The sequence below is a fragment of the Pituophis catenifer genome, unplaced genomic scaffold, assembly GCF_029215685.1.
Source record: "Pituophis catenifer annectens isolate HBS135680 unplaced genomic scaffold, rPitCat1.0.hap2 SCAF_7, whole genome shotgun sequence".
In the NCBI taxonomy this organism is placed as follows: domain Eukaryota; kingdom Metazoa; phylum Chordata; class Lepidosauria; order Squamata; family Colubridae; genus Pituophis; species Pituophis catenifer.
Window position 1 is genome coordinate 79,533,081 of NW_027256887.1, and position 144,179 is coordinate 79,677,259.

Genomic DNA, 144,179 nt, shown 5'->3' on the forward strand with positions numbered 1-144,179 from the left:
ATCTAGTGAGGGACTATCTCACTCCACTGGTGGAGTGGATGTGCGGAGGCTGAAGGGTGGGAGTCAGCGGGTGGGCAGGGCTACATTCGGTGTATAAGACGCACTCAAATTTTCATCCTCTTTTGGGGGGAGGAAAGTGTGTCTTATACTCCAAAAAATATGGTGTGTATCTCTACCCCCCCACCTCTCTCTCTCTTGCTGATTCTGTCTGTGGTGCCTCCCATACATAAAAGGCACCACAGATAGAATCATCAAGATCCTCCACAAACACAACATCAAGACAGCATTCTGCACAAACCAAAAAATATCCACCATCCTAAGAAACCCCAGAGACAAAATTGAGTTAGAAAATCAAGGAGTATATGAAGTCCTATGCACCACCTGCCCCACCACATACATCGGACAAACTAACAGAAGAATAAGTGCACGCATTGAAGAACACAAGAACTCAGTCAGAAAAGAGGAACCAACTTCTTCCCTGGTCCAACACCTTAAAGCCACAGGACATGATATTGACTTTAAAAAGACCAGAACTATCGCCAAAACTGAACACTTTAACAACAGAATAATCAGAGAAGCCATCGAGATAGAAAAACGCCCACACAGCATGAATAAACGAGATGATACCTCCCGCCTACCATCCATTTGGAAACCTGCCCTCATTGACAAACGAGTCCCTAACACAAAGAATGACACCAGACCCACACTCACGAAAACCACACAGGATGTCACCACCACACATCCACGCAAAAAGCAAACCCACACCGATGAAGCACAACCACAAACCAGAAGCCAGACCACAGCTGCATCATTAGCCACTTTAAATCCCTCCAATCCATACCTGAAGCAAACTGACACCCACCATGAAGATGTGGCACGACCCCGAACGCGAAGCCAAACAACAGCAATGCAGCTCACCAGCTCAAATCCCCCTGCAACTCAGACTAACACGAGCACAACCAAGCCCCCACCTAAACAGAACACACCCCCATCCAATCAGAGCACAGCCAACCCCCCCATCCAATCAGAGCACAGCCAAACCCCTAACCAATCAGAACACACCTCCACCCAATCAGAACACAGCCAAGCTCCCACCCAATCAGTTCACACCCCCACTAGCAGTTAAAAGGAAGAAACAGCTGCGATCTCACATTGCTCCTAGAAGCACGAAGCCGAAAACACCAGCCTGAAGATACATATATATATCAAATTTATATTTTGCTAATAAAGAATTATCAGCAAAATATAAATTTGGTATAAAATGGTTTGTCGTGAATGCGACTGCTTGAGGGCTGCTGGATTGGAGCTGAAAGGCGAAAGGGAGCAGAATGCCCCCTCCCACATGCTGGGGTAGACCAGGTGTCTCGATAGAAAAACACTTAATATATCTAGTTACATGAGTGGACTTACAACCACTCATTTAATGACTTTTCAAAATTACAACAGCACTGAAAAAAGTCACCGATAACCAGTCCTCACACTTATGACCATTGCAGCACCCCCAGGATCACGTGAGTGAAATTCAGGTGCTTGGCAACCAGTATGTATTTATTTGCAATAGCTGCTGCCTTCTGGGGTCCTGTGATCACCATTTGTGACCTTCTCAGCTGGCTTCCCACAAGCAACTTGTCAGAATTGACTTTGCTTGTCAAAAGAAGGTCGCAAAAAGTGATCACATGGCCCCAGGACACTGCAACCGTCCTAAATATTGAGTCGGTTATTGAGCATCTTAATGCAAATCAGATGCTTCAATGATCCTAAGTGTGAAAAAAATGGTCATAAGTCCTTTTTTTCAGTACCATTGTAACTTGGAATGGTCACTAAGTGAACCATTGTAAATTGAGGACTACCTGCACTGTATTTCATCCCAAAGTGGTGCTCGTGACAAGGAGATTGAAGAAGAAGCTTCAGTGTCCACCATTGCAGATCCCATCCTGACCACGCCTTAAAGGCACCTCTGTCTCCAAGGTATGATGTGAATCATGATCTGGAAAGGAGGACAAGGGACACGGTAAGCAGTTTGCCCAGGGAAACACCCACAAGAGAGGAACAAAGCAATGGAAGGCATCTTCTATTCGTCCCTGGGACAAAACAAGGAGGAAGGTCTGTGGGGTTTTTTCCCCCAAGGATGGACAAGGCTTGGATTTATTTATTTGTTTTTGCCCAGATCATAGCATGGCAGTCTTGTTTTGGAGTCTGCCTAGCACAAGGGGTCAGAGGTGTCTCCTACAGGTCAGGGGTGAAATGCTCCCAGTTCGGACCGGATTGCCCGATCCGGTAGCGATGACAGTGGGTGGTTCGGAGAACCAGTAGCAAAAATCCCTGCCCAGCCCCCATGCTCAGCTGAGCCACGTGATCATCAGAGGCTTTTTTTTTTTTTTTTTACTTTTAAAAGCATTTTTTCAGCTGAAGAAAAAATGCTTTTAAAAGTAAAAAAAAAAAGCCTCTGATGATCGTGTGGCTCAGCTGGGATCATCAGAGCCTTTCAAAAGCATTTGAAAAGCATCAGAGGCTTTTTTTTTCTTTTAAAAGAAAAAAAAATATAAAAATGCTTTTAAAAGAAAACAAAAGCCTCTGACAATCAGGCAACTCAGCTGGGATTGTCAGAGCCTTTTAAAAGCATTTTTTTAAAATTGTAGAATAAAATGCTTTTAAAAGTAAAAAAAAAAGTTGGCCACGCCTACCCAGTCACATTATCCACCACCACCAAGCCACGCCCACAGAACCGGTAGTAACAAATTTTACATTTCACCACTGCTACAGGTGCTGGACATCTTCCTCTAGTGGTAGGCCTGATAGTCCACATTTAGTCCTTTAGTGTTCAAATTTATATACAGGTAATTCTTGGTTTCACCATCTTCTTTTAATGACCAAAAAATCCCTTGCAGGGTGAAGTCTGGGCAACTGAATGGGGCTGAGTGTTTACTGGCCAGATGCCCTTCCTGTCACCAATGCGGAATTATATGCAGCAGATATATTCTCATTGTGCCCAGAGAAAGAAATATCTGCCTCTACCTAGGATCAAACGCAAAGCCTCCTGATCGTGAGGCGAGAGCTCCACCTGTAGGCCACCGCACCACTCACAGGTACTTCGTTTATGACCACAAAACAGAGCCCCAACTTCCCGAACTTCCAGTAGGCCTGTTTTTCGCCCTCCCCAAGCCTCTGCATGCGCCCTGCTCTTACCTGCATCCAAAACGGTCCACGTGGGGACTCCTGGGAAGGGCGGGGCAGGGTGGGCGGGGCCAGCCAGGAGTGGGATTTGGGGGTTCTCCAAACTGCACAGAATCTTAGCTAGAGGTTCTGCCGAACCCCTGCGAACCCCCAGCAGCCCTCCCCTGGTCTGCTTGTGCAGGTTATTGGACTAGAAGACTTCCCAAGGTCCCTTTCACCTCTTTTATTCTTATTCTGTTATTCAGTCCATTTGCAAATTAAGTTTCATGATCTTGAGCATCTATTATTATTGTTGGTGTGTATTCATTCTGCTTTATGCGCAAATATTTTCACGAGGCGATTTAGTAATCGGACAACCCGTATAGATTTGAGAGCTGGCCAGAGTTTCATCCTGGAATACAAATTGGGTGTGGATTATAGATGAAAGTGGAAAAGAAGAGAAATCGCAACCCAATTCGGAACGGAGGCTCTGGAGTCTGTCGCAACATGGAAGCCTTTTGTTCATTTTGACTCCTTTTTATTCCCTTGGAGTGAACTATCTTTATGTAAGTTTGAGGACTACATTAGACGTGGACACACTGACAAAAGTGTGTTTGGACTTAGCATGCCCTGCTTTTCAGGCAGCAGAATTCTTTTTAATTAAAACCATTTTTTGGTAACAGGGAGGAGAAAAAAAAAACCCAGTATGTGTAATTGCTAGCACCTGCTATGTGTTACTAACAGATGTTTTTTTACTTACCTAAGGGAACTATTATAATTATACTATAAGCTTTGTGGAATGGCATTTAACCAAGGTAGTGTAGAAACTTTAGGTGGAGACTTTGTGTTCTTTTATTAGATTTTCCTCTTGGGGGTTGAGGGGAGAAAATGTGAAGTAACAAGGAACTCTACAAAAAAAATCTGTTAGTATCAGCCATATTTCACAATCTGGGGCTTTAGAATCTGCCTCAGAACATGGAGACAGACGTGTTCTCTGCCAATGGTGAGCAATATGTAAAAACCACTCTCTTAATAAAAAAAAGAGCAAAAAGCAATCATGACCAGCAACCTACTAAAAACTTGATTTAGAATATCAGCTGAGGAAACCCAAAGGAAGAAGAAGAAGAGGAGGACGAGGAGGAAGAAGAAGAGGAAGAAGAAGAAGAAGAAGAAGAAGAAGAAGAAGAAGAAGAAGAAGAAGAAGAAGAAGAAGAAGAAGAGGAGGAGGAGGAGGAGGAGGAGGAGGAGGAGGAGGAGGAGGAGGAGGAGGAGGAGGAGGAGGAGGAGGAAGAAGAAGAGGAAGAAGAAGAAGAAGAAGAAGAAGAAGAAGAAGAGGAGGAAGAAGAAGAAGAGGAGGAAGAGGAGGAAGAAGAAGAAGAGGAGGAAGAGGAGGAAGAGGAGGAAGAGGAAGAAGAAGAGGAGGAGGAGGAGGAGGAAGAAGAGGAAGAAGGGGAAGAGGAAGAAGGAGAAGAGGAAGAGGAAGAAGAAGAGGAAGAAGAAGAAGAAGAAGAAGAAGAAGAAGAAGAAGAAGAAGAAGAAGAAGAAGAAGAAGAAGAAGAAGAAGAAAACCAATATGATGGTTCACCAGATAGTCAATAGATGACCAAATAATCACTCCGAATCTTAATTTTACTCCCTCCTCTTTTCCAGGAAGCCAACTTGGGAAAATAGGTCTGGAAATTCCAACTCTACTTTCTGATGACCCTGTCCAGGACCTTGTGGTCCCTATGGACAGAACCACATCAAGGGGTATCAGAGGATGGAAAGGCAGAAAAATCTCAAAATGTTGTCCGCCACTGTGAAGTCCTGTGTCTTTTAAAATGTGCGTTGCATGATAATGCACTGCAGATCCAACCCAACCCCAAGAAAAGATATTATGTACTTATTCGATTTATATTCTGCCCATCTCACCATCAAGGCAGTCTTTTCTGAAGAACAAAGAGGAAGCTTTGCTTTCTTGTTTAGGATATGTAAAGAAAATAGGAGGAGGAAGACGTGTCAGATATGTTTGCCATCTTTAGTTATTTGTAAAAATAATAAAGGTGGGAGATAGATAGATAGATAGATGGATGGATGGAGGGACAAACAGACAGGCAAACAAATAAACAAACAAACAAACAAACAAACAAACAAACAAATAAATAAATAAATAAATAAATAAGTAAATAAATAAATAAATGTCTACAGGAAACATTTACCCTAAATATAAATCAATAGCAGGAGTGAAAGACCAGATCCACACATAAAAGTCCAATTAAAATGATTTATTGCTAAAAAGACTAGGCACAGGACTCTTCTTAACTAACTGTCGGCACCTGCATAGAATTAGATAAGGGTCAACGGAATTGGAGGTTGGACATAGTCCGTTTATGTATATATAAGGATTCTAGGCAGATCCTTCTATTAACCCCATCCCTAGGTTTTGCCACTTGGAATAACAGAGTTGGAAGGGACCTTGGAGGTCTTCTAGTCCAACCCCCTGCTTAAGTAGGAGACCATATACTGTTTCAGACAAATGATTACCAAATCTCTTCTTAAAAACCTCCAGTGTTGGAGCATCCACAACTTCTGGAGGCAAGCGATCCGTTGGTTAATTGTTCTAACTGTCAGGAAATTTCTCCTTATTTCTAAGTTGGTTGTCTCCTTGATTACTTTCGGTCCATTGCTTCTTGTTCTGCCTTCAGGTGTTTTGGAGAATAGGTTGACTCCTTCTCCTCCTAAAAGCAATGTGTACAAAACCAACTAACTAACCCTAGTTAGAGTCTGCTGAATCACTGCCAGGATCACTGGGTACTTATTTTTTTTTTCATCATTAAAACTATTTGCTTTTGTATGTGGCATTGCTACTGCATGATTTTTAATGCATTCTTTTTACAATAATCCTGAAATATATTTCCAGCTATTTCTTCACCGTAGATGTCCTGTTGGGGCTTTGTTATCAAGCTTTTTAGATGTCTTCCTGACTTACTGCTATCCTGCTGAGTCCTGTAATTGATCTAATAGCTTTAAAATGCATTTGCACTTTACTTTTGACTTTACTAAAGAGCTAAAGTTAGCAGATCAAGTCTGCGCCATCTGGGCTGTGGTGGCAGTACCCCTGTGTGGAAAGAACTTACTGTAGTTCATTCATTCATTGGCATCCTTCAGTCTCAAGAGACTATGGTATCGTGCTCTGGAAAGAAGTCCTAAAACAGCATCTAGTGTGACTAAAAAGGCCAATTCGAGAGTGGCAATCCCTTCCACACTGAGGGCAGATACATTCTGTCCCCTGCCCAGCCCCCAGATTTCGCTGGTTCCGGGACTGCCTCTTTGCCTCAGCCTGCCAAGCAAGTGTCTCTTCGAATTGGAGAAGGCCATGCTGCGTCTTTAGCCTCCAAGCTGAACGATCGGAGGTCAAGGTTTCCCAGTTGTTAATGTCCATTCCCAGGGCCTTTAGGTCCCTCTTGCAGATATCCTTATATCGCAGCTGTGGTCTCCCTCTGAGGCGCTTTCCCTGCACTAATTCTCCATACAGGAGATCTTTCGGAATCCGACCATCAGCCATTCTCACGACATGCCCCAGCCAGCGTAGACATCGCTGTTTCAATAGTGTATACATGCTAGACATTCCAGCACGTTCCAAGACTACGCTATTTGGAACTTTGTCCTGCCAGGTGATGCCAAGAATTCGTCGGAGACAGCGCATATGAAAGGTGTTCAACTTTCTCTCCTGCCATGCGTAAAGGGTCCAAGACTCACTGCAGTACAAGAGTGTGCTTGTAGTTACTGTAGTTATGGGTATTATTTTTAGCTTTGTACACCGCATCACAACACCATGAGTAGCACTTTTTAATTTGGTGTCCCAGATTGTGACTTCAATGGAAATTCGTCACAGTCAAAGGAGGGGCCACCAGAGAATAGCCTTCAAGCCTAGAAGAGCCTCATGACTGAAAGGTTCATTACAAATAGCAGTGGGTTTCACATTTGGTTACCACCGGTTCGCCACTCGCGTGCGTACTCGCTTGGTGTGTGTGCCTTCCCCGCATGCGACCAGCCTCAAAAATGTGCCTAAATAGGGCAGCATAGAGCTGGGGGGGAGGGGCAGGGGGGCACCCATGATTTCCGCTACCAGTTCACCCAAACCGGTCCGAGCCGGCTGAATACCACCTCTGATTACAAACATAGCAGCAACCACTGAAACACTTCGGTGGCTACACTACGATATTGGATTGGAAAGGCTACAGCGATAATTAGACAAACCTCGCTGAAGATTGTGGGACCCTCTTGGAAGCTATGAACCACATCCTTTCCACAAGCCTGCTGAGTAAGAATGTATCATGAAGGTTGTAGAAAGTTAGCCCCCACCCCCAGGAGAATGAAATGTTTTTGGGAAGTATTAAAAAAGGCAGAATATCGTATTTCCCTAAAGGAGAAATGGACAAACCTGCTCTTAAAAGACAGAAAGCAGACTCAATCTCCCTGCCCCCCCCCTCCCAAACACAAGCTGTGGAGGCCAGTTTTTAGAAATGCGGATTTGGTAATCCATTCAAAACAGGATACAAAGGCAGAATGGTAAGATTAGCCCTCACTCAAGATCCAAACCAGGATAAAGCAGGGGTGAAATCCCGCAGGTTCTGACAGGTTCTGGAGAACCGGTAGCGGAAATTTTGAGTAGTTCGGAGAACTGGTAAATATCACCTCTGGCTGGCCCCAGAATGTGGAGGGAATGGGGATTTTACAGTATACTTCCCCTGGAGTGGGGAGGGAATGCGGATTTTACAGTATCCTTTCCCTGCCACACCCACCGAGCCACATCACACCCACCAAGCCATGCCCACAGAATCGGTAATAAAAAAATTTGGATTTCACCTCTGGGATAAAGCCATTAAGCCACAATAGGAATTGCCCAACATCCTTTCAGAATACAAGCCCCTTCATTGCATCATCTCAGAGCAGTCCAAACTTCAACCAGACCTGGGACCACAGACAGACACCCAGGATTTGCATTTCCTCTTTTGCCAATAGAGCCAGCTATGACCCCTACATAACCCCTACATCGGAATCTGACAACAGCCAATAGAAAATTAAAGGACATGTTCGTGCACAGGAACTGGAAGCTCAAATTCAAAGCCCAGAGAAGGTATAAAACCCTCCGCTCTCAACTCCATTTTGTCAGCTGCCCAGAATCACATGTGGTTCTGCTTCGTCAATAAACCATCTTTCCAATCAGCCTCCATGTTTCCAGTGTCTTTCTCCCAGCTTGGAACTGAACCAGATGGATATTTCCTCCAACATGGTCATCGAGGCTGAGTTCTTCTCCTTTTGTTATAGTTCTGAACTGGTCTAGGACTGAGTCCACAAACATTCAGCTTCCTCGCTTTTCAGAAAGGCAGATAGTAAGGGTGGCAGCAGGGGTGGGTTCTACTCATCTTTACTACTGGTTCGCAACGGGATTGCCCGCAGATTGCGTGCAGATTGCCTATCTGGGGCGGTGAGTGGGGCCTCCCGCCGGTTTTACCACCGGTTCTTGCGAACCGGTCTGAACCAGGGGCAACCCACCACTGGGTGGCAGTATTCATGCCACTGATAAACCTCTGAAACAGTTCTTCTCAACTTTCAGGGTTGGACTTCTTTTAAAGCATGGTCTTAAAAGATCTGCTCAGTACAAGGGAAGGACTGATATCAACAGGGACTAAGATTCTATCCAAGAGCTGAATGGTAAACTTAAGTACAATATTTACCAACATAGGCATCATACATGGGGGGATAGAAGGCATAGTTCACCAGCCTATATTGTCTTCTCTGACTGGAAGAAGGAGAACTACCGAAGATTTGAAGCAGTGATGGGTTGCCCCCGGTTTGGACCGGTTTGCAAGTAAAACTGGTGGGAGGCTCCGCCCACTGACCCGGACATCATCAGAAGTGATCTGCGCATGCGCAGAAGAGCACGCGAGCGAGCGAAGCGAGAGCACGCGCATGGGCACGATGCAAACTGGTAGTAAAAGTAAGTAGAACCCACTCCTGATCTGAAGTCTGGAGTTTCATATTTCCTAACAACTAAGAAGTTGAAATAGAACTGGTAAGCATTTCAGGGTTTAATTTGTAACTTTGGCGACTACCCTTCTAGTAATTTGAAACATGGAACCCATGAAGAGGAAAGATACAGTAATTCCCTTCCCTCCTATTTTAGCGGTAGAGAAAATCTCTCCTCTAAATTTAATATTTGCTTTAAGGAAGAAAAAATTGGGCACTAATCAAGTACTAATTGGGTGACATTCCACTTTTGTGCCAGTTGTGATGTCAATAACTGTTAGTTTCTTCCCCATTGATTTGCATTTTTCCACCAAATGTTGCACATTAATTTGTTTATAAATATCAAAAGTAATTTCTGCTTTGATTGTGATACCCTTTCATTTTAATGAGTGGAATGAAATGTCAGTAAGCTTCTGCACATAATGTGTATGATCTTCACTGAGTTGTAACACACCCACACAAACACTCACACAGACATCGTATTGTATCTGAGACCCAGTGGAGAACAACCTAATTGACAGGGGAGGAGAAGCTACTCGCATATCACTCCTTCAGCTTATTTGAGGACAAACAGGTGTCTCCTTCATGGCGTCTTCTTTCCATCCAGTAACCTAGATGGGAAAAACAACCTGCATAATTGTTTAATTAGAAATCAATAACCTGCTAAAGCCTTTGACTTTGAGCAGTTACCTGTAAAATGGGAACAACAGTGACAATGATATATTTTTAGAGAAGATAAGGATAACATAGACAAGCTCCTTAACAGAATAACGGAAGGGACCTTGGAGATCTTCTAGTCCAGAGGTGTCAAACTCGATTTCATTGAGGGCCACATCAGGGTTGTGTTTGACCTCAGGGGCTGGGGTGGGCGTGGCCAGCTCGGCATCACTCGTGTTGGGGGCAACTGTGGTGGCCAAGTGCTAAGGCAGGACTTCCCCCACACCCACCCACCTTCTCATTATAATCTTCCTTCTTTCCTTTCTTTCTTTCCTTTCTTTTTATTTATTTATTTTATTTATTTGTCAAGAACATACTAGGTAATATATATAAGTATAAGCATGAATTGAATACATAAAATAGATACAAATAGAGGAAAAATTAGGACAGGGACGGTAGGCACGCTGGTGCTCTTATGTACGCCCCTTACAGACCTCTTAGGAATGGGGTGAGGTCCACAGTAGACTGTTTAAGTTTAAAGTTTTGGGGGTTTGGGGAAGAAACGACAGAGTCAGGTAGTGCATTCCAGGCATTGACCACTCTGTTGCTTCCTTCCTTCCTTCCTTATTTATTATTTATTTATTATTCATATTTCTATGCCACCCACTATCCAAGGACTCTGGGGGGCTTACACCAAAGACAGTATACTAAATAGCATATTGCCCCCTTAACAATCTGGGTCCTCATTTTACCCACCTCGGAAGGATGGAAGGCTGAGTCAACCTTGAGCCAGTGAGATTTGATCCCCTGATCTGAACTAGCAGTCAGCTGAAGTAGCTGCAGTACTGCACTCTAACCACTGCGCCACCTCGGCTCCTTCCTTCCTTCCTTCCTTCCTTCCTTCCTTCCTTCCTTCCTTCCTTCCTTCCTTCCTTTTCTTTTTCCTTCCTTCTTCCTTCTCCTTTTTTCTTCCTTCCCCTCTTTCCTTCTTTTTCCTTCCTTGCTCTCTTCTCATTTCCCCATCTTTTTCTTTCCTCTTTCCCTTTCTCCTTTCTGTCCCTTCTTGGATGCTCAAATGCAAAAGGGGAAACATTTCTCCTTTTGTTTTGTTTTTAGTTTGTTTTGCTAGCCCTCTGCCAGTGAAAACAGAGCCAGGAAGTGGCACATGCGGCCCTCCCGAGTTCCGTTTTCGCTGGCAGAGGCATTGCAGGCTGGTCCTTTCCTGTTTGCAGGGCAGCCCTATTGTTGTGGAATAATTAGACCAGCACAACTTTCCTAGGTTAGTCAGAGACAGTGTATTGCGCAATAGGTTTAGAGCCAGTTTGTACATGAAGCTTTGAACAAAGACAGAACTTAGTTACAATGGTTTTATACACTTCTAAGACAAAGGATTCTGTTAACTCAGCAGTTTTATCATTGCAGACATTCGTTACATTATCTTTGCCAAACAGTCATAATTCTTCTTGTAAATCACCGAAGCACAGATTCAAATTATCTCTTGTTGATATTTCATGTGGTCATCCTTGGTCTCTTTAACCTTCAAACTGTATATCACCAAATGTCTCTATCTCTGACAACCGAGGGGCCCCTCTTATAGAATGTTTCTACTTCAAAGGAATTTGTCTGCCTTTGTACTGTTTCAACTGGATATAGTTGCTTCTCTCAAACAAGCACATTTTCTTTCTTACAATACCATGAATAAAGAGGGCCCTTCAGTGATCATCTAGTTGGCCCCGCATTACCTACATTACTATGGGCCAGAGTTTGACACCCCTGTTCTAGTTCAAACCCCTCTCAAGCAGGAAACCCTAAACCCTTGATGGTGAACCTATGGCATGCATGTCACTCAGCACACTGGCCAGTTGATTTTCGGGCCTTCTGGGCCCACCAGAAATAGGGAAACAGTCTGTTTCCTGCCTCCGGAGGACCTCGGGGGATGGTGGGGAGAGCAAAAAATGGGCCTACCATGCCATCACATGCCAGGAGCGGGGGTCGTGTGGGGGGGTCGTGAGCAGGGGCAGGGCGCATACAATTATGGGTGTGGGCACGCACGCATGAGACCCTCCTGCTCCTGGCAGTGGTGGGTTCCTCCCGGTTCGGTCCGGTTCGTCCGAGCCAGTAGTGGTGACGATATGACGTCACCGAACCAGTTCTCCCCCCCCGCCCTCCCACTCACGTTATTCTTACCTTTTATTTGGTCCCACCCCCAATCTATTGCTGCCTCCTGAGTCCCAGCTGATGACTAGAGGGAAAAAACTGTTTAAACTCTTCAAAGGGCCGCCCTACAGCTGATCAGTGTTAAAAGCAAACAAATGAGTCAGGTTGTAAGTGCGAGGACTGGTCGTAAGTGCAAGGACCTTCCAGAAATGACTCTGACCAGCTAGCCACGCCCACCTAGTCACATGACCTCCAAGCCACACCCACAAAATAAGCCACGCCCACAGAACCGGTAGTAAAAAAAATTAGAACCCACCCCTGGCTCCTGGCATGCAATCACTGTCCTATAGCATTCTGGATAAATGGCTGTCCAATCTTTTCTTGAAGACCTCCAGTAATGGAGCACCCACAGCTTCTGGAGGCAAGTCATTTCACTAATTAATTGTTCTAACTGTCGGGAAATTTCTCCTTAATTCTAAGTTGCTTCTCTCCTTGATTAATTTCCATCCGTTGCTTCTTGTCCTGCCTTCTGCTGCTTTGGAGAATAGGTTGACCTCCTTGTCAGATAGCATCTAGCCATTGTTTGAGGATCTATAGGACACGTGGCATTCACTCCTTTATGAAGCTAATCTTCCAATTGCCAATTGTAAGCATGGGTTAAAATACCGCATTGGCTATGATCAGGTGATTTTATACACAGGCACCCCCCTCCCCCTCAAACAAAGAGGCAGCATAATTTATAACTGCCATTTCTACAAGCCGTGTTGTAATCAAAGTGATCCAAGGGTGACTCATTAATTAATTGTCTTTTATTATGATGTGCTATTGAGTTAATGAGCAATTTGTATCAGATGATGTTCTGAACACATTGATTACATAAAATTTTTCTGAAAGCTTTCATCCGACGACACTGCAAAGAAAGGGAAGATGGCAAGGAAGACTCTTGCTAGTTTTCTTTGCAAAGAATTGGTGAAATCATCGCAAAGGCATTTAAGGGTGCTTCCCAATGGGAAAACTCACAAGACAAATCCATTTTGGTTTGTGGCATCCTTCTTTATCCTGACCAATCCTTCACTTCCAGAAGTCCGACTTTCCTTTGAAATGCTTCTGGAGGCAAGTTGTTCCCCTGATTTTTTGTTCTGTCAGGAAATTTCTTATTTTTTCTAGGTTGGTTCTCTCCTTGATTAGTCTCCATCCATTGCTTCTTATCCTGCCTTCAGGTACTTTGGACGATAGATTGACCTCCTCCTTTTTGTGGCAGCCCCTTAGATGTCCCGAAGGTGGTTTTTAAAAAAATATATAATAGATTTTATTGATTTTCTGTTGTTTACATTTTGTTAGTGCTTAATAAACATCGTGTCGTCCGAGTTATTTGATTTGCTTAACAGTACAGATTACATTCTTAATCTCCACCTCTTGGTTTTTCTGATGTTACGCCTAATAAAAACAGTTCAGGTTAAGATCTACATATTTTCTTATCATCTTTTCTAACCACTTATGTACTTTCAAGAGGCAACTGAACTTTCTGGTTTTTCTTTGAAGACGTTTTGCTTCTCATCCAAGAAGCTTCTTCAGCTCGTCCAAGAAGCGTCTTCAAAGCTGAAGAAGCTTCTTGGGTGAGAAGCGAAATGTCTTCAAAGAAAAACCCAGAAAGTCCAGTTGCCTCTTGAAAAAAGCACCTTTGGGACAGGGGTGGGTTCTAACCGGCTTTACTACCGGTTCTCTTTGTGCACGTGCTTCGCGCGCAATCGCCTCTCCGCACATGTGCTTCACTCGTATGCGGGTGAAACTTGCGCTATGCATAAGCGCATTGCGAATCTGCCCAGCTGAGGTGTGGCAATCCACTCTGCCACACCTCTCAGCTGGGCTGAAAATGACAAAATAAAAGGTAGTATTAATGCGGGGGCAGGCGGGAGGGTCCAGCTCCCGAAGGAATAGAACCGGTTCGGTGATATCATATCACTGCTACTGGCTCGGCCGAACCGGGCTGAACCGGGTGGAACCCACCACTGCTTTGGGACAACCATCACCTGGATGACTGAGAATCTCCATAGGTATTCAGTCCCTTAGCTATTACCTAGAGCTTCGATATTACATAGAGCTGCAGTAGCTCCTATCATCAGCCTAGTAATTTCCTCTCTCAAATTTCACTTTAGAGTGCCAGGATGAAGGAAGACAGGCCGCTCTGTTAGTAGGCCATGTGATGTCATCCCAGAAGCATCTGCCGGTTTTTGAGCAGTTACATTTCAATGTGGCTGCCCTGAAAATGGCGGCTGCTTCCGGGAATGGGGGGACATGGGAGGAGCACTACAGCATCCCTACGGTTGATCATAATGACAAACGAACCTGGGAGCACTGTAACAGCCATAATTTCAGGGCCATGTCATAAGTAGGTTTTTAGGGGAATTTTAGGGTTTTTCTACCACAACTTCAAATGATTGCAAAGCAACTGGTCATAAGGATATACAGTACAGGACTATAAAATAAAATAGTTTGGTTGCCAGCAAATGCCCAATATCAGGTTCATGTGAGACTTATATTGAAAGAAACTTGGTCTTTGCTTAGTTACTTTGCAAAAGCACATTCATAGATCCTTTTTTAGGGTGCCTTCTCCAGTCAGTGATGACTCCTGGCCTCGATTAGTTCATGCTGTTGCCTTGGCGATGTTTTCAGAAGTAATTTGCTACTGCTTCCTTTTTAGGGCTGAGAGACAATGACTGGCTCAAGGCCACCCAGCTGGCCTTATGCTTAAAACAGAACTCCCAGTTTCTAGCCTGTTGCCTTAACCACTGTACCAAACTGGTTCTATACTAAATTTAATAGATGCTTTGAGCGTAATTGAGTATATTAGAACCTGATTACCCAAAGGGCAACCTACTTCAGTATGAATCTGTTCATCCTGTGAACACCCATTTTACCCTTTTTAGTTTAGTTTTGGAAAATTTAAGGGTCTAGATGGGATATTAAACCAAAACAATGCACCAGCAGAATTAAAAATATGACTGCTTCTAATATTGATGTCACTTTCTTACAGGAAGAGAGAACCAGCCACTGAATTTTTTTAAGTCAACTCTATAACACATTTTCCAAACAATGGCAACCAGCAACCTAGTAGTTGTTAAGATCCATGGTTTTTAAGTGAGACATGATGTGTCCCTGACTTGTAATTTTACTGCCAGATTCTGCTTGTTGGAATCTGATAATCATGTGACTGCTAGATACCACAATGGTTATGTAAGAACTGGTTGTAAATTTACTTTTTCAGTGCTGTCCTAACTTCCGTTGCCAAACAAGACAGTTGTTGTGTTAGATCAGGGGTCAGCAACCTGCGGCTCCAGAGCCGCATGCGGCTCTTTGGGCCTTCTACTTTGGCTCCCTGTCAGGTGATCCCACCATTGGCTGGCCCTGCCCCTCGCCCTCCCCTCCCAGTCACTCCTCACCTGGCCTGAGAAGGTTAAGGGCGACGGCGGGAGATGGAGAAGCAGCCAGGGCAGAGATAGAGAGATACAAAGAGAGGGGAAGAGAGAGAGAGACATAGAGAGATACAGAGAGAGAGAGTGGGGGAGAGAAGGAGGGAGTGGAGAGAAAGATATGTCAAAAGGATTTTGTGGTTCCTGGTGTTTTTTAACAACTGGTTTTCTGCCCTAATGACCGGCTGGGTAGGCGTGGCTAGGGGGGAGGTCATGTGAGTGGTGGAAGTGAGTGACATTGAATTGGCCATGCCCACCCAGGTTTTGTGGCTCCCGGTGTTTTCTTTTCTGTGGGAAACGAGTCCAAATGACTCTTTGAGTATTTAAGGTTGCAGACCCCCTGTGTTAGACAGAAGTGGGTTTCACTTACCTTCGCTACCGGTTTGGAACTGTGAGTGTGTGTGTGTGTGTGTGTGTGTGTGTGTGCAGAGCCTCCATGATGACGACCAGGCAGGTGGGCGGAGCCTCCTGCTGCCGCTGCCGGTTTGCCCGAACCAGGACGAACCGGTAGAAACCCACCACTGGTGATAGAGCACCTATATGTTTTAACTGTTTGAGGATCATAATAATATAAAAGCATGAACAGACTACCAAGAGTTGGAAGGGACCTTGGAGGTCTTCTGTCCAATCCTCTGCTCAAGCAAGAAATTCTATATCATTTTAGACAAATGGTTATCCAATCTCTTTTTAAAGACTTCCAGTGTTGGGGCATTCACAACTTCTGGAGGCAAGTCGTTCCATTGATTAATTGTTCTAACTGTCAGGAAATTTCTCCTTAGTTCTAAGTTGCTTCTCTCCTTGATTAATTTCCATCCACTGCTTCTTCTCCTGCTTTCAGATGCTTTGGAGAATAGGTTGACTCCCTCTTCTTTGTGGCAGCCCCTGAGATATTGGAAGACTGCTATCATGGCCCCCCTAGTCCTTCTTTTCATCAGACTAGCCATGCCCAGTTCCTGCAACCGTTCTTCGTATGTTTTATCCTCCAATCCCTTAAGAATCATTGTTGCTCTTGTCCGCACTCTTTCTAGATCTCAACAACTTTTTTATAAGGTGGTGACCAAAGCTGGATGCAATATTCCAAGTGTGGTCATCAGAGCTGCCATGCAGAAGATTAGCCTGGATCAAGCCAAAGGACCCAATCAACCATCAATATGTTATTGTATTATTTCGCTGAATTTGCAAGCGACAATATTGAGCAGCACCCTGGATCTTTTTTCTGTTCCTTGGTCTCTAGTTGTCTGAATGTTTTTTTTTTTTAAAGGAAATGGCAAAAAATAAAAATAAACAAATCCCAAAATGAGAGGAAAACAACCTATTAGGAAATGAATTCAGGCACCCTTGTTATAAAGAAAACAAGTGAGCAAGCAAGCAAGCAAGCAATATTATCTTAACAGCTTATCATCCAGAACTCATGTGCAGCCTCAAATTCAATTTAGCATGTGAGGCTAATAGTCATCTTTTTGTTTTCATTTCGCCTGAGATCATCATTTGTGCTCTTGCACCTCTACGCATCCATCAGGTTGCTGCTGCGTGCTAAATAACGTTATCTTTTTTTCCCCTGAGCTTTGCATCTTTTCTGACATGCACGCATTCCACTCTTATGTCTGTGAAACTCATAGCTTTTCAATGGGCCTGTCATGTAATAATGAGAGGTAGATTCACACAAACAGGGCTTAGGCGCCCGAAGATAAGACGGCATAGTTATTCAGAAGCTATATGATCCCGGGATCAGTATTAGAATTCTCTCTGCTAGCTGAAGTGCGAAAGTAAGCTGAAGGTCACCCCTTTGAGAGCTGCCCAGGGTGGACTTTGTAATATTTGAAACATGATTTTTGTAGTAGTGTTGCACTGGCTAACCAACATGGGTTTTCTTATTGATTGATTGATTGATTGATTGATTGTTTAAATTTGTATACCGCCCTTCTCCTGAAGGACTCAGGGCGGTGAACAGCCAAAATTAAAATACATACAATATAAAATTTAAAATAATTTAAAACAGAATTAAATCGAATTGGCTTCCCAAAAATTAAAACCCATTACCCTTAAAATAACCCATTAAAATTTTTTAAGCCAGCCCAGCTTGCTGAAATAGAAAGGTCTTCAAAGCTCGAGAGAAGGTCCAGAGGTCCGGGATCAGTCGTATTCCTGGGAGTAGCTCGTTCCAGAGGGCGGGTGCCCCCACAGAGAAGGCTCTCCCCCTGGGGATCGTCAGTTGACATTGCTTGACCGACGGCATCCTGAGGAGGCCCTGAGGGAGCGAATTGGCCGGTGGGAGGTTATCGGTGGCAGAAGGTGGTCTCGTAAATAACCGGGCCCTAAGCCATGGAGCACTTTAAAGGTGAGAACCAACACCTTGATTGGTGTTGTATTTTAAATTTGCTTGTTCAAATATATTGCTAATAATTTGCCTTAACGTTCAAGAAATAGCCTGTTTCAGAAACCAAGACTGGTAGGAGAGTGTTTGATATGTTGTAGATAACAGCTTCGTTTTGAGCTGTTCTCACATCCATGAACAAAGAAAATAGTCAAGCCCAACTTTGGGAAGTGCTGAGGATGTATCTTACCCAGCTCCATTTTGATGTTTTTCCTTTGCAAATGTTTCTTTTACTTTTGCTCAGAATGCAATGTTCTTTTCCGTTCACATATTATTCAATGCTTTAATCAGTGGTGAAATCCAAATGTTTTTTACTACCGGTTCTGTGGATGTGGCTTGGTGGGCGTGGCTTGGTGGATGTGCAGGGGAAGGATACTGCAAAATCCCCATTCCCTCCCCACTCCTGGGGGAAGGATATTGCAAAAATCTCCATTCCCACCCCACTCTGGGGCCAGCCAGAGGTGGTATTTGCTGAACTACTCCAAATTTCCGCTACCAGCTCTCCTGTCAGAACCTGCTGGATTTCACCCCTGGCTTTAATTCTTGTAACTCTCAGATGACTATTTCTAAACCAATTAACTTTTGAAGCTCTTGTGCTAACTATACAAGTAAATCTTAAGTCATTTGTCCAGATTCCCCCTTTTCATAGGGAGACCCCACTTCGAGTACTCTAATAAATTGCTTTTAAATGATCTTGTGACTCGGTTGCTTATTGAAAGACGTTAGCCAAGGCAAAACCTAGAGTCAGATTTATCCATCACCTTGCATCAAACAGTCTCACCCGGATGGGATTGGCCTGCTCCCTTCGCTGCAGAAGAAATGGCATGTTGCAGATCTTGTCAGTCATGGATTTCCAGCTGGTGGGATAGAGAAGGATGTTTTTTGCTGTGGCTCCTGCCTTCTGGAATATTGTGCCCCTTGAGGTGAAATCTGTGCCCACCCTCTTGGCCTTCTGAAAGAGCCTCAAAACTGGGTTTTGTCTTTTGGTTTTGGGCTTCAACTTTCACTTAGTAAATTAGGAAGAAGATCCTACCCACACGCCATTTAATTTTTTGGTTTATAATTTATATACTCTCCTTTTACTTTTAATATTTAGTGTTTTAATGTTTTTTGTGTTAAAACAGTATGTAAGCGGCCCAGAATTGCTGCACTGTGAGATGGCCAGCATATAAATTTAATGAATAAATAACCAACTAAACAAATAAGCAAACTACTATCGTGTTTCTTCAAAAATAAGGTCCAACTGGAAAATAAGCCCTAGCATGATTTTTAGGATGCTCGTAATATAAGCCCTACCCCCAAAATAAGCCTGTTAAGATTGTCAGCCAAACGAACGCACTTAGTACCATATTTCCCCGAAAATAAGAACTAATGCATCTTTTGGAGCAAAAATTGATATAATATCCATTCTTTTCGGGGAAACACGTTAGTTTCACTAAAAAGAAGTCAGCAGTGACAAAGAGGAACTAGTGATATCACTCTGATATGACCAGAAATAATTGAATTTGTGCACTTTGGTTTTTGCAATACTGTACTTGCAGTCTTTTTTTTCCAAATGCAAATATTTCAGCATCTTTCCATAGCACTTCGCATTGTTTTTAGAAATTTGCAGAGTGAATTTCTATGCAAATTTCTAAAACAATGCAGATGTACTACAGAAAGATGCAAGATTGTATAAGAACGCTCTCAAAATGTTTTCTTGCAGATCATTTGCCTAATGCTGACATATTTGTGCACTATTTATTTTTAAAATGGATCGCAGCATTCCACCTTCTAAAGGAAGAATAATTGTGCTTCACTATGCCTATTAACGTGGAAAGTGCAACCTAGATCGGTTCATATGACACTGTGGATGAAATGAACCTGGTCCTCATTTGTGGATATCAAAAGCCTTTGTGTAAATGATAAACCTGGCTACAGGAATTGCATAAAGTAGCCAGGTAGGGAAAGAAACCATAAAAGATTTTCTTTGAAATGCAACACCAAAAGGGAATATAGTTGTCCTCTTCCCAGTACGGACAGAATGAAGCATCACTTTGCTTGGCAGACCAGGATAACTGATGAACTGGTGCCAAGCCCCCTTAATTGGAAGATTGTGCTTAGAGCAATAGATCATGAAATTGGGAGCCCAGGAAGGTGCCCTGCTCAACTCACAATGCATTTATTTGAGGACTCCAAATGATGGCCAGAGGGCTGGAGAAGGAGTAGTCCTAGTGCAGTGATGTCTAACCTTTTTGCTATCGCGTGGCGGGGGGGGCCTTCTGGGGGAGTGGGGAAGGCCGTTTTCGCCCTCCCTAGATTCCTAGAAAGGCTCTGGAGGCTGGGGAGAGCAAAAAACGGGCCTCCCCCCCCCAAGGCCCTCTGGAGGCAGGAAAAAGCCTGTTTCCCTACTTCTGGTGGGCCCAGAAGGCCCGAAAATCAGCTGTCTGGTGCGTGCATGCATGCTGGAGCTGAGCTCGCGTGCCCACCGATATGGCTACGTGTGCCACCTGTGCCATAAGTTCGCCATCACGGTCCCAGTGTTACCACTCCAGGGAAATTGTGCAAGCAGAGAAATTATGAATCTCCCCATTTCAGTTGGTATTTTTTTTCTGAACAGCTGTTGTGTACAATGCGAATGGCACCTTTTATTAGAAAACTAGCAGTTGGCCAACAAAGAAGGCGACGGGATGTGGAGAAGCACCAGTTTCAAATATTGCCATCCAATCCTTAGATTTTATTTCTTTTTAGAAGTTCCCACCCCAACAATTTGGAATGGATAACAATAAATTAAGAAACAAACAAACGAACAAAAAAAAAATACAATATCCAGTTAAGTTTTGAGCAAACACATCTACAAAAGAACAGATGCTAAAAAAACCTTAGGGCTCTACTGGAGGCGTTTCATTTCTGTTTCCACAAATGGCAGGCCAAAGCAAAACAGAGGATCGTGCTTCTGAACGATGAAACAGGGTTTTGGTCAGTCTCCAGCATGAAGGCATTGCCACCATGGTGGGACAGACACCACGGAAGTGTCTCAGACCAGTTGTCCAGTTGTCTTGCATTAGCACATAGATAGTAACCTCAAGAGGGCACTCATGGTCAATATTGCAAGTTGGGATTGACCACACAATCTCTTAAATCCACCGGACAAGATGAAATTTAGGAAAGACACTGAGGGTGTTTTTCTTCTTAAATAATATGTTCCTGTACAGGAGCAGAAATCACTATGCTACATTAAAATAACTTCAGAAATATTTATATATACACATATAAAATATTTTACATGACACCCAAAGGCACTGAGTTGCATTGGGGCTCAGCTCCTCATTCCCAGTCATATTGGAAATGGAGAATATTATATTTTCTTAGGGAGGGTGTGGAGCACAGCAGCCCCCAAAAGAATGAAAGACCTGCTTGGCAAAAGTTGAAAATTCCTGTCTGTAAAATTATTGTCGGTAGGCGACAACATAGCCATATCCAATTATGGCAAAACAGGAAATAATTTTCAATACGCAGAGTGAACGAAAAGAGCTAACATCATTCCTTTCCTTTTCTTTTTTTAAAGGAAAAAGCAGCAGCAGGTTTCCAATGATCTTCTAAAATATCTCGGACCACAGCAATTTCAGCACTGTCTGTTGCTAGCATAATAATCTAGTAAAAAGTTAAGCAATTTTAAAGCCCACTGATTTAAACAGAAGAGTTAAGCATGCACTTAAATATATCCTATCCATTTCAATGGAAGTAGGTACTTAACATTGGCTCAATCTCATCTGTTATTTTTAATTCAAATAGTTCAAGGGTCAATGTTGCACAGTTGTACAGCTTCCGATACAGAGAAGAATGCAATGGGATTGGCTCTTAAAATCTCTCCCCCCCTTGCTTGTTGGTTTTACTAGAAAGATATAGCTTTTTCAAAATAGCTGGTAGATACAGAAAGCATAAATATATCATAAAGTTTAGACACCGATTGTACTAAATGCAACAATACAAAGAAGCAAACGGGAACACAAATAGTAACACAATAAAACTGTATTACATTTGTGCTTCAAATCTTACAATATATTATGTACATTAGTCCAAAATAAGCATCTCATGCCAAAGGACACAAAAGGGGAGAAAAAGAAAAACCCTCCCAAAACCAGCAAGCCAAAATCAAAACTAAACTTTCAGCAGTATGTACAATATTTTTAATGGACATCCAGGCGTGAACAGGTGCAATTTTTTTTACTACAGATAAGTGCAGTTCTCTTTTTATTCCACAGGATCATTTTGTCTCCCTATATCTATGCTATTTAGTAGGTTCTGGTGTCATTTCTTATATACATGTTAAAAAGAGAAGGAAAGAACAGAAAGGAAGAGAAAAGAACGATGGGCTTCCATAATCAGAGAAGTTTGGAGGGGCTGAATCAGCGGACCTGGGGTGCATAGCCCTCTTTCATTAAACCTTCCTCATAGTCCGTCTGGCAGAGAATCATGTTGTTCTTTAGGAAAAATTTGTCTCCCACGCAAAATCTGGAAATACAAAAGGGAAAAGAGATGATTCAGTTTGTATTGGATTTTATGACAAACGCTTCCAACCAGGAGGGGAACCTTTAAGATGGCCAACCACAGTTCTTCATGTTTTTTTAGCATCTCCTTATCTACACCCAGCCCTTTCTCCTCACAACCTCATCCCAACAAGACTTAGAATGCTGTTTGGTTGCTCAGGAAATCTTAACAACAAGAATAGGAATGGATTGGGACAGTGGCCCAAATTAGCAATAGCACTTAAGATTTAGGCTTTACCGATTCTCTAAGCAGTTTACAGAGTCAGCCTATTGCCCCCAACAATATGCTGTCCTCATTTTACCCACCTCGGAAGGATGGAAGGCTGAGTCAATCTTGAGCTGGTGAGAATCAAACTGTTGACAGTCAGCAGAATTAGCCTGCAATACTGCATTCTAACTACTGTGCCACCACTGCTCGATATACAAATTGGTTGTATATTTGTTTTTTTTGTAGGTTGATTTCTGTATCTGTTGTTTTTATATTTGTGATTTTTATCCAATTGTTTTATTCATAGCACTTAAGACTTATATACCGCTTCACAGTGCTTTTACAGCCCTCTCTAAGCGGTTTTGCAGAGCATATTGCCCCCAATAATTTGGGTCCTCATTTTACCCACCTTGGAAGGCTCAGTCAACCTTGAGCTTGGTGGGATTTAAACTGCGAAACTGCAGGCAGCCGGCAGGCAGTGGAAGTAGCCTGCAGTACTGCACTCTAACCACTGCGCCACCGAGGCAGTGGTTATTTTGTATGGCCTAACAGAAAGGACCGCACTAGGATCCAATTGTTGTATGGTGCCCAAGTTGCTTTTGGTAAGATGGGCAGCTATATAAATTTGATTGATACATACATAAATAAAAGTTCATGATTGGTTGTTCAGGCTTGGAGGGATTATTCAGTGGTGGGATTCAATTTTTTTTTACTACTGGTTCTGTGGGCGTGGCTTGGTGAGTATGGCATGGCAGAATTCTGGGAGTTGAAATCCACAAGTCTTAAAGTTGCCAAGTTTGGGGACCCCTGCCCTAAGCTATGTAATGCTTGTAGGCCCCTTGTTAAAACGTTACACTAGAAAGGCTAACGAATAGAGCCTTGGGCCACTACAAAAGAAAAAGAATCATAAACATACAGTTATACATGCCTTTTAGTTATTAAACAGCAAAGTATTTAAAGTAAGAAATACAAATTATGTTTCAAATGGATGCATTTACTGATTGCCCATTTATCATTTGGCTGGCTTGATCTCCTTCTGTAGCATGCCTTTGAAACAGCAGTTAAATATACAGTAACTCTCAAACTAATTTTAAGATGCATTAATAGGCGCACAAAACGTTGACAAATTAAGCAAGCAGGATCACTTTAGTTAATACAATTAGTAACGGGCTTGTTTGTAAAAATCAGAAAAACCGATATTCTGAAATTTCACAATGCCCCAAGCTGCAGATACATTGCATTACGTCAATATAAATGAACCACGATTAGTTGGGTTTATACAACATGCGGAACTCTAGCCAGACAAACCACTTTATGGCTTGGTGAGATGTGAGCTTAAGAATATAGATGAAGAAGAAATAGCATACTCGATTGTGGCTAAAGTGTAATACCTGGGGAGAAGTCATAAGCCAAAAACATCCGTAATAAACAGAAATAATTTTATGGTGAAAGCAAATTTCCAGGAAAATAGATGAAATGATGCATCTGATGTTAGCACACATGTGATGGATGCCACCAAATTAAGGTCTATGTCACCATGAGGTGCTACAGGAGAGCAGGGAAATATTAAGCAACGAAAGGTTTGTAGGGTTCCTTCTATCCACATCTTTTTTAATCCAAAATTGGGGCTCAAAAGGAGGGGTGGTATTTTTTTTAAAAAAAATAATTTTTATTAAACAGTTTGTCTTTAAAAACAACACAAAAAACAATCACACATATATGAAAACAAAACATGTCAAAACATAACATATTGAACATTACATAACATTAATGGTAATTTTACAGCATTTCGTATCAACTTACGTACTTTGCTTTTGTAGTTCTCTATTCTATCATTTCTATTTACTACTCAATAGTAGAATAATCGCATTACTCTTGACATATATATACTGCTCAAAAAAATAAAGGGAACACAAGCAGAAGACATCCGAGATCTGAATGAATGAAATAGCCTTATTAAATATTTGTTCTTTACATACAGTAGTTTATACACTGCTCAAACAACTAAAGGGAACACAAAACTACTGTATGTAACAAAGTATTTAATAAGGCTATTTCATTCATTCAGATCTCAGATGTCTTCTGCTTGTGTTCCCTTTATTTTTTTGAGCAGTGTATATATACACATTATAATATTCATTTGTTCTTATCCACACATTTATATTCGTTTATATTTACCTCTCTTTATTTAAAGTTGTTCAGTTACTTTAAGTTTCATCAATACTAAGTTAAACATTTCTTGTTCTGATTTCTATTTTCGAGCCAACTGTACACATATTCCATATGTCATAATAGTCTGAATCCTCTCTCTCTTTCAACTCCATAGTCATTTTATCCATCTCTGCGCATTCTAGAATTTTCCTAATTGCATTCTAGAATTTTCCTAATTGCAGTTTCGTCTGACGGTATATTTTTTTGTTTCCAATTTTTTTGCGAATGTGATTCTTGCTGCGGTATTGGGGTGGTATTCATTTACCTTTGCTACAGGTTCGCAAATGTGAGTGTGCATGTTTGCTTCGCTCACACGCACCACCTCCACGCATGTGCCTTCCGCACATGCGCGGAAGGTAAAAAATGGGACGTGATGATGTCCGGGCGGGTGGGCGGAGCCTCCCACAGCCGCCGCTACCGATTCACCTGAACCGGATAGAACCAGCTGAATTCCACCACTGCTCGAAAGCGGTAAAAATTGGCCTTTTTACAAAACCCAAACTGTCTAGCACAGTGGCATGAGTAGATGGTTTCTACAATGAGTCTACTTCCCCCCCCCCTCAAAAGAATGAACTCTTTAAATGCAGTCTGGAGAAGAGAATGGACCATCCCCCCCAGACACAGCCAGGGGTCCTCCAGCCTACAGAAGAATTTAGCTAATGAATGATGCTATTGGGAGGTGTGGTATCATAATCGGTTTGTTACAAGAGCTCCATCTATAAAAACATCCTTGGAGGAATTGCCTGCTGCAGTCCAATTAAATAATAATAATAATAAAAAAGAGTCACCCAAATGAACTTTTTTCTTTTGCATTGACGTGGACAACGCCTTTGCTTCAACTAATTACCCACCTTGGTCTTGCAAAGCAGTCTTTAATTTGGCCTTAGATTACAATGTCCTTTCTCTCTCTCTCTCCCCCCCGCCGCTTCATAATCTTCCAAACCGCAACATTTTGGACCCAATTAAGAGCCGAAATAAATGCATGCATTGTTTACAGTACACTGAACAACAGAGTAGCTATGGGAATAGGCTGTATATGTACTTAATTGCAACAATTTAACCTTCAAATAGCAGGGTCTGATGTAGCTGACCCAGGAAAAGTACACAGAATTATACGCGTTGACCTGCCGAACCTCTGATAGCGGCTCCCTCGTATTTTATTAGTCAGTCACTCTCTAATGATGCTGGAAGCCGAAATCTGAGGGAATTGTCACCGAGTAAATTGTATACTGAAAAGAGGCCTTTAAAGCTTTGTGAAGTTGTGAGGTTTTAAATGGAACAGCAGTTGGACTGATTTACATTTGTAAAGATTGGAATGCTAGACAAACAGCGAAGCCATTTATTTTCCAACTGGGTAGCTTTGGAAATTTATCCTTATGCTTGCTAAATAGAGAGAAGGGGAGAAAATAGTGTAATAAAAAAAGTGAATTGAAAAGAATTAGCTCTGCTCCCGAAGGAAAATTGGACTGTTTATTTGTGGACTCTCACTCTCTCTCCTGTCATCACCTCCCCCCCCCAAAAAAAAACCCCCCTCCAAACTTCAACCCACATTCCTTTCTCTTTCTGTCTTTCTTCCATTCGTGGATTAAAACCCATTCTCTATAAACACAGATTATAAAATGATCCTGAAAATGCTGGCGTTATTTATGGACAAATCATTTTCACCAAACGGATCTTATTTCCCAATTTGTGGTCTCCTGCAGCCTATTTTTATATTTCATTATATATTTCTTACAGAACAAAGCTAAGAGACTCGACTGAGGGAGCAAATCTTCTTTTATAGCTTCTCTTTCTTTTGCGTCTGGGTGGGCATAGCTAGTCCTCTGCAAAAAAACGATCAGGTTCTTGCCTTTTGAGGAAATATTCATCCCATCCATGTATGTATATATAGTAAGATAAAAGCGATCCATGTGAAAACATGGAGATGCACAAACCATCATCTAAATATAAAATGTGGAAGGAAAGTGTGAAATCCCATTCTTTCTACCAATTCCACCGCTCATGCTAGAAAAAACGGAGAGCTTGAGTGATTCTTTCACATCATTCAGTGGACTAAAAAACCAAAAACACAACAAGAGTTTCATCTCTCCCTTGACAAGCACCATGGTGGGAGATAGTACAAGACAGGGGTGAAATCTACTTACTTTCTCAACCGGTTTGGAAGTGCGCGTATGCAACACATGTGCGCTTGGACCCTCTGCGCATGCACAAACTCTTCTGCGCATGTGCAGAGGGTAAAAAACAGGTTACTTCCTGGTTAAAAGCAGGAAGTAATGACGACCGGGTGGGTAGGCGGAGCCTCGCGCCGCCATCGCTGCCGGTTCTCCGAACCACTGGCTGCCATTGCTACTAGTTCAGCCAAAACAGCCCGAACCGGGGGAAATTTCACCCCTGGTACAAGATGCTCTGTAAAAATCCACTGAGGAAGTCCATCAGATCAGTGGTGAAATTTGAACTGGCTTGCCACCGGTTCACTTTTTTTTTTTTTAAATTTGATTTATATGCCGCCCTTCTCTGAAGACTCAAGGCGGCTTACAATGTGTTAAGCAATAGCCTTCATACTTTTGTATATTTTATACAAAGTCAGCTTATTGCCTCCACAATCTGGGTCCTCATTTTACCTACCTTAGAAAGGATGGAAGGCTGAGTCAACCTTGAGCCTGGTGAGATTTGAACTTGCAGTAATTGCAGGCAGCTGATGTTAAAAACATGCTTTAGTCTGCTGTGTTACCAGGGCTCCTGCACACATGTAGTATTGCATGTACTGCACACATGCGCAGTACGCACAAAACACACGGAAAAAGGAGGCTTGGGAAGATAAGTATAACAGCTGGGGGGAACAGCTGTGCCGCACGATTTAGATTCACTAGAAAGCAGGATTTCCTGCTTTCTAGAGATTTTAAATCGCGCGGCACAGCTGATCGTCGGAAATACCGGTTCGGAGGAACCAGTAGTTTTTTTTTTTTAACTACCAATTCGCCCGAACCAGTGGAAACCGGTAGGATTTCACCATTGCATCAGATCCAAGGCTCATAGGGCTGAAGTAGGCAGAATTTGTACCACAGCTCTCTCCCCCCCCACCCCCAATTCTAATTAAATTTCCTATCCATGCAAGTTCACAGGGGAGAACAGGAGAAACAGCTAAAAACAGCCAAGCAAGGGTTGACTGATTTATATTTAGGAGACAGCTAAGAAATCTCAGAGGAGTAGTCTAGACTGAGAAGCTGAAAGAGCACCTCAGAAGAAGTCTAGGGCAAGCTATGATCCTAATGTTGCCCGCATAATCAGCAGGAACGAAGCACAACTCACGGAAGGCGTTTCCTTTTTCCTCCTGCTTGCAAATCTATTTCAAGATCATATCTAAAAGGGAGTGTGTGCAGTGGCCTCTTTTCACTTCACCTCCTATCAACTGGAGCAGTGGAGCAGTGTTAGCAATTCCAGCAACTGGAGCAGTGCCGAATATAGGAAATGCTACCGCTGTATGTTGAATGAGAAATTCTGGGCCGTTATGCAGCCCTTCCCATTTTAAAACCAAAGAAGAAGGTTATTTGGCATTCCAAACACAATGGCCAGAAGTTACAAGCAGAACTCTGGTGAGGGATCATAGGCTCTCTAGAACAAGGACAAATGGAAGGTCAAAGAAAGTATCTCTTCAACCATTTGTATAATGGGTTTCTAATCTTCAGAAATTTGGGATGCGGTGGCTCGGTGGCTAAGACGCTGAGCTTGTCGATCGAAAGGTCGGCAGTTCAGCGGTTCGAATCCCTAGTGCCGCATAATGGGGTGAGGGGTCCACCCCTTGAAAACCTTGTTACAAGAGTAAATACAATGGTGGCTATGGTTTCTGCTACCAAAGCAGGGATTAAATTTTGTAAACCTTCAGAGTAAAAGAAAAGGAGAGTTCCAAACTTGGAAGAAATATCACAAACCATCTAGATCATGACCAGATCATCTGACAGTAGAAATTTCAAATGAGTCAAGGCAGTTACTAGAGGTATGCTATGAATTGCTATGGATTCCAGTGCAGATTCTTCCCAGATGTTCACCATATACCACAAGGTATATGGTGGCTCAGTGGCTAAGATGCTGAGGTTATTCATCAGAAGATCGGCAGTTCAGCAGTTCGAATCCCTAGTGCCGCGTAACGGAGTGAGCTCCTATTACTTTTCCCAACTTCTGCCAACCTAGCAGTTCGAAAGCACATAAAAAATGCAAGTAGAAAAATAGGGACCAACTTTGGTGGGAAGGAAACAATGTTCCATGTGCCTTTGGCGTTTAGTTGTTCCCGACTCTAGGGGGCAGTGCTCATTTGTTTCAAAGCTGAAGAGCCAGCGTTGTCTGACGATGTCTCCGTGGTCCTGTGGCCGGCATGACTAAACGCCAAAGGCGCACAGAACGCTGTTACCTTCCCACCAAAGGTGGTCCCTATTTTTCTACTTGCATTTTTTATGTGCTTTCAAACTGCTAGGTTGGCAGAAGCTGGGACAAGTTACGGGAGCTCACCCCATTACGTGGCACTAGGGATTCGAACCACTGAACTGCCAACCTTCTGATCGACAAGCTCAGCATCTTAGCCATATACTTTGTGGTATATGGTGAACATCTGGGAAGAATCTGCACTGGAATCCATAGCATACCTCTAGTCACTGCCTTGTCTCACTTGAAATTTCTATTATTAGATGATCTGGCCATGTTCTACATGGTTTTTGATATTTCTTCCAAGTTTGGAACTCTCCTTTTCTGTATTCTGGAGCAGAGGTGAAATGCTCCCGGTTCGGACTGGATCACCCAATCCGGTAGCGATGGAGGCGGGTGGTTTGGAGAACTGGTAGCTAAAATCCCTGCCCCCCCCCATGCCCAGCTGAGCCGCACAATCATCAGAGGCTTTTTTTTTTTTTTTACTTTTAAAAGCATTTTTTCTACAACCTCTTCGGCCGAAAAATTGCTTTAAAAAAAAAAAAAGCCTCTGATGATCGTGCGGCTCAGCTGGGATCATCAATGGCTTTTAAAAGAAAAAAACCCTTTTTTTCTTTTAAATGCCTCCGACAATCCAAGCTGAGTTGCCTGATTGTCAGAGGCATTTAAAAGAAAAAAAGTCTCTGCCGATCAGGCAACTCAGCTGGGATCGTCAGAGCCTTTTGAAAGCATTTTTTACAACCTCTTCACCAAAGAGGTTGTAGAAAAAATGGTTTTAAAAGTAAAAAAAAAAAAAAAAAAAAATGGCCACGCCTACCCAGTCACATTACTCCCCCCCCACCAAGCCACGCCCACAGAACCGGTAGTAACAAATTTTAGATTTCACCACTGCTGTGGAGGTTTACAAAATTTAATCCCTGCTTTGGTAGCAGAAGCCATAGCCATCATTGTATTTACTCTTGTAGCAAGGTTTTCAAGGGGCTGGCGGGAGGAAAACCCATTCCCCAATCCAACCTCCTTTCTCTCCCAAGCCTGAAGAAACTTTGCCCCATCATTTGTTCTGGGGTCCCGTTCTGCTTTTCCAAAAAGCAACAGGACTTTGTTTTTCCTTAAGGACATTTCGCTTCTCACCCGAGAAGCTTCTTCAGTTCTGACTGAACTGAACTGACTGAACTGAAGAAGCTTCTTGGATGAGAAACGAAATGTCTTCGAGGAAAAATGAAGTCCAGCTGCCTTTTGAAAAAGCACCTTTGGGATAACCATGACCTGGATGACTGAGAATCTCCATAAACATTTTGTTCTGAGGGTATCAAAAATTACCTGCCTTGCTTGACTGCTAAAAATTAGTTGTCTTCTCCCGGTAAAGAGCTTTTATCTTACAGAAGCGAGAAGACAATCACTAAGTGCTAATTGTGCATAACCAATGCTAAAGATATGCAGCTGAGGCACGGAATAAATGAAGCGAACAAGTAGGGGTACCTATTAGGCACATTTAATAAAGACCCTGGAAGAGTGGTTGGAGGAATGACAATGGGAACGACTTTTGAGTCTCAATTCAAAAGAGGCTGCAATTATTTCTTCCTTGAGTAGATCCTCCTCCTAGTAGGGTAAAGACTGACCTTATTTTGAATGCAGACTCTTTAGTTCTGCACCAAAACAAGCTTGATGTATAGGAGCTGTAAATGGGTCTGTAACTTCTAATTGCTTAGCATTATTACATTGTTTAAACAGTGGTTATTACTTGTCTGATATTTTAATTTTCTGCACAATGTGATGAGAAAGGTCAATTTAGCTTTGTTTTAGAATGTAATTGTAGAAAGCTGTAATTATGGCAGCTGCACAATTCACACTGCATGGGGGAGGGGGGAAAGTTACTACAGTTGGGGGAAAAAAAAAAAAGAACTTACTACAACACCATCGAAGAGCTTGGGCTGATTCTCCCATTACTTTACTGTCCCATGCTAATTGCTTCTGGTTACTGTCCCTTTTTTGCAGGCTCATAAATCAACCCTTTTTCCCAAGTAAAGCTGTGTGACAACATGGATGTGCGCACCAGATATACATACCGTGTTTTCCCGAAAATAAGACATCCTCTGATAATAAGCCCAATTGGGATTTTGAGCGCATGCACTAAAATAAGCCCCCCCCGAAAATAAGCCCTTCCTGAAAATATTTAAACACATATGCAGCCAGTCCCCGCCATTTCCTCTGGTTAGGGATCCTAACCAGGCTGGCTGAGGAATTTGGGGAATTGAAGTCTACAAGTCTTAAAGCTGCCTAGTTAGCAGACACCTGGATTAGTGAAAGTGGGTAAACAGCTGACTTTAGTTGCACTATAAATGAACTGAAGTTAAGAATGCATTTTGAAAAAAACTGTGATATGTTGGTCTATGACTAATAGAGATTTGCTTTGATAAAAATCTTAATCCAGGTTGGCCCTGCTCCCTGAACTCTTTTCCTTTTTAAAAGCTCAACTGATCAGTTCTCTTGCAATTACTTCTTCTGAAACTTGAGTGACTGGTTCCAAGCACACGTAAAAAGCGTGTTTCTCTTCATAAAGGTGATCCAAAGTGGTTCCAACCTTCTTTTCTTTTCTTTTCTTTTCTTTTTTCTTTTCTTTTCTTTTCGGGGTATGGAAATGTGATGACTCATAGACTTTGCAGCAAGATAAAAGGGGACATGGTGGCTCAGTGGCTAACACACTGAGCTTGTCGATCAGAAAGGTTGGCAGTTCGGCGGTTCGAATCCCTAGCGCCAAGTAACGGGTGAGCTCCCATTACTTGCCCCAGCTTCTGCCAACCAACCCTGTTTCCCCCCAAATAAGACATCCCCTGATAATAAGCCCAATTGGGCTTTTGAGTGCATGGCAATAAGGCCAAGCGCTTATTTCAGGGTTCAAAAAAATATAAGACAGGGTCTTATTTTCGGGGAAACACGGTAGCAGTTCGAAAGCACATAGAAAATGCAAGTAGAAAAATAGGGACCACCTTTGGTGGGAAGGTAACAGCATTTTGTGCGCCTATGGCGTTTAGTCATGGCGGCCATATGACTATGGAGATGTCTTTGGATAGCGCTGGCTCTTCGGCTTTGAAACAGAGATGAGCACCGCCCCCTAGAGTCGGGAACGACTAGCGCATATGTGTAAGGGGAACCTTTACCTTTACCTAAAAGGGGTTCAGTTTGGCAGAATTTTAACTGCAGAGATCAAATTCAATCCAGTATTTCTACTACTACTATCTTCTTTAATTTAAACTCTGCACGTGCGTGTGTGTGTGTGTGTGTGTGTGTGTGTGTGTGTGTGTGTGAGAGAGAGAGAGAGAGAGAGAGAGAGAGAGAGAGAGAGAGAGAGAGAGAGAGAGAGAGAGAGAGAGAGAGAGAGAGAGGGAGAACGAGAACCTCTGGTGAGGCTTAGAGTCTTATTCATTATTTTGTATCAATTTAAAATCTACTTTTCATCATTAAAATCAAATCTCAAAGCAGTTTTGGGGGGGAGAGCTCAACATTGGACCACTGGGACTATTTCTTCCTATGGAAGGCAATTTTCTCTAGGAATATGGTTAGGGAAATTAAGATATAAATATGATTATGCCTGACACCTTCAGTCCCAAAGAACCTTTAGTCTCTACTCCCACCATTTTTTTTTCTTTTAAAAAAAGGAATAATTCCTTTGAGTTGAATTTGACTCTGGTGATTTCCTGGTCACATCCATCTAATTTTCTCAGAAATATTATGGAAATTATTTGCTATTAATATATTTCAGATTAACTTTTCACCTTCCTACTCCAGAGTCCTGAGTTTTCCTGCAAGCTTCCTTTCCTGGAAGTAGTAAGGTCTACCTCCGCTTAGCTTTTAAAGATCAGTCAAGGTTGGGCAGATGTGACTACCTTATGTTCTTGAGAAGCATCCCTAACTCTTATAATTGATAAAGGCAAAACAAATGTGTTTTTTCTAATGGTTTATGGCTTAAACCACATTGCTTGATTGACTGATTACGTGCCATCAACTCATTGCTGCCTCTTAGCAACCATAAAGATTTTCTCCATGATTTAAAGCATAGCTCCATTAATATTATTATCTGAACATTACATGCTGATTTTCTAAAGAGCCATATACTAATCCCTCTCCAAGTTTCACGAAGAGTAATAATCTCCTGCTATAAATTAGAGCTTAATTTTCTATTGCGCCTATTGGAGTGTCACCATGTAAGATAATGCTTTCCATATATGTAGAATTAAGCCTTGTCTTTTTCAGCGTTTCCCTTGGTCTTCTATCATAAACCAGCAGCTCACTTTTGCCCATGAATTATATGCCATTTCTTAGATGAAACTTCCTGAACCTGGCATCCTCCAGATGTCTTGGATCCGACTGAGACTATATGAGAATTTAAAAATCCAATATATCTGGCACTGAGGGAACACTGTCCTAGGCAAATGTGGTTAAGTACAACTTAAAACATAAATAGAAAAATGAAAGAGGCTTGTCAGGAATGAAGTTTAACCGATATCTATGCACCCTATTGTAAAGAACTAGTGAGAACCTATTTTGTTACAGGAAACTGGGGTTGTTTTCAAGAAATCTGAATTCTTCCTTTATGTTTAAGGCTCTTTATATAAAAAGAGCCTTGGTGGCGCAGCAGACTAAAGGGCTGTTAAGTAACACCAGCTGCCTGCAATTACTGCAAGTTCAAATCTCACCAGGCTCAAGGTTGACTCAGCCTTCTATCCTTTCAAGGTAGGTAAAATGAGGACCTGGTTTGTGGGGGCAATAAGCTGACTTTGTAGAAAAAAGAACACCGCTGGGGGGGGGGGCAAAAGCCCTACTAAGCAGGTATATAGAAAAGTATGAAGGCTATTGCTTAACGCATTGTAAGCCGCCCTGAGTCTCCGGAGAAGGGCAGCATATAAATCGAACCAGTAAGTAAGTAAGTAAGTAAGTAAGTAAGTAAGTAAGTAAGTAAGTAAGTAAGTAAGTAAATAAATAAATAAATAAATTGTACATTTTAGCACAGCCTCACACTGAGCTAAAAATGGTGGATAATAAAGTTTTATTTATTTATTTATTAAATTTATATACCGCCCTATTCCTAAATCTTCTTTTTGAAGTCTTCTTCTAGTTTTAACAATAGCAATAGCACTTAGACTTACATACTGCTTCATAGTGCTTTGCAGCACTCTCTAAGCGGTTTACAATGTCAGCATATTGTTCCCAACAACCTGGTTTTCCTTTTACCGACCACGGAAGGTTGGAGGGCTGAGTCAGTTTTAACTCTAGATTCCAAAATACGAACCTTATCTAAATTTGCAAGGCTTCTCTTCAAGATCCACTAGGAGAAATGAAACAGATCTGAGTCTTCGGAGAGGGGCGGCATATAAATGGAATTCATTAAATTAAATTAAATTAAATTAAATCTCTAAAAGAAAAGAGCAGGCACCCCGTTAAATTCCTGCTTGGAGATGAGGGTTCTTAGCCACCATCCTTAACAATAAACTCACCCTTCTCCAATCTGGCACCCTCAAAATTCCCAGGGGGCACAGGAAGCCCATGGATAGAAAGAGATAATGCTAGATCTACTAAGTCCTCACTATGGTTCCCTTTCCGTGTGCTGCACCTGAAACTCATCAACTAGTATGGTAGGAGCAGCTGGTGTTGGAGGTGCCAGCACCTTCTTTCTTTCTCTACTCAGTGGATGTCAGACGCTTCTGTTCATTTTCTCGGAAACCCGGGACAGGTTGTTGATTGCAAGGCATAGCCTAATCAAAGGTACGATTAAATCGGGAAGTAGAGCAGATGAGCCTGAGATTTAAACCCATGATAAGATACTCTGGTTCATGATACATCTGAATATCATCCGAAGAATGAGATGGAAGAAATGAAGCCATTCCTTATCTTACTTTGTTAATCAAAGTTAATTCAGCCCAGACCCCATTGGGCAAAGAGCCTTGGGGGTTCAGCGGACTAAAGTGCTGTTAAGTAGCACTTAGCTGCCAGCTGCCTGCAATTACTGCGAGTTCAAATCTCACCAGGCTCAAGGTTGACTCAGCCTTCCATCCTTCCGAGGTAGGTAAAATGGAGGACCCGGATTGTGGGGGCAATAAGCTGACTTTGTAGAAAAAAGAACACCGCTTGGGGGGGGGCGAAAGCCCTACTAAGCAGGTATATACAAAAGTATGAAGGCGATTGCTTAATGCATTGTAAGCCGCCCTGAGCCTCCGGAGAAGGGCAGCATATAAATCGAACCAATAAATAAAATAAATAAATAAAATCTCATGCCTATGGCTGTTCTTTTCTAAGCAGAGCCAATTGGCATCAGCCCATGGAAATGCATTGAAAAGTCGGTTAAGGCAGTGGTCCCCAACCCCCGGTCCGCGGACCGGTGCCGGGCCGTGGAGTACCTGGCACCGGGCCGCGCAGCGGCCGGGGGACATGAACGCTGCAGCGCAAAGGCTCCTGGGCCGTGCGCAAAAGCTCCTGGGCCGTGCGCAAAAGCTCCTGGGCCGTGCGCAAAGGCTCCAGGGAAGAGAGCCCCACGCAGGTACGCACGTGTGGCCCAAAGACCCCACCCCTGCGCGCGCTCAGCGGGCCACGGTAAAATTATCAAAGGCTGATTGGTCCGCGGCGATAAAAAGGTTGGGGATCACTGGGTTAAGGTATTTAAATTTACTAGCTGGAGCAGTGGGGTTGTGCAGTCAGCCAGAACACACAGTTGTGATTGACTGATTGATTGGCGTGCGGGCTCCTGCGTGAGGCAATCTGCGCTGTGATTGGTTGCTGTGGGTGCTCTGCGTGCTTTACCTCATGCTTTACCTCATGATGCTCCTCTTTGCCTGACGATCTTGCTTTCTGTATATATATAGACGTCGAATATATTTATTCATATAAAACTACAAGTTTGTGTCGACGTCTCTGGCTTCATTTGGACACCACCGGCTGCGCGATTCCCTGACCAAGTCTCTTACCTCTGATTACACAGTTGACACGCAAAACAGTCCAAGTGGTAAACGTTGTCCTTGGCTCTCATCACCATCTCAAACGCGGGGATAAGCTTGCTACAGGCTGCACAGTTTCCAGTCACACCAAATAACCTGCCGATGGTGGGAGGGGAACAGAGAAAGAAACAAAGATCGGCTGAGCAAAAAGAAACAAGGCGCCCAAGAATCCATCAGAATAGAGCTGGAAGGGCCCTTGGAGGTCTTCCAGTCCAACCCCCTGCTCAAACAGGAGACCCTGCTGCACCATTTCGGACAGGTGGCTGCCCAGTCTTTTCTTAAAAACCTCCAGTGATGGAGCACCCACAGTTTCTGAAGACAAGCTGTTCCACTGGTTAATTGTTTGCAAATAAGTCCTCCACCGTCGTAACACAATGCTTACCGCTTGTCTCTAGAACAGTGTTTCTCAACCTTGGTAGCTTGAAGATGGGTGGACTTCAACTCCCAGAATCCCCCAGTCAGCAGCGCTGACTGGGGGATTCTGGGAGTTGAAGTCCACCCATCTTCAAGCTACCAAGGTTGAGGAACACTGCTCTAGAAGAACTGTTACTAATCTGAAGTGCATTAAAGTCTTACCACTTCAAGATGGGGGGAGGAGGGGGGGGGAAAGAAAGTTTAAAAAAAAATCACATTAGCGAGCAGCACACACGGTTTGAAAGTGCAGCACGGAAAAGGCTGAAGATTTGAAAAGCAGCTATGGGACCACGTTGCAACAACTATGGCCTTGGTGCTGTTTATTTATAATATGCATGCACTTCAGCCTAAGAGGAAATAATACTTTGGGCCTGGTGGGGAGAAGCTAGTCTCCCAGTCATTTTTGACACCTAGTGCTAAAAGCTTTACCATTATTAAAGAACGTTTTATGAAGAAGTCATTTAAAGTGTCAGAAAGCATTAGTGGTTCATGCACCTTCCAACCCTAAGCAATGCTTATAGCTATGATTATGTTATAGAAGGAGCCTATTAAAGTAAATGAGGCAGTCAACTATATATAGCCACATTAGAAATGCCGGCATATTATACTGTGGGAGCAATTTTAAAACTCTATTGAAATGCTTTAACTTCAAGCTCTGCCATGCTACCTTTTGTTCCAAGACATTGAAAGGAGAAGATTGGACCCCACCTTGCAAGTTATTTGTTTTTATTTACTTTTCAATGTTTGAAACACCCATCTCCCTTAGATGTTACTTCGCCAGGAAACCCCAGCGATGTTATTCTGTCAGTGGGCCAGGCGACCCCAGGCTGATATGAAGGAAATAACATGGCTAGTGTGACTGTTAACTGTTGCCACCATGGGGTAATAGTCAGCAGTGAAATCTACTTACCTTCGCTACCGGTTTGGGAACGGGAGTGCGCGGGTGCTATACACGTGTGTGCCTCTTCTGCGCATGCGCAGAGGGTCAAAAACGGGATGTAATGACGTCCCGGCAGGTGGGCAGAGCCTCCTGCCACCGGCATTACCAGTTCACACTAGCCAGATAGATCTGGCCGGATTTCACCACTGGTGATAGTGATGTTTTCTGGGTTTTATCTTGTGGGTCTTTAATGCTGTATGGTGCTGTTTGTGAGTTGGGTGGCCATATAAATTTAATACTGTATATGAACAGATAATTAATAAAAGATACCTTAAACCAACTCTTATCTTTATCATCTAAGGATCCCAAATGGACCACCCTTAACCATAAAACTCTGGTTTATGCATCAACAAGATAATACAGTAGACAGAAAATATATTATAATAAAGCTCATTAAAATAATAGCTATCCACAAACACTCTATGGGCCAAAAGCCTGTTGGAAAAAAAAAAGATTTTAGGGCTTGCTTGATTTTTCCTGCTTTTATTACTTTTGTAAATAACTCAAGGCAGCAAACATCTCCAACATACCTTCCTGCTCCTATTTCCCTCACAACAACTCTGTGAGGTGAATTGGGCTGAGACAGAGTGACTGGCCCAAAGACACCAAGCCGGCTTTCATGCTTAAAGTGAGGCTAGAAACAGGGGTGAAATCCAGCAGGTTCTGGAGAACCGGTAGCGGAAATTTTGAGCAGTTTGGCGAACCGGCAAATACCACCTCTGGCTGGCCCCAGAGTGGATTGGGAATGGAGATTTTGCAATATCCTTCCCCCAGGAGTGGGGAGGGAATGGGGATTCTGCAGTATCCTTCCCCTGGCATGCCCAAGCCACACCCACCAAGCCACACCATGCCCACCAAGCCACGCCCACAGAACCGGTAGTAAAAAAAAAATGGATTTTACCACTGGCTAGAACTCACGGTCTCCTAACAATTGGCCCAAAGTCACCCAGTTGGCTTTCATGGACTAGAATTTACCATTTTTTTTTGGTTATTGGCCTAACGTCATGCATTTAGCTTTCATGGCTTAAGGTATGACTAGAATTCACCGTCCCCCATTTTCTAGCCTGGTACCTTAACCACCAGGAGTTAACCAGGAGGATTGCTGGAGTCAATGTTACTTCCAAGGACAAAGTGTGTTGGCTATTAAAAAAGGATGTCTTGGTAGCTAATCCAATACCATGTACCTCGCACAGAGGAGGGATCAACAGCCCCCCTCCAGATGACTGACTAGATTGGATAAGCTAACTCATGCTTGGCAAGGTTTTCCCTAAGCCATGCTGGATTGCTTTATAGGTAGTAACCCATCCTTTGAACTGAAACTGGAAACTGGAGATAGCCAGTGCAGGACGTGTGTTATTCTACAATAGCTGATTTCCCCAGCTAGTAGCCTATCCAACCATCCTAGCCAGTGGTGAAATCCATTTCTTTTTTTACTACCAGTTCTGTGGGCGTGGCTTGGTGGGCGTGGCAGGGGAAGGATATTGCAAAATCTCCATTCCCACTCCACTCCAGGGGAAGGATACTGCGAAATCCCCATTCCCTCCCCACTCCTGGGGGAAGGATATTGCAATATCTCCATTCCCACCCCACTCTGGGGCCAGCCGGAGGTGGTATTTGACGGCTCTCCGAACTGCTCAAAATTTCCGCTACCGCTTCTCCAGAACCTGCTGGATTTCACCCCTGCCTTAAGGCCCTCTCTAAGCGGTTTAGAGAGTCAGCATATTGCCCCCAACCAGCTGGCTCCTCATTTTATTAACCTTGGAAGGATGGAAGGTGAGTCATCCTTGAGCCGGTGAGACTTGAACTGCCAAAGTGCTGGCAGCTGGCAGTCAGCAGAAGTAGCCTGCAGTACTGCATTCTAACCACTGCGCCACCACGGCTCATAGGTTGACCCCCTCTTCTTTGTGGCAGCACCCTCAAATATTGGAACACTGCTATCAAATCATCCCTACTCCTTCTTTTTACTGGACTAGACATACCCAATTCCTGCAACTATTTTTTATATGTTTTAGTCTCCAGGCCCTTAATTATCTTTGTTGTTCTTCTCTGCACTATTTCCAGAGCCTCAACAACTTTTTAAATATATATTTTATATATTGCGGTGACCAAACCTGATGCAGTAGTCCAAGTGTGGTATTACCAAGGCATTATAAAACAGTGCTAAGATCATTGGGTGATTAGGAGTCTGTTAACCTTTTGCAAAAATAGATGTGTACAGTATGTGTGTGCCAGCAACTTAAGTCACCAGACACTTGAATGCATTGTTCAAACTGTACCATGGGTGTTTCCCACCCGCCCCCAAAACTGATATTACAAGAAATAAACTAGCTCCCCACACATGCAGGAAGAATGGTTATTTTGGAATGCTGCATTATAAATTTTGGGTTTGGGCTTAACTCATGGCCCATGTTTGTTATCAATGCCTATGTGAAGCTACTTAATACATCTAAATAGACTTTCTTTTTCTGGAAAAAAAATATGCTATTCTTTGTGCACAACCTGCTAATGCCATTTGCAAGTATGATAGAAAATAGATGAAAATGCCACATCCGCCCCTTTGCTTTTTTGCTCTTCAACATCAGGCTGACAGCAGAAAAATATAATGGCTCTCCAGGGAAATTCCAAATTAAAAACAGTTTTAAGGTAATGAATTCAAAGGTGCTATACGAGGAATCTCGGGACTGACAACACGGACAATGAATATGAAACCTGTTTTGTAAACCTGCACCACCCAGGCCAAATTGAACGAGTTCTGATTCAGTAAGAATTCCTCGCTATGCGCAATTTGAATAACATCCCAGCATATCTGCATATACCCACAGACCCCCCCGCTCCCCACACACATATCTACACAAAACCCACAAACAATTTTTACTACATGCGACTCACACCTAGATACGTTGGGCTGAAACTCCTGGTACGCATGATCAAATCCCTATGCCTTAAGAATTGTAGGAATTGCTGTCCAGAATGAAGGAAAACATCATTTGAAAGGCTGGTTCAAGTCATTTTTTTAGGTCCTGATCTATCCTTCTGTCCCTTCCTCCCATTGCACTGATCATGTTACCTAGTTTGGCAATGAAATGTCCGCAAGAAACACAAAGTGCTCAGACAGTACCAAGGACCTCCCAGTTCAACCCTGGACCTATAAATATTATCTTCTTTAAATGTCAGTCTGTACAATAAACTTTTAGCATGCCTTTGGTTCTGCTTCAACAATTGCTATCCAGCCTGACTTGAACATTGTGGTGTCACATAACACATCCTTAGTCTGACAGCATTACACAAATCAGCCTGGACTGAAGGATATTTGTTGTTACCAACACTTATGAGACACTTATGAAACGGGACCTCAATGAAGCCAGGAGATATTGTATGCCTAAATTCCGTGCCATCGTAGGCATTATTCTTTGTTGGAACTTACTAAACAGATGGTTAATTATTGTGGATTCCTTGATCTGAATACTTTAATTGGGCAACCAAATGGATTCAGTGACCTAAATTCCCACTTTCAACAGCCAGTTTGTACACGCATCTGGGCTAAACTGAATGATATCAGTACGTCAATATTGAAATGACTGAACTGGAAACTGTGGATACAATTCTTCTTTTTATTTTTAATCGAATGTAAGATCAAATGTCTACTAAACACACAGAAATCCAGATGCTCCATTTGGGGATGACCAAGGGATCGCCTAGTCATAATAATATGCAACGGGGCCTTCTCGGTGGTTGCACCAACATTGTGAAATGGCCCCTTTGTTTTTCTCAGCAGCCTAAACTTTTGTTATGTAAATGGTTATCCGCAGGATGTCTATGAGTATGCGTCGATTTATTTATTTTATTCATTAATCAAATTATATGGCTGCCCATTTCATGGAAAGTAACTCTGGGCAGCGTACAACACAATCTATTTTCTCAAAATAGTGAAAGTGACTAAGTGAATGAATCCTGCTTCTTTTTAACGGGTGTATGTTAAAAGGGGTAGGGGGCGGGCTTTGATTGCCCAGTAGGATCAGTGGTGGGTTGCCCCCCGGTTCGCACCAATTCTATAGAACTGGTAGTAAAACCGGTGGGAGGCTCCGCCCACCAACCCTGACGTCATCAGAACGCTTCTGCACATGCGCACGGCCACATTACGAACCGGTAGTAAAGGTAAGTAGAACCCACCCCTGAGTAGGATCCCCTATTTTGGTGTTGTTAGCCCCTCCTATAGGCACCCCTGTGTGAAAAGCTGAGCTCTGTTACAATTCTGCCTTTGTTGGCTTTTAAAATGTGCTTTAATTCTACTTGGCTTTATTCAATGTATTTTCACTTTATTTTATGATGTGATTTTACAGCTTTGATCAGCCACAAATAATACCATAAAATCTTTATTACAGCCAAAGGCCAGCAAAATAAACTTTTGATAAACAATGATTAAAGACAATAGATAGTTTAAAAAAAACTCTAATAAAATTCCCATGAGTCATGGGGTGTCCTAAATACAAGAATAAAATTAATCCATAATCTTGCAAATCTGTAATGAGATCATGAAGGCGATATCATTGAAAACTTGTAATGACATCCCACAATCTGGCTATTTTATTTTTTCTGAGATAGCATAGTAATGCCCAAAGCTTGAAGAATCACTGATCCTTGGTTTTTATAGTGTTGTGAGCCTCTATCAGTGATGAATATACTAAAAAAAAGGTCTGAGCAGAAGCTTCAAAAAAATTAAAGGCAATCAAAACCTCAGCCAATTACTAGCAGTCCTCGATATATGACCACAACTGAGCCAAAATTTCTGGAGATGCGGTGGCTCAGTGGCTAAGACGCTGAGCTTGCCGATCGAAAGGTCAGCAGTTCAGTGGTTCGAATCCCTAGCGCCGCGTAATGGGGTGAGCTCCCGTTACTTGTCCTAGCTTTTGCCAACCTAGCAGTTGGAAAGCACGTAAAAAATACAAGTAGAAAAATAGGGACCACCTTTGGTGGGAAGGTAACAGTATTCCGTGCGCCTTTGGTATTTAGTCATGGCGGCTACATGACCACTGAGACGTCTTTGGACAGCGCTGGCTCTTTGGCTTTGAAACAGAGATGAGCACCACTCCCTAGAGTCAGGAATGACTAGCACATATGTGCGAGGGGAAGCTTTACCTTTACCTTTACCAATAAATAAAAAATATTTTTCTACGTTTCCACAGCACACTATTTCCCAAAAATATTGTAACTCATGTTATGGTTTACCCTCACAACTGATTTGCATAATTTGTTAAACCGATCTTCCTCATAATCTACTAAACTCAGGAAATTGTCCAGTGCAAATTTAGCTTATTCCTAACACACTGTGTACATCAAATAAATCAGATACCACTAGGATATCATTGAGGGTAACTGCATTGATATCTCTTGAGGAACATCTCATTCCTTTTAAAGAACTTTTGATTATTAATGTCTCTGAGAGACTCACACTGGATACGGTGACAAGCAGCTCTGAGACCACTTAAAAAAAACCCCACAAATACTAACTAGGGTCCCACTGGATTAAATTAATCCCCTATAGCTTTGTTAGTTACAACAGGAATAAGGAAGATCTATAGACAAAAAGAAAAAGAAAGAAAATCCAGATGATGGAAAACTGTAAAGGCATAATACTATAAGTACAGGCAATCCTTGATTTACAAGCACAATGAAGTCCATTGATAAACAAGGCAGTTGTTAAATGAGTCGTGCCCCATTTTATGACCTTTTTTTTTTACCATGGTTATTAAATGAATCACTACAGTTCTTAGGTAAATCATGTAGTCATTAAGGGAATTTTGTTTTCCCCATTGATTTTGGTTGTTAGAAACACCCAAGTAAAGTTGCCAATGATAATCCCAGAACCTTGGGACAATACAATCATTGTAAATACATGTTGACTGCCAAACACCAGAAGTTTGATCACGTGACTGTGGGGATGTTTCAATGGTCATAAGTGTGAGAATTGGTCATAAGTCATAAGTCACTTTTCTCATTGCCATTGTAACATTGAACAGTCATTAAACAAACATTTATAAATCAAGGGTGACTTGTACAGACTAAACAGGATCTTCTATCAAGTCTCAAGAGTAGAAGGTGCATCAAATTACAAATAAGAAAGAAAATCAGTCCCACTCTTTACTAGCACTGATGATGTTACCTACTTGGGTAATGAAATGTCTGCAAAAAAACAACCAAGCTCAGAGAGCATCAAGGACCCTTCATTTCAATCTTCAGCTACAAATATTCTCCTTTATTAGAAAGAAATTTATCCTGATTATTATTTTCTTAAAATAAGGCCACTGTCTAGAGTAGAATGCTATATTACATATTGAAATAACATTAATCATAATACTTCTATAAAACAATTGTTATGCTATTTTCTTCTTGAGGGACTTATGGCCAGTTCGTAGTGGACTGTTAGATGCCTTCACAAAGCTTTTGTTGAACAAAAAAAGAGAGAGAGGAGAATTCTATTCTGCTTTTCAGTATTTGGAAGAAAAGTGAACTATAAATCCAACACATAAATAAAATGTTGGGATGAATAACTGCACTTTCATCCAGCATCGAAAAAACATTAAGACTGGGTTTATCCAACAAACTGAACTTTAAACTTGCATCACCCAAACACAACTGCAGTGTTGACATACATACATAATGCCCCAAGAAGTAAACTTCATTTATTTATTTCAACACAACTTTTGAGATGGGAGAAAAACCCTGAATTAGATTTGTCCTGTTGCATGAGGGTCCTTAATTATTGTTGATGATACTTTTCCTCAGTTTTGATTGTATTATTTTTTCATTGTTTTCAAATAACTTAAAAATTATTTTAATTATGTTTAGGCATGCATTGTAAGGTGTGCAGAGTAGAGCAGCATATTGGTTTGATATAATAAATAAATAATACCCTAACATCGTAGTCCAGCCTTATAAGTAATGTAATAGCTTAATAGGATCATCTAGTTCAGTGTTTCTCAACCTTGGTAGCTTGAAGTTGGGTGGACTTCAACTCCCAGAATCCCCCAGCCAGCAGTGCTGGCTGGGGGATTCTGGGAGTTGAAGTCCACCCATCTTCAAGCTACCAAGGTTGAGAAACACTGATCTAGTTCATACATGTTGAAACACGTGGGTTTCTGTGGGTGGATTCCCACATGTGGGTGGGTTCCTCAACTAGAACCAATTGCCAACAACTCAAACCCATTTAGTCTCTTGCATCCAGAAGCAATATGATGTGATTGTAGATCTGATTGAGAAGGATCTTGATTTATCATCTCACCTACTTCTGAAAAGGAGATACAGAGAAGAACATCTTGGGGATATATTAAGATATATTAAGAGGAATTATTGAATCTGTTGTCTGCACCTCCATAACTGTCTGATTTGGCTCTGCAACCCAACAAGACAAACACAGACTTCAGCGGATAATTAGAACTGCAGAAAAAACAATGGCGACCAACCTGCCTTTCATTGAGGACCTGTATACTGCACGAGTCAAAAAGAGGGCTGTGAAAATATCTACAGAACCCTTGCATCCTGGACATAAATTGCTTCAACTTCTACCCTCATAACGACGTTATAGGGCACTGCACACCAGAACAACTAGACACAAGAACAGTTTTTTACCGAAGGCCATCACTCTGCTTAACAACTAATTCCCACAACACTGTCAAATAATTTACTAAGACTGTATTACTATTATTCTTCTCTTCCTATAATATCTCTCTCTTCCCACTTATTTACTATAACCATGTCGCTTGTATCTTTCAATTTATATTGTTTTTATTTGTTTCCTAGTACGATTTGATAGCTTATTCGTAACCTTGACTATCACTAAGTGTAGTATTGTTTTATTCTTGATGAATGTATTTTATTCTCCTTATGTACACTGAGAGCATATGCACCAAAGACAAATTCCTTGTGTGTCCAATCACACTTGGCCAATAAAGAATTCTATTCTATTCTATTCTATTCTATTCTATTCTATTCTATTCTATTCTATTCTATCCTATCCTATCCTATCCTATCCTATCCTATCCTATCCTATCCTATCCTATTCTATTCTCACAAATTAGTATGGGGGAAACACTTTTTCAAATACTGAGAACGCTCAACCTCTTACTACCGTGTTTCCCTGAAAATAAGACCCTGTCTTATATTTTTTTAAACCCCAAAATAAGTGCTTGGCCTTATTTTCGGGGAGGTCTTATTATTTTGGGGCACGTGGAGCAGGATGGGGTTCCTCTTGCCATCTTACCTGATTTCCAGCTCTGCGTTTAAATATTTTTGGGGAGGGTATTTTCGAGGGGAGGGGAGGCGCATGGTCTCAGAAGCCCGATTGGGCTTATTATCAGGGGAGGTCTAATTTTCGGGGAAACAGGGCATTTGGTTTCCATCAGAGGACAGAGAAATAGTCTTGGGAAAGTCACAATCGTGCAGGAGAGCTGTAAATTGAACCTGTTTAGAAATATCATGTGCTGACTTTGGGGCTGGAGAGCCATCCTGTTTAGTTCTTGAACTAGGCCTACAAATGTCCAAAATCCTTAATAAAAGGAGAAGAAAAGAAAAAAAAAAACACCCTGTGGATGTCCCAAAGAAAAAGGAGCTGGAATAATCATCATTCAAAATCCCATCCTTATTCGCTCAAACAGAAAAAAAAATACTTATTTAAAGCAAAAAAACAAAACAAAATAAAACCCAACAGTTCGGTGGCTTATCTCCATTTGGATAGCTTAAAAAAAAAACAAACCTCAGACATATTGTCCAATAATGTTGCATCCTTGCGGGTTTTAGTTATTAAAATCCCCGTTCAAAAGCTCGCCATTTAAAGGCCATGCAAGAAGTCCTTCGTGTTATGCTCCAATGCAGAATGGTAACCTTAGCAAGGGGTAATTCTGAACACGGATATTTATTTAGAAGGTTCCCCCCCACTCCGGTTATTGTTGATCTTCTACTTTTTCTTCTAGTTTTGCCGTTATTATCATATAACTCTGGAGTCCTATGCTGAAATTCTGGACTTAGTTCTTTCTTTTCTGCTGTCCTCAATTTCAATTGCTTTCTTTCCCCGAGCATTTATCAGCTACCTGATTAGAATTTGTTTCCACACAAACCATTGATCATCAGCCTATTACTAGGCAAATGACAGTTAATTACCCACTACATTAACCACTGGGACCCGAGACCTGATTCTCCTGCCATCAGTCAACATGATAAATGTGGCAAGTTCAGTAATGCATGGCCAGCCCCAAGCTTCCTGCTATAGTATGAACAACCCTCAATCTCACTTCCAGGCCCAGGAAAATCTATGGCAATCTGCATAATTACAAGCTCTAGGTTAATAACAGACAAATGATTTGTTGCATCTAAACAAAGTCCTTGGAATGGGGCTGGTCTCCTGTGGTTTTCCTAGGCTGGTTGTGCGCTCTGCCATCAGTGAATTTTTTACTATAATGCGCATTTAAAAGAAAAGAGAGAGTTTGGGGGGGGGGGTGGGGGAATGGAGAAACAAAGGAAGAACTGCATCTCCTGATGCTATACCTCTCCTCAATTTGTTGCTCGCCAATTTATGGATCCTACGTATGTGATTTTTAATCATTAAAGAACTCTTGGAGCAATATTATCTTAATTATTCTCTGCTGTAAGCAGGGAATTAGACTTCAGATAAAATTTTCTTCTTCCGCTGACTTTCTCTGCCTCGCTGGAGGCTCCATCAGTTTTCATCTGCACCTGGACTCTGAAATCCTAATGATGAATTATTGCCCTTTTTCCTAAGAGGGCGAACCTTACAAGGGAACATTTTACTGAACTGTCAAGCTCACAAACTGAGTGCGGAGATGCGGAAATCTGATCTAATTTACTGCAAAACGATGCACTTGTTAGACTTTCTCCCTCGGTTTCGTTCCCAAGGATCAAGAGATCAGTCAGTAGCCAGCGCGGCCTCTTCGTGTACCGAAGAAAAAGAATGAGTAGGGTTGGCATCAGTTAGCTTCTCAAAGGAGGCTCACGATAATGAGAACTGAAACCGAGTTTGTTGATGCTGTGTAGGGAGAACAAATCAACTTACCACCAGCCATATAGCTTCTCTTCTGATGTTAGTCCTACCCATTGTTTCTCAGTCCTCTACTGGGTTCTTTAAAATGTCTCCGCACCCATTGTTAGTTTAGCTTCTAGCTTTTGATTTTGCAAATCAAAGACTCGAGTGATAAAACCCAGTTCAGAAGGACAGTACCCAGAGATTGGGGGATAGAGGATCCTGCAAGTTGTGGGTAGGCTTTGAACAAAGTTTGGTGGGGAAGAGACAGACTCTGTTATTGAAGACAAAACTAATAGGATGCTGGAGGCCCTGTGGAAATGCGGAGGGTATGGGCTGTTCAGACCCCATTGTGATTATTCAATCAACCAGTGTTAACCAGTTAAAAAACATGGAGTTCTACCACACATCTAATTCATAGAGTACTGCTCTGTAGCGGACAAAAAAGCTCTACAGAGAATCATTAAAACTGCCCAGAATATCATCGGACTCCAGCTACCAGCCCTGGATGACATCTTCGAATCTCGCTGTTTGAGAAAGTTGCATAACATTCTCAGAGATTCTTCCCATCCTGCTTACTATCTTTTTGGACTGTTGCCTTCTGGCAGAAGATACAGAACAATTAAAACTCGGACCGCACGTTTTCTGAATAGTTTTTATCCCAGAGCTATAATTGCACTCAACAATGAACTAAAGGGCCACCATCAGTGAGCTGTTGGACAGCATTACTTGGTCTGTTGTGTGGGTGTTTGGGTGGTTTAAGGGTGGGGAATTGTGGTGGGTGGGAGTGTGTTTGGGGATTATGTGTGTTGGACCTGGTCTTTGGGTGTTAAGTGAATTTCGTTGTATGGGTATACTGTGTATACACGTACAGTGACAATAAAGTTATTGACTGATTGATTGACTGACTGACTGTGAATGAGGCTCTGGATACATCTAGTCCGTACAGCTACTTGCAGCACACAAAGTAAGTAGTGTGGGTTTTTATCACTGGTATTTTGTTGGACAGTGTTGGGCTTCAAGGTTTCGTGCCTAAACCTTGCCTCTGAAGATGCCAGCCATAGTTGCAGTGAAACGTTGTGACATCTGTTGCCTAGACCATGGTTGTTTTCCCAGGAACCCCAAGAGTTATGTACATCTCCTTGAGAAGTTTTTTGTTTTCTTCTTCTGTTACATCAAGACTATCCCAATATAGAACCTTAGCACACGGCAGCAGTCAATATTATTTTACTCAGTATCTCCAAATTGCATTCTGTATGCAATAGGAGGATGTTCAATATCTCCCATCAGCGGCCACCATGGGTTCTTGAATATTAAACAAGTAGGACCCTGAAAGGTTTAAAGCTGTGATGGCAAATCTATGGCACGCGTGCCACAGGTGGCACCCAGAGCCATGTCTCTTGGCACGCCAGCTCAGCTCTGGCGCTAGGAGTCTCTGGAGGCTGGGATAGCAAAAAAGTCACTTCCTGTCCAACCGGAAGTTGGGAAATGGGCTGTTTCGGGCCTCCGAGGGAGTGGAGAAGGCTGTTTTTGCCCTCCCCAGATGCATAGAGAGGATCTGGAGCCAGGTGAGAAAGAAAAATGGTCTTACCGGGCCATCGCGTGCCAGGAGCGGTGTGTGTGTGTGTGTGTGTGTCATGATCACATGCATGGGGCAGGGCGCATAGAATTATGGGTGTGGGCACATGCGCGCGTGAACCTCCCCCATCCCCCCCTTCCTGGCACGCGATGGCAAAAAGGTTAGCCATCACGGGTTTAAAGTTACAGATAGGACCTAGAATTCTTTCCAAATTATTCAGATCTACCCCTTCTCTCTCTCTCCCCCCCCCCTCTATACACACACCCCCACACACTTTCCCTGAAATTAAGACCGGGTCTTATATTAATTTTTGCTTCAAAAGACGCATTAGGGCTTATTTTCTGGTTAGGTCTTATTTTGGGGAATATATGGTACTAAATGCATCCATCTGGCTGACAACCTTAACTGAGGCTTGTTTTTGGGGGGGTAGGGCTTATATTACAAGCATCCTGAAAAATCATGCTAGGACTTAATTTCCGGTTGGGTCTTATTTTCGGGGAAACAGGATACATACATACATACACTGTATATGTATATATGTGTGTGTGTGTGTATGTACGCATTTATATATGTGTGTGTGTGTATGTGTGTGTATGCAAATGCTCCTGGAAGCACGAAGCCGAGAACACCAGCCTGAAGATGACGAATGAGACTTCGTCGAAACGTCGCCAAGACACTTCCAATTTTACGTGGGAGAAGACCCGAATAACCAAAGACCTACATATATATATATATATATATATATATATATATATATATATATATATATATATATATATATATCTGCATGTAAACTAGATCATGACTTTAGCATCACATTATTTTGTATCATAGTATTTAGTAGGAGAGGGTCAGTATTTGGTTGTTGCACACAAGGCTCCTTATAGGTAACAATTTTGCAGATCGTAAGCTGTCACTAACCACACTGCCTTCAGCCCTGGAAAGAAATTCTCTAGGCAACAAATAATTTACAGAGGAACTGCTTCCGTGATTAGATGGAGTTAGATAGAATATTGCATTTGAAGATTTGGGGTGTCAAGAGTCAGCATGGACTACCGGGGGAGGGGGGGAGATCCAGGTTCTAGTCCTCCCTATGTCCCCTTGAGACCATCACTCCCTCTCACGGCTAATCAGCAGAAGGTTCTACAACTAATTAGATGAAAAATGGAAGCCCTTGTTGTAATCATGCATTAATAGGTTTTGTTGAAAGGACTGCAGTGAGCGGAGGGCAAAACAACCAAACCCTGCGGCTAAGCAATACAAATACTAGGAACAACCACAACGTATTCGGTGGGTTGTACAGAAATCAATGAATCAATAAGAGATCCTGCCCCTAACAATTGTACATTCTGGCACTGTAGTCCCAAGGCAACTGGTGTTACTTGTTAGTGAAGGCTGATCTAAGAGAAAGGTTGACAAGGAAAATCATTCCCACAAAGTAACAACAAAAAGAGTTGAAGAAACTTCACCGAATGAAGGGTACCAGCTCTGAACGATTAATAGGGCACCTACTATTCTGGGTACTCTAAAAAAACATAGTTATTAGCTGATTGAGAACATCTATTCATGTTTATTTTTTAACCTTTTGATCAAAAGAGTAGGTTGATATTTTGGGCCATGCCAGAAACTCCACATTCTTCTCCAAGTTGCACTCCAGGCAATATTTAGTAATGTAATGATTATATCAAAGCCAAGAGCATAAAGGTTTTGGTTCAAAACCAGGATTTTTCATCAGGTTCGCCTGATCCGCCAGTTGCATCCTTTTCTAGATCGGGACTCCCTACGCACAGTCACTCATGCCCCCGTCATCTCTCGTCTGGACTACTGTAACACTCTCTACATAGGGCTCCCCTTGAGGTGCACTCGGAGCCTCCAACTGGCACAGAGTGCGGCCGCGCGGGTGGTTATGGGAGCGACGTGGAGTTCCCATGTAACACCTCTCCTGTGCGAGCTGCACTGGCTCCCGGTGGTCTTCCGAGTGCACTTCAAGGTTTTGGTTATCACCTTTAAAGCGCTCCATGGCTTAAGACCTGGTTATCTACGGGACCGCCTGCTACCACCAATAGCCTCCCACCGGCCAGTACGCTCCCATAGAGAGGGGCTCCTCCGGGTGCCATCGGCCAAACAATGTTGACTGGCGGCCCCTAGGGGGAGAGCCTTCTCTGTGGGGGCACCTACGATCTGGAACGAGCTCCCCCCGGAGATACGGAGGATCCCGGATCTGTGCACCTTCCGTCGCGCGCTTAAGACTTTTTTATTTCATCAAGCTGGCCTGGCCTAAATTTTCTCCCCTTTTTAAATGAAAATTTTAATTTGTTTTAAATTATGGGGTATTTTAAATTTGTTCAGCCAAATTATTTAATTCGTTTTTATTCTATTTTAAATTTTTGTATTTATGTGTTTTACTCTGTGGCTGTTCACCGCCCTGAGTCCTTCGGGAGTAGGGCGGTATAGAAATTTAATAAAATAAATAAATAAATAAATAAATAAATAAATAAATAAATAAATAAAAAAAAAAATAAAAATAAAAAAATAGAAATAGAAATAGAAATAGACATATCCTGCAACACCGATGGAGCTGTGGCTCTTTAGCTGTTTGCTGAATTACGACTCCACGCAACCTTGATTAATAGCCATATTGCTTGAGGCTACTGGGAGATATAGTTTGGGCCAACAGATATCTCTTTCCCAGAATATTGATTTTAAACATTTTTCAAATAGGAGCCACTCCTAGGAGTGGTAGAGTTACCCGTGTCTGCTTGCTGAGTTAACCAATTGTTTTGGTTCCTCAAATACTCTGAACCATCAACTAACCAGCACACTGAGTACGTAGCATGTAACATGCTAAGCCACTAAATAAACTAACCAATGTTAATACATATCAACCTTTGCATATTGCACAAATGAAACCACTAAATTTTAAGCACTAATTAAGTGTGTTGGTTAAACACAGCCAAGGAGTACCTTATTAAAACATAAGAAGTGTGTGTGTTTGAGTGTGAGTGAGTATGTGAGAGAGAGAGAGAGAGAGAGAAGGGGAGAGAGAGAGAGAGAGAGAGAGAGAGAGAGAGAGAGAATTCTCTATATCATTCAGCAGTTTAGTCAGGAACTTGAATGCAACACATGTAAAAACTCTTGACTTTTCCTTACTATTTTAGTCAGTAACCCAAAATTCTCTTGCAGAAATTCTGAGAGTTGAAGTCCAACTATCTTAAACTCTGAGCTGGACTATGTTTACAGACACTAATATACACATGTAAAAATAGGACCTACAAAAGAAAAAAAAAGGGAGCAAACTCTAAATTGAGTTATTTGACACTTTGGTTTGCTCGATTGCTCACATGTCAAAATAAAAAAAGCAGCTATCGCCCATACTTACATTTTAAGACGTTGTCTAGCATCTGGAGATACTGATGTATGGAAAGTTAGTACAGGCAGTCCTTGAGTTACGATCACAATTGAGCTCAAAATTTCCCTTGCTAAGCAAGGCAGTTGTTAAGTGAATTTTACCCCATTTTAAAAACCTTTATTGCCATAGTTGTTGAGTGCATTACTGCAGTTAAGTTGCTAAGTGAATCTGGCTTCCCCATTGACTTTGCTTGTCAGAAGGTCGCAAACGGTGACACTGCAACCATCATAAATACATATCAATTACCAAGCCCCCAAATTTTGGTCACGTGTCCCATGCGGTTGCTGCAACAGTCAAAAGTGTGAAAAACAGTCTAATAAGTCACCTTTTCAGTGCTATTGTAACTTCGAACGTTGTAAATCGAGGACTACCTGTGCCTTAAATTCAATCCATGACTTAATACCTTGCCATGTTCTGAAGCTGGTAATTACAGTCTCAACTTGAACGAATGGTGGCTGGTTATAGACTTTTTTGCCTTTTATTTAAGCCCACGTTGCAAGAAGAAAGAGATGCGGCTGCGTGCATGAACAAAAACCCTGGGAATCGTGCTTTAAAAACTAAGGTATTATTTTCTCAAAGTCAGCCTGGTCTTTAGAATCTCAGCCTCCTGACAATCATATAATACAGATGAAATTTCTGAATTCTAGCTACCTGAAACGTTTCGGCTATGTTTAATGCATTGTAAGACTCCAAAGTGGTTTTCTCAGGGTGATTTTTATCAACAGCTGCCTTGTGAAAAATAATGCTCTTGCCTTCATCCTCTGCATCAAACACACACGATTTGCTCTTACTTAGGATAACTTGGGCACAATATTCAGCAGCGTTTTCCCGTCTCTGAGAATTTTTGTCTCCAGAGTCAAGCATCTAGAGACAGATGTGAGCAAACCAATGAGGCATTGCTAGGATATGGACTATTTCCATAGATTGGTTCGGTAACAACCTCTACAAAAGGTGACCTCTCATTGTAATGGGCTATAACTCCCCAAAATTGAAAACACATGGCACAGTACTGTATTCTAGGAGTTCAAATCCCAACACATAAGATCAAGCTAAATTGGAGTAATATAAATTATACATAGTCTAGAAAAATACTAGACATACCAAAAAATAAAGTCACTTTTAATTTGAATCACATTCCACCCCCCCCCCCCACCACCACCACAATATAGTAGTAAGTTGTTATTGCCTTCTAGGTTGTTCTTTCCATTTCTGACACTAGTCTAAAGGTAAAGGTTCCCCTCGCACATATGTGCTAGATGTTCCCGAATCTAGGGGGTGGTGCTCATCACTGTTTCAAAGCCGAAGAGCCAGTGCTGTCCGAAGACGTCTCCGTGGTCATGTGGCCGGCATGACTAAACGCCAAAGGCGCACGGAACGCTGTTCCCTTCCCACCAAAGGTGGTCCCTATTTTTCTACCTGCATTTTTTACATGCTTTCAAACTGCTAGGTTGGCAAAAGCTAGGACAAGTAATGGGAGCTCACCCCGTTACGCGGCACTCGGGATTCAAACCGCTGAATTGCCGACCATTCGATCAACAAGTTCAGCATCTTAGCCACTGAGCCACCACATCCCTGTAGACACTAGTCTACAGCCCTCAAATTCACTGGGAGACTCTCATCCAAATACTGATCAAAGGTTATCTGGCTTGGCTATAAATCAGGTAATATTGGCTAGATACTGGACTAGATATAAAATTGTTTGATCGTATTGAAATGCATCAACAATTAACGTCGTTGGCCACTCCAACCTACCATTAAAGCCCATTAAATAGGACTTTTGACAATTGGGATTAAGAGAGGGACAGCCTAGCTTAAAATCCTATTCTAACTCCAAGATGATCATCGGGTAAGCAGCCATCCTCTCTCAATCTAGCCTACCATGCTTGATGGTTTTGGTGATAAAATGGTGGTGGTGAAGATATCAGTACATTATTTAAGAGTAGAATGACAATTTTTCTGGATCAAAAAATTGCTGGCTTTCAAGACATTTATTGAAGGCAACATTCCTGAAAGTGATTAGGGGACTGGAGGCTAAAACATATGAAGAACAGTTGCAGGAACTGGGTATGTCTAATTTAATGAAAAGAAGGACTAGGGGAGACATGATAGCAGTGTTCCAATATCTCAGGGGCTGCCACAAAGAAGAGGGAGTCAAGCTATTCTCCAAAGCACCTGAGGGCAGGACAAGAAGCAATGGGTGGAAACTAATCAAGGAGAGAAGCAACTTAGAACTAAGGAGAAATTTACTGACAGTTAGAACAATTAATCATTGGAACATCTTGCCTCCAGAGGTTGTGAATGCTCCAACACTGGAAGTTTTTAAGAAGATGTTGGATAACCATTTGTCTGAAGTGGTGTAGGGTTTCCTGCCTGAGCAGGGGGTTGGACTAGAAGACCTCCAAGGTCCCTTCCAACTCTGTTATTCTATTCTATTCTATTCTATTCTATTCTATTCTATTCTATTCTAGTCTAGTCTAGTCTAGTCTAGTCTAGTCTATAGTAGGCGTTGAAGCAATGAAAAAAATTTCTAAATTTGATCTGATTATTTCCAATAATAGATTACAAAGTTTTCTTCTTTGATCGGTTTTACAAAACAATTTGAAAATAACATCTGGAAGTCCCTCCAGAGTGCTTAACAGGAAGACTGGGTCATGAGTGAGATAAATACACACTATCCATTATAAGAGATGTCTACCATTATGGCTATCAATGAAATACTGCAGTATTTGGAATTGGCCCCATTCTATATGATACCACTGCATAATGTAGGTGTTACTATGATAGATGACTACCGTCAAGACCCAGGTTCATGTCTTCACAAAACCATGGAAATGATTGGGCAAGTCACGGTTTTTCAGCCAAACCTACCTTAGATGTTTGTGGTTCTAATGATTAAGAAAGCCCACAACTGAACGATCTTGGTCACTTTTCCTTGGGCTTGCGTCCTTATACAGTCAGTGTGAAGACAGCACGAGAATAAGCCTACATTAAGGACCTTGCAAGGCTCAAATAGAAACCACTTTGATCATCAACCTCTCTTCTACAACAGGGGTCTCCAACCTTGGCAACTTTTAAGATTTGAGACTCAGCTTTGCTGGCTGAGGAATTCTGGGAGTTGAAGTCCACAGGTCTTACTTTAAGACTTGTGGACTTCAACTCCCAGAATTCCTCCAAAGCTTTGCTGGCTGAGGAATTCTGGGAGTTGGAAGTCCACAAGTCTTAAAGTTGCCAAGGTTGGAGACCCCTGTTCTACAATAACCTGAAGAAAAAGAAAACTCTGCTACAGCAGATTAAAACAATCCCTTAATTGGTAGACTGAAAGATGGAAGATTAGGGGTCCTCCCCCCCACATCCTGAAAACCAAAACTTAAAAGGAAAAAAAAATGCAGAAGCACGTGAGAGACATTGTGTATTTAAAGGGTGAATAGGAGGCAGGTGAAACCTTATTCATAGGTCTATGCCTACCTTCATTTGCTACTATAAACACTGTCGCAGCTGACTCTTTCCCCTTGGTGTAACAGCTAGGAGGCAGCCAGACGCTGAAATAAATTGTGACCTGCTTTATTAAAGGTAAACAGCAGTTTCAGCAACAATACAGAACACGCTAATTGATGAATGCCTTAAGCACTCCTTAGCTAATAAAGGGTGTTTTAAGAGATGGAGGTGGGAAAGGGGAAAGAGAAGAAAATATGTACCGTGTATAAAAATATATTTCTAGGTGCTCCGCTCTGAATATAAACATATAGGTCATTCCAGGTGAGCAGCATATTCTGAAAGACAACCTTGGAAAACATATATTTTATTCAAAGCTCACAGCGTCGTTGGTGAAAGACACCGCTCAAAGGAAAAAGAAAGATTGCAAGGCCATTCTGATTCCCACAATGTCTCCGTGCCTTGGGTTTAACGATGTATCTATAAGCCAAGTGACGAGATGAAAATGTGAAATCTCGGGTGACAAGTCTTACAGAAGAAGCCCTGCCACGGATCTTGACAGGGGAGATGGAATTAAGGAATGGGGCACTGAGCAGATCTTAATGCCATGACTTCAAGAAGAAGGGAGATATTTTTTTCCACCCTGGAGGAGCAGGTGGGTTAGAGAGTGTTCTATGACATGGAATAATTGAAAAAAGTCTTATCTATTCATCTATCTCACCTTTGTATCCTTCTCTCCCTCTCTACCACTACCTCTGTTAACTCGGACACGGTGTCATTAGGACTAATTGAAGGCTGCAAAGCAGAAAGCTAATTTGAATTTCAATTCACAGGCTTTATAATTCAAAAAGAAAAAAATACAGGAGGGGGAAGGGGAGGGAGAGGAAGAAGAGCAGGAGGAGGAAGAGGAAGAGGATCTACCCCCCTGAAGCTTAGCACTGGCTCCCCACAGGGTTGTGTGCTCAGACCCTACCTGTATTCACTGTACACACATGATTGTGTACCGTCAGACCCATCTACTGTGATTATTAAGTTTGCAGATGACACTACTATCCTGGGTCTTCTTATAGGTGGAGATGAAACAGCGTATTTATTTATTTATTTATATTTATTTATTTATTTTTATATGCCGCCCTTCTCCGGAGACTCAGGGCGGCTTACAATGCGTTAAGCAATAGCCTTCATACTTTTGTATATTTTATACAAAGTCAGCTTATTGCCCCCACAAACCGGGTCCTCATTTTACCCACCTTAGAAAGGATGGAAGGCTGAGTCGACCTTGAGCCTGGTGAGAATTGAACTCGCAGTAATTGCAGGCAGCTGGATGTTAAATGCTGCCTTAGTAGGAGGCATTAGCCTCCTACGCCACTCAGGCTCCTGAGTGGCGTAGGGGGAAGGTTCAAAAACTTTCCACATGGTGCTTAAAAAACAACCTGCACCTGAACATCAGCAAGGAGATGGTGTTGGACTTCCGGAGGAAGAGAGAGGAACCTGCCCCACTTTACATTGAGGGGGGCTGTGTAGAGAGAGTTTCCTCCGTTAAATTCCTGGGAGTCCATTTCAGCGAAGACCTCACCTGGAAAAACAACACAATCCAGGTGGTCAGGAAGGCCCAACAGAGACTCCATTTCCTTACGGTCTTGCGTAAAAACAGGTTGGTAACAACAACTGATGACCTCCTTTTACCGGTCCACAATAGAAAGCATCCTCACTTATTGCATCATAGTGTGGCATGCTGGTTTGACAGCCGTAGATAAAAAAACATTACAGAGGGTGGTGAGTACAGCACAAAACATCGTGGTCTGTCCCCTGATACCACTAGATGACATTGCAAGGGCTCGTTGCCTTAGAAGAGTGAGGAAAATCCTCAGGGATGACTCTCACCCTGGTCACCACTTCTTTACCCTCCTACCATCAGGAAGGAGATATAGAAGTATAGCCAGCTGCACAAACAGGCTGAAGAACAGTTTTTATCCGTGGGCTGTCAGACTCCTGAATGAGAAACAACATCGTAACTATGTAGTATGATGGACTGCAGGGCCGGTGCAATGTGTAACATGTTCACACTGGTGCAATTTTGTTAATATGATTTATTGGGTTAGGGATTTTCTGTCTTCACTGGGAGTTGTATTGTGTTGGGGGTGTGTGTGCACTGAGGGAGCTCAACCAATCTCATTGTACATAGGTTGTGCATTGATAATAAAGATTTGAATTTGAATTTGATTTGAAGAAACTCTAACATAGTGGAAAAAGCAATAAGGATCATATCCTTGATAGAAGAAATGCAGGATCTGTAGAAACCTATGAAGGAGGAAATTAAGGAGCTCCTTATTGTGTCCAGAAACTGCTAGATCCATCTGTTTGTCATTCTGTATTAATATATTCTGTGTTTTTTGAGACTTGCCTTCTCAGAAAGCCAATGAAGGAATCAAAGTTTGCTGGACTGGGAGGGTAATGGCGATAGCGCTTAGAGTTATAAACTGCTTCACAGTGGTTTACAGAGTCAGTCTATTGCCCCCAACAATCTGGATCCTCATTTTATTGACTTCAGAAGGCTGGAAAGCTGAGTCAACCTTGAGCCGGTCAGGATCGAACTCCTGGAAGTGAGCAGAGTTAGTCTGCAATACTGTATTCAAAAACAACTTCTCCATCAACTTATACACCAAAAATATACTTTGGATTTTGGGAACACATGTTAAAATTTGCAGAAAACTTTGTCTTCTTTCCATTTTTTGTTAAGCGAAGTGAATGTTTCTCAACTGAAAGGAATACTGAATTTTTCTGGACTACCATGTAATGAATCACCTTTTTTGCATCCCTACACAGAGTATGGTTAACATACGCTAAGTTACACACAGATGTTACACACAGATGTCATAGGGATGTCAAAGATTGCTAAAATGCTGAGCTTGCCGATCGAAAGGTCGGCAGTTCAACGGTTCGAATCCCTAGTGCTGTGTAACGGGGTGAGCTCCTGTTACTTATCCCAGCTTCTGCCAACCTAGCAGTTCGAAAGCACGTAAAAAATGCAGGTAGAAAAATAGGGCCCACCTTTGGTGGGAAGGTAACAGTTTTCCGTGTGCCTTTGACGTTTAGCCATTCCAGCCAGATGACCACGGAGACGTCTTCGGACAGTGCTGGCTCTTCGGCACCGCCCCCTAGAGTCGGGAACGACTAGCACATATATGCGAGGGAAACCTTTACCTTTTATATTCTGACATGAAATAATCAATTTGACATTTGGAATCACATGTTTTAACTACTTTTCTGTCTCACATGCCACAGTAAGAAGTGTTTGCCAAAATAAATCAATTTTTTCCACAGTTAAGTTTACTACATCAAGCTTTTTTTGATATAATTTTCTTCCTTTTGAGGTTTTATACGATGCGATTCCAACAACTTGGTCGGTCAGTGTTTTTCCTCTTGTGTCCAAAGGAGTAAATGTAGAATTCTGATAACTGTTCAAGAACATATAGAATACAAAACCACTGTGATCAAGTTCTTTCTTTATTTTTTTTTTCATTTAAGGCATAATTTCAGCTTTTGAAGAGGGAGAATAGAATGCACAGCAAGAGCCCTGATATTCAATGGGCTTTTAAAATCTATTCAGAATAAATCTACGTTTCACTAAAAAGAAATATTTGTACTCAACAGCCTATTGATACCACATACTGATAGCCCCAACAACATACTTAGACTTTCATTAAAGCAACAACAGCTGCAAAGGAAGGAGTAGTTTCTACAGGATTTCTAAGAATTACAGGTTAACGGCTGCACAGAAGCAAATAATTTGTCTGCAGTATAGATGTGCTTGAGGAACAATCACACACACAATTTTCAACTATACTGTGTTGAAAGCTTTTCTTCAACTTCCTGAAAAATTCTTCGCCTATGGCTTTCTACCTCAAAGAATGCTTTAGAAAAGCCTCCCCCGTTCCCAGTCTGTGGATCTGCAACATGACAGAAATCGGTCCACACAAACAAGGGAAGGCCCATTCGCAAGATGCAGGCCTCAGACAAAACTATGCCCCCTCTGGTCCGCGTAAAAACTTCTCTCCATGGAACCGGTTCCTGGCATGCAAAAGGTTGGGGGCCACTGCTTTAGAACAGGGGTGTCAAACTCAAGGCCTGGGGGATAAATCTGGCCCACGGGGTGGTTACATCTGGCCTGCGGGGCCACCCTGGAGACAGCGAAGGACCGGCTCGCGGTGCCTCTGCCAGCAAAAATGGAGTTTGGGAGGGCTGCCAGTGAAACAGTGAAGGACCGGCTTGCAGTGCCTCTGCCAGTGAAAACAGAGTTCGGGAGGGCTGCAAGCAGCCCTCTTGAGCTCCGTTTTCACTGGCAGAGGGTTGCAGGAGGCTGTCACAGCCGAAAACGGAGCTCGGGATCCCATTTTCCCTGGCAGAGCGCTTGGGCCACTATAGGCACCTCCGAAATGAATGAGATCGAGTTGGCCACACCCACCCCAGCCCCCCAAGCTGGTGCGGCCCTCAATGAAATCAAGTTTGACACCACTGCTTTAGAATGTTTCAATGTGGTGAGTTCGAACCTTACCTTCCGACTTCCAAGCGGTGGAGAGATTTCTTTTTAATCCCCTATTAACATCTCCCCATTATTTCACAGCCCATCTTTCTAATAAAGATGAGAGACATCCCCTCTTGGTGACGTTTCTTGAGACCAAAGTGAAATATCTGGAAGCTAATTGCAGCCGGTGAGCAACCTTGGGTGCCCAAGGAATGGTCCATGTAACCCCTCTATTGTGTGAGCTTCACTGATTGTAGATCTGTTTACAGGTTCAATTCAAGGTGTTGGTTATGACCTTGAAGGCTATACATGGCATGAGGCCAGGTTACCTACAGAACTGTCTTCGCCTCATCACTTCAACCCATCCCACTCGGTCAGGGAAAGAAAAGTATGTTGCAGACCCCATGAGTTAAAGAATTCAGACTGGTGGGGTCCAGGAAAAAAGCCTTCTCTGCCATTGACCCCACATTTTGGAACATTTTACCCCCAGAAGTGAGGTACATCCCCCCAATATCCTGGCTTTCCAGATATATCTAAAGATCTAGCTCTTCCATCTCATTTGAAGCTCACAGCGGAACAGGCAGCTATGGGGCTGATCAGCACCCTGAAAGAACCTCTCCCATCTTTTAATTAATTTTTAATGTCAATTTAAAATAATCCTTGCTGTATTTTAAATTTTATATTTAGTTTTTATGTTTTAACTTTTATTTGTACACTACCCAGAGTGCCACTGTGAGGGAGACTGGGGATTCCTAAATGTAATGATAGATAGATAGATAGATAGATAGATAGATAGATAGATAGATAGATAGATAGACAGACAGACAGATATACATATAGATAGGGAAGGAAGGAAGGAAGGAAGGAAGGAAGGAAGGAAGGAAGGAAGGAAGGAAGGAAGGAAGGGAGGGAGGGAGGGAGGGAGGGAGGGAGGGATAAACAGGGGAAGCCTGAAATCCAAAGGAGAGATCTGGATTGTACAAGGTAGAATAAGACATACTCATGTCAAGGGAATTGTCCCACATGTTAAAAGAATATCCTTCTCTTCCCACTTTAAATGCATTTTTTCCTCTATCAAATTACATGAACATGTTAGGGTGACACTAGCTTTAAAGACAAAACAGTAAAAAAACGTTCGATTTGCTCTCTCGTCTCCCCAAGATGTCCCTAATATTAACCATCATGTCTTCAATTTCATTTCCACTCTTTTTGATAGACTATTTCTAACCAAGATAGTCATAAAATTCAAATACTAAAAAAAAAATCTCTAAAGCCGTGATGGTGAACCTATGGCATGCATGCCACAGGTGGCACTTGGAACCATATCAGTGGGCACACGAGTGTTGCTCAGCACCAGCGTGCATGTGCGTGCCAGCCAACTGATTTTCAGGCCAACCGGTCTCACCGGAAGTTGGGAAAGGGATTGTTTCTGGCCTCCGGAGGGTTTCCAGTGGTGGGGAAGGCCGTTTTTTGCCTTCCCCAGGCTCCTAGAAAGAATCTGGAGCCTGGAGAGGGTGAAAAATGGGCCTTCTGGTCCCACTTGAAGTCGGGAAATGGGCCATTGCCGAAATTCAGTGCTGCACTGCGTCATGCCGTATACGTTAGACATTGTTAATGACTGCATGACTGTAACCTTGTTGCTGGTATCCTTAAGATTTATATTGACTGTTTCCCTATGACTATCATTAAGTGTTGTACCTTAGAATTCTTGATGAACGTATCTTTTCTTTTATGTACACTGAGAGGATATGCACCAAAACAAATTCCTTGTGTGTCCAATCACACTTGGCCAATAAAGAATTCTATTCTATTCTATTCTATTCTATTCTATTCTATTCTATTCTATTCTATTCTATTCTATTCTATTCTATTCTATTCTATTCCTATCCTATCCTATCCTATCCTATCCTATCCTATCCTATCCTATCCTATCCTATCCTATCCTATCCTATCCTATCCTATCCTATCCTATTCTACTGAGAACAAAATAAAAGATCCTTAAATTGAATGTGATCCACTTTTTTGCCCATCTTTTTTACAGAATAGCTGAGTAGAAACAGGTACCGGAGGATTATTCTATACATTTTGTGTCCTGAGTGATTATCACCAAACGACATGTAAAAAAAATAATAATCCCTCAAATATATTAGTAATTGTCTCAATTATTGTAACATTAAGTTTCGGGGTAAAAAGCAACAGGTGCCACGTTGACACAATACTGTTCATTAACAAAGATGCTCATTGTTTATGGATCACAATTCTTCCTTTATATGAACACTAGTAAATTTGACACTCTCTCTCCAAAAGGAAAATACAGCCTGTTTGAATAGTTAATACAAGGTTATGCGAGCTCTCTTTCGAACAGGAAGAAGAGAACATGAAAGCTAATAAAAATGTATGTGTTGCGAGCAACTGCTTTTGGAAAAAAAATTATATTTAATGCTGCTTTTTGTTTTCAGTAGCTCTTCATGTTTGGAAACCTCGGAATAAAATCCCCAGTACCGCTTGCTGTTTGGGTCATTTCTATTTGCCATCCTTCCGAAAGGGAGAGAAGGTTATACAGCAAAAATTCAGAAGAGATGCCTCTGCCTAACCTTCTAATTTCTCTGTGCTTGTCTTCAAAGGCGAAGGCAACAGCCAAGGTTGCAAGATGTCCATTTAAAAAGCAAAAGCTGCTGCTTTAAGTTCCTTAATGAATGAAATCCAAGAAAGCAAGTTTGAGAGACGAAACCAGAAGCGTCTTTCCCACCTCCTCCTCTTCCTCGTTTCAAAGCCACACACTTTGGATATCCCTTTTCTCACCCTAATGACCCTCTCTCCTTCACACACACACACACACACACACACACACACACACACACACACACACACAGACACAGACACACACACACACACACACCAAACCCAGAGGGATTGTGGAACAAGGCTGTTACACAAGGCAGCCTGCTAATTGAGAAGCTGATATGGGGTAGAGGGATCCTGTTTTTTACCACATTAAGCTTTGAAATCAAGCATGACTGGATTGACGCTACCAAATCACCGTCTGGAGGCCCACTCCAAGCCAGGAGCAGCAGGGCTTTTCACACCTGATAGGACCTCACTCCATCTACATCAAGTTGCATTAAGAAAGGAATGGATTACAGAATCGGAGCCCCTGCCCTTTAAAAGCGTGACTTGGACAGGCTTAATTGCAGCCTCTTTAGGTCCCTTAGAAGTATCAAATCCTACTCAAGCATCAGAAAGATGCCATTATCTCTTTTGCACTTTTACACCACCATGGAGAAGGCTGCCAGCTGAAAGAAAAATAAAAAAAAACTTAAAATTCTACCCTCATGAGGGAGTCACGGCAATGTACTGTTTATTGCAAGGTGGAGTTGGCACAAACAGGGTCATACTTTTTCAAGGACACTGTTTTTCAATTCTCTCTCCCATCCCCAAAGCCACTTGCCCACTCCTCACTGTGCTGGTATTTTTTAAAAAAAACTGTTTCACACGTTTGCAAAATTTGGATGTGTTTATGATCCCCCACTTGGAAAGGGGTGATAGGATTTAAAGCAAGGGTGTCAAACTCAATTTCGTCGAGGGCCGCATCAGGGTTGCGTTTGACCTCGGGGGTGGGCGTGGCCAGCTTGACATCACTCGTGTCAGGGTGCCTGTGGCGGCCCAAGCGCTCTGTTAGTGAAAAAAGGCTCCCAAAATCCGTTTTTGGCTGTGTCGGCCTCCTGCAACCCCCTGCCAGCGAAAACAAAGCTTGGGAGGGCTGCACGCGGCCCTCCCGAGCTCTGTTTTCACTGGCAGAGGCACCGCAGGCTGGTCCTTTGCTGTTTCCATGGAGGCCCTGCGGGCTGGATCCAGGCCTTGAGTTTGACACCCGATTTAAAGGATCTTTGTATGGAAAAGACATCCACTGTTGGTATAAATATTATGCATACACCATTTTATTGTTTTAACCAGTGGTGGGTTGCTACTGGTTCGCCCTAGATCGGGCGAACCGGTAGTGGTGGCAGTGGGAGGCTCCGCCCATCCACCTGGATGCTTCTGCACATGCGCAGAAGCGAGTGAGCGTGCGTCCACGAGCGAACCAGTAGCGACGGGTTTTGAAACCTGCCCCTGGTTTTAACATTTTGTTTTCGTAGAAAAGGTGATTTCAATTTGCACACCCTCTGAGAGATGCATATAGACTTATAGGCAGTAGAGTAACAGGCAAATTAAATAAAACAATAAAGCAATAATCAAAGCTCTTTAATGTTAATCATATCTTCCAGCAATGTAAACACAAAGACATTTACATGTCCTATTCTTCTACCAAGAATTTGTGAATCACTGGATTAGATAGCCTGGTAATATTATGGTAGCATCACATTCTAATTTTTAATCATGGCAATATCTGAAGGCAGGGAATCCTGTTCCAATTGCTCAGAGTCTTTGGGTGCAAAGGACTGTGGCCAGTTTAAAAGAATCTACAGGTAGTCCTCGACTTACGACCACAATTGAGGCCAGAATTTCTGTTGCTAAATGAGATAGCTGTTGCAAATTTTGCCCCATTTTATGACCCCCCCCTTTTTTGCCACAGTTATTAAATGAATTCCTGCAGTTGTTAAGTTAGTAGCATAGTTGTGAAGTTCAATCTGACTTCCCCATTGAGTTTGCTTGTCGGAAGATCGCGAATGATGAACATGTGACTCCAGGAAGCTGTGACCATCATAAATTCAAAGAGAATATGTATGATTAAAAATGGAAAAAATAGAATTTGAGGGCGAAAGAAGATACTGTTTATAGAAATAAGAAAAGAAATATTAAGATTTGATTAAAAAATATGGAAAAAGAACACTTTGGCAGAAACTGTAACCAAGCAAAATATATTTGGATATGACAAATTGTATATGATAGGATATGATATGGTCAATGCTCTGTTTCATAAAATATGTGGGTATGTATTGGGGGGGGGAAACTAATAAAACTTGTCAAAATAAATAAATAAATAAATCCGAGTCAGTTGCCAAGTGCCTGAATTTTGATCACGTTGAGCATGGAGATGCTACAATGGTCATAAGTGTGAAAAACGGTCATGAGTCACTTTTTTCAGTACCCATTTTAACTTCGAATGGTCACTAAACAAACTGTTGTAAGTCTTGAAAATGTAATACTTTTAATTGCAAGCCTCCCAAAGTGAGATGGGTGGCATATAAATTTAATAAAAACCCAACCAACAAAGGTGTCCTGCCAAGCCAACTCAAATTTTACTTTGACTCCCCAGAGAGGGGAGAGGAGGAGAAGGGGGGGGGGTGTTTTCTCTGCTTGGTCCAGAAAACCCAAGAATCTGACCGTCTTCAGAGACGGCTGTCCTGTCTCGGTTTGAGAAGCACATCGTCTTGCGAGGTAATTGGCTGCATTGTTGAACTGCTCTTACTGTCAAAAAAGCTTTTCTAACTGTTCGGTTGAAATCTACCCTCTTGTAAATTAAGCTGAGAACAAGTCCTTAGCCTTCTTTTGTGAGACAGATCTTCAAGCATTTGAAGAGTTTCATAATGTCTTTTAAGACTTCTCTCCCCCAGGCTGAGCATATACCCCCACCTAATTTTTCTCACAGGGCTTGTTTTCGGTTGGGAGTTTAATAGGCACGCATTTTATTTTACGTTTTTATGTACTTGCCTAAACCTAAAAGAATGTTTCATTATAGACATTGGATTACAGAAATATTTAGTAATGTTATATGTATTTTGTGGAATTGTTGTTATGATGCATTTATCAGTTATGTGTTTTATTTGGAGTAAGAGATAATGATGGTTCGTTACTATCGAGACTGGATTTGGCATTTTCATCCACCCATCAAATCTTTCCATTATATATTGGTGTTATTATTTGACTGTTTGATACATCCTGCGTTATCTTTTATACTTTAGTTTTGTATCTGCCTTTTATTAAACTAAAACATGGGAGTATTTTATAACTGCATCTGAACTAAAAAGGGTTAGAAGTAATATTTAATGTTTTTAATCTTATTTTTTTTTGTTTGTTTGTGTGATCTTTTAAATTGTTCCCTTTTCTGCATTTTCCCTTTCTGTTTTAATTTTCTGTTTTAACATTTTACTTTGGGAATTTTAATAACATTTAAAAGAAAAAAAAAGGACTTGCTTTCTGTACCACTGATTACGTATTAAGAGTTTTATAAAGCTCAAATAGCATATACATGGCTTAAAAGATACGGTAGAAGAGCTTCTAACTTCAGACTCTTGCATTTTAAACAGAGTGAAATTGAGGTGACATATGTATTTTTCTCTCCTTGTGTTTACAGTATTCAGTTTATATAGTTTGATTCCCAACAAAGTTAAGTCTGGAAGAAAAACCAACATATTGTTATTCCAAGCAAAACATCTGTTAGGGAAAAAGAAATAATTATGAGGCAGTTATTCCGTGAAAAAGGATTCACAATTCTAGTCACCTGCCTTAAAGAACCTTTCTGGTCTAGGGTTGGTTTTCAGAATATAACTAATAGAATAACCAGGTCTACTATTTGGGAAGTATGAAAGTTATAAATTAAAATAACTGAAGGGCAGCAGGTTAAAGGACTGGCCAATTGCAAAGAGAAACCAATTTGGATCTCCTGACTTTGAAAAACTGTTGTCATGTATTCTCTCCAGCATTAACTGCTACTCCTTTTTATTTTGGCAACCTTTCGTTTGAGCAGGATAAGTAATCTTTAAATTTAAATGCTAATAAAAGGTTTCATGTAAAAGGAACTGCAGTTCGGACTACCAGTACATACCCTTACTACACCACAACAAAGATGGCATGTGAAAGCTCAGGGGTTCCCAACCTTGTCTATACCCCACACCAGTGGTGGGTTTCAAAATTTTTTACTACCGGTTCTGTGGGTGTGGCTTGGTGGGCGTGGCATGGCATGGCTTGGTGGGTGTGGCTTGGTAGGCGTGGCAGGGGAAGGATACTGTAAAATCTCCATTCCCAACCCACTCCAGGGGAAGGATACTGTAAAATCTCCATTCCCAACCCACTCCAGGGGAAGGATACTGTAAAATCTCCATTCCCTCCACAATCCAGGGGAAGGTTACTGCAAAATCCCCATTTCCTCCCAATCAGCTGGGGCTCGGGAGGCAGAGAATAGATGGGGGCGGGGCCAGTCAGAATTTTTACTACCGGTTCTCCGAACTACTCAAAATTTCCGCTACCGGTTCTCCAGAACTGGTCAGAACTTGCTGAAACCCACCTCTGCCTCGCACCCCTAGAATGCTTCTGATATATTCTCGCACCTCTTAAAAAAATTATATGCATATAATTATACATGTACACTATAATGTTGAAACTTCTAAACCAAAGTTTTTGCACCCCCTGGACTATCGTCTTGTACCCCCGGTTTAAAAAAATCTAGGAATACAAAATATATAAAGAGAAGATACAAAATTTGAGCATTTAATGGTAATGCTAAATTCTTGTTGGTAATGTTAATTCGAAATAAAAAGTCAGAATCATTGGTAATAGGTGAAGTCTATGTCCTTAGCAAAATCATCACGCACATCTTGGAAAATGAAGCTAAAGGGGTCAGGTATGACCTTGCAAAGACATCTAGCTAGCTGTAGTAAGACCCTAGTACATATACATACAGATATTCAAATTCAAATGTTAGGAACCGTTTTCCCCCTAGACAGCCAAGGTCCATTAACTGCAAACAAGTATAAACTAATGGAGGCAAGTAGACTCAGAAAGTGGAGCCAAGCAACTACAGCAGTTCATGGTTGATGCATTGGAGGTGGTATCAAATTCAAATCATTCAAAGATGATCCATTAACTCAGCCTTCTCCTACTGGGATAGGAACCTTTGCCAATTTAATAGTCAGCAGATGTATTGGAACGGTCACTCCAAATTCTCAGCTAATATGACAGATTTGCAGTCTACTGGGGAAAGGGCTTTCTTTTCTGCATTTAACAGAACAACAGAGTTGGAAGGGACCTTGGAAGACTTCTAGTCCAACCCCCTGCTCAAGCAGGAGATCTTACACCAGTGATGGCTAACCTTTTTGCCATCGCGTGCCAGGAGGGGGGCAGGGGAGGTTTGTGCGTGCGCATGCCCACACCCATAATTCTATACACCCCGCCCTACGTGCGCAGCCCCCCTCCTCTCCCTGCTCCTGGCACGCAATGGCCTGGTAGGCCTCCGAGAGGGCCTACATTTTTCTTTCTCACCTGGCTTCAGATCTCTCTATGCATCTGGGGAGGGTGAAAACAGCCTTCCCTACCCCCTCGGAGGCCCTCCGGAGGCCTGAAACAGCCCATTTCCCAACTCCCAGTTGGATAGGAAGTGACTTTTTTTGCTGTCCCCAGCCTCCAGAGCCTCTCTTTTCGCCCTCCCCAGATGCATAGAGAGGATCTGGAGCCAGGTGAGAAAGAAAAACAGGCCTTCCCCACCCACCCCCCAGGAGGCAGGAAACAGCCTGTTTCTCTACTTCTGGTGGGCCCAGAAGGCCCGAAAATCAGCTGGCTGGAGTGCACATGCGCAGCAGAGCTGAGCTGGCGTGCCCACTGATATGGCTATGCGTGCCCACCTGTGACACACGTGCCATAGGTTCGCCATCACAGTCCTATACCATTCTAGCAAATGGCTGTCTAATCTCTTCTTAAATACCTCCAGTGATGGAACACCCACAATTTTTGAAGACAACCAGTTCCACTGATTAATTGTTCTCACTGTTATGAAATTTCTCCTTAATTCTAGGTTGTTTCTCTCCTTGATTAGTTTCCATCTGTTGTTTCTTGTCTTGCCTTCTGGTGCTTTGGAAAGTACGGTAGGTTGACTCCCTCTTCTCTGTGGCAGCCTCTCAAATATTGGAACACTGCTATCACGTCACCCCTTTTCTAGGAACCCCCAATTCCTGCAACCATTTTTCATTTCAATCTAGAATTCAGCAATGTGATATATAATTCAGTGATGTGACAGAAGTGTGTAGATGTGTGGCACATATGTGTGTGAGAGAGATACACCATCCATTTAGCAACACTTTCCAACCATGTGAACTTCCTTCCTTGCTTATAGGGTTCCCCCATTATTATTTTGTATGAAACTCTAATTCTCCCCCTCCTTTCGTTTACATTTTTAGATTAATCCCCTGAGCATATTTCATAGCCTTTATCTGTATTCCAGCAACACAATAAGGATAGAAGCAGGAACGGAGGAAGAAGGGGGGGGGGGAAATTATAAAACCCTTTTCCTTTCCCCTCCATCCTATTAGAATCTGAATTGTATTAAAAGGAAGGCTAATTTTAGAGTTTAGACTGGGGTTTTGGTTTCAGAGATGAAAAGAGAATCAGGATCATCAGAGGCAGGCGAAGAAAGGGTGAAGAGGGAGAAAAAAAAAAGGAAAGAAAAGAAATGCAACGTGCTTTCCAGACTGCGTTTTAATTGACACTGAAGAGGTTCTAATCAAGAGTCCGAGAAGCATTCAGGACAATCAGCTACCATTCAGAGGGATGATGCAGAAGTGCTCATGCCAAGTGCAGGAAAGTCAGAATCTTCAAGAAAGATGTTGATAGCTGAAAGGCAGATAGTTAGTTTTCTAGAAGCCAGTTAGACCTTTCAGTAGACTCTTACTACTTCAGCATTTCCCTGTTTCCTGAAAATAACCATCATCAGAAGCATGCATGAATACACATTCGCATACCGCCCATTTTTTGCTCCGTCATATCCAATGTAGGATAATGGCAACCGCGAGCGAAAGTAACTAGGGGACATACTTGAATCCGTGTTGCGCATCCCACTTTGCTTAAACCTATTAGATTGAATGAAACTTTCACTGCCTTATTTTGAAGCTTCAGTTCAGCACTGTGCAGTCAAGAGTCCCTGGACATCTTAAAAGATGTGGCCCTCAGATATTTCCAGGAGTTGTTACTAAATTGTACTTTTAAAAAACATATCTTAGCGCAGGAAAAATAAATATATGACTGAAACGGAATGGAAAAGTTGCACTGCTTTTTGAAATGTGGTCCTTGGCACTTCTCAAGGTTCTTCGGCTATGAAAGACATCATCCTTGCTCTGTTAGCTTTATTAAAACGAGGACAAGGTCTGCAAAATGAATTTATGGGCCCCTGTTCTGACGTAGGCTTCCCAAGAGCATGAAGCAGACTCCTTGTCCCGACAAAAAAGCCCTTTTTATTAAGTTACTGTGAATTCTTCTCATTCACATCCAGCAAAGTCTTTCAAAGGAGAATTTACAGTCACAGACCTTATCTGACTTGGAGAGCTGCCAGGCTGATATCTTCAAAACTTGGCAAGAAGTCACGAACTGCAAACTCCACTTCCCTTTCACTCTTTTATTCCCTCTGGGAGGGGCCATTCATCGTCCACCTGTGGCCTTACTCCTCAGTCGACCCTTGTTCTTTAGTTGTTCCCTTCGTCTGGCAACTCTGTGCATGCGCACACTGGGAACAGGCTCCAGCTGTTCGTCTGCCTCACTGATGTCTGACTCCGAAGACAGCTGATAACTGGCATATGGCCCTGGCCCCCTCTCTGCCTCCGATGCAGAGTCTTCATCAGTGCCTTCCCCAGACTCCAGGACTGGCCCATGTTCCTCCCCAACCTCCTCACTATCCTAATCTGCTGCCAGCTCTGCTGGCCACTGGCGGGCCACAACAGCTCCAGATGCAATCTCAAGGGTCATATTAGGCCTATAGGGTGGAAATTTCTCATGCCTGTCTCTGGATGAATGATGAACTCATTGCTCAGAATTTTTTCATTCATTCATTCATTCATTCATTCAATTAATCTACTAATGATAAAAATGCTCTACATAAATTACAATACTATATCTTTATATCTATCTATAAGAAAGAGCAAAAGGAAACAAAAACTAAAGACAACAAGAAAGGAAACATTATCAACGCCAACTCAACAAGGTAGCAATAGCTGAACACTCTAATTAAACTGCTAAACTCTCAACCCTTTGGTATATGAGATCCTTACAGAGGCCATTCTATCAAGAGGGAGCTTTCCCCAACTGAGATGGCAATTTGCATTAATATGACAGATAAACAATCCGTAGTTTTTTTGATGATGTGCCATCAAATCAAACTTGACATCTAGAGATCACATATATTTTCTCCAGGATCATCTGTCTTCTCCCTGGTCCTTCAAGTCTTCCAAAAATGTACTCATTGCCAATGTAATCAAGTCCATCCACCTTGATGTTGGTCATCCATTTCTTTTTCCTACCACTCCTCCCAGCATTATGTATTTCTCAGGAGAGCCAGGTCTTCACATCATTAAAACAAAATATGAAAATGGAAACTGATCATCTGTACCTTAAGTGAAACTCTGGATTGCTTTGTTCTATGAGCCTACACTGGACGCGGTGGCTCAGTGGCTAAGATGCTGAGCTTGTCGATCAAAAGGTCGGCAGTTCAGCGGTTTGAATCCCTAGTGCCGCGTAACGGGATGAGCTCCTGTTACTTGTCCCAGATTTTGCCAACCTATCAGTTCGAAAGCACGTAAAAAATGCAAGTTGAAAAATAGGGACTACCTTTGGTGGGAAGGTAACAGTGTTTTGTATACCTTTGGCATTTAGTCATGCCAGCCATATGACTACGGAGACGTCTTCGGACAGTGCTGGCTCTTTGGCTTTGAAACAGAGATGAGCACCGCCCCCTAGAGTCGGGAACGACTAGCACATATGTGCGAGGGGAACCTTTACCTTTACATTTATGAGCCTACTGTTTCTTTTCTTGGCTCTCTATATTATTCTCAGGCACTTTCTCCAAAAGTGTCAGTAACTCTTTTTATCATGTTTGCCAAATAAGGGCCAGACAAGACATTATATTAAATATGTAATTTTTCTTTTACTTTTAAAAAAAAGTCGATGATTTAGGTAAAAGCAACGATTCATCGTTTCCTTACCATTTTGCATTTTTTATACTAACAAGGGCAAGCCACTTGTATATAAGCAGAGAGGAAACTCTACTCCCTTCTGCTCCTGATAATGTTAACTAATTGCGTAGTGAAACGCCTGCAAGACAACAATCAAAGTCAGACAGCACTAAGGACCCCACAGTCCCAAACCCAAACTACAAATATTCTCTTCTGTTTTTGCCTTCCTAAACATCCCCATTCGTTTTAAAAGAATTTTTCTCATAAATCTTGAGATGTAAAAAAAACGTTCAGCAGGATTTTAGAAACACAGATTCCTGGTTTCGCTCAGTATTATTGCATAATCGGACTTTGGAATTTTCTTCTCCAGCTTCTTCTCCATTATAAAAAGAGTTAGAATTTTTAATATTACCTTGTATGCCCAACTGATGAAATCCTGCAACTCAGAATAAGGCAGAGGTTGCTTGCCTTGCTGCCTGATACTATTGGCACAACGAATGCCACATGCCAGGGTTACTAATTGCTTTGACTTGAGGGAACGAGTAACACCATTCCAAGGATAGTGATGGTCTCAAAACCCCAGGGATATGTGCAAACATGTCGTGTAAACAAGCCACTCCACCAAAAGTATCTCAGAGAAAACAAAGAGGTCTGGAATGACAAGCTAACACAATAAAGTTGGAAGGATGGACCCCCGTTATGATGTGTCATTGGTAAAAGTTTCCGACTCAGCAAAGAAAAGTGAATAAACTACCTGCTGAAGAAAAACAGGTTCAGTAAAGCTTCGTGCCAAAAATATTATATTGACTGTTTCCTGTGACTATCATTAAGTATTGTACCTTATGATTCTTGACGAATGTATCTTTTCTTTTATGTACACCGAGAGTGTATGCACCAAGACAAATTCCTTGTGTGTCCAATCACACTTGGCCAATAAAGAATTCTATTCTATTCTATTCTATTCTATTCTATTCTATTCTATTCTATTCTATTCTATTCTATTCTATTCCAGAAATGACTCTATTCTATTATTCTATTCTATTCTATTCTATTCTATTCTATTCTATTCTATTCTAATTCTAATTCTAATTCTAATTCTAATTCTAATTCTAATTCTAATTCTAATTCTATTCTTCCATTCCATTCCATTCCATGCAATTAAATTAGTCCAGGTATTCGCATTTCCAGAAATGATTCTCTCTCTCTTTTTATTTGTTGATTAGAGAAAGGAACATATTTGAAGGGGGTCCCAACTATTCTCCCTCCCTCCCTTCCTATCTCTCTCCCTCTCTTTCTCTCTCTCTGTGTGATGGCAACAGCCATCTTGGTTATTAGACGAATGAGCCTCTTTGGCTTCTCTGATAAAGAGGAAACATCCTTGGTAACATGCATTCACACAGGCTCTCAATCAGGTAGGCCTTATCAAGCCAAGCCATGATTTCTGGTCTGCCTCTTACACCAGAGTTAGGGGAGGGTTCCTTGATTACAGTGTTGCCTTCCACTCAGCATACATCAGCGGAAAGGTCAAAGCAGCCGCTTGAATTACCCTGCTAATGCATCAGGAGGAAACTTAAGTGGCCGGCCCATGCCACCTCGAGAGGCAGCTTCCATTACCATAATGCAGATGGTCATGATTCAGGGCAACCCTTTTTTGATGGGGGTTCCGAGCGCAAACCTGAACGCATTTGTGAGAAACAGAAACAGGAGAGGGTGCAGCTTCTCATTGCAAGATTAAGTGGTTTATTACAATGCATATCTGGGGTAGGGGGGAGCAACTGCCTGCTTTATCAGACCCATAAGTACATGCACTGTAACTTTCCCACAGGAATAGAATAGAATGGAATGGAATGGAATAGAATAGAAGCTGGAAGGGACCTTGGAGGTCTTCTAGTCCAACCCCCTGCTTAGGCATTTCAGACAAATGGTTATCCAATCTCTTCTTAAAAACTTCCAGGGTTGCAGCATTCACAACTTCTGGAGGCAAGTTGTTCCACTGGTTAATTGTTCTGTCAGGAAATTTCTCCTTAGTTCTAAGTTGCTTCTCTCCTTGATTAGTTTCCACCCATTGCTTCTTGTCCTATCCTCAGGTGCTTTGGAGAATAGCTTGACTCTCTCTTCTTTGTGGCAGCTCCTGAGATATTGGAACACTGCTATCATGTCTCCCCTAGTCCTTCTTTTCATCAAACTGGACATACCCAATTCCAGCAACCGTTCTTTACATGTTTTAGCCTCTCCCCAAATCATCTTTGTTGCTCTTCTCTGCACTCTTTCTAGTGTCTCAACATAATATAAGAGAAAGATCTGGAATTCAATACTTAAAACTGGGCTACAGAAACAGTATGCGTACAGTAAGTGTTGAGGATTCAGAACACAGCCCTAGTGAATGATGGATTTCAGAATTAAGTACACGGCGGAGGAAGTCCTTGATTTATAACTATTCTTTTACTGACGGTCTGAAGTTACAACAGCTTTGAAAAATGTGACTTATGACCATTTTCACACCTATGTCCGTTGCAGCATCCCCATGGTCACATGATAATTCACACACTTGGCGACTGGTTCATATTTATGATGGCTGCAGTGTCCTGGGGTCATATGATCTCTTTTTGTGCCTTCAGATATGTATGGTCAATGGGAAAACCAGATCCACTTAACAATAGCAATAGCACTTAGACTTATATACCACTTCATGGCGCTTTTATAGCCCTCTCTAAGCGGTTTAGAGTCAGCCTATTGCACCCACCAATCTGGATCCTCATTTTACCCACCTCGGAAGGATGGAAGGCTGAGTCAACCTTGAGCCGGTGAGATTCGATCTGCTGAACTGCAGCTAGCAGTCAGCTGATGTAGCCTGCAGTACTGTACTCTAAGCACTGCACCACCTTGACTCAACTGTGTTAGTGACTTAATAACTGTAGTGATTCACTTAACAACTGTGGCAAGATAAGTCGTAAGAAGAGGCAAAACTCACTTAACAACTTACCAATAGAAATAGGCTTCACTTGTGCTCGTAAGTCAAGGAATACTTATATATGATGTACAGTAGATACTTTACTTTGGCTTTATAAATGTGGCTAGCTGGGAAGAACATCAAACACAACTTTTCCACCCAAAGAGATGAGTTTGACACTTTCTTTGGAAGATTTGGTGATCGACGGCCTCTCTGCTTTTCTGAGACTTGGCCGACTCGATAGCAAAAATCACATCAGAGCAAAAAGCAGCAGCTATAAATTATCCAACATATTTGTGAGAAACAGAAAGAGGAGAGGGTGCAGCTTCTCATCCTGGGGGAGAGAAGGAAAATTTGCTAACAGTTCAGAGAAAAGGGGCTAAAATTATTCAAAAACTCCCTTTCTGGGAAATGTTAGCTTGCTTAATGCTGAATGAAATTTGGTTATTCATTCATGCTGATAGAGGAAAGTAAGGGGATGAAAAGAGAAATCAGTCTTGCCTATTAAATTCTGGTCTCCCATTTATACAAAATGCAGTAGGTTTTTCTTTTAAAAAAATATAAATAAATAAAAGCTATATAAGTGTACTAGAAATATATACACATCAAATTCCTCCCAATAACCTAGGATGTCATAATGTATTGGCATGGTATATGTGTGGATTCACGCAGTGTGGTCTTTTGCAATTGACAGATGGAAATTTTGTCAAGGCACAGGTTTTCTAAGTATTATTATTATTATCTGTAGTCATAATCTAATTGGGAGCAAGGCCCCTTTAAACTCAGTGGGATGTATTTCTGAAAAGACATATACAGGATTGCACAAGCAATCAAATTTGAAAGGCAGCCATTTTATATATGTTTTAAATCCAGTCTTCTCTTCAGAAGCTCAAGGCAGCACAGATAATATTTTTCCTCCTTGTAGGTTGCGGGGAGGGGAGAGGGTTTGAGAGAAAATGACCGTAAGTCATATATGTGGCTGTGAGGGGATTAAAAATTGGTTGTCCCACTCCTAATCCAGCACCTTAACCATTCCACCACACAGGCCATTTCACTATTTAAATTAGGTTTGTTACAATCGTCATTAATATATGTATACACCACAGCGATGTATTTGTGTTCTGTTTATTTAAAAAAAAATCCTTTTGATTAGGAGTTTGCAATAAGACAGCCGTTCCTAGCATTGTAACTATATTTCAAGGAATTTAAATCAGGGATGTTAGAACAGGGTTTATAACATCTGACAGCCATACAGCTTTGTTCAGAACTAGGTTACTTCAGGGGTGAAATCCAGCAGGTTTTGACAGGTTCTAGAGAACCGGTAGCGGAAATTTTGAGCAGTTTGGAGAACCGGTAGCGGAAATTTTGAGTAGTTCGGAGAACTGGCAAATACCACCTCTGGCTGGCCCCAGAGTGGGGAGGGAATGGGGATTTTGCAGTATCCTTTCCCCAGGAGTGGGGAGGGAATGGGGATTTTGCAGTATCCTTCCCCTGCCACGCCCACAACACACCACGCCCACCAAGCCACGCCCACAGAACCAGTAGTAAAAAAATTTGGATTTCACTACTGGGTTACTTCATATAGTTCGCAGTCAATCCGATATTAAGATACAGGCTTTAGTATGTATATCTTTAAAAATTGCAACTTCTTTCCTTCGAAAAAGTCTGACTGAGCCCTTCAATGGTTATTTTTTAAAAAAATTGTGCAGCATTAAATCATGTAAAGTGTACGTGGGTCATATATAAAAGGTTCACACATTCTCAACTTCCTGGATGAAAAAATGAGATACATTATATCTCATAAAACACACTGTGGAAATTGGCTATATTTTGGCTATGTCCAAAACAATTTCCGCAAAAAATTAAAAAGGATGGTCATCCTATATCGGGGTAAACAACCCGTGACTCTGGAGCCGCATGTGGCTCTTTCACCCCTCTGCTGTGGCTCCTTGTCACCGGTCGGTCCACAATTGATAGGGCTTTCGGTTAGGACAGGTAGAGGAAAAAGGACGTCATGCTAGGAGGAGACTCCATGGTGGGGGGAACCAGACTTCCGGTCAGCATAGGAAAAAGGACGCTGTGCTAGGAGGACACCATATGGAGGGGGAACTGGACTTCCGGTTGGCTCCAGAATTGAATGGGGGGCTTCTGGTTAGGACCTTTGTGGCTCTTTGAGTGTCTAAGGTTGCCGACCCCTGTCCTATATGATGCAATGTTTGCTCAAGGTCTTAAGTGAAGTAAGCCAAAGCTTTATGAGATTATTTATTAGAGTGTTCAATTCAACTAGTGTGACTCTGATGGTTTTACAAATAAAATGAATGAATGAATGAATGACAGTTGGAAGAGACCTTCTATATTCCAACCCCCTGCTCAGGCAGGAGACCCTATACCAAGGGTGAAATGCTACTGGTTCAGACCGGTTCAGACGAACCAGTAGTAAAAAATGGTACCGGTTCAGGCAAACTGGTATTTCTGACGATCAGCTGGGTGACGATCAGCTGTGACACGCGATTTATATTAGCTAGAATTGTTGGATTTCTAGCTAATCTAAATTGCGTGGCATAGAGGATTCCCCCCCCTCCTCACTGTTCTACTTACCTTTGCAGACTCGGAAGGCTTCAAAATGTTCCTTTTTTAGCACTGCGCGGGTGCATGTCAGACACGCATGCGCACTCGAAGCACGCGCTCGGTAGCAGACTCACAGAACCGGTAGCAGACTTCAGAGGATTTCACCGCTACCCTATACCATTCCAGATGAATGGCTGTCGAGTCTCTCCTTAAAAACACCCCCAGTGATGGAGAGTAATGGAGAATGAACATACATTGGGTTTGTTCCTTAAAATCACGTGACATTTCTGCATTCTCACCAAATATTTGGTGATCTTGAGATTTATCAGCCATTTAAACACATATCCACAGGCAAATATTGGGAGTCTGTGACTGATATCTAGGGATTTCAGGTTTATCATAATTCCTGTAATGTCATACTGCTGATCCCAATCCCACTAAGTTAAATATGATTATGCAAGCATATGGATATTGTCTTGATCTGAGCCAAGCTATTTCCAAATAGTGCATCTCCGGTATAGGTAGTCCTTGACTTACAACTACAATAGAGCTCAAAATTTGAGATGGGTGTTAAATGAATTTTGTCTCATTTTACGACCCTTCTTGACACAGTTGTTAAGTGAATCACTACAGAAGTTAAGTTAGTAACACAGCTGTTAAGTGAATCTAACTTCCCCATTGACTTTGCTTGTCAAAAGGTCACAAAAGTTGATCACATGACCCCGGGACACTCCAACCGTCATAAATATGAATCGGTTGCCAAGAATCCAAATTTTAATACCATGACCATGGGGACGCTGCAATGCTCGTAAGTGGGAAAAATGGTCATAAGTCACTTTTTCCAATAACTTCGAACAGTCACTAAACAAACTGTTGTAAGTCCAGTACTACCTGTATTCAGTAAGTATTTTTTTTTCTAGGAATTTCCACATTTTTCTTCACCCTTTATCTAAACCTGCCACATTGAAGATTTCTGTTCCGCCATTAATCACTAAATCTTTCCAGTTCCATTTATCCATTTAAATCAAGGCTGTGTATCAGTGGTGGGTTTCAAATTTATTTTACTAACGGTTCTGTGGGTGTGGCTTGGTGGGCGTGGCATGGCGGACGTAGCAGAGGAAGGATACTGTAAAATCTCCATTCCCACCCCACTCCAGGGGAAGGTTACTGCAAAATCCCCATTTCCTCCCGATCAGCTGGGACTCGGGAGGCAGTGAATAGATGGGGGCGGAGCAAGTCAGAGGTGGTATTTACCGGTTCTCCGAACTACTCAAAATTTCCGTTACCGGTTCTTCAGAACTGGTCAGAACGTGCTGAAACCCACTTCTGCTGTGTATCTACCTGGGATCCAACAACACTGATCTACAAATGAAGACCAATGTATGTAATGCTCTGGACTATAATTTTACCATGTTTAAAATCATCCAGATCTTTTCAGAGAACAATCCCTGCAACCAACCTGTTTCCCCCCCCCCCCCACTCCTACCCCTTTTGTATACCTTATGGGTGGAAATGTGAATCCCTCTCCCCACTTCCTTTCCTTTTTATTTTAAAAGTTTTCCAGTTAGCGGCAAATGTACAGACTTTCTTTCTTTTTTTTTCAAGGAAAACCTTGGCCTTGAATTTTTGGCCCTTTAATAGTAGCCTCTATGGTTGACTACCCTTGGTGTTAAATTTTCGTAAATTGTATTTTCTGTCAGTATATCATTTAAAGGGAGAGAGGGGGGTAAAGGAAGCAACAGACCCTATCATTGCAACCATTGTTCTGTCAGAAGTACATTTTAACAGCATGACACAAGTATTTTTCACTACAGGAGACAAACAATGATATGTATTTTTTTTTTTTTGCGGTAAACATTGCCTTTGGTTCATACAGGTTTGCTAGCATTCATCTGTCTAAAAAATTTCATTGGGCTGTAGACTGGCGATGGGAGGGGGGAAACTTTGCCTCATTAATGATTGCCAAAGGCTGAACCTTTGTAAAGTACCAGCAATGCTCTGTCACATTTCTCACAAAACAAGAGTGTGATTGACTATTTTTGCGAGACTGCGGGAAAATAAGGGAAGGCGGATTAGGGTCTATTTAAAATCTTGGGGGTGGTGGTGGGGGGAGGAAGAAGAGGGAAGCAGGGCGAGGGATACATAGAAAACCTTCACGTTTTCTTTTTCCTTGCTATAAATATACTACGTAGCCTACAGAAAAGATTTTGTACTCCAAAGTGAGGTGTAACAATGCATTGGCAGAAACGGAAAGGAGGGATGGATGCATTTCGCATTAGCAAAAAAAGGAAGGAAAAAAAAAACCCGCACGAAGTTTTAGAGGATTTGAAAAACAGTGCATTGTTTTGACAGGAGATAGCATGCATTTAGCAAGAATAAATCCTGTCAAGACAACCAGGTCTTTTGTGTGTGTGTGGGGGGGAGGGGGGGAATAGCATGACCCCCAATTTAGCTGAGTGTGGGGATGCAGGTATTTCAACAAAGCATCTGTCATGAGATTTTAGGAGAAAAGAATGGCAAAAGGCAGGGTGAATTATGCTACCCATTAGAGAGATACAATATACCCTAACCGAACAATCATAGCCAACCATGTTTATGTCAATGTCTCAACGTCAAGTTGGAAAGAAGTATTGACTGGTGTAGCAACAGGGCTGCGATTTAGGCCCCGTACCATTCAATATGTTTATAAATGATGCGACCGATGATATGATGGCCAAATTTGCAGAAGACACAAAGATAAGGGGAATGGCAAACCCTTAACAGACACTATTAAGATTCAGGAGGATCCTGACAAGCTGGCACAATGGGCACAAGCCAGCAAAGATAAAATTCAACAGGGATAAATACAAAAAGGTCTACTTGTTGGCTGTAAGAAAATTCAAAAGGCATGAGGATAGGGCTGTGGGGACAGTGCATGTTTTGTTGTCCAGACTTCAGTGCATGCAAATAGGATTTGGTTGTAGTATAATCTAGAAACTTTATTGATTTAGTCACTTGACCATATCGAAAGTATAAAACTAATGCAAATGTATAAGTAGATACAAAGGAAACAACAGGACATGTTCACAGTAAATTGTCATCTCGATCTGATCTAAATATTCAGTCTTTGAAATGGCCTTTGAAATAAAGAATATGGTCTTTCTGGTGATATACCAGAAGGTTTGACCCCTGCAAAAAGTCAAATGGTTTCTCCAGTATGAATTTAGTTTTTGAATAAGAATCTAAATAAGCAGCTCTTTCTGCAGAGTACAATTTGAAGTCAAAAAAGGACTGTGTTCTACGTCTTAACAGAATAACAGAGTTGGAAGGGACTTTGGAGATCTTCTAATTGAACCTCCTGCTCTGGCAGGAAAACCTATATCCGTGATGGCGAACCTATGGCACGTGTGCCACAGGTGGCACACGGAGCCATATTGGTGGGCACGTGAGCGTTGTCCTAGTTCAGCTGCAGCGCATCTGTGCACGCCAGCCAGCTGATTTTTGGGCCTTCTGGGCCCACCGGAAGTTGGGAAACAGGCTGTTTCCAGCCTCTGGGGGGGTTGGGGAAGGCTGTTTTTGCCCTCCCCAGGTTCCAAGAAAGCCTCTGGAGCCTGGAGAGGGTGAAAAACAGGCCTACCGGGCCCATCGGGCCATCATGTGCCAAAAGCAGGGGGGAGCAAGTGCATCCATGGGGGGGATGGGGTGCATTGCATTATGGGTGCGCGTGATCCCCCCTCGCGTTCCCCCCCTTTTTTGGCACACAATGGCAAAAAGGTTAGCCATCACTGACCTATACCATTTCAGACAAATGATTGTCCAATCTCTTCTTTAAAACTTCCAGTGTTGGAGCACCCACAACTTCTGGAGGCAAGTTGTTCCACAGGTGAATTGTTTTAACAGTCAGGAAACTTCTCCTTAGTTCTAGGTTGCTTCAAAAGGTGGTGCTCCACAAATACCCAGTCTTTTTTTTTTTTCAAATGGAATTCCATGAAATCTCCCTTATCTTTGTGTGGATTTGCATGTGAGAAGCAATGGACTGCAATTACAAGGAAGGAGATCTCCGTTGGATATTGGAAAAGGAATTCCTAACAGTAAAAACTGTTCCACCTTGGAACTGTCTGCCTTGGAAAGTGCTGAATTACCCCCCCCCCTTTCCCTGGAGGATTTTTTTTTTAAATTTGATTTATATGCCGCCCTTCTCCGGAGACTCAAGGCGGCTTACAATGTGCTAAGCAATAGCCTTCATCCTTTTGTATATTTATACAAAGTCAGCTTATTGCCCCCACAACTGGGTCCTCAATTTACCTACCTTAGAAAGGATGGAAGGCTGAGTCAACCTTGAGCCTTGGTGAGATTCGAACCTGCAGTAATTGCAGGCAGCTGTGTTAATAACAGGGTGCATTAGACCACTGTACTATCAAGGCTCTTAGATTTTAAAAAGAGATCTATTTGATGGCCATGTGCTGGAGACGAATTGGAGAAGTTATGCTAAAGGATTCCTGAAATAGTCATGAAGTCGGACTAGATTACCCTCAAATCGTTTTTAACCCATATATTCTGTGAAAATCCTCAAATCTTTATGCTGTCTCTAACCACATTTTGGAGGGACGCGGTGGCTCAGTGGCTAAGACCCTGAGCTTGTCGATTGAAAGGTCAGCAGTTCAGCGGTTCGAATCCCTAATGCCGCGTAACGGGGTGAGCTTCCGTTACTTGTCCCAGCTTCTGCCAACCTAGCAGTTCGAAAGCATGTAAAAAATGCAAGTAGAAAAATAGGGACCACTTTTGGTGGGAAGGTAACAGCGTTCCGTGCGCCTTTGGCATTTAGTCATGCTGGCCACATGACCACGGAGACGTCTTCGGAGAGCGCTGGCTCTTCGGCTTTGAAACGGAGATGAGCACCGCTCCCTAGAGTCGGGAACGACTAGCACATATGTGCGAGGGGAACCTTTACCTTTTTAACCACATCTGAGTGGGCATAAAAGATAGGAGGAACATCTCCAAGGTGATATTTTTCAAAAGGCAACTAGGTTTTCTTTGTTTTTGTTTTTGCTTGAAGGTGTTTCACTTCTCATCCAAGAAGCTTCCAAGAGAACTGAAGAAGCTTCTTGGATGAGAAGTGAAACGTCTTCAAGTGAATAGTAATGAGGAATTTAATTACTCTAAGTTGAGAGACAAACTATGGCAACATGGTACTTCCGTCAAATTTTCTAACTTTCTTGCTGACAACTTTCTTCTTTAGACGATAGGAAAAAAAAAACACGAGGATCAGCTATCCTTGACTTGATATTTACAGATAAGGGAGGTCTCGGTCAAGGAAATTGAAAGGAATAGGAAAACTGAGAGAAGGTGTTTATACAAGGTTGGAATTCTGGTTTTTAAGAGAAACTGAACAAGGAACTAGTTAGGAATGCGTTCTGAACTTCAAGAAAATGGATTTGATAAATTCACAACAACAATACGAAGAATTCCATAGCAAGAGAAGCTGATGGGTGAGACTTGCTAACAATGAAGATACTCTGCAGGGGAAAAGTGAAAGGCAGAATAAATCACTAGAACTGCACGAAAAATATAATGCAGATCTAAAAACACAAAAGAAGAAAAAGATGGAAGGAAGGATTATTCACCAGCTTAAAACTAAAGTAAGACCATAAAAAACCCTGAAGTTCTGAATAAACAGGGTTTGTTGGGCAACAAAAATGGTCTTTAGATTATTTCAAACTAGAGAAATGAGAAAAGAATACTTCAACATTTTATTAACATCTTCAACGAGGCAGAAGAGATGTTTATCAAATTTTCTGATGCCATAAAATTGAAAAGGATAGCTCAGTTACTTCCTTAGGATTATTATTATTATTATTATTTTTTTAAAAAAAGTCAACATGATCCTGACTGGTTAGAGAAATGTTCTGAAAAATCACCAGCAGGAAATACAAGACACAATTGGAAAGTTATTCATCTAGGAAATAAAATAAAACGCACAAGTCCTGCATGGAGACGTTTGGCTTGATAAAAATACTTGTGCGAATGAGTTTGGCACAGTTGTTGCTTACAATTTGAATACGAGCCGGGAGTGCGAAACAGCTATAAAACGGGCAAGAGTGATTCTAGGCTGCCTCCACAGAAGTCCAAATCAGGGGAAGTAATTGCTCCACTATATTCTGCATTTTCCAGTGCTTGTACAGGAATAGCTTTAGAAAAGAGTAATAAAGAGGATCACAGAACTAGAAAATAAGTTTTAGGGAAGACAGATTGAAGAAATGGACATGTCTGGCTTGGGAAAAGAAGCCTGCGCGTCTGTTTGCAGATATGACAGCACTCTTCAAGGATTTTGTCACAGAAGAAAGCTTGTCCTCCATCATTGAGAAAGGGAGGTTATGGAATAATGGGTTTAAGTTATAGTGGGAAAAAAACACCATATTCCAATTGAGTGTTAGCCAAAAAAAATGTTCTTATAGTAAGAGCAGTTTGACACTCAGCCCAATAATCTAAAGAAGTCTGCTCACTGGATGGCTTTGAGCAGAGGGTTGGACAACCACTTGCTAATGGATACTTGAATTTGTTTTATTGTAGGGAGCACCGACTGGGCCTGATAGCTTAAAACAACCCTTTCCAATTCTGTAGCTCCGTGATCAGAAACAATACATCAGAAACAATTCTGCTCAAATCGTCTGGCTGAGAATTCACAAGGTAACCCGCCAGTGAATTGCTAGAGGTTGATTTTTCTAGTGGTTTAACAATTGTGTGTGTGAGAGAGTGTGTGTGTGTGTGGGTGGGGGGGGAGACACAGAGACACACAGAGAGAAACACAGAGAGACAGAAACAGAGAGAAACACACACACACAGAGAAACAGAAACGGAGAGAGAGAGACAGAAACAGAGAGAGAAAAACACACAGGCAGAAACAGAAAGGGAGAGAGAGAAACAGAGAGAGAAAAACAGAGAGAGAAAAAAACACACACACACAGAGAAACACACACACACAGAAATATAGAGAAACAGGGAGAGAGAAACACAGAGAGAAACAGAGAGAAACACACACACACACACAGAGAAACAGAAATGGAGAGAGAGAGAGAGAGAGAAACAGAGAGAAACAGAGAGAGAAAAACACACAGGCAGAAACAGAAACGGAGAGAGAGAAACAGAGAGAAAAACAGAGAGAAAAAAACACACACACAGAAACACACACACACACACACACACAGAAATAGAGAGAAACAGGGAGAGAGAGAGAAACAGAGAAACACAGACAGAGAGAAACAGAGAGCGAGAGAAACACAGAGAGAAATAGAGAGAAACAGAGAAACACACACAGAGAAATACAGAGAGAGAAAGGGGGGGGGAGAGAGAGAGAGAGAGAGAGAGAGAGAGAGAGAGAGAGAGAGAGGAGGAGGAGGGTTGTTTCCTTTTTTTCAGCCTTTGCTCTATTCGCATAACTCTTTCTGCATTTAACAGGTTCACCGTTGCAATTTCGCAGCATTAGTAAATTGAATGGTCAATACAGATCATCTGAAGGCCCCTGGATCACCCATATCGACCACTGAAGGCTTTTTAAACTGCTCTCAAGGACATGGGAGTTTGTAAAATTCATTACACTGTGTTACAGTAAACTTGCACCTTCTCCGTTACCAAGATGCATCTTTTGGGCTCCCTTCTGGTCTCATAATCAGCTCTTTATGTAAATGATAATTTACACACTCATTTAAACTCCCTGCCTCCTCCTCCTTGTCTTCTTTATCCTGGGGCTGAGAGAGAGAGAGAGAGAGAGAGGGACTGGCTCAAAGTCACCCAGCTGACTTTATGATTAAAGTCAGTGGAAGCAGACCTTAGTAGAATCTAGCTGTGCTCGAAAGAAAAGCTGAATGGACTTTCCTACGTTCAAAAGCAAACTCCAAGACATGAGCTGATTTTATAAGTAGGGAAACTCTACAAACAAATCAACTTTTTTCCACGTAAAAGACTCGCCTAAAGATTTCTACATAGATCAAGTTCAACAACTCAGTAGAAGGAAAAAGGATTCCGGTACACTAAAAATAAAGCAATGTTTGGCATAGCGGTTATAAGTTGTCGCATGAATCCTGCCTATTATTGCTTATTCAAACCATTTTGAAGCACACCATAATTTAATGCTATATATGAATGAAGTCAGCGAGAGTTTCCCACAGCCCCATATTCTTCAGATATCATCTGTGGTCACAGATCTTAGACTGATGTAGATTCATCTATAACTGATCTCCAAATCTACTAAATTCTATATCACAGAGAATTTGGTTCCAGTATTCATTTTTGCTTGTATAAGTGTATTTAAGTGCGCCCTTGACAGCAAGCAACATTTTAGCTTACTCTCAACAATTTGGTTTGATTTTAGGTCATGGTCAGACAACGTGTTTTAGATATTTTGATGGTCTTCATCCTTTTTATGTTGATTGTCACTAATTTGATTATTTCTTATATATTTTATTTTTTACTTACTTATGTATCAAATTTATTGGTCACCCATCTTACCGAGGATAACTCTGGGCTGCTTACAATATTAAAAATAAAATTATATAAGTAGAATACTACAAAATTATTTTCTTTGTTCTATTGTTTAGCATCTAATACTTCTCCCTCAAGCTGACCTGTCATTGATGATAATAAATCATAAGATAAAAATAAAATCTGGGGAGTGAGGGGGAAAAAAAAGGATTCACTCTTTTTTTGTGATTTCCAATGAAATCTTATGATTTCCAATAAAACCGCAGCCCTGAAAATAAAGAAGCATTTGTAATACTGTTTGTAATAGCCCCATGTTTGTGTAATATCAGATAAGAACACAGCAAATTTGCAGAATTGGCTTTAGCATGGAATTCCAGCATCTTCTTTTCTTTGAAACTGAAAATGGGGGAAAAAAAACATTTTGATGACTTCTCCTGCCTCAAAAAGTAGCGAAATAGTAAGAACCAAGAAGGAGTCTTTTGTCCTTAATAAGCACGCCAATATCCGCCGGAAAGCAATCCATTCATCCTACTGAATGCAATTGATTGAGATTCATTACTCAGTTGCGCTTACTCAGCCATCTTAAACAGGTTTTCCAATTCATCCTCTGCTTCTTTTAACAATAATCTCTGCACTAATAAGAGGGATAGAATCAAGATCATGTGAAGTGCTCATATCACTTTATAATGCCTTGGTTAAGATCACATATTGGGATATTGCATCCAGTTTTGGTCGCCACAATGTAAAAAAGATGTTGAGACTCTAGAAAGAGTGCAGAGAAGAGCAACAAAGATGATTGGGGGACTAGAAGATAAAACAAACAAAGAATGTTTGTAGGAATTGGGTATGTCTAGCTTAATGAAAAGAAGGACTAGGGGTGACATGATAGCAGTGTTCCAATATCTCAGGAGCTTCTACAAAGAACAGGGAGTCAAGCTATTCTCCAAAGCAGTTAAAGGCAGGACAAGAAGCAATGGATGGAAACTTATCAAGGAGAGAACCAACCTAGAACTAAAGAGAAATTTCCTAACAGCTAGAACAATTAATCAGTGGAACAACTTGCCTCCAGAAGCTGTGGATGCCCCAACACTGAAGGTTTTTAAGAGATTGGATAACCATTCGTTTGAAATGGTACAGGGTTTCCTGCCTGAGCAGGGGGTTCGACTAGAAGACCTCCAAGGTCCCTCCCAATTCTGTTATTCTTTGTTGCATACTTAAAACCCGAGTCCCTATTCTCAACAGAGATATTTTGCCTGCCACCTCAACACGATTTGACAGGATTCCAGCAACTGAACTTAAATCTCAGCTCCAGCATCTAACTTCTCTCTAATCTGTATCTCCTTACTCTGTCTCCCCACCTCTGAACCAGCTTAATCACCCAGCTTTCAACTTCAGCGAAGTAGAACTGGAAATTGATTCTAAGGAAAAGCGTCTTCCCCTCTTCTGGAGATGTTTAGGAAACATTCATTCTCTTGCCAAAATATTGGTGTCCTTTTATCCTACCAGAAATCTCAATTGATTACTTTCAGCAACATTTGGAAGCACAGGGGCTGACAGTGCCCAGCAGCTAATCTGTGCATCCCTGGTACAAACCCTCTTGAATTTATAATAAGAAAAATCTTTAACTAGAATGCCATATATCTCTCCCTCCCTACGTAAAGTATTAAATCTGGCTTCACGACACAACATCCTAAGTTTGGGATACTTCGGAAAATAGGTCTTAATTAATTCTAATTGGAAGTGGCTGGGATGCACACTTTCACAGCTAATTGAATTGAATTGAATTCTTTATTGGCCAAGTGTGATTGGTCAACACACAAGGTTGGTTCATGCTCTACAATCTTTTTAGCTTTTCTGTTTTTCTGAACCAGGGGTCAGCAACCCGCAGCTCTGGAGCTGCATATGGCTCTTTCATCCCTCTGCTGCGGCTCCCTGGCACCAGTCGGCTCCACAATTGATAGGGCTTTCGGTTAGGACAGGTAGAGGAAAAAGGATGCCGCGCTAAGAGGAGACTCTATGGTGGGGGAACTGGATTTCCTGTCAGCAGTGGAAAAAGGACGCCATGCTAGGAGGAGACTCTATGGTGAGGGAACTGGACTTCCGGTTGGCTCCAGAATTGAACAGGGGGCTTCCGGTTAGGACCTTTGTGGCTGTTTGAGTGTTTAAGGTTGCCGACCCCTGTTCTGAACTATTTAATGCTATTCTTGGTTCAATACATGCAAACAATGTTTTCAACATTTATATGGATCCATATAATGCATTTATATAGACGACAGAACATAGAATAAAAGGGGTGGACGGAACCTTGGAGGTCTTCTAGTTCTCCTACTCAAACAAGACTCTATACCAGTGATGGCGAACCTTTTTGGCACCGAGCGCCGAAAAGGTTGTGTAGAAACATTGCTTCCGCATGCGCGCTCGTCGAGGCTGCGCTCCGGAAAAGCCGAACTTCTGTGGTTCTAGCACGCATACGCGCCTGACGATCAGCTGGCCGTGCACAAGTGAACAGCGGTTTTCGGCACTGCCACATGCGTGAAGGACAGCTGATCGTCACATGCACATGTGGCAGAAACCCGGAAGTCAAACAGGCAAGGCCACGCGTGCTGACCGACATGGCTTCGTGTGCTACTTTGGGCACGGGTGCCATAGGTTCGCCATCACGGCTCTATACCATTCTAGACAAATGACTGACCAGTCTCTACTTGAAAATTTCCAGTGATGAAGCACCTTCAACTTCTGGGGGCAAGCTATTCCACTGAATAACTGCTCTCACTGTCAGGAAATTTCTCCTTAATTCTAGGTTGGATCTCTCTTTAATGATCTCCCACACTTTAATTCTTGTCCTGCCCCTCAGGTGCCTTGGCGAATAGGACGGCCCTCTCTGCTCTGTGACAGCCCTTCAGTACTGAGGTATATATAAATATCAACCCACATTCTTTGTGAACAAGTGCATAAAATTATGCAATTAAGAACATGCTTAAGTATTCATTTTCAGCCCGATTATTTTTAGAAATGCACACTAACAGACTAACTAAACAGAACAGAATTATTAAAATAAATGACAGAGCCATGGTCCGGAAAGTGAATTGAAGTGTTCACATGGAGTGAGCGGCTAATATTTTATTTTACCTGCAGTTTTTGCTGTTCATTACGGTGTCCACCATGGCACCTTCCTAAAAAAAGGATGATGATGCCTAGAGAGCTATGTGTAGGAGATGACCAGACTGAGCCTGAGGGAGGGGTCAAATGCATCATCAGTTTGGAGTCCCTTCATACCCACAAGAGATCTAACTAAGTCCAACCCTCCTTGAATTCCGTTGATTCTGCCTTGACCATTAGTACTTCAGATTCTTCTAGTGATGGATTAAACATGAACTCATTTGAACAACCTTGGTTCCTGATTTCTTGTGCCTGACACTATGGAATTCTATAGTCCTAGAATCCTAGAATTCTGGTACCTCAATACCTCTTTCTCTCCATCCCAATAAGAACTTTTTGATCCAAAGGCATTCCTGCAAATAAACCCAGAGCTAGAAGCTAGCAATTTAAAAAAAAAAAGTCAGATGGATCAAAAAACCTGATGGACATTTAGGAAGAATAAATAAGTAAATAAATAAATATCTAGGAGCAGGTTCTTTCCTTATAAGCACCACATTACTGAGCCTTGATATAGACTGTTCTAGCACAACTGAAAATCTCCTCCAGAAAATATTGTGAAATACAGTATATAAATTAATTTACCTGAATAACATTTTGTTATATAAAACATTTTTGATGGTCAATTTTTAAGGCACCAGGCTAGAAAGCAGACGATTGTGAGTTCTAGCCTCTCTATAACCATGAAAGCTGGGTGGGTGACTTCTGGCCAGTTATCCCCTCTTAGCCCAACCCACCTAACAAGAGTTGTGGTTGTGGGGAACATAGGAGGAGGAAGGTGTGATGAATTTGTTGGCTGCCTTGAGTTATTTGTAAAAATAATAAAACTAGGATACAAATAAATAAATAAAAATATAGTGAATGGGAATAGACCAGGGGTGAAATGCTCCCGGTTTGGACCGGATCGCTCGATCCGGTAGCAATGGCAGCGGGTGATTCGGAGAACCGGTAGCAAAAATCCCTGCCTCCCCCCATGCCCAGCTGAGTCATGCAATCATCAGAGGCTTTTTAGAAAAATTTTAAAAGCATTTTTTCTACAACCTCTTCGGCCGAAAAAATGCTTTTAAAAGTAAAAAATAAAATAGCCTCTGATGATTGTGCAGCTCAGCTGGGATCGTCAGAGGCTTTTAAAAGCATTTTTTCTACAACCTCTTCGGCTGTAAAAAAAAATTGCTTTTAAAAGTAAAAGAAAAAAAAAATTGGCCACGCCCACCGAGTCATATTACCCCCCCACCAAGCCACGCCCACAGAACCGGTAGTAACAAATTTTACATTTCACCACTGGAATAGACTATTGCTGTTGATTTTAATTCTTAATATCTTTATTATAAAATATATATCCTTTTGTAGAGTGTAAAAACCTTTATATGCTTGCAAAATCAAAATATCACAAAGTGTGTTAAGAAAAGGACATGGGAAAACAACTACAGACTTTCAAAATTTAATGTTCTTTCAGTATCATTCAGTCGCAAGTCAAGGACTACCTCTGTCATAACAAAAAATTATTCAATGTATTTATTCAGAAATAGCCACCCATCTCAATCCAATTGGCTCTCAAAGAGAATCAAGGAGGAGCATATTTCCTTGTTTCCACAGGCTGATCTCATAATTTTGCTCGAAGTCATTGCTATTGAATGTTTTCTCCAAGCTGTTCTAGACACAAATATCAAACCAATCTACATACATCTACAATGTAAGCTATTCTGTAGGGTCACATCTGTCTCTTCCTCATTACACTATCAAATTGTAACCACTGGTTTTATATCTTTGAGATTAAATTTCTTTGTCTTGCAATTTGGCGGAGAGCCCTTTCTAGACTCAGAGGCGAGTTGGAGATCTTCAGATTTTAAAAAAAAATAATAATGTAAATTTAATTTAAACGATGGAACGCTAAGAGAGGCTTGCAAGTCAGTTAACACAACGCTGTACCCTGCTTTGTGGGAACGGATGGGAGAAAAGCCGCCAATCGTTTTTCCATATCAGCATTTACGTCGGCCTATTTGTGCTTCTATCCAAACTTTCAATTCAGCACTACTTCAGCCATGAAAGAACCGTCTGTCCAAGCAAATCCTTGCAACAGAGTGTAAGCCTAATTAAGATTGTTAAGGAGACTTTTAATAGACATAGGAGAATTAAAAAAGAGAAAACAGATTTCTACATCTCTCCGCCTCTGAATATAGTCAGTTAGGTCATCTTCTCTAGGCCAGCCTTTTGTCTATTCGAAATATTTATTATTATTATTATGGTGGCAGGTAGTGTATTAATTCAAGACACATTAGGCGGAAAGGGATGGGTGGATAAGATTGAGAGTCAGAGAAGGGAACCGTATTGTTTGCCAAGATGCGAAACACTCCGATATTTAGCATCACCGTGCTGGAGTTAAAGTCTCCAACTGCAAGATAATTTAGCTGCGTGTGTGAATGGCTTGTGCCTCGGTAAAAATGCTGCCAAAATTAAATCGGAAACGAAATGGCACTTTGTAGTCATTGGATGCTCAGCAGGGTATGCCTAGTTAAAAACCCAAAGTGAAAAGGGTGATTGACCTAAATTGCTCCTATTGGCGCAGCTGCACTTCCGCCTTTTCATCGCATTCGATGAAGCTCATTAGTTAATGCAACTGAATTGCCTATAGTTGCCAAGCTTTCATTTAGTTTCATGCCACATGGCTAGATAGCAGCTTCAGCAGCAGGATGGCACAGCACCCCACCATGTAAACTCCTAGGAGAACTTCTGAGCTCCCCCGCTGGGTCTGCCTATGCGGCAATTTTGCCACCGAGGATTATTTTTGATCTGCAGTAGGTCAAAATCTTTGCTCTCGGTCTGCCAGGCAGGATATCAACGTTAGATGAGAATATTTGTAGATCAGGGTTGAGCTGTGGGGTCCTTGGTGTCCTCTGAACCTGATTGTTTTCTTCTAGGTGTTTTCATTACCTGTGTCAGGGTTCCAAGTAATACACCCATACTAAACAGAACTCCGAGACAAGCAGGTTCCTCAAAGAACAAGTTTATTGGATACACCACACTGGCACAGACTGCTGAAAACCGACTCTAAAGGTAACACAATTTTCACCTAATTAAAAGTTTTCCCCCCTTTCCCAAACAATCAGTCACATGGTCCAATCAAGGTGCTGTTCGGTTGCTTGGCAACTTCACTCCTCCTCTTTTCAGCCACCTGTGGGAATGTCCTTGGTTCTCAGGGGAAACTATTTTGTTTTGGCTACAAGATCCTAGCTATCTGGGGTTTAATTTTTAACTTGTTAGTCTTAATTGCACTTTTAACTGTTAAATTATGAGATTTGGATTTAATTTCAACTTTTTCATTAGATGTTTTTTTACTGTTGTGAGCTGTCCTGAGTCCGGCTGGAGATAGGGCAGCATATAAATCTCATTAAATAAAATAAAATAAATATCTCTATTTCCCCCCTCCCTATCCCTCAGCACCATTGTGGCAACACTGAAGCCTCCAAGATGGCCTCAGTCAGGCCAGCTTCAGAGTTGGCAACCTGCCTAGATAACATCATCAATGCTGGAAGGGAGAGAGGGTTTATATACAAGTGGCTTGGCCTGTCAGTGTTGGCGGCAATGATCTTGGATGTCAACCGCCTTGATTAGGCTGTTATTTACGATTTGATCATTTGTCTGAGTTGGTACAAATAATCCTCAACTTACAACAGTTCATTTAGTGACTGTTCGAAGTACAACGGCAGTCAAGAAAGTGACTCATGACCATTTTTCACACTGACAAACGTTGCTGCACCTCCATGGTTATGTGATCAAAATTCAGTGCTTCACAACTGACTCGTATTAATTAATTAATTAATTAATTTTATCGGACTTTTATGCCGCCCTTTCTCCACAAGGACTCAGGGCGGCTCACAACCATAAGCAGCAACAAGTCCAGATTAAAATTCAAACAATAAAAGAAACTAAAATTCCCATTAAAACCCCATTCAGTCCAGGCCAGCCTGGCGAAACAACCATGTTTTAAGGTCACGGCGGAAAGAGAGAAGGTCAGGGGCCACCCAGAGCTCCAAGGGGAGCCGATTCCAGAGGGTAGGTACCCTTAACGACGGTTGCAGTGTCCTGGAGTCATATGGTCACCTTTTGTGACCTTCTGACAAGCAAAGCCAATGGGGAAGCCAGATTCACTTAACAACTGTGGCAAGAAAGGTCATAAAATGGGGCAAAACTCTCTTAACAACTGTGTCACTTAGCAAAAGAAATGTTGGGTTCAATTGTGGTACCTGTAATTGACAGTCAAGGAACTACCAACTCAGTCAAACAGTAAATAACAACCTAATCAAAAAACCACCAAGAACTCTCCCACCAACACTGACAGGGCAAGCCATTTTATTTAAAAAGAGAGCAAACCGCACTCTCTTCTAGGACCGATGATGTTACCTAGGCAGGCCATGAAACATCTACAAGAAAAATAACAAAGCTCAGAGAGCACCAAGGACCACACAGTATGTCAACTTGATTGGAGAATGAGAAGGTCATTGGACAATGATTGTTTGGGAGGAGGGGCAGTTGAGGGTTGTATGCAATAGGGTGGATAGTCTCCATTCAGCAGTTTAGATCAGTGGATACCCCAAGAAAGTTGGGTGGCCTTTGAGGGCTTCTTTAGGAAATGACCAGGCTGAGCCTGAGGGAGGAGTCAAGCACATCTTCAGTCATAAGTCATTTCACACCCACAAGAGATATTTGCAACGCTCTCTACATGGGGCTCCCCTTGAGGAGCACTCGGAGGCTCCAACTGGTGCAGAATGCGGCCGCGCGGGTACTTACGGGGGCGACATGGCGCTCCCACGTGACACCTCTCCTGCGCGAGCTGCATTGGCTTCCAGTGGTCTTCCGAGTGCGCTTCAAGGTGTTGGTTCTCATCTTCAAAGCGCTCCATGGCTTAGGACCCAGTTATTTACGAGACCACCTTCTGCCTCCGATAACCTCCCACCGGCCAACACGCTCCCACAGAGAGGGTCTCCTCAGGGTGCCGTCTGTCAGGCAATGTCGGCTGGCTACCCCCCGGGGAAGAGCCTTCTCTTTGGGGGCACCCGCCCTCTGGAATGAGTTACCCCCAGGGATACGACTAATCCCGGACCTCCGGACCTTCCGCCGGGCCCTGAAGACTTTTTTATTTCAGCAAGCCGGGCTGGGTTAAAAATTTTTAATTGGGTGAATTTTATGGGTAACGGGGTTTTAAATTGGAGAAGCCTAAGATAATTTAATTTTGTTTTAATGTATTTTAATATTTGTATTGTGTGTTTTTAATTTTGGCTGTTCACCGTCCCGAGTCCTTCGGGAGAGGGGGCGGTATAAAAATTTAATAAATAAATAAATAAAATAAAATAAGTTCGGCCCACCTTCAATTCCTTTGACTCTTATCTATCATCAAGTTATACTTTGACCGTTAGTAGTTCAGATTCTTGTAGAGAGCTTAAGCTTGTAATAAACCGCTATGTTCATTTGAACTGCCTGGATTACCTGATTTCTCCAGCGCTTGACAGTTGTTATCACAAGGTGGGGCAGGGATGGTTCTGTTGGGGAGGAGAATTAAGGCCCTTCAGAGATGCCTTCAGCTTTGCAAGGCTTAAACACTCAACAAATGCCCGGTTTCCGGCATGAAGCGGTCTGATGCCGGTCCATGGACCGGGGGTTGTGGACCCCTGAACTAGACAGCATCCTCAGTTTAACCCTCCCATCAGTTTAGCTACTCCCCCCCCTCAATAAACACACACACAAACACACACACACACACACACAGAGAGGAGGAAAAAAATGGAATAGCTTCTCATCTTCTGACTAGGTTGTCCTCCAGGGAGAAAAACACCCACAGAACTGGGCAGGTTAATTTTTAAGACATTTCATGTTGGGAGGTTGGATTAACAACCCCTCTCCTTTTACAGAGAATCCTCAAACTTTCAAGTTGGTGAGGGGCAGCTACCCAAATGTAATGATACAATCAGCTACCCTGCAATTCTAACGGTACTTTGCAAAAGTGTGTGCTCATTGTAAGTTGGTATAAAATTATTTAGGGGAAAAAAATGTACAAGGGGAGTGAACCCAAAGCTTCACTGAAGGCAGGAAATGGAAAAGCGCTCCATGGCATAGGACCCGGGTACCTTCGAGACCGACTTCTGCCACCAATAGCCTCCCACCGGCCAGTTCGCTCCCACAGAGAGGGGCTCCTCAGGGTGCCATCAGCCAAGTTATGTCGGCTGGCGACACCCAGGGGGAGGGCCTTCTCTGTGGGAGCCCCTGCCCTGTGGAATGAACTGCTCCCGGAAATGCGTAAGATCTCTGACCTCTGTGTATTTCGCTGTGCCCTCAAGACCCTGTTGTTCCGCCAGGCCGGGCTATCAATGTAATGATTTATAAATTGGGTGTTTTAAATTTTTGGGGTTTTAAATTTGAGCTGAAATTATTTAATAATTTTAATTATTTTTAACTGATGTTTGTCTTTGTGCTTTTAATAGGCTGTACACCACCCTGAGTCCTTCAGGAGAAGGGCGGTATAGAAATAAATTTATTTATTTATTTATTTATTTATTTATTTATTTATTTATTTATTTATTTATTTATTTAAAGAACATGATGCTAGTTGTCACAAACCATTTTATTTCACCATGGGGGCCCACAGTTCATGTCAATTGCATCAATCAATCAACCAACCAACTGATAAGTGACTCAAAATAATTAATGGTTCCCTCCTCAAAAGAACCCTGGAACTGAGACTGATGCACATAACTGGGCTTATCCGGAAAGTTCCAACTGGTCTACAATATTTAAATATGAATAACATAATAACAGAATTGGAAGGGGCCTTGGAGGTCTTCTAGACCAACCTCCAACCCTATACCATTTAAGACAAATGGTTGTCCAATCTCTTCTTAAAAACCTCCAGTGTTGGAGCACCCACATAAAGATGGACTAATATTAAATACTTGGAAGAGACTGAAAAAAAAGGCATAGGAACCATTTTCACTCAAGACTCAGTTATTTAAAAAGTGATAGAATTGGCTGAGATAGCAAAGCTAATTGTTTGAATTAAAGAGAAGAACTTATCCAGTTTTGTTTTCACTCGGAAATGGCTTCTGGGCTTTATGCTCAAAACAGAAAAAATATATATGAAATTTTGATTTTAGATTTGATGAGTAAATTAATGTTACTTTTATAGAAATGGATTGTATCCACTGGATAGCAAAACCAAAAGTTGAGGTTGCAATTTTATTTTTGTATTCCGCTTCATGGAAAAAAGTCAGAACCACTGCTTTTCTTTCTTTTTCTTTGTATTCTTGCACTCCTTTCTTTCCTGATCTAGATTCCCATTTTGTATTTTATACTACAATAAACTCTAATAAAAGATATTTTAAAAAGACTCATCAATTTATCTGATTTACCAAGAATAATGGGATTTCTAGCTTGAAATTCCCCCAAGAGATTAAGAAGGATTCTCATCTCAACCTATAAGAATAGATTAGAATAGAATAACAGAGTTGGAAGGGACATTGGAGGTCTTCTAGTCCAACCCCCTGCTTAGGCAGAAAATCCTACACCACTTCAGATAAGTGGTTATCCAACCTCTTCTTAAAAACTTCCAGTGTTGGAGCATTTACAAGTTCTGGAGGCAAGTTGTTTCACTGATTAATTGTTCTGTCAGGAAATTTCTGCTTAGTTCTAAGTTGCTTCTCTCCTTGATTAGTTTCCACCCATTGCTTCTTGTCCTGCCCTCAGGTGCTTTGGAGAATAGTTTGACCCCCTCTTCTTTGTGGCAGCCCCTGAGATACTGGAACACTGCTATCATGTCTCCTCTAGTCCTTCTTTTCATTAAACTAGACATACCCAGTTCCTGCAACCGTTCTTCATATGTTTTAGCCATAAAGTGGATTGGGCTGAAAAATAGTAACACAGTAATTTTCCTTGGCTGAGTATAGATTTGAACCTGGGTCTCCCAATACCTTAACTGCCATTCCATATATATTATACAAGCCATAATTTAACTTGACTGAGATATGGATGAAGAGCATTGTGATGGGTACACATTTTAATCCTTATATTAGAACAAAATTGTTCCTGATAACTAGCAACTTATTTCTTTGCATCGTTAGTCTCAGTGAAGGATTTTAGCCAAGCACTTAACTTTTATTCATACTTTCAGAACTAATATTTAAATTTAGCGTAATTGTCCTTCAATAACCACGCCGCTTTAAAAGTTAATAGGGGTTTCCAAATGTAAAAATGCACCTTAAAAAACATCTTCGTTACAGAAAATAATGAACCCACACGTAGGCAACGCAGCAAACCTGAATGCTGTTTACAAACGTGTGATTCAGAGAGATGAACAACATTTCTTGTACAGACTTTTTAAAATGATTTTAATGCAAAGCGAAGTGGAAACCAGCCTGAAGACATTTAAGTTGGGAAGCGCACGAAAGGTTTGTTTCGATTTTCGTTTGTAATTAGATTCTTAGCTATTGTATACATTCCTCCTAATAAAAGTGTGAAAAGGCATTTGGAATTCAAATACCTCCTTCCTGAGATGACACCTATGAGTTTTTTTAAAGTGGGGGGAAAAAAAACCATCTTCAAGATAACACCTGGCCATTAGTCAGGGATAACAGATTGTATAGAAGTGGAAATATCGTACTTGTAAGAGGAATCGCTGCCAATCTGAATGACGGGGAAAAGATCAGCCCGTTAAACAAACATCCTTCATCTCCGAGGGGGAAAGATGTGTCAGTGCTAGTACAGTGGTTCATAAATTAAATATTGTGATGTCTACACACAGAAGGGAATTGCTGGTTTTCTGCAGAACACTCCTCTGCCTCTGTGTTTCTGACACTGGACTCAATATTTCTCTCTCTCTCTCTCTCTCTCTCTCTCCCTCTTTCTTTTTAACACTGTTTTAGACAGCTAAAATCTAGCCGGTCCCTTGTTTTTCTTATTGCCTAATTGTTTGTCATCTACCACAACCTGGCTCTGTGTCCAGAGATGCTGGGACAATCACTTGCAGAATTTCTAGCCGTGAAATTGAGGAATTGGAGCAGTTGTGTCAACCCGCATAGAGAAGTCAAGTGGCAAACTACCGTATTTTTCGGAGTATAAGATGCACCTTTTTTCCCCCTAAAAGGGGGTGAAAATTTAGGTGCGTCTTATACACCGAATATAGCCCCGCCCACCCTTTGGCCTCTGCCTCGCAGCAGTTACCTCCTTGCAAGCAAACAGCAAGAAAAAACAGCTCCTTTCAGCACAGCCTAATTAGCACAAGTTGATTGGATCGGCCTCCCGACTCTCAGCTGATTTGCTCTCAGCTGTTTTGCGCAGGGCTCTGCTGCTTGCTGCAAAGAGGTAAATTGCTGGAGCAGATTTTTTTTTCCTCTTGTGCTAATCAAGCTATGCTGAAAACGAAAATGAAAGTGAAGCAGGCTATTTGCTACAACGAGGCAAAATTGCTCAGAGGCAGAGGGAGATTTCTTTTCTTCTTTTCCTCACCAAAAAAGGTAGGTGCGTCTTATACTATGAAAAATACCGTAGCTCATCAGCGTTTCAATTCTGTCCTTTCTGTGAACAGCTGAAAAGGTAATGTTGGGATTTGCCAATAATCTTCTGCAATGCATCAGCAATCTAAGGTAGATAGGAAAGCAATAGGTAGTCCTCAACTTACAACTGGTCACTTAGTCAATATTTGAAGTTACAACGAATCCCCTCGGGAGTATTAATGACTCCGTTCTGAAGTTCTGACGACCGTACAACCAGCCTGCATGTACGGCCGTATGCAGTGACTCATGGTCATGTGACTTAGTTTTATGACAAGTTTTACAGACAAACAAACCCATCATTTACTTCCTGTTTTCAGCAAAACTGGTCCATTGATTCACTTAATGACTGTGGCCTTTGCTTAAGAACCACTGCACAAAAGTAAAATCAGGTCAGATGGGTGAACCCATTTCACAACCATTACAACTTACAACTGGGATGGGCAGGCTCCATTATGGTCATATGGCCGAGGACTACCCATACCTTACTAGAAACAGTTCCCACCTATAAAATTTAAGATCCCGTTTTTGTACAAATTCGCAGCCGATAAATATGTCTTGCTGAATGCTATTAGCCTTCCTCTTTATTGCATCCATTCCGGTACACATCTTTAAAAAATTCTAATTCTTAGTATATCGAGTAAGACATATTAGCTTAAAAAAAAAAGATTTGGGGGGGGCAATGACTCCCCATCCTTGATGTCTAAAATTGCACAACACACAAGGAAAAAGGGAAGGGGAAGAAAAGAGAGGGAAGAACAGGCGAGGGCAGGAAACATGTTCTAAAATTGCAGCTCTTTCAAACGGCTCACTTGGAGAAACAGAGATATCAGAGGTTTTGGCTGTCACTAAATGACAACCGAGGAGGAAGAGGGAAAACTACCCTGCCGTTGGTGTCCACAGCTCTGGCTGCTTTTATCAAAACGACAAAAACAGTGTCATGTTATAAATACTGCCCCTTTTTCAATGGTGTGCAATATCGCTATGCAAAGAGCCACGGCTTATATTACAACAGCGTGATGCTGTTTTTTTCATCAGATGAACCTATTTGACTCTTTCGTAGTCATCAAAGATCCCACCTCTCACCAGAGGGTAAAATAGATTAAAAAAAAAAAAAAGAGGGGGAATTGCCTTCTGGTAGGACTTGAAGCAGAACACCATTTCCTCTCAAAGCACAGCCACCCTACGTGTTAATAGCAACACAGTTTAAACATCATCTGCAACAACTATCTTTAAGCATCCCAGAAGATGCTTAAAACAAAAGAATAGATTCCTTAAAAGCCTATGAAAGGGGTGCAGGTAGTCCTTGGCTTAGGACCGTTCAAAATTATGACAGCGTTTTAAAAAAACGCTGATTTATGACTGATCCTCATACTTATGACCATTGCAGTGTCCCGACGTGTCACACGATCAAAATTCAAGCACGTGGCAATTGGCATGTCTTTATGATGGTTGCAGTGCCTTGAGGTTACAAGACACTGATTTGACATGGATCTGTGACAGTGGGTGATAGTCAGCCGGTTATATCTGGTTCGGGCAAACTGGTAGTGGCGGTCTCGGGAGGCTCCGCCCATCCACCCAGACGTCATCATGTCCCATTTTTGATGCTCTGTGCATGCTCACGCGTGCTCACATTTGCGAACCGGGAGCAAAGGTAAGTGAATACCACCCCTGATCTGTGATCTTACCACCTGTCTTACAACCATTTTTTTTTTTAAAAATTGATTTATATGCCGCCCTTCTCCGGAGACTCAGGGCGGCTTACAATGCGTTAAGCAATAGCCTTCATACTTTTGTATATTTATACAAAGTCAGCTTATTGCCCTCACAAACTGGGTCCTCAATTTACCTACCTTAGAAAGTATGGAAGGCTGAGTCAACCTTGAGCCTGGCGAGATTCGATCTTACTTTAATTGCAGACAGCTGGTGTTAAATTACAGTGCTCTGTCTGTTGAGCTAGCCAGGCTCCTTAGCAAAGTGCCCAAATTAGCAAAGCACTAAGACTTATATACCGCTTTACCGACCTCTCTAAGCAGCTTACACAGTCAGCTTATTGCCCCGCCAACAATCCGGGTCCTCATTTTACCGACCTCGGAAGGATGGAAGGCTGAGTCAACCTGTGAGAATCGAACTGGTGACGGTTGGCAGAATTAGCCTGCAATACTGCATTCTAACCACTGCGCCACTATGGCTCTTGAAATAAAGCCAATGGGGGAAGATGGATTTGCTTAACAACCATGTGATTCACTTAACAACCACTGCAAAATTGGCTGTAAAATTGGGTGTGACTCACTTAATGGCTACCAGAAATTTTAGGCCCGAATGTGGTGGCAAGTTAAAGACTGCCTGTACCTTGAAGCCACAACTTAACCTGAATCTGTTCATCAGTAGATGTAATTTATCCTTCAGATCCATATCAAATCAGTGACTCAGTAGGAAAGCTTATTTGCCTACAAAAGGGAACAACACATTTAATGACCTCCAAAATTAGCATTAAAAATGAGAGCTTTAAAAAAAAATAAGAGGTTCATCGCATAGCTAAGTACATACGGATGTAATGAGGCAAATGACTATCTGCAATTACTTTAAGTGCAACAACTGGAAGTTTAACATAAATAGCACGTCTAAGCATAAGCAACAGGGTGGGGGAGGGGGGAGCTCCTTAGCTAGATGAGCCGCAGTGGCGCAGTGGTTACAGTGCAGTACTGCAGGTTACTTCTGCTGACTGCTGGCTGCCTGCAATTTGGCAGTTCGAATCTCACCAGGCTCAAAGTTGAGCCTCAGCCTTCCATCCTTCCGAGGTGGGTAAAATGAGGACCCAAATTGTTGAGGGCAATAGGCTGTAAACCGCTTAGAGAGCACTGTAAAGCGGTATATAAGTCTAAGTGCTATTGCTAGATCAGAAAATGGGAGAATGAGCCCACATATGAGGTATGTTAGCTGGTTTAATCTAGCGTAGTTTGACCTCACTAGAGACTACAGGTAGTCCTTGACTTACAAACAGATCATTTAGTGACCATACAAAGTTACAATATCATTGAAAAAAAAAGTGAACTTATGACCGTTTTTCACACTTACAACAGTTGCAGCATCCTCATAGTCACCTGATCAACATTTGAATGCTCGGCAAGTGGTTCATATTTATGACGGTCGCACTGTCCCGGGCTCAGGGAATGGGACAATTTGCCAGTCGACTTGCCGACTCACCATGGCCAACTCACCACAGCCAACACACTGTGGGGAAACTCACCATGGGACAACTTGCTGCGGGACAGTGTAACAATCCTATTTAATTATTTAAAATAAATAAATAAATATTTCAATTTTTGCCATTAAGGTTTTATTCTGTCCTCCCTTTTGCATCCTTTCTTTAATTATTCCATTTCTTTGTTATTAGTATAATTATTCCATTAGACCATTTCTTTGTTATTAGTATAACTCTTGTCCTGCAGTGACTTGTCCTGTGGCAAGATGGCCATAGTGAATTGTCATAGACCCAGGGGTGAAATGCTCCCGGCTTGGACCGGATCAGGCGATCCGGTAGCAATTGTAGCCGGTAGCTCGGAGAACCGGTAGCGATGGCGGCGCAAAGCTCCGCCCACCCGCCCGGGTGTCGTTACTTCCTGTTTTTAACCAGGAAGTAATGTGTTTTTTACCCTCTACGCATGTGCTGGTTTTGCGCATGTGCAGAAGGTCTACGCACACGGCATGTACACTTCTGAACCAGTAAGGAAGGTAAGTAGATTTCACCCCTGCATAGACCCCCGGGATCATGTGATCTCACCTTTTTTCAACCTTCTGACAAGCAAAGTCAAAGCCAGATTCACTTACAACCTTGTTACTAACTTAACAGAGTTAAGTACAGAGCCGCGGTGGCACAGTGGTTAGAGTGCAGTACTGCTGGCTACTTCTGCTGATCACTGGCTGCCAGCCGTTTGGCAGATCGAATCTCACCAGGCTCAAGGTTGGACTCAGCCTTCCATCCTTCCGAGGTCGGTAAAATGAGGACCCAGATTGTTGGGGGCAATATGCTGAGTCTGTAAACCGCTTAGAGAGGACTGTAAAAGCACTGTGAAGCGGTATGTAAGTCTAAGTGCTATTGCTAGTGCTATTAACAGGGATTCACTTAACAAGTGTGGCAAGAAAAGTTCTTAAAATAGAGCAAAATTCACTTAACAAATTCTCGCTTAGCAACGTAAACATTCGGGCTCAACTAAGGTCGTAAGTCGAGGATTACCTGTACTGCAATCTTTAGGCAAGTATTAACTGGGAGACCTCAAGACATTTATGGATTAGGACGGGGTGGGTTCTACTTATTTTTATTACTGGTTCGCAATGGGGCCGCACGCTTCCTGATGACGTCCGAGTCAGTAGGCAGAGCCTCCCGCCGGTTTTACTACTGGTTCTTGCGAACCAGTGCGAACCGGGGACAACCCACCACTGGATTAGGAGAGCCATTGCAGGCAGGGGTGTCTGACTTTGTGTTTGAAAGGTAAGGAGGATCCGGCCTATTTAACACTTGGGTGGGAGTCCATGTAGGAATACTAAAACACAAGGAAAGTGGTAAGCTACTTCCATACTTCCTGGGCAAGAATCTAGGCGGACGTGTCCATGAAATCATAGGAATCAAGCTTTTTTTTTTTTTGGCTCAAAACTTTTTTGATCCAAAATAACTACAGGTAGTCCTCGACTTACAATTCGGCCCAAAATTTCTGTTGTTAAGTGAGACATTTGTTAAGTGAGTTTTGCCCCGTTTCACGATCTCTCTGGCCACAGTGGTTAAGTGAATCACTGCTATTTTAAGTTAGTAATACGGTTGTTAAGTGAATCTGGTTTCCCTGTTGACTTTGCTTGTCAGAAGGTCGCAAAAGGTGATCACATGACCTTGGGATGCAGCAACAATCGTAAATATGAACCAGTTGCCAAGCATTTGAATTTTGATCCCATGGTCATGGGAATGCTGCAAAGGTCGTATCTGTGAAAAACGGTACTGAGTCACTTTTTTCAGTGCTGTTGTAACTTTGAATGGTCACTGTTGTTAAGTTGAGGACTACCTGTAGTAAACACAGGCCTGGCCCCAGGAGGACAAGGAATAATTCTCCCGTCACTCTTTATCTGACCCTGTTAATTGAAAATGCCAGGGCTTGAACCTGGGAATTTTTGTATGCAAAACATGCAGTCTACTTTGAATAACCGTCACTTTCCCCAGTGGAATTCCTAGGCAATTATTTCATTTTCTTTTAATGTTTCCCATGGGTTACAGAACAATCAAGTTGCTGTGCAATCCATTTGCTTCTTGGCTTACGAGCTCACTACAGACAGTTGGCGGGTGAATTTTCTAAAGCTCAACTTGGTTTTTCCCCCCAGAAATAATCAAAGGTGTTATGAAGAAATTGGTTGATCCTGGTACTTTTTTCCTAGCCCATCTGGGTTCCAAAAATTTTTCCATGTTTCAGTCTTTTAATTTAACTTTCTCTAAATTAATAAGGCTACCTATTTTCATTGTACTCAACAAATTAAAACAAAGACAGATAATAAGGCCGGGGGTGGGGTAGGTGAGAATACTGCGTCCTTTTCTCCTCAGCTTTTTTCTTATTCCAATAATGGAAGGGAATTCTTGAAGAACTACAGGTATTTATTTATTTATTGGTTCAATTTATACGCCGCCCTTCTCCAGAGACTCAGGGGGGCTTACAATGTGTTAAGCTTTTGTATATACCTGCTTAGTAGGGCTTTCGCTCCCCCCCCCCCCAAGCTGTGTTCTTTTTTATACAAAGTCAGCTTATTGCCCCCACAATCCGGGTCCTCATTTTACCTACCTCACAAGGATGGAAGGCTGAGTCAACCTTGAGCCTGGTGAGATTTGAACTTGCAGTAATTGCAGGCAGTTGGTGCTACTTAACAGCGCTGTGCCACCAAGGCTCTTGTAGTCCTTGACTTATGACCACAATGGAGCCCAACATTTCTTTTACAACCTTTCTTGCCACAGTTGTTAAGTGACTCACTGAGGGTGTTAAGGTAGTAACATGGATGCTAAGTGAATCCGGCCTCTCCACTGACTTTGCTTTTCAGAAGATTGGAAAAAGGGATCACATGACCCTGGGACACTGCAACCGTCATAAATATGAGTCAGTTGCCAAAGACTTGAATTTTGATCACGTGACTGTGAGGAGGCTGCAGAGGTTGTTAAGTGTGAAAAACGGTCATGAAACGGTCACTTTTTTCAGGGCCGTTGTAACGGTCAATGAATGAACTGTTGTAAGTTGAGGACTACCTGTATTACATCTGAGTTTATCAAATGGCCAAATGTGAGATGCAAAGAACCAGAAGAGACTTTAAGAAGTGACTGGACATTCACTTGTTTGAAATGGTATAGGATTTCCTGCTTGAGCAGGGGACTGGACTAGAAGACCTCCAAGGTCCCTTCCAGAATCTACTCTGATTCTGATTCATACAGAACGACACCATGAGCTGATCAGCAAAGTTTCTTGATTGCCACTCGCCTATAATCTTCTCAGACTAACTTCACTCTCTTGGGAGCAACCAGGTAAAGTTTCAAAGGATTTTTTTTCCGGGGGGGGGGGAGGCAGTGGGGGGAGGGGGATGCAAGTCTCTGTTGCTTCCACCTATGCAGTGATTCCAAGCTAGTTACCGTATTTTTCAGACTAGAAGATGCACCGGAGTATATGTTGTGGCCCACCAGCGGCCCGCAGCCGGCGCTCACGTCGGACAGCGAGGAGGCTGAAGAGGATGTGGTGCCAGAGGCAGAGACTCAGCCAGGGCCTTCAGAACCTCCAGAGGCTCCTTCAAGTGGAGAGAGCGAAGTGGAGGAGCCTCTCCTCAATGCTCGAGCACGCAGGGCTGCCAAAAGGCAGGAGTGACTACTCAGGAGGAGGAGGTCTACTCAAGAGAAGGGCTTGAGGATAATTGGCCACTCCCTTAGTCTATTTAAGTCACACACCGTTAGTAAGTTTCTTGCTGGAAACAACTTCTAATTATCAAATTATCATCAGAGCATTTTTGGAAAAAGTCTTATCGTATCTTGTTTTCTAGGCTGGTTGCCAACCTTTGCCGGACTTTGGTTTATTCTTGCTACTTAATAAATTTGATAAGGACCGTTGTTGTGTGTCAATATCCTCGGGAATCCGGAGCTGGGGCAGAACAGTATAAGACACACCAAGATTTCGAAGAGGAAAACAAGAAAAAAATAGTTTGGCCTCCGTGCGTCCCATTGTTGCCCTCCCCGGCCCCCAGGAGCACTCTGCAGGCCTCTCAAACCCTCTGCGCGTCCCGTTTTTGTGAAAAATGGCCCTGTTTTTGGCAAAAACGGGACGTGCAGGGTTTCGGGAGGCCAAAATTGGCTGTATTTGGTGTATAAAATGCACCATTTCCACCCTTTTTAGGGGGGGGGGAGTGTGTCTTATACTCCGAAAAGTACGGTAATATTGAACTCCATTCCTCACTCTAGCTGTATATTCCACCATACCAAGTTCTCCTGAAAAAGATCAATATATATATATTTTTGTGAAAGACTCATTCTCATCGGCATCTGCTTGAAGTTAGGAAGTGACCTTTTGAAACTTTTCACCAAAGTTCTGGACAAAAGAAATTTGCCTTGAAATTTCTTCAAAAGGAGGAATTGGGGAAACTCATCGATGGAATATGGGGTGTTGAAATTTATTTAATAGCAAGGTGTCCAAGAGGTATATATATGTATTTGTGTGACTTCTGGTAGTGGGAAAAGTACAGGACTATCTCTCTAGAAATTAGCAGCTTCTCAGTTTCTCATTTTTTCCATTCAGTTCTATGGAAAGATATCAGAACTCTCCCCCCCCCCCATGAAACTGTTTTTTTTTTTTTTAAAAAAAAAAAGAGAATTTCTGTGTCCACCACCACGGCAGCTATCTAGACAGCTGCAAACACATGTCAACCAAATTCACTTCTCTTACTACGTTCTCTCGAAAGAGGTCCCGATGTTTGCCTTAAACATTCCCATCTGAATGTTGAAAGCAAACATGCTGATTATGTGTTAGCATCTCTGACTGACACGTAAAATAATTTTGATGTGAACTGTCAGCTCTCAGCAGGATCAGCTGGGTAATAGCCAGCAATATCTGAAATGTTTGCATACAATATCACATACTTAAGCATCTCTGTATGAAATGTTGCACGAGTCTTAACAAGAAAGAATGAAGAACTGTTTCCCATTTGGAACTTTAAAATGTGCAAAGGGGATTGGATAAAATATCTCAAACTATTGCTGAAATTAAGAAGGTTTTTTTTTTATTGTCTTTGAGCTTGTTCGCCTATAACAAAGTGCGTTGGACAAATTCTAAAGATAAATGGCAAGGTCTCTGCTAACAATAATTGTCACCATCATTGCTTCAGAGATTTTATCATTGTTTCGTCTTTTGACGAAAATAAAACAGTTCATCCATGAATCCTCACAAGCTCTGAAAAAGACTTTTATAATCATCAGATTCAGAAAATAAGTCTGCATTCTGGCCCTGTGTGTTTTGTGGCTTGCCTCTTCTTCCTTGATATTCAAAATGCTGGCTGTCAACCACCGCACAGAAACGACTTTGTGGTTACACAATTTGAACAAAGGTGAGAGCGACACTTGACTGTTATTTAGGAAAATAAAATAAGCAGGTCAAGTCCTGTCAGGAACTCTTAATTCTAGCAACGTTCACTGCAGAAAACTCGGGGGGGGGGGGGGAAGAGAAGGAGGGTTGGGATCTGAGCCCAAGAATTATTACTTTTTAATTTACTGAATCAAGAATGTATTGATAGCAGTGTCCTGCAAAGCAAAGATCTGTGGCAAATTAGGAAAGGATTTTTTTCCCCTGACTGTTTTACCTGTCAACCTTCTCATCACCTACACCCTCGGTCTGCACTGGGAATAGTTTTATCATGTTCTTACTATTGGCTTAGAGGCAAAGGGAAAAACAGGAATCTGACAGATTTTTATGCAATTGTGTTAAACAGTTGCCTACAAACGTATTTTGTCACTAGTGTTAATAAAGACATGGCAGAACACACTGATATCAGCACAAAGCTACTTTAGCGCGTCTAAAAAAAAAATATCTCCCATTGAGTGGAATAGATGTGCGAAGGCATGGACTCAAATCAGTTTATAGACTATGCGCTACTCCCCCTGCTTGAAGCCACATTTGTATGCTTGCCATGGTGTATCCATGTGGCAAGGTATCCGTAGCAACAGTCAAAAATGGCCAGCTTCATTTGGGCTACACGGCATGCGGTGCAAGGGAAGGGAACCAAACAGGGATGATGAAAAAAAAAAAATTGCAATGGGTGCGCTGAAGAATGTCAGTCCTACCTCAGGTAGTCTCGGCGGCAGAGGATAAGGTTGGCTTTGGTGTACAAGGTAGAGCCCACTTCCCCCAAACGGCAGTCACAGCAGGCACATTTCAGGCAGTCCTCATGCCAGTATTTGTCCAGGGCCTTGAGGAGATACCTGTCCTTGATCTTACGGTTGCAGCCAGCACAACCTTTCGGTTTGGTGTCTGGCTGGACAGAGAGCATTTGTATACCTAAAACCAGAAGAAAGAAGAAAGGAGAATTTATTTGGGATATTCAGGATGGACCCATGACCCACAGAGGAATTCTGGTGGTCTTCCTTTGGTGTTCCTCAAAGTTTCTCCAGAGTACTTCCCTTCCCATTTTATTGGTAGTCATCTTCAGTGGCAGAAGAGCTCAACAAAGATTCTTAGATCAAAGACAGATCTGGCACCCGCTCCTTCCAGAGAAGTCCACCAAAGCACCTGAGAACAACAATCTCCTTATTTATTTATTTATTAGTTTGATTTATATGCCGCCCTTCTCCAGAGACTCAGGGCGGCTTACAATACTTTTAAGCAATAGCCTTCATACTTTTGTATATATCTGCTTAGTAGGGCTTTTGGCCTTCCCACTGTTGTTTCCTAAAAAGGTAAAGGTAAAGGTAAAGGTTCCCCTCGCACATATGTGCTAGTCATTCCCGACTCTAGGGGGCAGTGCTCATCTCTGTTTCAAAACCGAAGAGCCAGCGCTGTCCGAAGACGTCTCCGTGGTCATGTGGCTGGCATGACTAAATGCCAAAGGCGCACGGAGCATTGTTACCTTCCCACCAAAGGTGATCCCTATTTTTCTACTTGCATTTTTTATGTGCTTTCAAACTGCTAGGTTGGCAGAAGCTGGGACAAGTAACGGGAGCTCACCCTGTTATGCAGCACTAGGGATTCAAACCGCTGAACTGCCGACCTTTTGATCAACAAGCTCAGCGTCTTAGCCACTGAGCCCCCGCGTCCCTTTTGTTGATTCCTAGCATCTCCTAAATAGAGGTAGTCCTCAATTTACAACTATTCATTTAATGACCAGTCAGTTACAATGGCAGTGAAAAAAGTGACTTATGACTGTTTTTCTCACTTACGACCGTTGCAGCATCCCCATGGTGACGTGATCAAAATTTAGACACTTGACAACTGGTTCATATTGATGACAGTTATAGTGTCCCAGGCTTATGTGATCTTTTTTTTTTGCGACAAAAAATGGGGCTCCATTGTGGTCGTAAATGGAGCAAAAATTGAGCAAAAATGGGGCTCAATTGTGGTCATAAACATGTAGCAAAGTTCCATATTTCAGTTGTGACACATTTTCCTTCCTAAACATGGATTTGTCTAATCCTGGTTTAGAGTCATCAAAGTTGATGATCACTGCCAACTCTTGTGGCAATAAATCTCCTAAGTTAATTTTGTGCTCTATGACAAAAAGCTTCCTTCCTATTGTCCTTCCTGAAGGTATTATCCATAAATTTTCACCGGGTGACCCTGCCATTCTCGTACTACAAAATAAAGACTTTTCTTTATCCACTCTCTATACACTATGCATAGTTTTATATGTTCCTGTTTGATCTTGTAGCCAAAGTGCATCTAAGCAAATTTTAATAACAATCCTAAAAGGATACCGTGGTCTCCCATTTTACTTTTCCATGAGAGTAAATTTTATTTAAAGTAAGTGAACATTAAAATATTTGTGAGAATATGACATACATACAAGATCATACATACAACACATCATACAGCAGGACAAATATAAGCATATACCAGTTTTTAAACTGGGGCCAAATTAATATATATTCTTTTAATTGTTCTTAATGTTTGTATTGTATGTTTTTATCTGGCTGTACACCACCCTGAGTCCCTTGGGAGAAGGTGCGGTATATAAATTTGAAATAAAATAAAAATAAATAAATAAAATACCATATGATTTCTAAGAGGACCTAAATGTCTATAAATATTGCAAATTATGTACAAAAAAGGGAGAATCCTTTCTTTTTCCATTTCCATTTTTCTCTTTTTCTGCTTTTGGCATTTTAGTTTTTGTTAATTTTGTTCCATTCATCTTATTTTTCCTTTTATTAACATTATATATTATACATTGTTTTAACATTGTTGTAATATTTTTTAAATATTTGAATATTACATAATTCGCTTAAGACCAAAACCTCTATTGTACAACAAATACTTTGATGGGAGTCACAGTGTTTTTTTTTTCCAATCTCATATTCAACTCTGAATGAAAAAGCCAAATAATTCTAATGTTTTCAATATTATTATCCTACATTAGAATGGATAGAATAGCTTTTTTCCTCTTATCTGTTTTCAGTACATCTAAATAATAGAATGTTGGTAACCTTTAATTATATTATATAGGTAGTCCTCAACTTACAATTGAGCCCAAAACTTTCATTGCTAAGCAAGGAAGTTGTTAAATGAGTTTTGTTCCATTTTATGACCTTTTTGCCACAGTTGTAAAGTGAATCACTGTAGTTGTTAAATGAATCAATCAGTCATTAGGCAATTCTAACTTCCCCCATTGACTTTGCTTGTGGGAAGCTTTCTGGGAAGGTTACGGTGATCACATGACCCTGGGAAATGGCAACCATCATAAATACATGCCAGTTGCCAAGTGCCTGAATTTTGATCACGTAACCATGGGGATACTGCAACAATCGTAAATCACTTTTTTCCCCAGTGCCGCCTGTTGTTACTTCAAACGGTTGTAATTCAAGAACCACCTGTATAAATATGAAATTAGAAAAAAAAGAGAAAGAAGACTCCACAATTTAATTCCCTCGACTGTAGAATTCACTGTATTGCTTTAGGGCAGGGGTGTCAAACTCAAGGCCCGTGGCCCACATTGGCCCTTAGGGCCAATATCAAAGAACCGACCCGTTTTCAGCCTCCCTGGCCTCCAGCAGCACTCTGCCAGCCAGAAATGGGCCACGTGGAGACCCCGCAAGGCCCATTTTCAGCCACCCTGGCCTCCAGAAGCACTCTGCCGGCCAAAAATGGGCTGCACAGGGGTCTTGTGGGGTGCGTTTTCGGCCAGGAGAGTGCTGCTGAAACGATGGAGGCCAAAAATGAGGTGCCGGGTACGCCCCCCCCATGCCCCGTTTTGACCGGCAGGGTGCTGCAGGAGGCGTCCATTCCGGCTCACCATCCCCTCCCTGCCAGCTCGCGGCGGAGAACTACAATGCTGATCCAGCCCTCCAAGAAATCCAGTTTGACACCCCTGCTTTAGGGGAACCATTATTCTTCAGCACACTCTACCTTATGGGATTGTGGTCACAAGGTCACAACTTCCACAGAAAAGTATTAAATATGAAATTGGATTCATATACGACTCCGGATACGTGTGAGGTAACTTTTGAGGTAACACTTTAACTAGTAACGGAGGCTTACAACTCTCACCTCAGAACAGAGCAGAGAAACGCTCACTGACAGCTCTTTTATACCGGCTGTCAGTTTTAACCAACCAATCAGAAGTTGTAACATAACCAATCATTCCAACAGGGGGTTCGCGAGGGGAACGTGCTCAGTACATAACACCCCTACGCGCATGCGTAGTCTTGCAGGTGTTTTGGCCGCCGGCGTATTCGGCCAAAGCGTCGTGGCCCTTCCGGCTCTGCCCGTTCGTCTGCACCACCTACAATCCCGGTTCTCACGGCTCGCTGGTTGGGACTGTCGGCCGCGGTGGAAGGTATGGGCCCTGTTTGTTCCTTTAATGGGGTGTTTTGCGTATCTGGATCCGCTGCTTCAACCCTAGGATATGTTATGGTATCTGTGTCGTCCCTTGGAACTTCTGACCTATTCTGAGTGTGCGCATGTGTCTGGTTTGGGCTCCGATGTTCCGTAGCCTCAGTAGTTAAACCTAAGCCTTCTGGGTTTGTAGTTGTGACATCCCTTTCCCCCCTAACTCTAGTGTCACCCGGGGCCCTTCTCCTACGTATTTGGTCTAGGTGTCGTCTCCAGACCCTTCCGTCTCCCATGACAAGCTTGTACGAGCACGGGCCCGTCTCAGATAATATGGAGCCCGGTAACCAGAGGGGAAGGCCAGTGTAGTTACGGGCATAAACTAAGTCCCCTGGACGAAACCCACGGTGGGCACTGAATGAATCTAGCGGTTGGCTAGGGGTGTAGTTGGGATGTAGTCTGTCGAGCACTGTTCGTAGCCGGCGGCCCATAAGGAGTTCCGCCGGACTACGGTTAGTAAGGGGGCATGGGGTAGAATGCTGGACAAGTAAATATTCAGAAATCCGGGAAGCCCAATTCTTAGTGTCCATGCGGCCCAATGCCTCCTTGGTGGATCGCACGGCCCGTTCCGCCAAACCATTACTAGAAGGGTGGTAAGGCAAAATAAGACAGTGTCGGATTCCTAACCCTGCTAAAAATCTTTCAAAATCAGATGCTGTCAGCTGAGGGCCATTGTCAGAAACTAGCTCATCAGGAAGGCCATGAGTGGCAAATAGGGAGCGTAAAACTCGTATTAGCGCCTCAGTGGAGGTGGATGACATAGGAACTACCTCGACCCATTTAGAGAAAGCATCTACAAGGATCAACAACATCTGTCCTTGGAGTGGCCCCGCAAAATCAATATGCACGCGGGTCCACGGCCCCCGGGGCTCCTCCCACACTCTGGGTGGTCCTCGAGGTGGCATTGGCCGGGATTCTTGACACTGAGGGCAGGTAGATACCCAGGAGTTTATGGAGTCGTCCAATTTAGGCCACCAGAGATATGCACGCGCCAAGGCCTTCATCCGCACAATACCCGGATGGCCTGCATGCAACATAGTAAGGATGGATTTTCGTAGCGGGGCAGGGACTACTACCCGATGACCCCACAGGAGACAACCTCCTTGTACTGCTAATTCAGATTTGCGGAAAGCATATGGCTTCCAAATGGAGTCCACTTCCCCAGGGGGCCACCCACGGAGGACCCATCCCAGGACCGTAGCTATCTCGTGGTCGCGACAGGAGACCCTAGCAATCTCTGAAGCTGTAACAGGTAGGGGGGATTCATCAATAAGGAGGACCTCAGAGACAGGAGCAGGGTCACAGAGGAACGTTTTCAAGGGGCAACGGCTTAAAGCATCAGCATGTGCTAGATGCTTGCCAGGGACGTAAGTCAGGGAATAATTATATGCAGAAAGAAAAACAGACCAACGGGTAAGCCGGGGTGACAGAATGTGAGGTGATTGACGGTCCCCAGATAAAATACCCAACAGCGGCTTATGGTCCGATACAAGAGTAAAATGTCGACCATACAAATAGTCGTGGAACCGTTTAACACCAGCGACCAAAGCTAAAGCTTCCTTGTCCAACTGAGAGTAGTTCCTCTCAGCGGGGGCTAGCGTACGCGAAAAGAAAGCCACAGGGGCCTCCTTGCCATTAGGAAAAACATGACTAAGGACAGCACCCACCCCATAAGGCGAGGCGTCACATACGAGTACCAAAGGCAGAGCTTCAGAATATTGCATTAGAACAGAGTTGGAAACAAGCAAACGTTTGACAGCGGCGAAAGCGGATGCTGCCTTCGCATCCCAGGACCAGGTGGACCTCCTGTCAAGGAGTCGATGGAGAGGCTCAGCGACAGACGCCTTGTGTGGCAAAAAAACGGCGTAGAAATTCAGCAGCCCTAGAAAAGCTTGTAGTTCAGACTTGGAGGTCGGGGCCGGCGCTTCCAGGATCGCCTTTGTTTTCGCGGGGGTCGGGTGTATGCCTTGGTTGTTGATCAGGAAACCCAGGAATTCTACCTCTGGAACGGCTACCAGGCATTTATCTTTCTTGACTGTGAGGCCAGAATTACGAAAAGTAGCGAGGACGCGACGTAGTCGTGACATCAATTGCGGAATCGAGTTGGCCGAAATAAGAACGTCGTCAAAATACGGGGTGACCCCGGGGATGCCATGGAGTAAACGTTCCATTAGACTTTGAAAAATCCCCGGGGCTACAGATACTCCAAATTGTAAACGGTGGCAATGAAAAGCCCCGCGGTGGGTAACAATTGTCTGTGCCTCGGCCGTCTGGGTATCCACAGGTAATTGTTGATACGCTTGGGAGAGATCAAGTTTTGCAAAGACTGAACCCCGTCCTAAAGAATGTAGCAAGTGTTGAACAACTGGGACGGGATAAGCATGGTCTTGTAGGGCGTGATTTATGGTTGCACGATAGTCGGCGCAGATGCGAATTGCTCCGTTTGCTTTGATCGCAATAACCGTGGGGGTCTCCCAACGTGCATGATCCACTGGTTCCAAGATACCTTGTTGGATGAGCTTATCTAATTCAGCGTCAACTTGAGGCCGTAAGGCAAAAGGAACCCTGCGTGGTTTGAGGCGTCTAGGTGGAACAGCAGGGTTTAGACTGAAGGATACAGGTGTTCCCTTGTATTTGCCCAATTGATCAGTGAAAACGGAGGGAAATTCTTTAATTAATGCATCCAGCTCTGAGGAGTGGATGGAGTGTATGCCATGAATTGTAAGTCCCAGAGCTGCAAACCAATTTAGTCCAAGTAAACTCGGAAGGGGTCCATCTACGATAACAAGAGATAACCGACCCTTGAAATCTTTGAATTTTACATTAAATGTCCCTGTTCCTAGGACTGGTATCAGAGCGCCCTGGTAATCCTTTAGAAGGAGGGTGCACGGTTCTAATTGCCTCTTGGACAGCTTTGGTGCGAGCCTTTTAATGGTGCTCCATGAAACTATAGACGTGGCTGAGCCCGTGTCCACTTCCATCTGACACGGGCGGCCTTCAATGTATATGGTCAAGGTGATTTTCGAAGTTCCCGCGTCTGTGGGCGGCGTCACTTTATTGACAGCGGAGAACCCCCTCTGTGGCCACGCATGCGTAGCTGGCGGCCCGGGCCGACGTTGTGTATTCCCCTCAGTAGCGGGTTTAGCGTACTTTGACTGCGGCTGCGCAGAACGGCACACTCTTGCGATATGTCCCCGGCGTCCGCAGCGTCTGCATATGGCCTCTTTGAATTTACAAGTAGCTCGTGTATGGTTACCCCCACAACTAAAACATTCAATATATCTGTTCGGCATGTTTCTAGGGCCCGTGGCTCTACCCTTAGTCTCTTGGATGCGGCAAATTTCAACCTCTTCTTCCGGGTCGGAAAATGGCTCAGCTGTGATCTCGTTAGTGGAGCACGGTTCCTTCTCGGCTTGAGAAGAGTTTTGGCCGCGGGGTAATTCGGCGATGGATAATGCGGCTAGTTCGGCAGCGCATGCCTCATCCAGTGCTGCCTGAAATGTTAACTCGTGGTTGGCAATCATTCGCTGTTTAAGATTCTGATCGCGTACCCCGCTCACTAAACGATCAAGCAAATAGTCCTCAAGGTTTACGAATTCACAGTGACGGGCAGCCTTATGAAGCGCTGCCACATACTGATTGATTGACTCTCCCGGGGCTTGGTCACGGTGATAAAAGTGTTGGCGCCGGGCTATTCGCGAGGGTGCCGGTGCGTAATGTCTCTTTAGTTTGCCCATAAAGTCCTCCCATGACCCGGAGTGTATGGATTGCGGCGCCATTAGGGTCATAGCCGTGTCGAAAATTTCGGGGCCACAGAAACTCAGGAAGTAAGCCCTTTTCCTCTCCGGTGATAAATTTGTGTACTCGTTAGCTATCAGGAAACATTCAAAACGGGCTACATATGCGTCCCAAGTCTCCTTTTCTTGATTAAACGGAGGGAAATTTTGCGCTGCTGCCATGGTGTCTTGTTTCACTTTTACCTTCGCTGTCTTATCGCGGTGCCTTTCTTACAGGGCCGACGATCCCACCTTCGTCGCCAGTATTAAATATGAAATTGGATTCATATACGACTCCGGATACGTGTGAGGTAACTTTTGAGGTAACACTTTATTTTAACTAGTAACGGAGGCTTACAACTCTCACCTCAGAACAGAGCAGAGAAACGCTCACTGACAGCTCTTTTATACCGGCTGTCAGTTTTAACCAACCAATCAGAAGTTGTAACATAACCAATCATTCCAACAGGGGGTTCGCGAGGGGAACGTGCTCAGTACATAACAAAAAGGAAAAATAGATGCAACAGGTAAAATAAAATAAAGAGATTCATATACTATCTCCACTACACATGTGACCTTAATGTTTAAAGCTGTTCACCGTGATCACCTGAACTCTCAATAGATTGGATCTAAAGATTGCCTCCCGCTGAAAACCTTCTCTGATTTTATGCAACCCAACTTTTAGCAGTACAGATGTATATTTGGTTACTAGCCAACTAGAAGGCAGAAGTAATTTGCTGTAACTAGGATTTGTTGTTTTCTTTAGGTTCAATCAGGCACACTTGGGACACAGATACTTTAAACAAAATCAGCAATGATCATGTAAACATCAATCCGATTTTATTTATTTATTAATCAAGTTTATATAGCTGCCCATATCACCAGAGGCGATTCTGGATGGAGAACAACAGTTCTGATCAAAATAACCAATAAAAGCGAAAATATAAAATCTGTATTAAGAAATACCATAAAAATTAGACCTACAAACACCGGGCAAAGAAGGATAAAATGGCGCATTCATTAGTGGAGCCATCAGAAAGTGTTTTTGGTTGCTTGGGAGCCCCAGGCCTGAGGAGATAGCAAAGTCTTTTGGACTTTTGGGGATATCAAAAAGGATGGGGTTAATTTTTTCAGGGAAGAATATTCCATAAGACCTCCTTGGGCCCACCAAGTATAAGTCCCTAGCAGACAGGACCTGAAGCACATCTTATCTGCCAGATCTAATGGAATAGGCTGATGTAATTGGGTCCCTCAGATAATAATCAATCCCTTGCCATGAAGGACTTTAAAGGCTAAAACCAGCAGTTTGAATTGGACCTAGGAGCAAACTAGCAACCGATGCAACTCATCAAAAGTGTAACATGTACTTGGAGTGCCCACACTAATTACCTGTACCACTGCTTTTCATACTAGCTGAAGCTTCTGAATACTCTTCAAGGGAAGCTCCATATGCATCATAGTTGTTCAATCTGGAGGTTATCAGGACATGAGTGAGTACAAGTAAGGCTTGCTAATCCAGGAATGGGAGCAATTGGACACAAGAAAAGCCGAGCTAACGTCCTCTTAGCCATGGCTGTTACCTGCTCATCAAGCAGGAGTCATGACTTTAGAAGAACCCTCAGACTGTGTGTACATCAGGTCTGAGGTACTGCAACCCCATTCAGCACCAAAGAGGACAAAACCTTGCAACCAGAAGGCCCCACAATGAAAAGTGAGCCAGTCTTTTCAAGTTCTGGAATCTATTGTTCCCCATCCAGACCCTTACAATCTTCAAACAATAGGATACGACATTCACAGCATCTCTTAAATTGCCAAGGGTTGAGGTATATAATTAAGCATCATCAGCATGGTGATGGATGAACTCATCCTGTGGCCTCCTGTAGATATTAAAACGGACAGAAGGAAGTACCAAACTTTTGTGAAGTCCCATAGAAGGTCCTGTGGGAAGGACCTCTACCCACTCCAATCAACCTGGGCTGGAATTGATCCTGAAGCAAGGAAGTGAACCAACACAACATTGTGCCATCCTCCCCTTTCTCCAAGCCAGTCCAGAGGGACACTAGGGTTGATGGTATCAAAAGCTGATACTGAGAGGTCAAGTAGGGAAAGGATGAGTGTACTACCACCATTCCATCCCACCACACTGAAAAAACCCCGACCAGTGTTGTTTCTGATCCATACCTGACAGAAATGACATTGACTAAAAAAAAGATCTACAGTAGTGGCCAAAATTGTGGAAACCTTTTGGGAAAAGTATATTTTTGAGGTTTGATGGCTAATACCACTTTTTTTTTTTTTTTTTTTTGGAGATTCAAGATAATCATATTCCACTGCTGGAATGGCCTGGGAATAGCCCAGACCTTAACCCAACTGAAAATCTATGGAGCCGACTAAAGAAACTTGTTAGTCAGAAGCAACACAGCAATAAAACCCAGTTAATAGAAGCAATAATTCAATCTTGGTTTCACATTAGAACAGCTGCAGAACTAAAAGACTTGGTTCACTCCATGGGAAGATGTTGTAAGGCCGTAATTCATGCTAAAGGTTACCCAACTAAGTATTAACTGACATGGTGATAATTTTTGTATATCTCATTTTTTCTACGTGTTTCACTTTTCTTCTTTATACTGTAACTGCTATTCTAATAGCCAACCCTTCATAAAAATCATTGCATTACATTCTTGATTAAATGATCTTTCCATTGATATACAATTTTATGGTACTACTCCAAAATAAGTGGTGTTATTAGCTAGTTTTAGAAAGTACACTTTTCCCAAAAGGTTTCCACAATTTTGGCCACTGCTGTAGATAATCCATTTCTTCCGTGAATCTCTGAAGCGGCTGAGCAAACACTTCCCCTGCCACCTTCGCCAAGAAAGGGAAGTGAGAAACTGGATGAAAATTATCCAGTACGGTGGGATTCAGCAATGGCTTCTTGAGAAGGAGGCAAGCCAAGTCCTCTATAAGTAAAGGAAAAACCCCCTCAGTTAACAGAAGAATTAACCACTGCTAGTACCCGCTAACACAGCACTCTCTGGGCTGGTTTCATAAGCCAGGAGGGTCATGGATCTAAAGAGCAGTGAATCCATAGTCCCGAGGATCCTGTCCACTTCCTTAGGTCCAACAGGCTCAAACTGTTTCCAGACAACCAGGCAAGAATCCTCCCCAAATACCTCCTCTGGACTGTGACAATGCCAATGTCCAATTGAGAATAACTTTATTCCCAGCAACTTTATCCAGCAGATGAAATGCAAATTCCTCTGCATGCCCCTATAAGTAGTACTCTGAGTCCCCCTTATCTAGGAGGGCCATACAATAAGCTTGGAGAAGTATTGGGGCTTTGTCATCCTTACTGTCAACGAAGGCCTCAATATCAACTTTAACCCACGTTCAATTGAATTAGTTTCTTGTTGAGCGCCAGCGACATTCTAGCTGTCTCTTCTCCTTTTTCATCTCCCTCAACTCCTCCATAAACCAAGGGGGAATGGCAGGATCCCTGAGAAAGGAGAGAATGCATGGATACAATCCAATCCCCTTATTCCAAGCAAGAACCAAGGCTTTGGATGGACCATGCAACAGACCAATAAGAATAACCCCCAGCTCCCTCTGAAATGACTTAGCATTCATCAGTCACTGGGGGTGGACCAAGCCAACTCCATGCAGTGGGTGCACACAATCAGGACATGCTCCAACCATGACAAAAGGGGACAGTGTGAGCTCTATTGATGTAGGAGAAGAAATGGCAGAACCTGGAAGTAGAGATAAAAGAGGGATCAGCCTAGAATCCCTACATAGACTCAAGCGGACTAAGTCCAACCTCCCTTGAATTCTATTAACTTTTATCTAACTCCAAGCAGGTGCTAACCATTCATTGAGAAGATTCCTGTATATAGGCTGTTTAGCCATAAATCAGTTACATTGGACCTTCATGTGTGAACCTGATCTCTTCACACTCCACCTTGCCACTGCTCTGACAGGAACATCAAATCCAAAGTGAGACCACTGTCCCGAATTGGACTCTGGATGACCTGAGGTCATGACTTCCATGGAAGTCATGAACTTCTGAACTACCCGAGAGCCCATTTTCTAGGGAAAGCAGATTAAAGTCCCCCAATATTGTAAATCTGGGGAACTCCACTGCCAAACGGAGAATGGAGTCACGGATCTTGGGCAAGGAATTTGTTTGATCCTTAACAAGACAATTTTCTCTGAGCTGGACCAGGTCATTCCCAGGTCCCTAAAGAGGTTGAATGCATTCTCAAATGTATAACTTACTGCAGAGAACGGTAATGAAGAGGAGGAGGAGGAGGGGGAGAGATTACCTCAGAAGGACCAGTTCTATTCCTTATATCAAAGAAATAGAGATTTAGTTGGAGATGAAGAAAGGAAATACAACCAATTGTTCTTGCTTTGGAATAATCAAAGATAGTTTTATTGAATATGCAAGCCTCATGGAGACATATTGACTTAACTCACCAATTATACTAATAATGTGGTTTATCTGGTTTTGGCTTAAGGTTTGGGGCAAGTCCAGTCACAGTTGATGGCTTAGCTCATGATATGAATTCATCCAATTGTGATTAATTCAATAAACCGCAACTAAGTAAAAAAACGGCTTAACATGACACATGACTTGAATGCCAGTTCTGTAAACCTGCATGAGACAGAATTGTGCATCCCTAGATTTTTATTTTTATTTTTTTAAAGAAAACCACTGGTGGAATTTATTTGGCTGCTACTCGTCAGAACTACTTGAAATAATAATCAGACCAAACCAAAGCTACAGGGCACCTGTTCATATATGCAACAAAACTATCCACAGATGTGAATCATGGTTAGCTGAGGGTTGAAAGCAGCTTCCCTATTCTTCTGAGACAAAACTACACATCCACATCACAGTAGAAACAATTTACAAAACTGTTGTGGATGGCACAATGCTTAAATGAGAGTATTGCACAGGGGTGTCAAACTCAAGGCCCAGGGGCCTGATTCAGCCCGCGGAGGCTTAGATCTGGCTTGTGGGGCCACCCTAGAAACAGTGAGGGACCGGCGCCTGTGGCAGCCTGAGTGCTCTGCCAGCAAAAAAACAGGCTCCACGCGGCCCTCCCGAGCTCAGTTTTCGCTGGCAGAGGGTTGCATGAGGCCGTTGCAGCCAGCAACGGAGCTTGGGAGCCTGTTTTCGCTGGCAGAGCACTCAGGCTGCCACAGGCGCCCCCGACATGAGTGACATTGAGCAGGCCACGCCCACCCCGGCCCCTTGAGGTCAAACACAACCCTGATGCGGCCCTCAATGAAATCGAGTTTGACACCCCTGGTGTAGCATCATGTCAAATCTTTTCTATCGATGCATGAGATTTGAAATTATCCACATTCTAGTGCTACCAGAGTCAAAAATATTTTTTGGAAAAAGCCAGTCCTTATTTCTAAAATATTACATTTTGCATGTGGCCACAAAGCTTTGATTGACAGGATGACAAAAGGTAAGGAGATTTTTTTTTTGGTGTTGCACATGCCTTCTGGAATATCATTCTTCCCCAAAGCAAGCTTGGCTCCAGCCCAGTGGTGAAATCCAAATTTTTTTACTACCGGTTCTGTGGGTGTGGCTTGGTGGGCGTGGTATGGCTTGGTGGGCATGGCAGGGGAAGGATATTGCAAAATCTCCATTCCCACCCCATTCTGGGGCCAGCCAGAGGTGGTATTTGCCGGTTCTCCAAACTACTCAAAATTTTCACTACCGGTTCTCCAGAACCTGCTGGATTTCACCCCTGCTCCAGCCCTTCTGAAAAACCGTTAAAACTTGGAAGCAACCCATTAAATGGTTGCATTGTGTATAAACCCAGAATGAACTCAGTTGTTGTGGTTAAGAGTTTTCAACTGTTTTTAACTGTATTTTAATATTTCTATTTTAATGATGTTGCTTGTTTCGCTCAATGTTTTAACTATATATCCTGCTCAGAGTCACAATTGTGAGATGGGAGGCAATATAAATTTAATGAATCAATAAAATAAATTTAATAAATCGATATAAAATAAATATTTTAAGTATCAGCAAGACAGAGAGGGAGAGAGAAGCGAAAACAGGATATGAGCAAGTGTCATTTATATACACAGCTTCCTTCAGCTGAGAATGCAGATATTATTAATTTAGCAGAAAATAAAGTGGGTTTTTCCTTAAACCCACTTTTATTATTTTTAATACATCATTGATGTTGCTGCAAAACACATCAGTTATGTTCCAGGTTTTCTAGGAGTAAAAATTCTATGGCAAGTATTCCTGGGAAAATATGCAAATCCATATTTAATTCATGTGAGCCTGGCTGGTTTTGAATTATTATAAGAGGAAAGCTTGCAAGATTGGGCCGTATTTACTCACAGGCAAAATGGGTTTTATATCCCAGATTCTACTGTCAGCCAAAATCACTGTCTCTGTTCTTCAGGAGAGGGGCTTGGGAAAAAAATACATGAGGTTTGCCAAAGGTCAGGCTGGCATCTGTCAGAGTAAAAGGGGAGGGACACGTTTCAATTACAAGACTTGGAGAAAAAAAAATGCCTTCCCGCCCACTGCTGAAGTCAAGCAATGTACCCTTTCCGCAACTGTTTGCAAATTTAAAAAAAAAGAACAAAAAGGCTGAAAGTGCAGCAGTAGCCAGATGGAAGAATCTAGCAATTTTTATTTCTGCAGTTTGCAAATCTAGCAAGGGGTTTCTCATAACTTTTGTCTCTTAAAAGTTCATACTAAAAACTGTATTGTATTTGGGAGGCGGGATATTTCTTCAAACTTTAGCAAAGCAAGCTGATTTTGCAAGCAACATTTCACCTGCAAAATTACTTTTGTCTATTATTGTCATGAATATGTGCACTCACCTGTGTCCATCATGCAAAACCGGGTAAGTATAAATTTGGAAATTAAGGTTTCATTCTTATATACAGTGCAAGATGAAATTACATGCATTTTCTATTGTCCCTCCCTTTCCTAATTGTAGTATCTAAAACATTAAGGGTTACTGTGCAGAAAGCAAAGCCAATACTATGAGCCAGTTGTAACGATGGTATCAAGATTAAAACATGAATTATTCTGGAAGAGTTTTGTGCTGTCCCAAGCAGCAAGCAATATATTGTAAATGCATGCTGTATGCCGTTGGTGTTTAGACATTTACTAGTATAGGGATATTTATTTATTTAATTTGTTAATGGAAATAATATCTTTCCAAAGATATGAATGCAACAAAGAGGTTATTGTTTTTTTAAAAGTGTGGGGTTTTTTGTTTCAGGAACTTTGTTAGTAAATGCTTTATATATATTTCGTTAAATGTTCATTTCAATGCAAGAGAACTCAAGATCGGTTGCAACTTGGTTTAGAGTACACTGTTTGCCGTTGCAATTGCTACTATGGATCCGAGAGGTGTTCTACATCAAGTTTATAAATAAGCAAACACGTATTGTAGGTAGGAAGAAGATTGAATCAAGTAGTTTAACAGCAGGTCAAAGTGTTGTAGCTTTTATATCAAGTTGGCATATCAGCAGCAGAGAAAATTGCCGGATAATAATTGGAAGATGTTCTGCAGAAAAAAACAGTTCAAGATCTGATTCCTGGTAAATTAACATACGTTCATTCATGTCCCACCTTTCTTCTACCACAGAATCCCAAGAGAAGTAGCACAGAGAATAAAAACATAAATCCAACTAAAACAATGAAAACAGAGTAAAAGCATTACTAAATCATTAGCAGCACAACACTCTATCTTCTGAAGACCATTTCATGTCCACACCCTCACAGTTCCCATTTCAGGTAACACTGGAACAGACAGCATATGGGCAGATCCAACTGAATCTACCCATCTTAAAATGTCCACGATCTGAATGTCCACAGCAGTATTCCCTAATTTAGTAAACTGCACACACATTGGGATTACATCTACCAGAATTCCAGACAAATAAAAATCGGATAGAAATCTAATGAAATAAATTATTGATGAAAAAAAAAACTAATTTCAAGTGCAGTCTCCTTTGATCCAAGCTTAACTCTTTGTGACTTAAGATAGAAGAGAATATTTGTAGCTCAGGGTTGAACTGTGGAGTCCTTGGTGCTCTCCGAGCTTGGTGGTCTTCTTGTAGACGTTTCATTACCAAATTAAGTTACGTCATCAGTGCTGGAAATGAGAGGGGTTTGTTTTATTTTTATATACTAGTAGCATGCCCTATCAGTATTGGCGGGACTGTTCTTTGTGACTTTGTGGATCCATCCATGTAATTCTCCTGACAATGTGCCTTCTTCCAGGATAATTTTAACTTCCCAAGGCTTAGTTTCCCAGACCAGAAAGTCATCTGAATGCTCTCAACTGCTGAGTCAAGGCTGCTTAAGGCTTACCTACGGAAGAAACTGTTTACACGTACAATTCCAGAGTCAGCTAAGTTAGTTGCTCTAAAGCAGGGGTGTCAAACTCAAGGCCCACGGTTCGCATCTAGCCCGCATGTGTTTAGATCTGATCCGCAGGGCCACCCTGGAAACAGCGAACGTCTGCCCCGCAGTGCATCTGCCAGTGAAAATGGAGCTGGGGAGGGCCGCAGGCAGCCCTCCCAAGCTCTGTTTTCGCTGGCAGTGGGTTGCAGGAGGCCATCACAGCCAAAAACAGAGCTTGGGAGCCCATTTTCACTGGCAGAGCACTTGGGCCACCACAGGCGCCCCTAACACAAGTGATGTTGAGCCATGTTCATCCTGGCCACACCCACTCCGGCCCACTGAGGTCAAACACAATCCTGACGCGGCCCTCAATGAAATTGAGTTTGATACCCCGGCTCTAAAGCATTCTATAATCTACTGTAACCCAAAACATTTCTGAGTGTTTCTTAAAGCTTCATCTTGTTTGATGATGGGGTGTTAGTTGCTCTGTCCTGTACTTAGTAGACATGGGGAAGAATTCAGTTTCTTTTCTTTTGCTTTTCACGTAAGTAATTATCAAAACAGAACATGCATTCAAAAACCTTATGAGAAGAATTCAGATCTTCAGTTTTAAAAAAAGATCCCTATACAGTCAGACAGGTTTCGATCGCTTCTAAAAGTCCGGCGTTGAACACAGTATGTTCAGCTGTATTTATGGTGACAAATTAAGCTTGCCTGATTCATGGCCGCTTTTCCGACTGACTCCTCGTTTCTAATATCAACTAAAAGGAAAGTAAAACTGATGTTCTCCATGTCAGGAATAGCTGTACCGATAAAGGAGAATATTTGTAGCTCAGGGTTGAAATGAGAGGGTCTTTGGTGCTCTCTGAGCTTGGTTGTTTTCTTGCAGATGCTTCATTACCCAAACTAGGTAACATCAAAGTGCGTGATGATATTACCTAGTTTTGGGTAATGAAGCATTTGCAAGAAAACAACCAAGCTCAGAGAGCACCAAGGGAATAGCTGTGTATTGAATTAGACGTAAGACTTTCCCCGACTTCATTTTTACTAACAAGTCTGCAAAATGTGCAAATATCTTGATCAACAGAACATCTTTAAAATGGTTAAACTCCAAATGCAGAATGAACCCAAAATGGGAAACATCGTTTGACTCGTGGCTACCAGCCTTGACACCTGAATTTTAAATATCTGTGCCCACTCACCCCAGGGGAATCGTAGCCTAATCAGGAGCAGGCACATGTTTGTGCATTTATTATGGTCTGACTTCACACTGGTGGAAAATATCAGTGTAATAATTGCCTGACATTTAAGATAGAGACCTTGTCTTTTCTTACATAAAATCAGATGGTATTCAGAATAGATTTTTTGAGAAAGGATGCCAAGACCATGATCTATTCCTTCCTTGGAAATATGCCATTGCCTTCATTTGTTTGTTTTAAAAAACAGCAGGAGTTAAAACTTTAAAAAAATGCAGATAACAAAACAAACCCAACACATATTCAGACTTCCAACCAGAATTAGGAGATGTAAAACCAGGCTATATTAAAAGCAAGCCAATTCCAGTTAGCTATGCTCTTTTAAACTCTATTTTCATTGCTATAGTTAGGATTATTTGGAAATGGGAATATAAAAATTGCAAAGACAACTCTAAGCATAAGTAGTATGTGAAAGAATTTAGACCTTAGAGCAAAGTACAAAAGATGTTCCTAGGAGTCTTTGCTAGGGAGTCAAAAGTAATAAAGATTGTGGCTACAACCACATGTAAAAAAAACAAAACAAAAACAAAAAACTGGGACTTTGGTTGTATCTTTGTGGCTGCCATAACCCCTGCCATTATTGTTCCTAGCATTCTATTCTTGGACCCTTTCTACTTACTTACTTCAAGATGATCTCCACAGACTCTGCTACCCAGTTAGAAGAGTACCAGCAATGCTAAAAAGCGACATCCCTCATGTCCTCCATATATCCTGAGGACATTTTAAGGTTCTAAATGCCCACAAGCCGTTAGGTAGATTCAGGAAAAAAAATGGACGTGGTGTCAGGACAAAAATGGAAAAGGATATAGTGATATACAAGCTAATGGAGTCAATATAATTCCAAGGGTTTGCAATGGTGATGAATACCTGCAGCTTGGGTGGAGGACAAGGGTGGAGGTTTGTTCTCCGAGCTTGTGGGTTGGTTTCCAAACATTTCATTACCAAGCTAGGTAACATCTTCAGGGGAGTATAGGGAGTTTTTAAACTCCGCTGAAGATGTTACCTGGTTACTCGCCTGGTAACGAAACGTTCGGAAACCAACCCACAAGCTTGGAGAACCAAACTCCTCCCTGATTAATTCCAAGGTCTTAGCATTTTTCCCGCTTTTGCAAACAGCTGTGGAAAAGACTTGCATACAGGGATTGCCTCTTAACTTTGGAGCCTCTAATGTACCTCTAAACTAAGCCATGAATTGTGATTTGAAAATCCAGGGCCTAGGAACATACAGTATATTGTAGAGGGCTGGGGGAATGGCCATGAGGTACAGAAAGAAGGCTGTCCAAGGCAATAGATAAATGAGATAAATGAGGGCTGAGGCTACGACAGGAATGTAACCTGTTACATCTCAGACAAGACTTCCCTAATTCAGACATGCATGATTTTTACTATAGGTTTACAATAGAAGTAGCCTGATCTAGCTTGAATGCCTGACTTATCAAACTAATCCAAAATAGAAGAAACTGCACTGTTCCCACCAGCCTCACCTATCATTCTTACCTTTGGCCCGAGAAACTAAAAGACTAAAGGTAGTCTTTGACTTACAACCACAATTGGGACCAGAATCCTTGTTGCTAAGCAAGTCAGTTGTTCAGCAAGTCACAGCCAATTTTACGAACTTTTCTGCTATGGTTGTTAAGTGAATCACTGCAGTTATTAAGTGAATCTGGCTCTTCCTCCATCGACTTTGCTTGTTGGATGCGAGCGGGCAAAGTTGCAAATGGTGATCACATGACCCCGGGACATTGCAAATGTCACAATAATGGATTGCCAAATGGCTGAATTTTGATCATGTAACTGGGAAGGGGGGGCGGGGAAATGCTATGACGGTCCTTAAGTGCGAGGATCTACTGCAAGTCATTTTTTGCAGCGCTGTTGTAATTTTGAATTAGTCACTAAACAAATGGTCGTGGACAACCTGTATTTCTCAAAGGGTAGACAGAAGAAGCATCTGAACCAGCATTCTGCAGCATTTTGGAATTGACCTGCACAGCTAGATTGCTCATCATTCAGCTATGCCAGCAAGGGTATTTCGGAATTGACCTGCGCAGCTAGATTGCTCATCATTCAGCTATGCCAGCGAGGGTATTTCCCAAGCGTGCTATGGCTACTCATGGTCACTCGCAAGCCCTACACTGGTGAGGGAGGGGAAAGGGAAGAAAACCCACACATAGTCCTTACCCTCTCCTAGTTGTCATTATACACACACATACACACACTTAAAGACACCCCAAAAGTGCTTTTTCAAGAGGCAACTGGACTTTCTGGTTCTTCTTTGAAGACGTTTTGCTTCTACATCCAAGAAGCGTCTTCAGCTCTGACCGGCATTCAGTTAGAGCTGAAGAAGCTTCTTGGATGAGAAGTGAAACATCTTCAAGGAAAAACAAAGGAAGTCCAGTTGCCTCTTTAAAAAAGCACCTTTGAGACAAGTTGGATGACTTGAGAATTGCCAAGACTAAGATGTTTTCAGATGGATGGGTATGCTTTGATATAATACTGGTGCCTGCCTCCACCCCACCCTACCCCGATACTTTGTGTAAGGTTAGGGTTAGACTTATATGCTTATATGCTGCCTTTATATCTCCTCACTTCGTCCACAAGTCTGTCCTCTAGCTCAGGGGTCTCCAACCTTGGCAACTTTTAAGCCTGGAGGACCTCAACTCCCAGAATCCCCCAGCCAGGCTTCTGGGAGTTGAAGTCCTCTGGGCTTAAAGTTGCCAAGGTTGGCAAATCTAGCTGCTCCAATTTTGTCGTGCGAATGTGCCTTGCCTTCTCCCGGCCTCCCAACAGGAAATTGTATCAGCCAATCAAGTGTGCAGGACACAAATCTCCACAAAATGCATAGTAGAGATTTGGGAGGTGCATGCATCGGCATTGTCTGCAACCATCTGCAACCTACGTTTATCCATCAACCCCTGCAGAGTGTAGGAATGTGTCTACACACAGTTGCGGACAAGTCTAGATCAAGTTAGAGAGTCTACTTGGACCTCGTTGAGAACATGATGGAAAATATACACGATGTTTGCAAGGCTTAGTAGTGGAAGCTGGGTTTCAATCGGAGATTAGCTAAAAAAAATCTACTTCAAGACAAGACTCCCCCCCTTAATATGACAAGCTACTAGAAAAAAAGTTTTATTTAAAGGGATTTTTACATACTGAGCTATAGTGATGATAGTAAACTTATCAAGTCCACAGCTTTGTTATTCAGCAACGCAGCTTAGGGAATGAGAACTTAGTGCAAATGTTTGGTTGTTTCTGCATGAAAGAGGAACAGAGTTAAAAGTTTTACCTAGGAGCCTTGGTAGTACAGTGGTCTAAAGCACCCTGTTATTAAGACCAGCTGCCTGCAATTACTGCAGGTTCGAATCTCGCCAGGCTCAAGGTTGACTCAGCCTTCCATCCTTTCTAAGGTAGGTAAATTGAGGACCCAGTTGTGGGGGCAATAAGCTGACTTTGTATAAATATACAAAAGGATGAAGGCTATTGCTTAGCACGTTGTAAGCCGCCCTGAGTCTCTGGAGAAGGGCGGCATATAAATCAAAATTAAAAAAAACCAAAAAAAAAAACCCTGATCAACTTTTCAAAATAATGCTGCAGATTTGGGAGTGCGCTTTTAAAATCATTGCGGTCCTGAGCTACCTCCAGGGATGCCAATTGTGTAGAGTCCGAAACAAGAGGAAATTCTAAAAGAAAATGTAATCAGCCAATAAATATTCAGCCTTGAGTGATCAATTCTTTATTATGGGTATCAGGTCATCATGCAGGAAAGCAAGGGCAACAATACAGCACTATTGTTTTCTATTAAAAGTGGCAGATTACCGTAAATAATAAAAAAGGATTAGGTCTAGCTTCCTGCTCTTTCACTCCTTTTAAAATCGATTACCCATGCCAGCTTTCTCCAGACCCATAGTTCCGTTAAATGCTGAACTTCAGCTCCCATACTTCCCTTGGTTTCGTTATTTGGAAACAATAAAAACTAAAATTCAACCTGCCTGGAAGGCACCAGGTTGGAGAAGATATACTACACCAAACAATACAGAGGTAGTCCTTGACTTATGACCCTAATTGAACCCGGAATTATGGTTGTAAATCATTGTGGTTGTAATTTGAGGTGTTATGTGACCAGGCTTGATTTTTCTTTGACATTTTTTGCAACAGTCGTTAAGAGAAAATCAGTCATTAAGCGAACCCATTTCCCCCAATGAAACTGGAAGTAAACCCAGAAAGCAAAAAAAGTCACAAATTGTAGTCACATGGTAGCAAAACACTGCAAATAGCCATAAAGGTGAGCTAATTGCCAAACACCCCAAATGCCATCATGTGACTGTGTGTATGTGTGTAACACATATAGCCATCATAGGTTCAAGAATAGGTCATAAATAGCTCTGGGCAGGTATGTTGTAACTTCGAAGAGTCATTCTAAGTTGAGACTACCTGTAACCAGGAATAATGAACCTGGTTAGTTCTTATGAATCAACACTGCCAGTGGTGATGGACTGTAGGAGCTGGAGTTCAGATTTGTGACCCACAAGAGTACTAGCAGTCCTTAACTAGGACAATTGGGATTAGAATTCCCACTGCTTAGGAAGGCAGTTGTTCAGCGAGTCATGCTCATTTTTTTTAACCTTTTTTTGGCCATGCTTGTTAAGCAAATCATTGCAGTTGTTAAATGAATCATGCAGTCATTAAGCAAATCTAGCTCCTTCCATTGACTTTCCTTATAGGAAGCTGGCTGGGAAGGTAGAAAATGGTGATCCCAAGACTCTGGGATTCTGCAGACAGTGGTTGCCAAGCACCTGTATTTTGATCACGTAACTACTGGGGATGCTGCAATGGTTTTAAGGGCAAGGCTGGTTGTAAGTCACTTTGTTGTAACTTTGAACAGTCGCTGAATGAACGGCTTTAAGTAGAGGACTACCTACCGTATATACTGCAATTACATGCTCTTTTGCACATAATAATGCTATAGGAATGTTGGAAGAGCAAACTGTCCAGGAATTAGTTTAAGAGTTTAACCAATTGCCCACAAAGTGGTGACTGCCTCTTTGCTGGATGTGTTCAAAGGGAGGCTAGCTAGTCTAGCATGCTTTGATATTAATTCCTATACTACGGATAGGGCAGGGAAGGATGGCCTAACTGCCCCTTCTAAGCTTTAAAATTCTAGGATTTTGTATCTGTACAAACAAACCAGCACGAACAAAAACTCAATGAGCCCATCTTAATTAGCAAATTTTAAGTTTTCCCGAAGGTTCCACTTAAAGGATCTTTTCCTTACAAGCATAACTGTGGCTTTGACACCGGTCCTGTCACAGCTCAATAGCTGGCCAAGTTTTGAAATGAGAAATAGTCTTAGATTTGCTTGACTTAAGGTGGAGTTTTGCAGATTAATAGAACTCTGAGGACTGACAGTAGCCTGCACTCTTAATTTCAGACTTCGTAGTGAAGGAAATGTGACAGGTCAAAGACCAACTGTATCAAAAGCTGGTAGTCTTTGAACAATTGATAAGTCATTTCACAATAACACTCAACCAAATTTTAAACTGAACAGAAAATAGATCTGAAGAAGCTTCTTGGATGAGAAGTGAAATGTTTTCATGGGGGGGGAACACAAAAAAGTCCATTTGCCTTTTGGAAAGAGTATCTTTGGGATAATCATGACCTCCTAGACGATTGAGAATCTAGATATACAACCATTTTTTAAATTGTTGACTGAAGATCTCACAGTTGGTTACGTCTTGACAGCCAACTAAGCTAAAGCCAAATCTACATTTGGCATGATGTATCAGTAACCACTTTTCTGTTAAAAGATGATTTTAGATTAGCCTTCCCCAATCCTGACACCTTGTAGATATGCTTCCACTGCACCTCTAACAAGTCCAGAAAACAGAAAACATGGGAAGTTAGCTTCAGGATACCAAGAAACATGGAAATTTGGATTAGATGTCGATTCTGCGAGGCGTAAACATACTGACTTCATCTCCCTTTCTTAAGATACCTAGATACTAGGATCTTTCAAACCCTGGAATTGGAATGGTTGGTTTTAAGCAGAGGTTTAACTAAGTAAGGAGCAGTAATTTTAGCTAGAGCTCAGGATGCGTTCTATACTGTGTAGAAAAATTCTAGAGATGTAGGACCATGGACAATGGCCTTAAGGCCTAAAAAAATTATTATCTGCACTCTGTATATAGCTATTTTCCTCACTTTTCGAATAATATGATTTGGCATAACTGAGGAAAAACTATGCCTTTCATTCAGCAATAAAGACATCGTTTGCAGAAGATTCCTTGCAAACAGCACCGGCACACCAGCCAAGCCTTCAGAAATTCCCTTTTACGTATAAAACAGCTCATCAAGGAAAAGCAAAATGCTGCAATTAATTGGAAGCTTATCCCTCTGGCCCCAGTGTGGCTCACTTCAGGCCAAGCGCATACAGAGCTAGATTACAAAGCTTGCGCATGAAGCAAAGCCCAAAGACATAGGAGTTTAGGAAGCAAGGTCACCTAATTTTTGCTTTTTGCGGGACTCGCCCCTCCCCCCCCACCCCAGTTGCAAGATTGAAGATTGCCCCCAGAAGAAACAAAGATCTTTTCCCAAAACTAAAATCTCCCCCCCCCTCCCAGGACTGACAGATCAAGTTGTTGAGGCAATGCTTGGCAAACACAAAAAGTAATTGCCGAGTTCCCTTCACTACAGATAATTATTCAGGGAGGGAGAGCAAAGGAGCTTGGGGGTGGGAGAAGGAGAGAGAGAGGCCTATTCTGAGGAAAAGCCATTTTCCTCAACAGACAGCTTCTTAAATTCTGCCTCCCCACCCCCCCACACACAACCCAACCACCTCAGGAGTCATCAAGATTGGCATGTAAATTGTTGGTAGAAAATGTCCTATGGTTCCAGAGGGCTCCTGTGCCTTTGCCCGTTGTTTGACAGTTTTAAGGAAAACCATAATTAAGAAGAGAGAGACAAATAATAGTCGGAAAAGCATGGCGAGGGAGGAGAAAAGGCAGGCCATTTTATTTTTTAAGAAATCTGGTGAGCTTTTAATTGCCTGGATTGGATTGCCTTGTATGGGTTCCCCAATGCTCCATTGCCTCCATTATGTTCAACGCTATTCAGCCCCCCCTCCTCAAAACAAAGTAACTGCCAGCTTGTTTGCACCACAGTAAATTGTCATCCGTTTCCACTCCTGAACATGGAACTTTTATGTCTACTTTGCATTAATTGCTCCGCCAAAAAAAAAAAGAGGGGGGCACAATATTTATTATTATTATTGGCATCTTCCTCCAGCTTAATCCCTACCTCCCCATTGACTTCCCCCTTAATGCATGCCAGAAATCTGGGTGGGATTCAATTAACTCAATTCAATTAAAGAAGAAGAAAAGAAGAACTATCTCAGGAACATAAAGGAGAAAAAAAAATGAATTACTGATGAAAGGGGAAAAGGAGGCAAAAAAGGCAAGGCACACAACTGGTGTGGCCCGTTTTAAAAAAAAAAAATCTGGTAACTGCTAAGCAGGGTAGAAAGTGTCACCATGTTTATTTATTTATTTGTGGCATTTCTATGCCGCCCAACTCCCTGGGGACTCTTGCACAATTTTGGAAGCCTCTTGGAAGTTTGCAGCCTGAAAAGTTTCCCCTTTCTTTTTTTTCCCCAGAAGAGCTTCCATGCACCCAAAGTTTCTTTTAATATAAACATTTATTTTCCAAAACACCCAGTAAGATCTCAAGAAGAGACCTTTTTTTAAGAGTGTCCCTCCCCCCCCCTCCTGCTATTTAAATAAACAGGACCACCAATTCCACTCCCACTCTCCAAAACAAGAGACAAGCCATAGAGAACCCTGGGTGGAAGAAGCTAATTTTATTCTCTCCCCCCCCCCTTCCTTCCAATGCAGCTGTAAGACTCCAAGAGATACTGACATTTTCCCACTCTTATCAGTTTAATTACAGTTACCATGGCAGCAAAGTACTAGCGGTTGGCAAAGGCCAACCAGAGATTTGCAAGAGTGAACTCAATTTTGATGCGGTTCACATGAAATAAATAAATAAATAAATAAAGGACGCTCCCCCTCCCCTCTTTAAAAAAAAAAGAAAGGAAGAAAGAAACATGGGGAGGAGGAAAAAAAAAGAAAAGAAAAGAAAAGGGCATCCTGGAGGGAAAACACACTTTTAACAACAAAGAACGGCCCCCTCCTCCTCTCCTTTTGGTGTGACTGTGTGTGTAGTTCAGCCTTAAACCCAGCAGCGCTAATTTCTTTTTTCCTCTCCTCCCCGCCCCCGCCAAAGCCGCGGAAGGAAGGAAGGATGGCTCCGGGTTGGCTTTGTTACCGTCGGTGTTTTAGTATCTGCCACCCGCTGGAAGGGAAGAAGGGAAAGGAGTTGTTTTTTGGGGGGTGGGTGGGCAGTGATAGAAGAATAAGGGGTGTCTGTAGTAGCACCTTTGGTGGATGCATCAACTCGAGAAAAACAACAACCCGGAGGAGAAATAATTCAAAACGCCTTTTTTGGTTTTTTTTTTAAGAATCTCGGGGTGTTTTTTTTAAAGCAGGGGTCTTTTGGGGCGTCGTGGAGGAGGGGACACGTCCGATCCCCCCGTTTTTCCCCCTCCCCAACCCCAAGTGTCCAGACTGAAACAGACACGCGGCTCAACCCCACGCTGGGAAAGAAAGAAAGAAAGAAAGAGCCGGGAGAGGGAGGAATAAAGAGAGAGAAAGTGACACAAATGGAATGGGAGGGGGAAGTGGGTGGGAGTGGGAGGACGCGAGGGCAATCTTACCAAAACTTTTCTCCTTTCCCGGCATGGAAGGGGGGTTCGGAAGTCCTTAGAAAAGAGCGCAAAAGCAAGAAGAGGCCAGGGCCGGACTCTTTCTCGCGTCCGTCCGTCCTCTCTTCCGAGTTTGGGTCAAGTGGAAGAGAGTCCCGCAGGAGGAGCGACACCCGCCCCCCCCCCCCAAATGAGGTGGTGGTGGTTGTGGTGGCAGCGCGGCCGCTTTGGGAAACGGGGAAGGGAGAGGTTAGGAGTTGTTGGAAAGGGACACACACGCAACCCACACAATCCGGAGTCGCTTTGCCAGCCTGCGATGGAATATATAGAGAGTATATATAGAAGGCGAACGGCAGACTTCACAGACTCCGCGCTGAATTTTCCCTGGAAACCCACCCACCCCTTTTTTTTTAAACCTATATACATATTAATCTTTCCTCTCTATTATGGATTTGATTTAAGCCGTCCCATGCAGCGCCGGCTCAACTACTTCGCGGACCGCGTAGATTTCTCGCAACTGATTTTTGGGGGCTGTGTTTTGATCACCTTCGCGATCAAAAACCAGCTTCCTCCCACCCCCCACCCCAAATTCCCTACAAATGAGCCCCCGGCTTTCCAGCTCCTCGTTCTTGCAGAACTGAAACTCACCCCGCTCCCTTTAAAGAAGGAACGCATCAAGGGTTAAAAGCATCTCTTCCCCTCCTTCCCCTTATTACACGCCTGGTTATAATTGCAACTGTCTGAAATAGAGGGGGGGATTTGGGGGGGATTTGGGGGTGGGGGGGGAAAGAAGAAGAGAGAGACGACAAAGAGTCGGTGGGTTTTTTTTGCGAGGCTGAGAAGAGGAGGAAATGGAAGTCCGGGCTGCTCACCATCGCGTTTCGGGAGCGCAGGCCGGGTGATGGGCTTTTTAAGCGGCGGAGAGAAAGGGCGAGCCGAGGCGGACTCTTGCTTTCATTGTTTTAAGTTTGCCTGCTCGGCTTTTCTCCAAGCCCCTCCAATCGCGCGGCTCTTCCCCCTCCTGCAAAAAGCCCCGATCTCGCCCGGCCCTCGCTTATTCCTGCAATTTTCCCTCGTCATCATAAAAAAAAATTAATAATAATAATGAAAGGCACGCGTGATTTAAAGGCAAGGCAGGGAGGCGCGCGCTCACACACACAAACTCACACATACACACACTTTCCTTTGCCTTCTCAGCTTCCGAAGCATAAAGTTCCAACGCAGAAAGAAAACAAGAGCGAGCGTGAGACACAGAGCGAGCGAGAGAGAGAGAAAAGATGGGGGGGGGTTTTGCAAACAAGGGGAGGAAGTTTAAGACCCAGAATTTGTGACTCAGGACATCGGCGAGGGGCGACTTTCCTCCCCCCTCTCACCCCCCCCCCGCACAACTCCAGGCAAGCAGGCAGCTAAATAAAACCGCGACTTTCTCTTCCTTCTCCGCACCCCCCTCCCCCCTTTTCTCAGCGAGGACCTGAGTTTACCTCTAATCCGATTGTGCAAAGGGGAATTCAAGCCCCCCACTACCACCTACCCCGAAGCTGCTTTGTAGTTGTTGGTGTTTTTTTGGAATCCTTGGAAAAGATAAAAAAAAATAAAAGCAGCATCGCTTATATGGGGGGTCGGGAGGAAGGAGTCAATGCAAAGCCTGCAGAAGGTTAAAAGAAAAGGCTCTTGGGGGGGGGGGGGAGGGAATCAGAGAACGTGGGGAAGCTGCGCGTGTTTAAAAGAAAAAAAAGGGGGGGGAACGGGTCTCCTCTCCACCATCCGCCAAGTTAGGTTTGCTCGCTCGCGGCGGAGCTACAGGTGTCTTCCCCAGACTGGGCTCGCGACGTTAAGAAGCTGGCTACTCCCGGCCCGGGATGGTGTCCGTATGACGCTTTGCAACACACACACACACACACACACAGAGAGAGAGAGAGAGAGAGAGAGAGAGAGAGCTCTTTCCTACCCTCCCACCCCACTCCCGAGTGGAAGTCCGGGCTTTGCAGCAAGCAACTTACCTAAAGCAGCTTGCTTGGAGCCGAGCTGGAGGAAGTCAGGCGCTGTATCAGTTGCTGCACGCAATCCCTTAAGCAGCCAGACATAATACAGCGGAGGGAAAAAGGTCACTCTTGTTAGGCGGCGGCGGCGGCGGCGGAGAAGAAGAAGAGGAGGAGAGCGGCTTCGCTTGCCAAACGCCGGAATGGGGGCTGCGTCTTGTGGCCGGCTTCAGGCTTATTTACCGCGACTCTCTCTCGGTGCCCCCCGCCCGTCTTTCTGACATATACACAGACACGCGCGCGCACGCACACTCACTCACACACACTTATACAGACGCCTCCTTTTCCCTCCTCCTTCCCTCCCTCCCTCTCTCGCTCTCTCTTCTCCACCCCCACCCCCCCACAGCCCGCCCTCGATCTGCAGCTCGGAAAGTGCAAAGCAGCCGGGAGACAGATTGAGTTTTGTCGCTAATTTCCCAGGGTGAACATTTACCAGCCTGCGACTTCAAGTCAGCAAAAAAAAAAAAAAAAAAAGCAAGCAGCTGCACACGCGCCCGCTGGAGGCGAGCCGCGGGGACGGTTGTTGGTGGCGGGCTGGCAAGCGGGCGAAGATGCCAACCTTTTGTGGTTGGTGGGCGAGCGGGCTGCGGGGCGACGAGACGCGCTTGGCCGAAGGAGAGGAAAAAAAAAAAAAGGAGCGGAGCGGCTACTCTCCACTGTTAACCCAGCGGGTAACGGCTCGGTGCAAGCGAGGGTCTCTCTTGCAGGCGCCTCTCCTCCTCCTCTTCCTCCTCGGTTTGGAAAGGCTCGCCTTGCCTTCCACCCCGCCAATCCCACCCTCGAGCCCAACGCCCCCTGAGTTTGGTGGGATTGTATTCGCAAAAGCTTCCCCCCCCCCCGGTTGAGATGATGATGTTTGGATTATGAAGCCTGCCTGTTTTGTAAAGCCGGCAAACTTTGGGGCTCTTCTCCCTTTGGTCAATCGCCGATCCGGGCGCCTGGGAAAGTGGGAAGATTTTTTTCTCTCTCTCTCTCTCTTTTTCTAAGAGAGCCCAGAAAAAAAACTTTCTTGGAAAGTTTGAGACCGTGCTCGGCTCAGGTTTTTCCGCACTGTCTTGAGCCGCGTCTCTTTTAAGGCTTTTATAAGAAAGCCGAAAAGGGCTTTTGCAGCGGTGAGTTCCGTAGGCCACCCCCGCGAAGACCTGTGCGACGTGGATCTCAGGGGTCGTTGGGACGGGCCGCCCCTTAAACTTCCCTGGGTGCCAGAGGGACGGGGACGTCCTTCCAAAGACGCATGTCTTAGCATCGGGGGGGGGGGGGGTTGATCAGAGTTGCTGTTCTTGCCCAAACTCTGCTCCCAGTTCCAATGGAATCTATGGATCTCCCCTCTCTCTCTCAATGAAAGTCAACGGATTTCTAAAAGCGAGGCTGTGTTCTTTCGGCGTACCTTGGGATGGTAAAATACCCGTCGGTCAACAACGGATCTACTTACTGTGCAAATAACTCCCTCCCTCCCTTCCCCTCTCTTCCATTTCTAAGTCAATCTAGGGAGCGAGAGAAAAAGGGGGGGGGGGGGGAAACCGATTAAAATTTGTGAATGCACTTTGCAGACTTCAAAGGGATTCTCTCTTGTCTGCTTGCTTGGAACTTCGCACTAAGCCACAGCCCGCTTCAACCCCCCCCTTTTTTTTCTTTAAAGGTGCCAGTTTAGATTTTCCTCCTTTCTTAATTTTTTTTTTAAATCTCTTATTGGAAAGGGCCTTTTTCAAGGCTACCCCTCCTGTAAATCACCTCAAGCTTTGGAAGATCTGACATCCTACCTCGCTTCCCCCCCTCCCCAAAAAAAACCTTGATAATCCAGCAGTCCTGACCCCTAACCGCATTAATCATCAAAGCCACAAAAGAAGAGCAGAATTGCAGTTTTGGAAGAGCCCTATTTAAATCCCTGCAACCGGTCTCCCCTTTCCCAATCTTGACATCTAGGTAGCCACCACTCCAGGACAGTCAAACTCGGGCAAAGTCCCAAGTGTAAGTTTATGCAGAAGTTTTACCCCTCTCTGGGTTGCAATACTCCCAATGGCCAATAGAGGGTGGGCAAAGGACATATTAACTCTTTGCTGCCTTTTGCGGGTCATCCCGAGTTTTGCAACCTCTCCCTTTGGTACCCTATTTAGGGCCGCGGGGCTGGCTGCCGTAGATTCCCAAAGCAGGGACCAGAAGTAGTAAGGCTTGCGGCTCCTTTTCCCACCCAAAGGACGGACCCTGCAAACTCAGACCGCCTCCCGTTCAGAGGTGGCGTCTTGCAAACGCCACTTCCCCACCCACCCCTCTCCAAAGTGACCTCTCCGGTTCTCTTTCCAGCAAAAGCGTTCGGTGGCCGGCGAGGACAAGACAGACACACACACACACACACACAGAGAGAGAGAAGCAAAGCCGGGGCTTTGCGCGCGGAGAGAAGGGGAGAATTAAAATCAGAACAAATGGTACAGCTAATGAGGACAATTAAATTAATTACGTTAAAGGAGATGAAAATCCGCGTGCACTGATTTTTTTTCTTCTTCCTCTTTTTTTTCTCCTTCCTTCCTTCCACACCCGCCCCTCCCCACCGCCGCCGTCTGTATGATCTGTTACCCCTCGCTGGCAGCGCTCCCCCGTAATTCATGGCAACTGATTAGTGCATCTATGCAAATCTTTGTTTAAATCATTCAACTAATTAAATGATGGGATTATTCCTCCGCCGACGGTGACATCACGCGCGGTAATTAGTCCTCTATTTGGACTACGGCAATAAGATACCCGGTGTCAACACCAGCCTTAAACACTTTGTCACTTTTCGCGTGAGCGCGCGCGGGCGCGCGGGCGTGTGCAAGGGCGCCTGAAACAAACAGCTTAGCGTTTAATTGCTCTCCCCACCGCCACTCTACCAATCAAGGACTCTTTTTTGGGAGAGGGAGAGAGAGAGAGAGAGAGAGAAAGGGGGGTGGGTGGGAGAGAAAAACTTGGTGAGTAATATGCCAAACCACATGTGTAAGGGAATAAAATAGAATACTTAACATTCCGCTCCATGCCATTCATTTCCCTCTAAAATGTAATGATAATTAGATGGGTCATAAAAATGCTCTTCTTTTCATTATGACTGATGAAATGCATTAAAGCTGACAGGGTATTACCTGACAGTAATTAGGTTTTGTCATGAATTAAATTATTTGAAAGCAGGCTCTTTCCCTCATTCATATATATATAATTATATAGGCAAAATAAAATGGGGGGAAGTTGCCTATCTATAGATATATAGATATATATATAGGCAAAATAAAATGGGGGGAAGTTTCATCCTTTCTTCGGGATCCTATGAATTATTCACATACAAGCAAGAGGAGGGAGAGGAACAAAAATAGAGAAGTGGGTTACTAGCTTAAAAGAAAACCACTTTCTGTGCACGGGGTTTGCCTGATCTTGTGTGCCGAGGCTGGAAAAGATTCAGGTCTATGGGATGCAGGGAAGGTAGGGGTGGAGAAGTAAGGAAAGGGGCTGGGTGGGGAAGAGCAAAGGCATCTGGCAGGAAAGAAACAGTTTAATCCCTTGGTTTGAGCTGGACTCCTGCTTGCCCTCCACAAATTGTATAGTTTGTTGGGGGTTTTTTTGCTCCCATCCCTGAAAATACCACCACCGGCCCAAATCACCCTTCACAAGTGGTTCAAACACTCTCCAAACCAGCCAGAATTTGCTTCTATTGTTTAATCAAGCTGTAAAGGCTCAATCTAGACAAAACAAAACCTTTTTTCTTTTCTTTTCCCAGTTACAGTTCAAGGATTGAAGAGGGGGATTAGGGAGGGAGGGAGAGAGAAAGAGATGAAGGGTAGTTTAAAGACAACTACAGACTCGCTATTTAAAAAAAACATCTCCAGCATTTAAGCTCTTCCCTCTTTGAAAGATTCCATTTCTCCCCCAAATCTCCGCTTGCTTCCTCTTCCTTTTGCTATTTGTTCACCTATGTATATAAAATCCACCCCAAAAAGGGGCCTTTTCCCCGCACAAAGGGGGGAGTGAAAAGGAGGGGAGAGAAAGTTGCTTTAAAAAAAGGGGGGGGGGACTTACCTTTTGTGCAAGAACAGACTTGTGCAGGAAAAATAAATACCGAGACACAGCAGTCCTTCCAGTTTCACAGCTCCGAGACTTCTGCTTTCCCGCCCCCCACAAACACACTTTTTTAAGGGGCACTTGCAATTATATAGATATTTAGGTTTTTTTAAAATCTGTTTGGATCCCCCCCTCCTTCCCTGCTGATGAGAAATATTTCTGTACAGTCCCAGCCTGGCGTATTGGGAAGCCTCTGATTGCGAAGCAGCAAAGGGAAGGAATAAAATGTATAATCTTGCTTTTTTTTCCCCTCCCCCTCTTTCAAAGTATAGGTTTTTGGGTTGTTGTTGTTTTTTTCCCAAAGAAGCCACTTCTGCAGCACCCTTATTTCAGGAGGTACAAATGGTCCTTGGTCATCTTGTTCAATTCTATCTCCAAGTTTGAGTTGTAGCTCTTTTTCTTCCTTCTTTTCCTCCGATTCCTCTTTCCCCTTGCTTCCTTCCTTCCTTGCTTGCTTGCTTCCTTGCTCTCTCTTTCCTGACTTTCTTCCCCAGCACAGCGCAAAAAACCTGAGTGCGCTGGCAGCCCTCCTTCACTATTTAAACACCTCCAAGCAGGTCCCTAGTTAGCAGCAATCTTCGGCTCATCCAAGAAGCTGACAAGGACGGTTAGAAAAGGCTGTACATGTTGCTCTAATGGACCTCATTAAGTTCTACTTACAGATGTTCTCTTAACATAATTGATCTGCGGTGAGTTGAGAGGGCTGCAACTTATTCCCTAGCCCCCAATTATGGTTGGGTAATTAGATCCCCAACCTCCAATTTTTCACATTCACCCTTCTAACATCCCAAAATATCAAAGTATCTCTTTCTCACCAAAGCTCACACTCCCTCCCTTCACCGGACTTGACTCCACTCACTATATTGACAGTTAGATATACGCTAACCTTTGTAGTGACGCGGGTTTTAATGGTGCATTCACTCCATTGACAGAACTCTTGGGGTTTTTTTTTCTTTTTCTTTCTTTCTTTCTTTCTTTCTTTCTTTCTTTCTTTCTTTCTTTCTTTCTTTCTTTCTTTCTTTCTTTCTTTCTTTCTTTCTCCCTCTCTCTCTCTCTCTCTCCTTCCCTCCCTCCTTCCCTCCTCCTCCTTCCCTTTTAACCCTCTGAAACAAAAGGGTAAGAAAAAGAAAAGAGCAACTCTCTGGCTTGTATAGTTTGTACTTTTGATAAAAGGTTCCACTGATGAGCTTTGGCAGTTGAGGTTCTTTTCTAATGTCTTTTTATCTGAATTAATTCCTCAGATGAAAACTTTAAGGAACAATGAAAAAGAGAGGTACGGCTCTGAAATAGTGAGAAGAGGGGAAGGGGGAAAAAAAATTACATGGCACACCTGGGACAGATGAAGCCAAACTCCGGCTTTTATAATGCCAATCAGCAAGGCTGTTATCATCCCTCTAATTAGGAAAGCAGCCTAAAACAGAGAGCGCTGGGGAAATGGTAATGTTATGGTTTTGCACTTAAAAGGGGAGAGATTTCCTACCCTGTAAGAATCCAGGATTGGGGTTGACAAGTCCTTTAATTAATGGGCTGGATTCCCCGTGTGTGTGCACATTGGGAGTGCATTTTTCAATTCATAAAAGTGGACAAAAGGGGAGAAGGAGAGTGTGTGTATGTGTGCACGCAAGCGAGCGTGCTGTGTTTGTGTGCAGGAAAGGCACAGAGAAGAGGTGAAACAGAAAGAAGGGTTTGGGGGGGGGAGGAAATGAAAAAAAGAAAAGGAGTCCATTTGTTTTTGAAGGAGAACAGAGTTCACAAGCTACCTTTCTTTTAACCCCCAAAGGATTCTACATGGAGCTGCGCTTGAGCTGTTTGCCAATGGATTTGAAAGCTGCAGCAGGGGGGAAAAAAAAAAAAAAGCCCAAGGCCATCAGGCGAATAAAAAAAAAAAAAAAGTTTGGGAAAGAGAGCGCATTTGGAATCTGAGAAGGCCCTCTTGCTTCTTCTATATATTCTTTTTTAACTTTCCACTTGGAAGGGCCTTTTAAGTACAAGGCTGCATCTGGACCGGCCCAATCAAAGAGCTTTTAAGAACCAAATTTGTTAAAAGAGCATTTCGATTTGTCTATCTGGTGGATGAAACCGTTTCTTTGAGGCTGTTCCTGTTCTGGCATTATTCTAGGGCAGTTTGGATTTTGCTTCTTCTTCTGATAACTCTGGGAATGGAGCATGAACTGCTTGACAAGAGAAAGCAGGATTTGGCCCAGACCAAGTTGCATGGACAATTGCAGTTTATTCTTCAGCGAACTGGGCGAGCTTAGCTACATCAGTGCTCCCAGCCAGGCCTCCAAAATTACGCATGGGAGCTCAGTGGAGGAAGCACTTATATTTGGAAGATATATATATTTATTATTTATTAGTTCAATTTATATGCCGCCTTTCTCCAAAGACTCAGGACTCAGTTGTGTTTTCTTCAGAAAATACTATGATCAAACAAACTAAAAAAGCTCTGGTGGCGCAGTGGTTAGAAGCAGTATTGCAGGTAAACTCTGCTCACAGCCCGGAGTTCAATCCTGACCGGCTCAAGGTTGACTCAGCCTTCCATCCTTCTGAGGTCAGAAAATTGAGGACCCAGATTGTTGGGGGCAATATGCTGACTCTGTAAACCACTCAGAGAGTGCTGTAAAGGAGCAGTCCCCAACTTTTCCACCTAGGCGGCATGGCACGGGGGTGGGGGGGAGGAGTTGTGAGTGACAGGTGCACAGGCATACACACAGCTCCATTAGTGTGAGCAGGCGGGCGAACGCACCCTCCACACGCTCCACTCACTCCGCAGGGCATGTGAACGGAGGGTGCTTGGGCTCATGCGCAAATGGAGCTTTGCGTGTGAGCATAAGGGCCTGCCACTTGTGGGAATGTAGTTTCATAGGCACACCATTTGCCTATTGCTCATGTGGCCCAGTTTCAAGCAGACCACGGCCCAGTAATTGGGGACCCCTGCTGTAAAGCACTATGGAGCATTGGGGCAGTATATAAGTCTTAAGTGCTATTGCTATTGTTATGGCTAAAACGTGATATAAGAACCAAAGCTCAATGTTTCTGGAATTTGTGCTTTCTGCAGTTTTCTTAATCTTACCCAAAACCTTGGTTAAGGATCCTTTTTTTTAAAAAAAAGCTTCCACCCATTGGCTGTTGTCCTACCCTTGGGAGCCCTAGAGAATAAACCCACACCACCTTCTCTCCAAGTATTAGAATAGAATAGAATAGAATAGAATAGAATAGAATAGAATAGAATAGAATAGAATAGAATAGAATAGAATAACAGCGTTGGAAGGGACCTTGGAGGTCTTCTAGTCCAACCCCCTGCTTAGGCAGGAAACCTTACACCACTTCAGGGAAACAGTTATCCAACCTCTTCTTAAAAACTTCCAGTGTTGGAGCATTCACAACTTCTGGAGGCAAGTTGTTCCACTGCTTAATTGTTCTAACTGTCAGAAAATTTCTCCTTAGTTCTAGGTTGCTTCTCTCCTTGATTAGTTTCCACCCATTGCCTCTTGTTCTACTCTCAGGTGCTTTGGAGAATAGCTTGACTCCCTCTTCTTTGTGGCAATCCCTGAGATGATGGAACACTGCTATCATGTCACCCCTAGTCCTTCTTTTCATTAAGCTAGACATACCCAGTTCCTGCAACTGTTCTTCATATGTTTTAGCCCCCTGTCCCCTAATCATCTTTGTTGCTGTTCTCTGCACTCTTTCTAGAGTCTCCACATCTTTTTTACTGAATATTGCTACCATACTT

General features: G+C 42.7%; 1 protein-coding gene across 1 annotated transcript; it reads right to left on the reverse strand.

Annotated features, from left to right (window-relative positions):
- Positions 1–22,211: 22,211 nt before the first annotated feature.
- LMO3 (LIM domain only 3) lies at positions 22,212–108,585 on the reverse strand. The gene is made up of 3 exons (XM_070947238.1): positions 108,380–108,585; positions 36,144–36,269; positions 22,212–22,317 (listed from the first exon to the last, which is right to left on the reverse strand). The coding sequence occupies exons 1-3, from the start codon at positions 108,583–108,585 to the stop codon at positions 22,212–22,214; spliced, it is 438 nt and encodes a 145-aa protein (XP_070803339.1).
- Between the last annotated feature and the right edge of the window lie 35,594 nt (positions 108,586–144,179).

Bases quoted from the DNA above. Each gene is read 5' to 3' on its own strand.
- LMO3 (XM_070947238.1), bottom strand. From the start codon at position 108,585: ATGCTCTCTGTCCAGCCAGACACCAAACCGAAAGGTTGTGCTGGCTGC. The intron at 36,270-108,379 runs GTAGGACTGACA...CACCATCGGCAG, and splicing joins TGCCGCCGAGACTACCTGAG to GTTATTTGGTGTGACTGGAA. The intron at 22,318-36,143 runs GTAAGAGACTTG...TTGTATTTCCAG, and splicing joins TGTCAACTGTGTAATCAGAG to ATTTTGCGTGGGAGACAAAT.